The sequence below is a fragment of the Schistosoma haematobium genome, chromosome 4 (assembly GCF_000699445.3).
Source record: "Schistosoma haematobium chromosome 4, whole genome shotgun sequence".
Lineage (NCBI taxonomy): Eukaryota > Metazoa > Platyhelminthes > Trematoda > Strigeidida > Schistosomatidae > Schistosoma > Schistosoma haematobium.
The window spans coordinates 10733293-10853310 of NC_067199.1; the positions used below are offsets into that span (position 1 = coordinate 10733293).

General features: G+C 34.7%; 3 protein-coding genes across 6 annotated transcripts; 1 reads left to right on the forward strand and 2 right to left on the reverse strand.

The window, feature by feature from the left end:
* Positions 1-3411: 3411 nt before the first annotated feature.
* Positions 3412-15417, reverse strand: CNTN5_7 (Contactin-5). 2 transcript variants are annotated; one of them, XM_051215630.1, is made up of 5 exons: positions 13755-15417; positions 10073-10197; positions 8002-8077; positions 6312-6556; positions 3412-4083 (listed from the first exon to the last, which is right to left on the reverse strand). In XM_051215630.1, the coding sequence occupies exons 1-5, from the start codon at positions 13837-13839 to the stop codon at positions 3976-3978; spliced, it is 639 nt and encodes a 212-aa protein (XP_051066160.1). In that variant the 5' UTR covers positions 13840-15417; the 3' UTR covers positions 3412-3975. The 2 variants fall into 2 exon arrangements, with proteins under 2 accessions (XP_051066160.1, XP_051066159.1); XM_051215629.1 differs by having other exon boundaries at positions 3412-6556; positions 10073-13839; positions 15301-15417.
* Positions 15418-21214: 5797 nt separating this feature from the next.
* Positions 21215-104614, forward strand: CDK17_3 (Cyclin-dependent kinase 17). Its single transcript, XM_012936972.3, has 8 exons — positions 21215-21589; positions 39737-41451; positions 50061-50117; positions 75702-75911; positions 86335-86582; positions 93130-93287; positions 99846-100952; positions 103747-104614. Exons 1-8 carry the CDS (start codon positions 21469-21471, stop codon positions 103782-103784), a joined length of 3654 nt encoding a protein of 1217 aa, XP_012792426.3. The 5' UTR covers positions 21215-21468; the 3' UTR covers positions 103785-104614.
* Positions 104615-106269: 1655 nt separating this feature from the next.
* Positions 106270-111708, reverse strand: MS3_00007367 (uncharacterized protein). 3 transcript variants are annotated; one of them, XM_035730073.2, is made up of 5 exons: positions 111252-111708; positions 111009-111119; positions 110652-110847; positions 109779-110613; positions 106270-106686 (listed from the first exon to the last, which is right to left on the reverse strand). In XM_035730073.2, the coding sequence occupies exons 1-4, from the start codon at positions 111406-111408 to the stop codon at positions 110496-110498; spliced, it is 582 nt and encodes a 193-aa protein (XP_035589240.2). In that variant the 5' UTR covers positions 111409-111708; the 3' UTR covers positions 106270-106686; positions 109779-110495. The 3 variants fall into 3 exon arrangements, with proteins under 3 accessions (XP_035589240.2, XP_051066161.1, XP_051066162.1); XM_051215631.1 differs by lacking the exon at positions 106270-106686 and having other exon boundaries at positions 110377-110613; positions 110879-111119; XM_051215632.1 differs by lacking the exons at positions 106270-106686; positions 111009-111119 and having other exon boundaries at positions 110377-110613.
* Between the last annotated feature and the right edge of the window lie 8310 nt (positions 111709-120018).

A 120018-nucleotide genomic window follows, 5' to 3' on the forward strand; every position in this document is an offset into this window, starting at 1 on the left:
AACGAAATAACATTTTGCACAGTTCTTATTTTTCAAGTTACTTTGTTTTTCTCTTCAAAATGAAAACTGGACAAGTGGTACAATGTTTAAGATTTTTCGGTGAGACTATAATTTATGGACGATTTTTGAACGACGCTAAAGTGACTTTGAGAGTATCCCCCTAACAACTACGACTAAATGAGGGTTATGAACCATTGTAATTATAAAATTTTATAAAAGGGGCTAATTGCTTTAAATGAGAATTATGATTTACAGTTGATGGTTAAGGTTGGTAATTAGATTTAGGATTTTCATCACGAACTGACATTAGCTATAATGCCAAAACGCCTTTTAGCCAAATGGATGAATGAATTTTGCGCCAAAATCTTATATCTGACTGGTTCGTCCATAAGTAATAGTCACACCGATTTTTCATTAGATTACAGTTAAATGGAAATACTGTTCCAGCTATTGAATACTAGATTGAGGTGGGTAATATAATTAAAAGGGAAAGAATTGGGTATTTCGATTATATTGAACTTGTTTTGCTTCCAGTTTATTGATTTCTAATCGGGAATGTGCATTTGTAATCAGTTATAGACATAAGCAACATAGAACCTGGGATAAATATGAGTTAGTACAAATCTCTATACCATATTATCAATCTGAGACTTAATTAGCAAGACGAATGCTAAAGGAGTTGAAATTATTGCAGTAACAATGATAGTGAAAAAGATTAAATGTTCAGCATATGGATAGAGTAGACAGAGTGTAAAGAAGATATGTATGAATGAACGCCAAACCTCAAGATCGAGAGGAAGATAAAAAGTGAACGTATCTATCTCAGTGTGACAGCGATTCTGACCCATACCATTCGAAATCGCTAGTTTTCAATCGTGGTTTTCACATAGACACTAACAAGGTAGTCTGTGCCAACCAACATGGCTGAAACCAGTAATCAGTACTTTCATATAATTATGCCACATCTTCATTTGGTCGCTAAGGTTCATTTGTATATTTCAGCAAAATAATGCTCATTTCTAGATATTCGAAAACATGTCGTTGAATATGACTACTGGAGGTAACCAATTCACCAAGTACAGGTTTAGGTACTCAACTTTGACTAATACTGCTTGTTTGGCAACTATTTAATTACCTAAACCAAATTAGGTACTCCAGTGTTGGTTGAAAGTCAACTGTTTTAAACATTAAACTATCATGATAGTAATTCACCGGAACCTCTTTTGAAGAACATACTATGAACTTACTTTTCAATGATAGTGGCCAAAACCTTGTTATTTAATTCTTTGTGTTCTGTATTTGTAAAAACAAAAAAAACATATGCATAGTTCACCAAAATGTTTGTAAAAATGATTATCTGGACTAGGATAAATTATTTACGGGTCAAATAGTAAACCATGTGACATAATGATTGACCTTGTACTCATTACACATGCATAGGGATTTAATGAAATTATTCTATTGTTGACACTATTAGATATAGACCGATAGGTTAGTTTCTGCAACTTTTGAACCTATACAGATCGATATGTCATAATTTTGAATGAACAAAATTTAAAGAAAATCAATCTCACTTTTGGTTAACCGATTTTTAGAGATCCATTTACTGTACAGTATATATCTAATATGACGAGTAGTGAACTACGCCTAACAATAAGTTGCGAATGACCTGCATTTGGTATATTCTCCACTTGTGTATTTGTTAAATGACTGCTAATCGTGTCTGTCCTTATGTTCAATACTTTATATATAGACGTGTTATGTTATTATAAAACAAAGAGTATTCTATTGGGTAACTGTTTTGACTTCTGATACCAAGTAACCTGTGGAGGAACTCGAATGCCTCACTTCTGTCTGAAATTTTTGTGCAGGAAGACAATGAAGACTTCACGATCAAACCATCTAGCTCAAGAAATAAAACACCACCAAAAAAATTGATGGAACTAACTGTCACTACCATATGGTATCACTGAATCCTATCTATCGATTAGAATTCTAGACATATATTTTAATGATTACAAGCCTCGTTTACATATTAGATCCTCCTGTATAACAACTTCAAAATCATATTAAGACCCTTTTTGAGAACATTTCATATTTAACGCTGCTTTTGACTTACGTAAACCGTTTTTATTTTCTTAACACACTTAACACTTTTAAATAGAAACCTTACAAATTTTCAAATCAATTGTCTTTTGTTTCATAAGCTGTAGTGATGTTAATAGTAGCCATCTATCTATTGATCCAGAGTATTAAACACGATCATAGGTGGAATGTCCAACTGGTAGCTCCTCACTATCATAATCAGCCTTCGTATAAATTAAAAGAACTAAATACCATTGTAAACTAAGATGGTTGGTGGCTAGCACATATGCCAATAAGAGACTGGCCAATTACAGTTCTGAGCATCAATGGGAAGATTCGAACAAACAATACCAATAATCAAAAAATTACTACAATCTCTACGAAACCCCCTTTCTGATAATAATCATCATATGCTCACTAGTGACTGGCTTCAAGAGGTATTTCCTGGAGTTCTAGTGGGAAACCGTGACCAGTGGAGTTCAACCAGGTCTGTTGTGAGATATCAACTCACTGAAGACAATGACCCGATTTCGTGGATAGGTTGAAGTTAGACACTGACACCGTTGGATGCCGGCTCAGTGATCTACAGGTTAAACATTCGCGCGCGAGATTGAAGGTCCTGGGTTCGAATCTGGCGGGGGGAGGAACCGTGGATGCGCACTGCTGAGGAGTCCCACACTAGGACGAAATGGTTGTCCAGTGCTTCCAGGTTTTTCATGATGGTCTAACTTCAATTGACTCATGATTTCAACTAGTGAAATTCCTAAAATCTCCACAAAACCCCTTCTGACTTGAAAATATGTTAGATTAATTTTTGGTAACTTCATTACCGGTACAACAAATTCCTGTTTTATTTATAAAATTAACCTATAGATATGAATGTACAACATTTTAGAAAATAACATGATTGACAAACAATTTTTCTTCGTTGAAATATCTTTTACTTCACAATTGATTGATCACTGGGTGGTGATCAATGTCATGCTTGTCTAGTCCTTATTAGTGCAGATCGAATGCTATCGATCATGTTGCAATGTGGCCACCAGTCTAGGTGACTACATCTCAGTCCTACAGGAGGTTAGTCACGGCTCGGATAGCTCAGTGGTAACGTCTCTGACTGTGAAGCTGGGTGACACGAGATCGAATCCGCCAGGGAGCACCAGTTCCCTCAAGATTACAGGTACACCCTGCTGACGAGTGCCAAGTAGCACGAGACCCGGGTCCAGGGTTTCCTGTTGACTACCTCCAACCACCATCTAAATCTTTTACTTCACTTACAAACGGAACAGATATGAGTGCATTTTGAAACTTTATTTCATAAAACAAGTAGATATTTAAGAAAAGTAAAAAGAAAAAAACAAGACAGAAACAATTAACAAACAGAATTTTATATTAATCCAACAAGTTATATACTACACAGTACACTGAAGAGTGACAAGAGTTAAATGAAGTTATCAAATTTTACAAGTAATAGCAAAACCCAAAAAGCAAACAGACTATATTTGAATGTAAGTTTGTATGCTTATGTTCTCCAATTATCAGAACATTGAATTAGTAAAAACAACTAGGAATTTCAGTGTCCCAGGCACAGACATAAAAATAGTTATTTGTAATCAATGACCACAAACTTCATTATTAATTGATGATAGATATGTTTCGATATGAACACTTTGAAATTCCTTGAATAGTACTACATTCAACTAGGCAAGCACAAACACAGAGAGATTTATAGACAATAATAATAATAAGATTATGTCGATAAGAGCACCACCCATGATATCATCAAAAGTAGTGAATTATGAAGGAAAACGTAAAGTTAGAAAAAAATCATAATCATATATACATATGCATTTGTGTACATATATGTATAGGGGACATTTAAATAAACTATTAGAGTTCACTTCGAACTGGTGTAAGTCGAGGTTTCTTGACACGTTTAACACTTGATTTTTTCGCTTTACGTGCTGATTCTGCTCTCAGTTTCTCTCTAATCATTTTCTATAAAAATAAATAAATAAATAAAGCGATAATACGAGGTGAAGAAAAGAAACAGGCAGATTGATACAAATTTAAACGAAAAACAAACTGTAGTCAGTTAGGGGAGATACCAATGAAAATCAAGCAACACACACACAAACTGAGTAGCTTAGCTGTTTTGTCATAGTGTGGGATTACTGATATGTTTGTATAAAACGACGATTGTTTTGTACTTTATTGAATGCTTAATTCCAATTACGATACAATACATTTACATGTGTGTATGGTCTTTTTATCATCATCGTTTCTTGGTACATTCGTGACTACTAAAGTATGTATTGGGCAGGTCTGGGTGCTAGTAGTTCATATATTACACTAAATGCTGCAATTACTTTCATTTATCATAACTACTACTCAGTGATGTGAATTCATGTTTCGAGATAAAATTGAACTAACTAATATCATTAGGTCTGTAGTTAACACAATTTTAGACCACTAACTTTGAAATCAATTTGTTTGATATGTAATGCACTTTGACGATTTCACTTGGAAGGATAGATTTTCCTCGATCTGTGCTCAAAAACCACCTAAATTTGTATTCTGATGACAATCAGTCACTAAGACATGTCAAATTACGTTGTTTATGCATTTTACGTCTTGTAATTTATGTATGATACAATCCATTTTTATAAAAATTCATAGTATACACTATTTCAAATGATCAACGAACATTAGATTTGAACATAATTATGTCTTTGACTGGCTTACTTCAGTCAACAAACTAACCTTTTAAGTTTAGGATTTTTAGTTATTGCTGATTAGGTTCACTGGATATTCTTAATTCTTTGAGGATTCCATAACTACTCAGCGATTTGAGCTGAAAATATTCAGCACGGCAGCTAACACACTTTATCACAGAGGTAGTCTCGTCAATTGAATACGCGTATAACCGGGTAATATGTACTAAAGAGTTTTAATTCTGATACAACTCTGTTTTATGTCTCAATTTACATGCGTAAAGAGCTAATAAAATATTATCCAATCGTCTCAATTAACGCATATGAAATGGGGTCGTTAGACACTGCACTACAACCCTTGAAAGAAACAAAGGGAACAAACTATTCACGATCATACCTACTAGAAAAGAGATCACATTAAACAATGTTGATATGTCAATCAGCTAGTCACTTTCAATGTTAAAAATAACTGATTTATTAGTCATAAACTAGTCTTTTTGGACTAGTAAATTTCTAACTGAGAATAATATTCCCCTTTACAACATAGATAATCTACGAAGATTGTTCAACTTGTAAGTAGCATCACTCTTCCCTCTACACCGATAACAAGAGTCATCATATGATCGTTACTGAGTAGAACTCCGAGAATGTCCCTCAAAGTTTGATAATGCTGGTGATACACAACAGGTATCCCCGATGGTATTAGATAATGGTCTCATATTATTGAGCGAACCTACTGGAATTAGATACTTGAACCATTGGATAACCAAATCAGTGGTCTGAAGATAACTTATTCGGTACCAAGATCTGAAGGGTCGTGGAAGCACATTATTGAAGGGTTCTTTTTGGTGTCCCTGAATTCTCTGAGCTGGATACCTTAATCATAAAGCCATCATTGCCTTTTTAGACAACATTATCAGCATAAATTTGAAACAGGTCAGAGGGGAAGATGATCAAAATCAGAGAAACAGAAGTAGCTGTTAGTCATAAGTGGAGAAACTTGAACAGATCACTTCTATTTTAAGTTCGCGCTGATTATGTCTAAAATGACAATGAAAACTACCAAGCTCAAAAAAATGTAACTTTAACAAAATTACCATTTTGAGCTACAGATCTTCTCTACTATTTCAAAGATGATAAATTTTGTACAAACACAAAATAATTGTTCAGTTGTACTTGGCTTTCTAACTATGATTAGTAGTACATAACAGGTACTGTAAATATTTCATACCAAAAATAAAAAAATTCCGAATTACATTTGTACAACTAACAAATTACTTGAAAAATAAATCATCAGATAATAATTTTTTGATTGAGATCATGAACCGATTGATGTTAGACCACTATTGAAAATCTGGAAGCACTGGACGACCGTTTCGTCCTGTTGTATGACTCTTCAGCAGTGCGTATCCACGATCCCGCTTGCGGGATCATCAATCGGTTCATGATCTCAATAAAAAACTTAACAATCACCACAACCCCTAAACTAATAATATTTTTCAATAAATTTACCTGATCTGAACTAAACTCATTTACATAATTTGAATCTCTGATTACAAAATTTAATTCTTGTTCAGTTAAATGTAAAATATTTTCATCTGATTTACTCATTAATTGTGATTCACGTAATAAATTAAATGACCATTTTAATAATATAGATATCTCATCAATTCCATCATAATGTGAATGATAAACATCAGGAAAACGTAGAATTAAATCACATAGTACAGCTGTATTTTCAAAAGTTAATGCGAAAGCTGAAAAGAATTTTTTTTAGAAAAGAAAAAGGAAACGGATAAACAATAACTAATTACAACATAATTTTAATAAATAAGAAAGTTCGACGGAAAGGGAATTTGTTGTGTCCGAAGGAGACTAAATTATGGGTAACGTCTGGGAACTACTTATGGACTGTTATTACAATATATTTAAACTTATTGTATAACTGTTAGGTAACTGGATTATATATATATTTATATTTCTCTTATTATAAGCTTTCATTTGACTCACTGGCCACTATTATACGATTTACTATTCTTAAGTTATTCCCAATCTATTAGTTACGGTCTTTCACACTCATAACCACTCTTGGCTTGACCTTGTATAATAATTATTTTTCATTTTATAGTGTGATGGGATCGGGTCTGCTTGTATATAAACTACGTATATCTGAAATATACGATTTATATAGTGGAGGCTGAGATTATGTCCTGGACTCAACGGGTAGGGTTAGGCTAGAAGGACTGATAAGTGTTCAGAGTTGACGCAAGGCTGTTGTGCTGGTTGATGTGTCATTGCTTTAGCACAGGAACAAGGTCATATAAGTCGGTATTCTAATTGGAGATTTTATTGCATGATATTTGGCGGGCTTCAGGACGTAACAGAATATATATATATATATATATATATATATATATATATAAACCTGGAAAATGATGGCTTAGCCGTTAAGTCCTAGCTTCGAACCCTGTGTCATTTCCTTCGATTCGGACAACCAGGTAGTATCGTTAGCCTTCAAAATTACAGTGTGGCTCATACTTGTGCACCTGATGAAGAGATGTGTATTTTGCATACCAAATTGATAGAGATTTGTAGTAAGTGGAGAATTTTCGAATTATTGAGTTTTCTTAGAGAAATTGTTCAGTGCTGGAAAATTGATTGTTGTTCTGAGCAACATTATTAAAGCTAAATTCATATATAAGTGAGCTTTTTAATTATTTTCCGAGTGTTAAAGCAGCCTGTTCTGATGACTTTGGTTGTAAATAGTCACCGCCAACGTATCTTTGTCTAAGGATCATTTATGTAGATAATAGCGAATCGATAATGTAAAGGTCAAAGTCTTAGGAAAGAACTAATGATGTTAAAATTCAAATTTCTTCAGTATAATGTGGGTTGTGAAGATAGTTAAATTTTTTAGTTGAGCACCATGGGTTGGTCTTAGTTTGACCGAAGTCAGAAATGTAAGTCACTGGATGCCAACTCGCTGATTTGAAGGTTAACAGCTCGTTTCAAGATCTGAAAATCTTACGTTCAATCTGCAGCAGAGTTGTAGATGACAATGCTGAGGAATCTCGTCAATGGCTGCTTAACTAAAGTCACTTTGTGGTGTAAAACAATGAAGGTCTAGTTGTTAGACAAAAATTGCCAGTAACTATTATTATTATTATTATTATTATTATTATTATTATTATTATATACTTACCTTGTCCTATTGTATCATTTTTAGTCTCTGAATTAATATCAGTATTATTTAGTATTTTGCGTGATTCCTGGAGAATCTAATAAAGTAATAGTAACAACCATGACGAGAACAAAAGGAAATTATTAACTTGAAGCAAAAATCAATATTAATGAGTGTATTTATCATCCCAACTAAAATCATATTAAGCGAAACTGTAGTGAAATTATAGTTTTTTAGACCAAAGTTTTCAAAGTAAAGGGATTGTGCTTAGTTGACTTGTATGTGTATTAACGAACGCTCGTTTAATCTTGTTTAGACAGATTATTGTTACTACCCTTGTCTCCTCTAACTGAAGTAGGAAGAAGTTAGGGTCTCAACTTGTTGCCCTAATGGTTGGTACCATTCTATACAGTCTAGTGAGTGAGTGGGCATAATAACAGTTTCAGTTTAAATTATAAAATATTAACACTCGGTGGAATACACAGCAAATTCAGCCGATAAGAAACAAGTGAGATGGAAATATCCAAACATACTACTGAACATCATGAAAACAAACGACAATTTGAATAAACCCGAGAAACTTGTATTTTTATTATTAGTAATAGATCCGAATTATAGTATTATGTGTTTACTAGGATATGTTTTGAGAGTTGACAAAAATTAATTCAACAAATAACTAAACAAACTCTGATTTCTTTTTATTGATCGACTGCTCCCTGGTTAAATCAGGCCAAGGATTGTTTACTGTACAATTAATATGAAGCGAACAAGCTAACAGGATAAAATGGGCAATATATCCATACCTATGACTATATACACAATAGAGACTTAACTTTTATCGTTCAATTCAAGTCAGTAACCAAGTACGGATTGGTGTACTTGTCTTTGTGAGTAACAATAATTATCTAATAAATGATGACTAGTAATGTAACCTGATTATCTAGACCATACAAAGAGGAGTGGGGTTCAAACCTGTGATCTCAATTAGTCAGTCAGCTAAAACGTAGGACCAGGCACATATATGCATCAATCCAAGTTGCCATATCGCATTAGCACAACAAGATGAACACTGAATTCATGGAAGCAATTAACTCAATGGTGGTAATATATAAAAGAAAGATTGCATGTAAAGATATAGTACAGGAAGAAAGATTTAGTACGTGGAAAGATATGAGGCGATTTTAATCTCTTAGTTTAAGTAAAGGCAGAGAGTGTATACACCTACACCATCGTGATGGATTCTGAGCCATGCCACCCACAGTCCCCAACCATTGGTTACGATAGTCACGCGGACCCCAACAAAGTAGTCTGCATCTACCAACATGGCTCATACCAGAAGTTAGTGACTTCAAGCACTGATGCCACTTTTTGGTTTGGCCACTCCTAACTTTCTTCCAACTATCCCCAACACCGGTTAGCAATCCACGTTGTGGTAATTGATGTTCAGGCATACGCGACACGTGGCCCAACCATCTCAGTCGATGAAGAATCACAACCTCATCAACTGATTTACCATCATTCCCTAATACCCTGTGTCTAACCTCACTATTACTTACCCGGTGATCCCAGCAGATGCCAGTAATATTTCTAAGGCATCTGTGGTCAAATACTAGTAGCTTACGAGTGTCTTCGACTCTTAATGGCCATGTTTTGCGGCCTAATACCCTGTGATCTCAATAGTTGAAAGTAATCTATCATTCCTATTAGTCTTGTATATAATATACACACATGCGTGTAGGTCGATCATTTAAGAAAATATTATAATAGCCAGTTAAAACTAAGCAGCAATTTGTGAATTTTTAAATTGAATTCAGCTTTCTTAACGGACCAATATCCGTTGGAGTATTATTGAAGACCAAAAAACACTTAACAGTAGTTTTGTCCAAATTTGGGACTCCTCTTCAGCAAATAAAGGCCAGTGAATCATAGGATTGAAGTTAAACTCTTCAAGTCTAGAGGGTAGCAATACTCTACAGATGTCCTTCCCTCCTTCAAATCAACCATGACGTAAATCCCAAATAATATAATGCGACAGTAACCTTCCAAAAATAAAAACGAGGAGGGAAAAATATTTGAAAAACACAATACTTACATTAATAATGTTTTGAAAAATTTTCAGAGCGACATCATCTTGTCGTCCTGATGGTACTTCGGCCAGTAATCGAGCCAATTCCGTCGCATGAATTTCTCTTTTCGTACGAAAAGAAGCTTGATTATCTTTTATTTGTTATGTAATTAAGTAAAATGGCTAGTAATGAAGAGGAGTATACTTATAGAGAGATGAAGTACAACAGTGCGATAGCAACATAGAATCCGAAATAAATAATATTCAACTGGATTAATAAAGTAGTGATTAGTATGTGTGGACATGATAGTCGGATTGGTCGTGTTATTGATAAAACAATATCCTAAAATATACTTAAGAGTTCTTTTCTACTCGACCATAAGAATATAGCTTGTCAAATATTTTACTGTGCTATTCAAAAACTAGGGTTGTATTTGCCAGGCTGTAAAGTCTAAACCTTTTCCTAGCTCTCTGAATATGTGGAAATACCGACGAAATTTTGAGAATTTCATTGTTTTTAAATAAAAATCGAGATGTGAAAGTGTTAGGTCCAGTTTTGTGTAGAGAGTTGTGTTGGTATACTCTTTCACACATTGACAGCCTAGTATGAAACAGCTCTTCATTGATACCTAGTTCTTCAGCCGGAGTTACCCCAAGATGAAAGATGTCTTCAACTCGAACAAATACCCATGCCGAGCACTTTACTGAAAAATAGATGAATACCAACCGATGAACAGGTTAGAAATGGATTTCCCAGTTTTAGTTGAAAAGCTATGATATGTTGAGTAAAAGAAATAGATTCTGAAACAAATGCTTACTGGTAACAGTGAATGAAGGTAGAGCTATATAATAATTGTTTCTATTGGACAGTATGAACTAGTGTATACTGAATTAGCAGCCAAAATGCAGTATACTCATTTTATTTATTTATTTGAACACATAAATATTGGTACAAGGAGGCACCAGATACATATGCGCCACACAAAACAATGAGAATGGGAAGAGATAAAGAATGTAAGGTGTGTGTAAAAAAAAATAACAAGTGTATGGTAGTGAAATAATATTAGGGGAGGCAGAAAGGTACAACCAGAAAGAATTCTTTCAGTTAAAGAAGTTACAACCACTTTTTATGAAGAAAGTAAAAGAAGGTTACAGCAGGATCGCCACTGGCTTCTATTCTGAGCCATATCTGATAACGTCTCTAGCCACTGTGTTGCATCAACTCTAGAACTCCAGCCAGGGAGTCGAGAAGGACCAACAGAAGCCAGCCTTTTCAGTTTTCTTTCATACCACGACACTATGTCACAAACTGACCACCTCTCCACTTTTTCCAACCAGTCGCAGCGTCGGTAAATAATACACAACGAGGAATTCTCTAGGGCGCCCCCAAACGCCCTGGTATGGCCGAGAGCGGGGTGGGTTCGCCCTCCCTCTCGAAATACTCTCACACGGCCACGCGTATACAGCCTCTGCCAGGGAAGTCCTACTCACTGCCTTCTCGTGGCGGGGGTGTTGTTTACGAAAATGAGAGGACGAAAAGCGAATGTCCGGCGCTTTACCCGGATTCCAAATCTATGGTGCACATGGGCACCAGTATCCTGCGGGAACAAATGGCGTATGAACCAATTTTCGGTCACCGGCTACAATGGGACTGTATCTCCTTACGATGCTCCACTGCCTTGTGGGTTAGACCCTTAGGTCAAAGGCTCGGGGTGTGGCCCCCTAAGAAAACCACCTGCTTCGGTCTAGGCACCCGGGCAGTATCGCAGCCCACACGCAATTAATGAACTGAAATTGTGTGGCGCATATATATTTGGCGCACTCCTGTACCAATATATATGTGTTCAAATAAAATAAAAATAAATATTCTCTGGGGCGAAATTCGTAAAACATGTCCATGTTATAACTTGTCGTTTGGATGCTTATTGTCTTGGATCTTTTAATGCTACTTTTCGTAACCGGTCGTCGCCGATTGTTATGTCGGAAACGCTTATCACTTATACTCGGAACGATGGACCTCTGCAATTCCCACGACGCGAAGGTAAGAACATAAAGACTGGTATAAGTGATGATTTATTAACCCCAAAACACGACGACGACGACTGTAGTAGACAATACACTCATTTATATATTGATTGTACACCCATTTCGATTAATAATTAGGATGAAATCACATATATGAAAAATACTTAGAGTTATAACAAATCACAGACCGAGCATAGTTCATGTAAATGGAATACAAGAATATCGCATATTATACAGAATAAAATATCATACGAGAAAAGAAAACAAATACTACATTGAGTAACCATTACATTGAATCAAAACGGAAGTAATCTTGAACTAAACTCATGAGTAAATCAATCGAAAATTAACTTTTCTTTCAATCATATCAGTCCAAGCCACCGAAATCGATGTTTCAAGATCGCGACACCAATTGGATTATCGTCACTGCGCCCGAACACACGATGCCGAACCTCTGCATTACTAACATGGTGTTGCCACTGGATGTCAGCAATCCTTCAGAGACAACGATGATCAAACAGAAAGTCGTCTAACATCCTCAACTCGGAGGGGCCAGGTTTCACAAGAATAGAGCAGAACTGCTCTCACCGACGCGTTATAGATCCGACCTTTTACAGCCAGACTAGCATCACGAAGGCTCCAAAGATGGCCCAGATTGGTATAAGCCGCTCTGGCTTTCACTATACGTGAATTGATCTCATCATTCACGCCACCACCAGCACTGATGCAGCTACCTAGATACACGAACTTCTCGACTACTTCTATCTGCTCACCATCCAGGGTGAGTACAGGATTAGAATCCTGCCAGTCTTGTAGAAGTACTTTGCACTTAGAAGGTGCAAAGCACATACCATACCTACGGACACTGATTGCCAACTGATTAAGTGCGGATTGCATGCCTTGGGCATTATCGCACAGTAAGACAATATCGTCCGCATACTCAAGGTCGAGAAGTCTTTCTCCAGGTAACAGATCCACACCGCCATTAATTACATCCATCAGAGCTGTTTCCAGAATGTCATCGATGGCAAAGTTGAAGAGTAATGGTGAGATTGGGCAATTCTGCCTAACCCCACTACTTGAGTGGAACAATGAAGAGAGGTGGTTGTATGCCCTTACCCTGCCTGAGGTGTTTGTATATAGGGCTTTTAGGATGTTTGAGGGACAGTGGACAGTAAATTTCAACTATGTTTAGCATGACAAAAACACCACCGCGGAACCGGAAGTTGGTTGAAGCTAGGAGTGTACACAACTGCATAACAACTTAGTATTCTGGAGGTTAGGCGCTTGCATCGGGGCCTCAAGGTCATGAATGCTTTTATATATATGTATATTGTCCTCAATTTTTAGGCCAAATAGGTTTGTTCGCGCACCTGTGAGTACGTCAAATGATATCATAAAGTGTTGCCATCGATGACCGAAAATCAAATGAAAAAAATAACAGCTAAACAGTTGTGGATAATATTTAATGTTTTAAATGTTCAATAAGTTTATCATAGCTAGTATTTTCAGCCGTTTTTTCTGTTTAATTAGTTGGTGAATGTTGTGTGTTGAAGCTTAATTTGCATTACGGAACTTTTGATGAACAATGAAGTCGCAGACGACCTTAGCTATTAAACGTGATAACTTTATGCATAGTTAAAATAATAGTCAACGGATTATAGAATTACATTTATAAGGATACAATGTTCATTGCGGAAAGCCCCAAACACAAAGACAGTGAAATTCGCCAAAAAGATGAGAACAGTATTGAAATAATTAAAATTCATCTATCAATAAAAAACAAATTATCATACTGAAGTAACAACAAAAGATTTTCAAAAATTAGACCAATAAAATACTGTCACAATAAACCATCATGTTTCTCAACATACATGTGTTTAGCTAACTAGAGTCTAGAAGATGGACAGGTTTATAATTCGAAAAACAGGCATGTGACTTACCGAACACTGTGTATGACAGACAAATTGACTGCCATGTAAAGGTTTATAAACTAAACATTGAACTACAGCAGACATTCAGATTAGATTTCGATCAATACTTGTTTATGGATTGTCTGACTAAATAAGAGTAAGGATTTGGAAGGACAGGGGTATATACCGTCTCTTCGTGGCTTCTGAAGACGCTTCCATGTTATAGTTTAAATGAAATGATAGATTCTAGTGAAAACATTATAACATCCTTCTGAAACCTAGGAACTCAGATGTGGCAACCATAGAAATTAACGACAGTGGCTGTATGTTGTGACTCCATATACAACCATTTACTTCGAACAAGCAATAACTGGAAAAATGAAGATAGACAGTTTGACCTGGAGACTTTTATCATCAACACAACAATGGACAATGATATTCAACAAAAAGCTGATGCCAATTGTGAAGTGAGTGCCTAGAATTTTGTTATGAGCTCACATTCGCCTTGAAAGATGAGGGAAAATGTCAACTAGACCTCCCAGAAATTGGCTTTAAAATGGAGATATTTTCAGAAAACACGTTTAATGATAGTGCTACTAAGGAGTGCAACTAGCTTATTCCAGTCAAACAAGTGACATTACTTTATTTCTTATGTCCACTTGAAGCGCAAACTAATTATTTCGATGAAATAACTCAATCCCCAACTGCAAAACCAGAGGAAGCACACTTTACATTAGCTAATATAAAATAACAACACCCTATAAATACGAATAGTGCGACTTTTCTGAAAAGAACTTGAGTAAAATTATATATTTATGATGGCGAATACATACTCATAATCGAAAACTGCTAATCTAACAAAACATTCACACAGAGCACTAAAGGCAAGAGGGACGTTTCTATTTAAAAATCAGCTCTTCTCAGCATGTTATAACTACTGAAGTACCTGATACGAACTCACATTATCAGCTTTTATTAGTACCTTTAGGTTAAAAAAGAATTTCTAATGTAGCACTACATTAGTTTGCACGTGCAGGCAACGCACATGCTACCGGGTTATAGCCAGTATACTGAAAACTGGATCCTAGGTAGCTACATAGTCTCGAAATGTAACATTTGAGCTAACGCAGATCACACTTCCTAATGCTTAGAACTCAAGTTCTAGCTTAGAACTTAATATTAATTTCTAATTTGTACAGTAATATTAATGGACTTAAAGAATACAAACCAGCTGATAACTAAGTAATTCTTGAACATCGAATGAAATATGAAGCACTTCAAACGAGGCTAAAGACAATGCTGTTTTGCTGTACTTACCTTATTTATCGTAGTGGCAACGCTTTAGGGGTATCGTCCACCGATGGGGGTTGCGAGTATTTGAAGGTCAAACCGTTGCAAAATGATTGGTTGATCAGACAATTTGAAAAACTGCCAGATTTCTTTTAGTTATGCTATTGAATGATTTGAATTGCAAAAACGACTTATAGTAACGGTACAGTCTTCAGTAGTAAGGAAAGGCGATTAGTCAACCTACATTAATCCTTGCAATTTGTAGTGCCGTGAAGATTCATTTGGACTTTAAATGCATCAAAATGAGGTGCTGATATTACGTGTTCTGGTATAGAACACCAGTAATTTAATTCTCGATATATGAAACGAAACTCCAGAAATGAACGATTCGGTCCTGGTAGTGAATTTTCTTGAAATGTCCTCTCAAGTAATCAGCCCCTGACGGAAGGAAAAGACAGAACATATTAACACATAAATCATCGTTCAGTATACGCAAAGCCAGTACTAAATCAACTCGAAACCTGCGGTAAGACAACAGAAGAAGGTTGGTGAGTTTCAGTCTATCTCCATGAAGTGTATCCATGGGATCTTTTACCACTTTGATCCTTCGACGTTGAATTCGTTCTAGCATTATCTACTTCATACTTGAAACAGGGACTTACTATTGAATCTCACATTATAAATGCGGTCCCACAAAAGTCGGAGTTTTTCGTCCAGGTGATGAAATGACTAACGGATAATTCATCAGACCCTGAAGCCTTTGGCAGAAGCATCCTGACGGTGAGTCATAGTTCTAATGTTGCTGCTTATTATGATTCCTGTCTTTTTACTCCATCACTAGGTAACTTAATCTCGATTATTGTGCAGTATTATGATAGATTGTTGTTATTTATTTGCATGACTATACTTTGATAACTGCTCACACATCTATTCAGCTGGCGAATTAAGTTCATCCTATAATATTATTCTATCTGAGACTGTGTCAACATCATCAAAATCACCCGAAATTGATACGACGGACTACAGTACGAAGTCCTGAATAGAGGACACTTGACAGACGCATTCCAAGTGAGCACTAGAGTCAGACAAGACTGCCTACTCTCCCCTTCTCTTTCTCCTGGTGATCGACTGGGTTATGCAGACCTCGACATCTGAGGTGGAGCACGGATTACAATGGACGTCTCGGAGTCGATGAGACGATTTAGACTTCGCAGATGACCCGGCCCTTCTGTCCCATACACACGAACAAATGTAGATAAAGACAACGAGTGTGGCAGCAGCCTCCGCATTAGAATGCCTCAGTATACACAAAGGAAAAGCAAGACCTTCAAATACAACACGGAGAACACTGACCTGTTGACACTTGATGGACAAACTCTGGAAGAGGTAAGAACTTTCACGTACCTGGGAAGCATCATCGATGAACAGGAAGAATCTGATGGTGACGTAAAAGCTATAGTTAGCAAAACAAGTACAGCATTTCCACAGTTGAACAACATATGGAACTCAAAATAACTATCTGAAAGCCAACATCAAACTGGAAATCTTTGACACGAACATGTAGACAGTTTTACTGTGCGAAGCCGAAACTTTGAGGACTACCACAACCATCGTGAAAAAGTACAAGTATTTATAGATAACTATCCACACAATATACTCAATATCCGTTGACCAGATATCATCAACAACAACCTACTGTGGGAGAGAACAAACCAGCTTCCGTTTTATGAGGAAATTAGGAAAAAATGCTGTATGTGGGTAAGACACAACATTGTGGAAGTCATCATACCGCGCCTTGAGGCGAGCGCTGATTTGAAATCCTGAAGGGAAACGGAATATATGAAGACCAAACAACACATTCAGCCGGAAATTCGAGGCAGACATGAAAAGGATGAATAATAACCGGGAAGAACTGGAAAGGATTGTACAGAACAGAGTTGAGTGGAGAATGTTGGAGGATGATCTATGCTACTCCACGTAGGGTAACAGACGTACGTAAGCAAGTAATTGAGATGCTGTGCGTGTATCTATAAATATTGATATAAGCGGAGATGAATGACACAGACGGCGTTGCTACAACCGATAAGCCATTTACACAAAGGGAAAAAGGAAAAGGATTGAGGATTGTACTTTGCAAAACTCCGCCTTTAAAAACATTCAACGTCGATGGAGGACCATTTACCCATATCCGTTTTATGAATGGCCTTAAGCAGTAGTTTTTGGGCAATTTTATTATTGTTATACCTCGATATGATTATTAGAGCTATTCGAATCACTGTGCGTACCAAGGACTCTCGAAATAGTACAGTTTAAGGTAGATAAAACTAGATCAGTACCAATGAATCTATCATATTTGGGAATTCGTAGTACAAAGGAATCACCAGTTAGTACGAATAACACACTCGGCTGGTGTTAGGTACATGAATAACAAACCTGTTGCGCAAGTGTACATTTGCCATAATGTGACTTCGTAACCTACCAGACTTTACGTGGAAGACTCGTAGTTACCTATAAAAACTCATCCTCTCGTGACACCCAGTAACTGATACTAAAGACTTCTGGAGGATATATTGAGTCTAAGAACAGACTAATATATTTGATAAAAAAGCAGCACCTGAATGGGCTAGCTATTCCGTCTTGTTCAAGTGTTCCTTAGTTCACCATCTGTGTTCTTAACCACTTCAACCATCATCGATTTTATTTCCTGCACTAGTTTAAGATTCACGTTGGTTCATTTACATTTATTCTGCAATGCGCTTCAGAACTTGGCAGGAGATATGTATAAACTGAGTAAATGCAGGTTGATTGGGGAAACCCTGTTCTCAGTGGATCGTCACGTAACAAGCAAACTTTAGTGGTTTTTCTAAAAAACGCATAAGACAAATGAGCTTCGTCAGATGAGTTAAAATTTCAGAACATAATTACATGTGAGAAAATCAATCACATTTATTTCCGCCTTGTTGCGTTACATCAATACTATAGGTACTTTATGGCGGTGGACTTGTTCCTGTCTTTTGTCGTCATATTCTTATCAGCGTTTAGTGACGTTTAATTTTGCGACAGTTTCTATTGTCGGTAGCACAAACAACATGGCCGTCTGACAACCAGTGTGCCATTTTACTGCACTGACATTTGGTTGATAAGCAGGTCTTTTAGAGGTAGAAAACATATATATTCTAGAATTATCCGGTCATCAAAGGTTTCAGAACACCACTCGTAGAAGATGACTTGTATATGGGAAGCCCGGCAAAAATGATGGGGTTGGTTTAAGAGGCTGTTGGCTTAAACTGACATATTCCTTTTAAAAAGTATACTTTACATAGGGGAGCTACGAATCACAATATTATCTAGCTCGGTCAGGTTATAGATGTAGTTTCTGCAGCCACTGACTATTGACACGAACCATGTTGTGAAATGCAGAATTTTTTAGCAGCTAATCCTCTATGGATCTGAATAACCTTCATTGGTGCGAAATATCTATCAACTTCGTATGCATCCTTATTTGAACACTTCGTGTAATCAGTTGCAATAGCGCTATATTAAAGAGCCATATTCGAAAGGTTTGAGGTTAGTCTTATATTAAACGTACCATGACTGCGTAAAGAAAGTTTGAAGTGTGATGACCGAATGAAGTGTATTGAGATAGACGCAAAACGTGCATGCATCTTCAGTAGATATAGTCTAGAGATTTAATCCAATGGTTTAGACATGCATTTAATCAGTTGCACGTATAAACAAATTGCGGTAGTTAAGAGTCCTCAATGATTCTTGTGAATGAGTACAGAATAATCAACAAAACTAAAATCGTACACTTTATTGTCTCACAATTGGTGTGCTTCATAAAAGTTCATATCGGTAAGGATTTTCAAGTTCATCGCACTATGAGACTAAGGTCGAGGCCAGTATTAGTGCACAGTTTTGCGCTGCTAGAATACATGACCTGATTTAATATTGTGGATTTGTCATGGTATGTATGGCCAATTCATGAGCCATATCATTTTCTATACTGACTCAACAAATCAGGACAGTCGTAGTGTGTCCTCTAATTAAACAATACAGAACATACTCAATGTGGTAATAGAATAGTGTGCATAGTGTAAAGAGCGAGAGCATGCATAGAATGACTATGCCTGTATGGGCGAGCCACCTGTCCTGATTAAGTGTTCCCGCGTCGAAATTTGGTGACCCTGTTCAAGTGTTTGACGTCTAATTTAAGTCTCCTCAGTGATCGTTTGTTCAGCCTTAAAGATTCTGTGATCGCGAACCGGTGTCACTACAGTAACATTTTTGTGAATTCCAGGAACTTCAGTGTATACTTGTGCCACTGGTTTTTTTAGTAATGACAACGGACAATAACTTCTTAGTAATAACATACCAAAGCGTTCAAGATGGTACTGTTAAACAATATAGGTACAGAACAATCTAAATATACACGATGTATCAAGGAAAAGTCATTTGCGCTGGGAGACCCAAAATGAGAGTAAACTGGATACTATGAGGTTAGAGAACTTTTAACTGACCCAAGGAATAATATGAGGTGCCTTTTTATTCGTAGTCTGTGTCCATGGTCCACCACGACTGCCTCAGTCACCGACATTTCTGTTGCTAAATTACGTAAAAGTCTGACGGGCAAGAAATATACGCTCAGTAAACCCTGAACTCCATGGTCATTTACAAGAAATAGCTAAATGGCCTCAAACCTGCGTTTCGGAGACGAATTATAGTGAAGATTTACTAATGCACTTTTGACATGGTAATTTATACTAGCACACCATCAACAGAAAATCACTCTTCGATTAATTGTTAAGTATAAACTGAGAACGGATGTACATCGCACCGGACCAGTTAATAAAGGTTTTCGAAAGTTGAAGTCAATTCATAAATTTCCAAAAATATTTTATGCTTCATCTCCGTGAGACCTCACCTAAGATACCGTTTTTAGAGAGTTATTACAAGTCTAAAGTAGATTGGCAATGCACCTGAGCTCATTTAGGGCTAAGGAATTTATTCGTTAACACGTTTGTTCGGGCGCTTCCATGCAAATCGACCGAAAGAGCCAAACATTTGCTCCCTACTTTATATAACATGAAGTGACCTAATATCGACATTCCGCGTTTTCGTAAAGATTTAAGTGCCAAAATGTCTTATTTGTCTGCTCCATCTAGTGCCATTTACGTCCAGGGGTAAAAACATATTTTTTTGCGTATAACACCAAGGGAACCAATTGTTTTGGACAGGTTTTACTTCAATAATAATAATTACGATTCGTAACTACTTTTTTACTAAAGGTTTCTAACTTGGTGTTAGTAATAAACAGCATTATCGCCGCTAAATTTTGATTACGCTTATCCACTCGAGTAGATGAAAGCGTAGACAGAAACGTGAGGCGAATGAGCCATTCAAATTTAACTTCAATCTAAACGAACATAGTATAGTAGTGTCAATATCCCCACCACGTCAACAAACTGGTCAGTGAACGCCCTTGATGGGAAATCAAATCGTGTCCCTCAAATAAGCCAATCAACTTGCTTACAGTGTTACTGAACGAGGAGAAAATATATGGTGTGAAAATTTGGATTGACACAAATTCCACTATTACGTGTTTTTTGCGATAGAATAAATGAACCAAACTACCTTAATGTGATTCAGCTGCTCAAATCCTACTTCTGGGTCGAGTATGTGGGTCGCTGGGAGCTCGTAAAGAACACTTGAGATCAACTTTATCCAACTTTTCACAACATATTTTGTATTCAGTTCCGATGCATCTTATTTCTAAATGAGCGACATTTATCTTAAAATTTTCGTGCATTTTGGGTTATTTTGAAAATGAAGAATTTGAAAAATGAGCCGATTTATGCAATTTAATTCACCTATGAATTATTAGGACATTTTACTAGTGTATGTTTGTTTTAGGAAACCAAGTGCTTGGACGTTATACGATGCGCGTCTTTCAATAGGGTGAAATTAGCCGTTTTCCCCACAAGTGCTCTCCTTTCCAGGGTGTAGTTTCTCTCATGTCATATTTATCATCAGTTTGTTCAGTTTAACACTCAAAGTGTTATCTAGAAACGTTTTAATTTCATTGAATGCTGCTTGCATAATACTGTATTTTATGTTTTGTTTGTTGGTCTTCGTGCACTGATCAACTGTTCGTTGCATTTAAATTGTCCTCATTTGAAATAAAGTTTATACAATATGTTTAGCAATATTAAGCGCAAATTAACTCACCCACGCCCAAAGCCTAATTCTTCTACTGCTCAGTGCTTAACAAAAAAGGATGAAGGAACTACAAAGAAAGACAGAGTTGAATTCGTCAGTAAGTTTCTTGTATTTTTAGCTATTGTAACGTTTTGTCTGTTTTTTCCTGTATTTTGGGGAAGCAGTTCCGAACCTATAGTCATGCTGATAGTCTCGAGGCCATTAATTCAGCGTATAATTGAAATACGACTTTTCTAGGTCATCTGAACCATGAAGCACTATTTTAAAGTTGTGCATGAGAATCATACTTAGCTCCGAAAAACATGCGAACATTCATCTTAAAACACTAGGTGACAACACATTCGACTCCATGAATATCGATTTATTTACCTAGTTTTACGCTCTCGTTTTTTCTAATAATCCCATTTCGTTGGTTTTCCTATTTTATTTATGTCTCATGGTAAATAGATTACTTTGTATTAGGGTTCTCAATTAATTAAGTCTGATTGTTTGATACCCTATAGATAAGCCCCTGCCCTCATATAAATGGTTCCAGCAGCTACTTATCACTGCCCACTAGCTAACAAGATTGCTGAGCTCGAATAAAAACACCACTCTCTGTTTCGCTTAGAATAATAAAATATGACTTTTTCTTAATTTAAGACAGTTGTTTTTCAGGTTAATTCCTTCCAAATGCTGTTGCAATTTGTGATGTACTGGACACGTGTATTCGTTTTTTTTTTATCCACCAGTCGTTGCAGGTTGACCTAAAGTATTTCAGTGACCGGTTAGTGCGGTAAACTTTATACCTCTAAGTTTAATTTAATTGTTCGATACTGGCACTAGAAGTTTTGTACACTCTAGAGAGACAGCTTCACATAATTATGAATACCAGATGTCATTCATTGTAGTATGAATTGAAAAATTCAATTAACACTCATCTGAACCATCTCGTAAAGGTGAACCATTTGTATGTATTAACTGTGTTTACTTTTTTGTTCTAGCGATGACTAATAGACAAATTACAAAGTGAAATAAGAATTTATCACGCTCGCTTTTTGAATGCTTCTCGTTTTCTGCTTTCGATACGCACTTATTTTCGGAAGGTGGTTCGAGGTAACCAAGGTTTCATGCTATTCGGCACCCGTCAGTACGGTAGTCCGTCGTCATAAATAACCTAATGGTCCCTAACAGACTCATCCACGATCTCATTTCCTAACCATGCCTTTGTTCTTGTTTGTCAGTTTTTTTTTGTCTTATAGTGTTTGCCTAGACTTATGAGTTATTTCAGTTTCTTAGTTCTGTTTAATTCCACCTTCATTTCATGTTTCTTTGTTTTGAGTTTAAATGTTCCGAATTTATATAGGCTCATTTAATTTGTTAACTAAACGCGAACCTGTACACCCAGTTTCCTTCATTTTTTCCTGTGAAGGCTAGTTACAGATAATATTTAACTACCCCAACCTAATTATATAGAACCAGATCTAAACCCCCACCCAATTCACTCATATTAGGTTTCAGAATAATAAAAAATAATCTATGTAGCTTATATTTCAAAAATCATAAATATATTCGCATTTCTGTCATTCACATGTCTTGAAATCGGCTCCAGTGGCTCGGATGTATTCACTCTTTATCTTGAAGTAACTTATTTTGCAACTTCGTTCTGTCTTCTAGTTTGTCTACTATTTTCTTTTGCTAATACTGCTATTGCTACTGATAATAAAATTTGTCTCGATGATTTCATCTTTCTGTGCCGGTATGTTATGGCAACTTTCACCGATGCATATAAGTCCCAGGTTCTACGTTGCTTATGATTGATTGACTGGGTTTCTGTCACTTCGCGTTGTTCATAAGAACGAATTCTAATTTCCATGTAAACTTGGTAAAATAGGTAGTAATTTATATAAAATTTTCAGCAAGCCCCTATTTGAGTGAAAGCTTCATCAGAAAAATCACATTCAAAAATGAGATTTCATTTTCTAAACTTCAAATATCCTAAATAACTATTTCAAAATTTTGGTTCAAATTCATTTCACACGTGGTTAACATTTCGATGGTGTTAGAAAATGTTTATCATACGGGACATATTTGAAATTTAGCTGAACAAAACTATTTCTATTCACATAAAGTAACTGAAACCAGTAATAAGGATAACGGAAATTTTTTATACTGTCTCTGTCTATCTATCTATTTCCTTTCCAAAAATAATCAGCTTGCTTAATATATCGATCTGTCTGTTTATTGGCTATCAGCTTCTTTGATAGCAGTATACATAACCAAGTTAATTTATCCTTTGGCAATAGTTATACGCTATGATTTTAACCACATTTATATACATATGTACACATACATGCTGATACATATCGTATAACTGAGTTAAATGCTTAAGAACCCGATAAGTAATGATAATAGTTGATTTTGATCAGATAATGAAATAAATTAGATTGTTTAATCATGTATTTAAAAAATGTTGAATAACTTAAGTTGAAAATAATTATAAACACATTGTGTTGTTTTCCATCAGTTTATAAAATTAAAACATACTAACGACATAAAGATAAAACTGTCATGAAAGGTGTTGATTCATTCTAATGTGCTCAGAAAGTTTTCTCGAATATTTTAACTTCCTTTCTAATAACTTAAAAATATAACTAAACTTACTATCCTACTGAGTATCTGGAATTCTCTTAATGATCATTTTCAAGAGATACACAGTGTGTTCAATAAATACATGAACTAGGCTGATGTGATTCCTAATAAAACTTTCGAAAAATATCAGAAAAATCACCAAATGTTTAGGGCTATTATGCAGATAAAGTACGAAAAAACTTTTATGTAAATCAAACGTTTAATCGAGATCTGTAAAGACTAATAGAACAATTTGTGGTCAGAATGACCTCCGACCTTCTGTGTTGATGAAAATGTTGAATGTGTTCTATCTCTTATTGTATGATTGCCTATTCACTATTCTGATGACTAATGAATAACTGAATGTGAAAGCCTCTTCTTTCCTGTCAACTAAATTCAACCACTTAACATTATGTTTAATGCTTTTAAAATTTGATGTCAGACAGCATATGTGTTCACTATTACGTGATGCGTGGTATATCGAAATGTAAAAGAAAAACACAATAATAACATTGGTACTAGTCTCCAAACTAGATAAAAAATTTCAAATATATTACTAATCAAATTTTTTAATGGATAATGTCTTTTACTTAGCTCAAATATATTAGTGTAGGCAGCAATCATCAATAATTAGTTCTTATGTGATTACAGTGAGATTTATTTTGATGTATGGTTAATGAGTTGATGATGAAAAATATTAGGGAATTTAACATAAATTCTACAACACTTAATTTCAGTAAGACGTAAACATATTAATAAAACTAAACGAATTCATTTACACCACTGTGACTAATTCTAAGCCATGTCACCCAACGTCTGCACTCACTGATCCCAGTTATTGCATGAACCCTAACTAGGTAGCCTTCACTTACCAACATGACCTAATCCAACAGTTGGGGATTTCATGAAGTGATGTCACGTTTTCGTTTGGTTCACTCCCAACTTTCTCCTAACTTACTTCTACACCACCAGTAAAAATCGTGCATCAAAAATAAGAAGAAAGTATAAGGTGTCTTAAGATCTGTAGAAAAGTTAGAGAATAGATGCAATTAATCCGTTGTAGCCGATTTTAAACCATTTCGTAATTGTGATGTAAATATAGAAATAGTGTACCTCATTAGTCAAATTCACGTCCATACACTATACTTTGATTCACACGTGTTTACGTATGTACGTGTATATGTATTAGGTTAATTAACAATACTCAGTTGCCCAAATCGAAGTAGATGGAGCAAGATTTCAATTCCATACACACATTAGATAAAACTCGTTTATGTTTATCGCTAAATCATCGTTTTACACGGACGGAAAATCATATAATGTTTGTACTTCTTCACACTACTGTTACCCCAGTGATATTTATCCATTAACTATTAAAAACAAGATCAATTCGATAAATAAAGGCATTAGTTGACTTATGAAAGGACTATCAAAAGTAATCTACTTTATTCAGTAGGATATTTACATTTCATATTTAAATACAGGAAACCGATTCAAATCAAACCATGACTAAAATTTTCTTAGAAATTTTTTTTGCAACAAAAGCCATCTCTGATCATCTTGGTTTGTGACAAATTAAGCATAATCTTTTAATGAACTCTCTAGCAATTTGTTCTTATGCTTTTTCTGTTCATTTTGAACCGTATAATCCAGTTTCATATTGAATGAGATTTTTAAGTAGATTTATATTCACTTTTATAATAGCTTTCTTTTGTCTAGTGAAATCAATTAGAAACCATTTTGAAAAATATTCACATATAGTTTAAAGATAATATGGTTTGTATTTGATTACAATCGTGAGCGAATGTTTACATCTTGTAAATCTTGAGTTTTATTATCATAGAATGCATTTTAATTTGTTTTTCGCTTTATATTTTCTATGTTGCTGTTATTATTATTATGACTTCCTGGCCTTCCTTTTTTCATTTTCACTTTTATTACGCTGGTTTGAAGTTTGGAACAACGTAAATTGATTCGCAAATGTGTGTATCAAATCTCACATTGTTTGTATCCAATTAATTGGTCGACTGTTTGATACATTTCTAAACAATTAGAATTGAAATGTGACATAAATTGGTGGTTGGGAGTAGATAGGAAATCCTGGACCTAGGTTTCGTGTTATTTGGTACTCGTCAGCAACGTTTACCTTTAATCTTGAGGAAACTGACGCTCCTTGACGCATTCTGTCGCAGCCACCACCTTACATCTCAATATGGTTCACGTGATGTCGGGTCACCTGGACTAGTGGTCACAATTCAACTTGATCTACAGAATTTGATCTGAACTATGAAGGACCTGACATGAAATTTGTCACTACCCAGTGATCAGTCAATTGTGAAATGGGACTGGGGCAGCTTGCTCAGTAGTTCCTACATATTACTCTTGAATTTTTTATTCCAATAATCCATATTTTCGTCTTGAATCATATAATGCATGCTCAATTTTTTTACTGCCACTAATAGTATTACTACTTACACTACTCTTTTATCTCACGGTGTTAATGTTTTATGATAAATATTTGCCAGGTTCTACGTTGTGCATAGTTAACTGACTTTAATTTCATAACGTCATCATCAACCACGACCATTTAATGAGACCGTCTTTTAAAAAAATGAATTCATATTTCATACATATGCAGATAAAGATGCTTTTAATGTTTGTCTTAATTCTCCATTTCACATCATTCCTATTGAGTTCCTTCTTAGATAGAGTACTGTTTATAAAGTTGTCTGATTATTTCAATAAATTTCAGGTTTGTAAATCAAATAATCATTTTACATATTTCTCTTGTCTTCATAATTTCTGGATAGCTGAATCAGCACTAGAAAAATACAAAATTCTTATATATAAATTCATAGTCATTGAAAAACTTAGCATTTATCTAGATCCAGTAGTTTAATGGACAAGGTGTTTACGTTTCAAATAATAAATACTGGGTTTAAGTTTTCGTATGTGAACATCAACACTTGAGGGGTGCAAACACACCCAGTCGACGAGTCCCAAATGGATCGAAACACGCATCCTCAATTCCACTGCTAGGCACATATATTAAGCAATATTAGCCCCTAAATTTACAGTTGTTGTTTTGGGAGAAATATGTTTTTAGTTGACTGTTTTTTTAACGATTAGGGAATAATTTTAATAGTAATAGATTACCTAATTAGTAAGTTCTAGATAAAAGAAAATCGCAAATACACTAATCGAAACTTATCGTTAGTTCGGAAATTCGATTAGAGAATAAGTGAAAATGTCATTGTTTTTCCTTCGAGAAGAAATCTAATTGAGGTGAAAATCAATGTTACAAACGTATTTGATAAAATATGTCCGGGTTGGTGTTTATACATATCCTTCAACAATAAACACTAGTCTATACAGTCGTTATCACCAGTATTATTATCGTTATTATTTGTTGAAGTTCAAAAAATCGTTATACAGTATTCAAAATTTTTATAAAGCGATTGGTTATAGCTGGCTGATTGATTCAGACTAGTCTCATTCTAAGCTTTATTTGAGTACAATATATAGGGAAGTTGAGTTGTTTATAGAAATAGTCAATTAGTTTGTTCACTTTTGGGAAAAAAAGATTTTCTTTTGGTTTATAGTCTTATGGTATATAGTCTTTTATTTTCAGTTTCACTAAGATTTCGGTCTTATAATCCGACCATCAAGAGATAGACATGAAAATTACAAATAAGTTTTTCTTTCTCCTCTGCTTCTCCAGTTTCAGCTAAATCTAGAAATTAAAGGTAGAAATTTTTAATTGATATTAATTAAACTTACCAATAAAATAATGTGTAAATATACACTTGCCGTATATGAATATATTTGCAGTAATTTCGGAATTGAGTAAATTATCGAGAGAGAAAGTGGTGAAAATCCAGAGTACAAATTAACATTGCTTAGCGGATAAATAGATTCATAATCATTTTTGTACAGAATAAATTCTAAGTAAACATATAGGTATACCAATTATGTTTTTTGGATGGAAAGGAAGCGATTGAACACCAACAATAGCCACCTATATAACGTCTTATGTGAACGGGTAGAGAAATTTCTATGTTCATTCGAACTAATAATAGGATCGAAAACATATTTTTAGAATATGATCACTAAGATCTATTAGGTGAATTAAAAACTTGGGATGATGATTAGGGTACTCGGGTTTGAACTAGCATGTTCACTTTGTGTCATGACAAGCAGAAATCCCAAAAGGCAATTGGAAGTAAACGTGAAAAAAATAGACCACTGTTAAACATTTATAGAAAACGATCATAAATGTGTAAATTTTGCTTTCAGATATGTCATATAAGCTTTGCAACTGTTGACTTAATTTACTTTAATGATGCCACTAACCAAGAGGGATGCAGTTCGTTATTCAGTGACATTGCGAACTATTGTGCAATCTGTGTCTGATTTATTTAGCTCATGTCAAAATTTTAGATAGTATTTAAGTTATCATCTTTTCGTTGATAATGTAACCTTAGAATTTAATCTGTTATGTTTGTTATCCTCTCTATTGAAACTGTCTACAGATTAAGATTACTTATTTCATTACCTAAATTGTACCAGTTATCGACGTACAATCTTCTAACTTTTTATAAAAATCTCCGTACGTCAGTAAAGCTAATTACAAGTGTGGTGACGGCTAACATAGACTTATTTTGTAAATAATTCTTATCATTACATTACAACTCATCTAATTAAAGTGAATTCATGACCCTGTAACAAAAAGCTAAAATGTTGATTATCTAAGCACATCGCGCGTAATTTGCACCCGGTGTTGTAACATGTTTTTGCTGGAGACAACCGTTTAGAAAGAAATGTCCGAGGCATAACGACGTCGTTGACTCTTTGTTTTAGAAATGCCCTTAATTGCGGTTCGAGAAGTGTCAGTGAGTAAAATAAATTGAGTTATGAGGTTTAAGTTCAGATGAGTCAACATAGTTCCGCTTGTTATGATTGACTTGATTTTTTGAAACACCGTTTTTGCGTCAGGTGAGAGACTAAAGCCTTCATTTTTCTTCATCCTAATGCGATTATCTCGTAAAAGGTTTGTTAGAGGTTGTAATGTTCGAGTACAGTTGGACAAAATGCGTTGGTAAAATTACACATTCCTACAAATCATTGTAACGTTTCAATTGAATTTGATTCAATGTAGCTGATAATTGCATCAACTGTGTTGTAGTTTAATTCCACATGAATCCATATGGTATCTCAAGAAATCTAAGACGAGAATATCAATTATACAGTTTGATGGATTTATTGATAGTCCCATCCTTTTGAAAACAATTAAGTATGATATCTGGGTGTTGTGTATGTTCGTTTATGGAGGGACTTACAACGAGAACGTCATCTATGTATGCGAACACAAAATTTGGTCCTCTGATCACCTTATCCATAAATTGTTGAAAGATCTGAGCTGCGTTCTTCAATCCGGATGGCATCCCTAAGAATACGATGATGGCCACTTTCAATATTTTCAGGCGCCACCGGAAATCAATTATACGTTCTTACTAGGTCTAAATTGAAAAAGACTTGTTTTTCATATGATGTGAGCGAAATGTCATGGACATGTGGGTCGGATATCTGCCTGGTGAGTAGAATTTTAAACTGCAGTAGTCTCGATATGGACTCTAGTCATGATCTTTTTTGAGGGACATATGTAGCTGAGATGCCCGTAAACAGTTAGACTGGCGGATGTTGTCTAGCTGCAACATGTGTTTGAATTCTCCCTTTGCAATCTTAAAATTTTTCGGAGGCGGCCTTCTCAGTCTAGTACAGACTGGTGGACCGGTAGTGGTTATATGATATTGTTAAATTTGGCATGTGTTTTGTGTGATAATTCAGTTTATTTGTACTATCGTAATCGCTTATACTGTCAGTGAGGTTTTTGGTCCCCAAGATTACAAACAGTTAGTAGCTGTTGTAGTCTCTGTGTTATTGCAGCTTCTATTATAACGTATGTTGCATCTTCTGAGACCTGATTGACTAGGCCTTTGATTCCTGATGTAATTTCAACATTCACTTGACCCACTAAATTAACATACCTGGTAGCCTGAGATTTTATTGCTCAGGATAAGAACAGCGCTTTTATCTGAGAAAACTGAATTGTTGGACTGTTTTCACCATACACTGAAAGTCTAAATTTCGAAGTCATATTTATCTTCGTTGCTGCCTATTCAGTAGTTTTCGATGTTATTGATTTCTATGTTATCAGTAGGTGGAAACATTACACAAATATAGTGATGGTAATTACTAAATAGTATTGATATCACGATTTACGATGATATAACAGTATAATCAAACAAAAGGTGAGCGCCATTTAATCAAATAATTGTGGCGGACCAAAAATATATAATACCAAGATAGTTGCTAAGGTATTGAAGGAATTCTAGAGTCAATTAGCAATATACAAAAATATAAATCCACATAAAAATTCGAACATTACTTGTTACTTTTAGGTGCAGCTCGTTCGAGTTGGTCATTAGATCCACAATTATAACATGTAATTAGTAATCCCAAATATAACAGTCGAAAGTAATGTATCAGATATAATTCGTTAATGAGGTAACAAATTTGTTCTGTAAATGTATATAACAATTATATTGATGATCTGTCAGTATGTCAACTGATTGGATGAAAAGGAGTGTGTGATCAGCAATGTACTTGTGAGTAACAATTGGTGTGCTATACAGTGAGAACGAAAAAAAGGTAGTAGAGAAGTCAAGGTCAAACTTAGACAACAATTTTTTAGTCGATATCAATGGTTACAAATTATAAAAAATGTGATTAATGACAAAATCTTTACAACAAAATAAGTCTGTATTAATCATCTCTGATTTCTCTAAAAATCACTTAATGACATATGTATATTTATGAATATGTACAAAAACTATTTTCATAACGTCCACAAATGGCCTCTGTAAGAAACATCTGCTGTTTATGTGATAGAAGAAACAGTTAGATTGAATGTAATTTTTTAATTGTTCTAATGAATAGTGTGTTTATTGATCGATTATGTAGTGTGTCTATGATATATTATTACTGAGGCCATGCAATCTTTGTTTTACAAAACTTAGGGTACATCAAAGCCTATATTTTGCATGATACTCCCCATTTGTATGAAAAGAAAACACTTGTCCCACCTCTATTTCATTATTCAATACATCGTTAAGTCCACAGAAGTTAAGCTCTTCAACTGTTTGTTTGTTGGACGTTCTACCACCTTCCCATGATATTGTATTTCAGGAGTGGTTAAGAATCGGGGGTGTCTAGTCTAGTGAATTAGGAGAATGATGGTATAATTACTGGCTAGAAACTCTGGGATGATCCAGTGTTGAATATACCAGTTCATTGTAGTGATAAAAACATGGTCGCACAAAATCTTCTATTCACTTTAGAATTTCCATATGGAAAGCAGCGTCAATTGTTTTCGTAGTGAATAATACCAGCTCACTTCGTATATCCACTGAATAGAACATTTTCTATGATACAATATGGTTGGTTGATAACTACTTGTAATACCGAGTTATTGACTCTAACCCCTAAATGAACTAATATCAAAACGTAATACAACTAGAAGTCGTACTACTGATAATACTAGTAATAATATCTTGATTAAAATGATCTGATTTAACTAATAACATCCGAATTGGACTATACTTCTGAACAGTCTATAAGGCACGATTGATAAAGAGTAAAAAATTTCAAATAATTAATCTTCAATTTTTTCAAAACATTACTTGTGTGTGTGTGGTGAAATAATCAAATGTACAATATTAAAGTTAACTGCATAATTTTTGATCAGAAAAGTAAGTCGATAGGACCTATTGAGATAACTGTAGTTTATAATAAGTCCATACCCTATTTGAATAATATGATGTTGGTCGATCCAAGGTTACAATGGGAAAAGCACTAACTTATTGATTATCTATCTATTTGAAGGCTCAGTTTTAATTGTTGATGTTCTTATGATAATAACACATCAATTATCACTCATAGGTTAATTAATTCCACTTAAAGTATCTTTAGATTCATTATGATATATTTATATCTGTTGTTAATTCAATTATATATATATATATATATATATATATATATATATATATATATATATATATAATCTTGGCTTAGAACCAGTATAGAATGGATTCATTTAGAACTTCCTTTTCTTGAAATTAAATTAATAATTGTTTAAAGTGAAGTGAAACATTTAAGTAAATTAATTGTACTTAATAGATATAAATTGGTTTTATTCATTGCCTTTTTTGACTATTTAATTTTTCTTTACTTTTGATAAAGTATTATTAGTTTTGACAGTAATGAAATATTATAATGTGAATAATATTCTGTGTATAGGCATCAATTACCAAGGTTTGATTTGATAATTTCGAATAAATTGAGCACTGGGTAGATTGTTATAAATAAATAATATATTTGTAATATCCCAATGAATAGAAAAATTAAATTTTCTGACGTTTCGTGACTTAGTGTAAGTCGCTTCTTCAGAGAATAAATAACCAAATTAAAATTAATCCAACTTTAAATAATACAACGGAACAATATATTATTATTCTTATTGTTCCGTTGTACTATTTAAAGTTGGATTAATTTTAATTTGGTTATTTATTCTCTGAAGAAGCGACTTACACTAAGTCACGAAACGTCAGAAAATTTAATTTTTCTACTCATTGGGATATTACAAATATTTATTTATTTATAATATTCTGTTTAGTTTCATTACTATTATAGTCAAGTTAATTTTATTCACAAAATGATATTCATTGGATAACTTTAAAAAATATATATTCATTGTAAACGGTTTTATTTGTTAAACTAATTGTTTTGTGTAAAATTATAGAAACTTTGAAAATCAATGAGCATCATTGTTTAACTGTTTCGTACTCATTAATTCATGTAACATTTTAGATATGTTCAATTTTTAATGTCACTCAAGGAATCAAACTTCAATACAAGTATACACATATTGATTTAGATTGTGAAACTTCCCATTTTCAATTTTAGTCATTTTGTACTCAAATTTGGTTTTTATAAAACAATATTAACGATATTCGTTACTATTCCATTTTAAATTTGATTACATTGATAAATAATAACTTCAAGCTCTAAATGTTAATTGATAATATACTCCATAGTTCGACACAGTGACGCCATTGTTATTTTGTTCGTTCTTTTACTTCATCTATGTCCTTATTGGTTGCAAGTACTCGTCAGGAAGGTATACCTTTAATTTTAAGAGAATTGGTGCTACCTGGAGGATTTCAACGGGAAGTCACTCACGGTCTAAGTAGTTCAGTGGTAAGGTAGTCTCAGACTACGGAAATGAGTGGCACCGGTTTAAATCCCTTAGAGAACATCAATTCCCCTCAAGATTGCATGTAGTTCTCGTTCACGAGTCCCAACTAGTACGAAAACTATGTCGAGCAAGGTTTCCTGTCTACTACCTCCAACCACCTCACATATGTCAACATAGTTCACAGTGTTGATTCACTTAGAGTAGTGGTCCTATTGCGACTTGATCGATACTATTCGTTCACGACTAAAGTGCTGAACAAACGTGGAACTGAATACCACTCATTGGTCGGTCAATTGTAAATTTTGAATTGAGCAACATTTCATAAGTTTTATTGGCTCTTTTTAAACAATATTTTTATGTTTAACTTTGTACTGAAATGGATATGCTTTTTTCTTTGTATTAATCTGAATTATGAAAAGTTGAACTGATGACAAGCATTAATTACCAAGTCCTATGTTGCCAACTAACTGATTAGCCCCTCTCGGCACTTAAGGAGTTACGGTTATTTTTCTCACATGTATTCTACATAAATCTAATACGGGAACATTGATTGTTTGGTGGGAATTTTCGTGCACTCTGCTTGAAATGAAGTCTTTAGTGAAAACTTCACTATAAAAGTGTTAGCTGTATGAATTTTTATTTAACTTACCTAGTTACATGGAGTTTTCTTTTATATTTATAGTAAACAGTTTAATTACCATGTATTTTATTTTTACAGCAAGCATATACATTTGTAACTCATGTTTTTCTCTATTTTTATGTAACAAAATGAATTAATGAAGAATTCCATTTAAATAACATAATTTTGGTCTTCTTTTTTTTCAATTTATTATCGCATCAGAAATTAATGATAGTCTACACATGCATACACATACACACACAGAGAGAAAGAGAATAGAAACAAGTTTATGTCTGTTTCGTCTTGACACTTCGTTTTTTAAAGTTCTTTAAACCATAAAAGTACCCGATAATAACGTCTCTCACTGGCATTATTATTTAATTATTAAAAATATAATCAATTGAAAAATAGACTTTTGATTCTACAACTGTCACTTCTAATTAATCATATTGATTAATTAGAGTAAACAAGTAAATACATTTCAATATTTAATGTACCTCTGTGTGTGTATGTATGTAGGATCGGATTGTTTTTCCATCTTAATTAATATTATTTTGAATCTCTATCAAAGTTGGGATTCTTTGTGTTTTGAATTTTCTCTTTTCCGAATAACTAGGTTTCTTTTACTAGTAAATTTGTTTACTTTAAAAGTATCGTGATTATAATCGTTAAATTTAATTAGTTAGTCATAAATACCATAGTGTACCTGATACACACACATACACACATGCTTTGCATCAATAGTACAGGGAAAGAAAAAGAAAATCACTGAAAACTATGCGCTACAAAACAAACGCAAACATGGAGAGTATATTTAGTAAAGCTGTATTTATGGTAGCAATGGAATCCAGATCTTGTGTTTCTTTCTACTTTGAACTTGTTAGCTGAAGACATACCATATCCTAAGGTTGATGTTCATGCACAATGAAATTTAATTCAAGTGCCTGTAATACAAACCATCACAAATGGTTAAGAATATAGTTTGGTAAAAATGAAGGAATGAATGGATCTACATCAGTGTAATTGATTTTTTCCCAGTTCATTTATTATCTGTAATAATTGATCACAAATATCTTATGAACTCCACTGATGAAATCTACACCTGGTATTGTCATGGCTCAAACTGTCAGTAAGTGACTTCATATCATACCGCATTTTTCAATCTACTGATATACTAGTCATTATTTCGTGTGTGGAGCTGATTGGCGATTAGGTTTACGTAACATATGTGTTCTGATCAGTTTGACTAATAAAGGTTCACGACTTGTTCAACTGCCTTATCACTTTCATATTTAACTTCATCTCTAAGCCCATAATTAATCAGTGATTTCATACGGGAGCAGTACTTCAAGGGCAGCTAACTTCAGGTACTTGTAATTTATGTATATCTTCTGTTATCGTAAGCCATGTTTCGCAACTGTAGAGTGACATAGAGCGAACTGGGGCTCAAAGTACCTATCCTTTAATAGGCAGACAGGTATTGCAACAGTTCTACATATGACTTAAGTTGGGAACAGTCATAGGGGGCTTTTTATTCATACTGACATTTTGTCTATCACTGGAATCATCATGCAGTCAAGTTACTCTTATTGTTAAGTCTGATTTTTCAAAATCAGTTGAAATAGTTAAGTTTTTTTCTCTTATTCTCTAGTCGAAATATTATTTATTGCACTTTTACTGTCCTGAGAATAGATTTTGTTTTATTCCACTCCAAAGTGGTTTTTCTTGTAGTCATTACTAACAATCAAATCGGTTCTCATAATTATACTGTTACCCAAAAATTTAGGTAACGGAGATGGGGATAGTACTTACTTACGCCTGTTACTCCTCTTAAAGGAGCATAGGCCGCTCACCAGCATTCTCCATCCAACCCTGACCTGGGCAATCCTTTCCAGTTGGTATTCATCATTTTCATGTCTGATTCTATTTACCGACGTAATGTGTTCTTTGACCTTCCTCTTTTCCGCTTCCCTCCAGAATTCCAAGTTAGTGCTTGCCTCGTGATGCAGTTTGGTGATTTCCGTAATGTATGTCCTATCCATTTCCATTGTCTTTTCCTAATTTCCTCTTCATCTGGAAGCTGGTTTGTTCTCTCCCACAGAAGGCTGTTGCTGACTGTATCCGGCCAATGGATGTTGAGTATCTTGCGTAGACAACTATTTATAAATACTTGTACCTTCTTGATGATGGTTGTTGTAGTTCTCCAAGTTTCAGCTCCGTTCAGTAGAACTGTCTTGATGTTCGTATTGAAGATTGTGACTTTGAAATTGGTTGACAGTTGTTTTTAGTTCCATATGTTGTTCACTTGTAGGAATGCGACCCTTGCTTTGTCAATCCTTGCCTTTACGTCTGCATCTGAACCTCCTTTTGGTCATTGATTAGAAATAAATATCATACTTGTTGAACACGTTTTCAGTGGCTACCACGACGTAGTAGAGTAACCTAAGGAGGATAAACTAGCTTTTGAAGTGATATATATGCTTATTGGATCCAAGTTTCTTATTGAACACTAGCTGTGTGCTCTAAATATAACCAGGTGATGACAAATCCTAAATGGGACATAACACATATTTAGAATTCTGCTTCTTGTCACTATCCTAAATTGCATACATAATTGTTTATGTTTCCTGCGTGTTGTGTTTGTCAAATTACAATGGACAAATAATTCATGTAAAAGAAGAAATCTGTTATTACATTTTTTTTACTAAAACAAGAAGCTATTCTCAATTGATCCATTTTATTAGTTCATCATATTGTATCACTTAATATTGATTAGCTTAAAGTAATTTAATAGCCTAAATGAATGTATGTGCATATATTTGTTACATGTAAAATTTAATATATTTTCTGATTAAATACTAAAAACAAGGTGTATTCTGAGCACAATTATTGTATCATTCAAATAAACCGCGTAACTTATGAGTATTCTTTTAAAGTAGATAAATGTTCAATATAATATTTAGGTTTTAAATCTTTTACTCTAATCACAACTGCTATTTTGATACTTTACTCTCATGATTGGTAATTGTAACGACTCAACCTGAAAGATATTGTTTTCTATAGTTCCTCTGTTTTACCATGTGTGCAGATTTACTGGTTAGTTGTGGCGCGAAAATATATTTAACAATCCAGATTCTAGAGTGATATCCTACGATTAAGTGTAATGGCAATATAAATTAATTCAACATCGATAACTAACTTCCCTAATGGTGTTGGATCTTCAGAGTCAGAATAACGCATCGAAATAAGTCGGTTTTAAATAATCTACCACATACTCTTGGTTCCTCTATATCTTGTTCCTGGTACTAATAAGTGCATCTACTCATGAGTAAAAATATTCAATCAATCAGAAACAACAATTGTTCTTTTGGATGCCAGATTAATGAGTCTATCAACACTTCTGTTTTCCAAATTGAACTAGAATCGTGGGGATTACTATCAAAACAGAGAGATTTGTTCCTTATACTAAACTACTGTTAACTCTCGTATGGATTAATTTGGCTTGAGTTGTATAACAGTAGTTTAAGTGAAACAAGTTCGAATTTCCCTGATAAAAACAATTTCTTCAAGATTGGGTATATATATACATATATGCCTTACTAAAAAGTTGCTAACTAGCATAAAATACAAAACGGGTTTAAGGTTTCTTGTCGATTGCATTCAAGCAGCGACCCTCTTAATATTTATTAACTGATTTGCATTCACTTCATAGAAAACTATTCTGGGTAGTCTTTAGACACGCGTTTGGGAAAAAACAGGCTGTGTAAAACCACTATACCACACTCCCTTTCAGGTTCAAGTAAACTTGTAGATATACATTAAAGTGGTCTAAAACTGTAGTTCATCTTTGACACATCGTTGGATTAGATATCTACTAGAGAATACAATTCATAGTTCATCTGAATAGAATATCTTTCTCAATGATTTCGACAATCGAATTCTCAAGATCTCTACAGCCTCATATCTACCAGTTTTCCGTGGCTAAAGCATGTTATGTTGGTCACAGTAAAGATTCTCTTTCCAGAAGTATATTGAAACATATCCTGGTATGATTGCATAAAGGTGATTGTAAATCAGTTAATAGTTCTATTATTAAACATATGATCAATTCCGTTAGTTTATAATCTCCACAGGAATGTTCTTTGAAAAATCTATTTTCTTTTCTAAACCAACTTAAAGTTAATAGTTTAGAGCGAATAAATCCACTCTCTAATTTTATTAATTTTTCCAATCAGATATAGCAGGGTTTTTTTATATTTTCGTTTACCAAGCAAGAGAACCGAACTATCTCTTGGCAAAACTGCTGGTATTCCTTCTTCTGTCTTGTCTGGATTACTGTTATTATCATTATTATTCATGTGTATTTGTGTGTGTCCATCCGTTCGTGTATCTCCTTTTCATCCTCTGTCTAAGTTAATCATAGTAATAAGCTTTATTATTATTATTTAGGGAATGGAATGTTGAAGAAAAGTAGAAAAATTTTGCTTCCTTATAGACAGATATGCATGTAATATATAGATAGATGATTATTGGAATTATTTGCCAAACTTTTTAAACACTTGAGGAAAATAAAATAAAATAAAACATTTTAACCTAACATGTCATTTATGATTATTATTGTTAACTCGGTTCTTTTCCTTTGGTAAGTCGGGTAGAGATTGTATAACTATTATGTTATTGACTGACGAAAAGCGTTCTTTTTGAGAAAGTTACATAGCGGTATATATATACAACCTAAAGTGTTTTAGTTAAAACAATATTTTCTCTTTTCTGAATGACTTATGATTTTTTTTTATGTGGGGATCGCTGTAGGGAGGAGACTTAAGTTTACGGGCATTGACTGATATGTGTAATTAACTTTTCATTTCTGTTTAAAAAATAGCTACGTTTATCACTAACAAGTTATCGTATTCAGTTTTTTCTTTTGCTTTGATTCGATGATAATGTTGTCAACTTTTTGTTGCTTTAATTACTGCTTCTTCAAAAAGTTTAATAATTTCAATAGGCTCTTTATTTATCGTTAAATGAATTAGTTTGAAAAAGTTTAACTTTAAAATATATACAGTTAATTACAGTCATTGAATTGTAACCAATGTTATGTTTGTCTAGTCGTTTTTAGTATTGATTTAATTCATAATATCAATTTGCAACATAAACACTAGCCCAAGTAACTGGACATCAATGCACTATATTAAGGTGTTGAGTAATTGGAGATAGTCGACAGCATATCATGAACCTAGGTTTCCCACCACCTAGCTTTCATCAGCAACGATGTTGAGTCACTTGCACTAGTGGCTTCAGTTCGACTACCTACAATCACGTTATATATAATTGCTTCTCTCAGATGCGTTCTATTTAAATTTAATATCAAGAGTTCTGTTGTTTTTCTTTGCAGACATTTTCCTTCACTTGGATCGTGCCGATCAACGTATTCACGAGAAATAAACTAACGTTTAAATATTTAAACTAGAAATGAGTCTTGTTCATAGTTATTAAATTGAATGCATTGCCTATTTTATTGTGTTGAGATCTTAATGTTCAAAATATTTCAACCAGTAGGTCGTAGATTCAATCTTCACATTTTTCACTTCGATAACGCCTAAGATCGTAGTAATTACTCTAAATCGAACGCTTATATACATTTAAACCCTGTTTTTGGTTTGTGAATTACATTTTTTCGCATGCTTTTTTTGTTACAGAACGAGAAGCAAATCCGAATGAGCCTTCATCGTTACGTGATACTTTTACAGAATCTGATTTTACTAAAACAACAACAATATCATCTATGCATAATGCGGTTACATTGGATGGTTGTGATACAAAAAATTTTGATAAATCTAACAATCAAAAATATTCTTCAACCTTTAATCATCATCATCATAATGAGGCGGCTTCAGAAACAATGAATTCATCTTTGCATAATAATACAAATAATTCAAAATGTCAAAATAATAAAACGGATGATACATGTAAGGCGTCGATAACCACAACAGTGTCTAATAAGTCTAATTTCCATAAAGATTCCATAGTTTATTCCTCTCAGTTAGACATTAGTAATAATAATAATACTAGCTCTCCTGGAAGTGAGAGTTTTCTTGGTAGTTTCGATGGTTGTGGTAGTGGAGGCGGTGACGGTGGTTGTGGTGGTTCTTCTACCTCTTATCTATCACCTGCTTCATCTTCCGCTAAAGATTCAAAAACAGAAGAGGATCTAGAAGAAGAAAAATACTTGAACAATAATAATAACATTGACAATTGTAACAATAAATCAATAATGAAAAATCACAATTCTTACCATCACCAACAATTGTCGTCTAGTCCTAAAATTTTAACAACTCATCTAATACAAAATAAATTCAATCCACATCCACTAGCTACCATTAATCAATCACTGAATATCACTACTAACAATAAAACTCATCATAGTAATGATAATAATAATAACGTGTGTATTCATAAAAATGAAACTTGCAATGTCTGTGATCAAACTAGTAATCATTTAAATAATACTTGTAATATAAATTGTAAAATTAATTCTACTCCGTCAGTTAATGAATCTCCTGTTTATGATAATTGTATACCAGATATTATTAATTCAATAACGGCGACAACAACAAATCATCATAATCCAGTGAAATTATTGACTACTACGAACAATTGTAAACATTCACAACATCAATTACTGTCTAATAATAATAATAATAATAATAATAATAATAATAATAATAATAATAATAATAATAATAATAATAATAATGATAATAATAATAGTTTTAGGCAAATAAATAATGATCATATTCACCAGTCACCACGTATGACGACATCAGCAACTAATCATAGTCCAGTTTTCACAATGAATGGTATTAACAAACCTTGGAGTTCTGTAGATGGTTATAATACGTCACGTATTGTAGTTGGCACTACAATAAAAGAAGAAGAAATTGAAAGCGAAGAATTCAATTCATTGACAACATTTCAATCATGTACTACCGAACAGGAGAATTTAAAAAATTCTACTTCTACAAAATCTTCTAATCAACAAAAACTTATGAATTCATACAATCATATCAAAGATCCTTTGAATTTACCAGTTCAATTAGGTCCACATCTTGCAGCCGCTGTTGTACAAGCATCTGATGAAACTGGAACAGCAACTGCTGATCTAGTCGCTGGTTTAGCTGAAGTTCGTCGACGACCAATTGATGCTAGAAATAGACTTCGCCGACTTGGTTTAATGCAAACACCAGATAATGGGAATTTTTATGAAGAAATATCATTTAATAATAAAGTTGGCAATTCAATATCAAATCGTTTATCTTTACCAGCAAGTATTAATCTCCCACCGCATTTATGGCATAGAGCTACACAATTTTTAGAAGAACCTATGTCAAGACGTGAGCGTCGATGTTCATTAGTAAGTGTCGTTGTTAATATTCTTAAGGCTATTTTTAGTAGTTAGAAATTTATAAAAACAAAACTTGTATATGATTAAATTTCGAAATCATACTACGATAATCGAATATACGTCTAATTACTTTTTAATCAGTTTACACTGGACAGGTTTTTGCACTCTCTGTGAAATTAAGAAGCATATTAAAATCCAAACCATTAGCTTTGAATTTTTTGATCAATATTTGTAGCTACAAATGAAGATATGTATCATGCATGTTTTCACCTACTACGCACTGTAACCTATATGCTTTATGCTTCATTGTAACTGGTATTCATAAATTAATAGCAATTAAAAAAATCCTTGAAAACCTGCTTTGTACATTGAACAACTATTTTGTATGAATTGAAAGATATCTGCCGAAATAGAACTTAATAAACTTCTTTAGAATGGGTACACCGATTTGATTGTATATAGTTTCGTCAAACTTGAGTTGACCGTCTTTCGTGCACGTGCATTTAAGGACCAGTTGTTCACAGTTTGTTACTGACTGATGAAGGTAGGCAGTCAAAATACTGGCAAATTATGTTTATAATCTCAAAAAGGGATATTTTTGTAAACTAGAATGATACATCAAACGAAACCATTGACTAACCAGAGATATGAATATAATTCTCTGTCAGCAAAATGGAATAAATCTTTTAAAGTACATTGCAATTAACCGTTGACTAATCGATTCTAGTTTTTAATCCAATCAACTAACCAATATTTTTACATGATCATCGTTGAAACAGTTGTAGATTAATGCAACCAAAGTTACAATGAAATTAATTATGAGTATGGGGATTTGTGGAGATTGTAATATTTTCACTGTTGAATTCACGAGTCGTTCTAGGCTAGACCACCATTGAAAATCTGGAAGCACTGGACGACCGTTTCGTTGTAGTATGGGACTCGTTAGTAGTGTGCTTTCACGGTCCCGTTCTCGAGACCAAAGATCCTGGGTTGAAGACTCGCGTGCAGGGTTGTGGATGTACACTGCTGAAGAGTCCCATGCCAGGGCGAAACGGCCGTATATTGCTTTCAGGTTTTCAATGATGATTTAGCTTAAATCGACTCGTGAATTCAACTGTGGAAGTAGATTATTCTATTTGTAAGCATAGACAATGTAAATGAAATAAAAATAGAGACAGTTATTTAATATTCAAAATACCTCATCATCATTATAAAGTTGAAAGTTTGACTTATTAACTGCCGTCGGTTCGGTTTTCCAATCTAACTTAATTTATCAATAGCAGATAATGATTCATTCCCATGTGTGTGTGGGCATGTTTACAGTCGACAGTGTTTATCTTTATGACTAATGACTGATTATTGTATATGAATAAGCCAATTTTAGTTACTTCTTTCACTCTGAATCCATTTATCAAGGTTAGATTATAATATATATCCTGTGCAAACTTTTAAATAGATAAATAAGCCAACTTCCTAAATGGTAGTTAACTTATTCAATGCATAGTCGTTCATATTTTCATTCAACGATTTCTTATCGTTCAGTTATCTGAATTATTACTTGTTTACTTAAACAAAAATTTTTTTGTTAAATCAGGACGATAATTGTTATTTTTACAAGTGTATTCGTTATTTTTATTACATGGCTGTAAGTAATCAGTTTGTTGATTATGATACTATCTTCAGTGGGTTAATCAATCAGTCATAAATATCATTAGGATCTGTGCAAATGTATCGTCGAGAATGTTAAATCCCTAAATACAATTTAGTAAGAAATTCAGTAAAAGATTGTATAGTAATTTCCATTGTGATTTTTATTCAGTTAATGTTTGTATTCATTGAGTATGAAGTACGTTCATTTGATTTGCATTTGATTTGTTCATTATGTTAATTAATTGAATGAATATGAATGTAATTTCAATTCTTCTGGGATCTTTATCATACAAATCTTCTTTGCATGATTTATATTTTGAGGTCATCGAGGCTAAGAGAGAAAGAAGCTACTGCATCTGGATTCGAAGTATTGTTAGAGTAATTGCCGTTACCACAAACCATATTACTGTACATTGGTTCAAATTAACATACACAGCTGAATTTCAAAATAAGTGGAGTGACCAACACATTGAACTGATTAGTTCCATTTACTTAGGTTAATTATTAACACGAATGTGTTTTAAAGCTATATTTTGCATATTGGAGCGAAGAAATCCATCTCAAATATTCATCTGTTCTTACTCCACAACGTTCGAAAGACTGGATTTCATTGACATCTTGATCAAACAGGATTATGTCATTTGTGTTATCCAAGTTAGTAAAATTATCTCCAGCTGGGATATCAATCCTTGTGAAGTTAATCAATAAAATAGTCACTTACATAATCATATCTATGCTAAGATCAATTAGAAAATGGGAAGTGTGAGTATTCGTGACGAATGAAACTTAACGTACCGAAGTTAGCTAATAATGCAGCGCAAGCTGTGACCCAACCAAGAATGTTCAAAGAATCTACGCATAAATTCTGATGAAACTGAGCACCAAATGGTATGCATAAAAAAATGAAATGATTTCGTTGAGAAATAAACAAGGAAAGAGAAGTACCATCAAAAATAAGTGAGTAGATTAGTGGATTAGAATTGGGATATAGTAGGCTATACAGTTCAGATAGAAATATAATTCACTAGGACTTATTTCAGTTAAAGGATTTCCTCTCACTTCTATGAGGAAATGAAGCTACAATTTCTATTCTAAACCATTTCCGATAATATCTCAAGTCACTAGACCGACAGACATCAACATGGAGTCTGGTACAGATGTACGTTGGCCCAAGTTGTCATACCTGATTAGAGCAACAAGATAAAATTATCAAAAGGGATCGAATTAAAGAGTACATATCACTGATATCAAGATGCACAGTGATTGTTGGCCTGTGAATACTGTACACTGAGTGCTCACTGGTACACATCTGTGTCAAGGACAATCGTATCTCGACTGACCAATATGATATGTACATATATGTTCATGTGCTGTTTTGGAGCCAGGTACTTAGATCCATTTATTTAAGCACATTTCTCAACACGTTAGAGAACGTTTTCTTAAATCATTAAGTTGTAAGACAAAATAAATATGACTAACAAATTGCATCATGCTATAACCTACCAGTGTACATGGATTTTCGGTGGTCGATGTATACTTAATGGATTTAAAACTTGGAATACTAGTCAGTTCTATATTTGTTATAACGGTATTAAAATGTGCTCGCAAAAAGTAAGTCATACTGATTACCTGTGTAAGTTCGAACAGCTGTTGTAAGAACACAAAGTAAGTGAGTAGTGCAAGTGTGGGCGGGCTTACTGTGAATGAGTGTTTTATTAATCTTGCCAAGGTCATCACCCACATATCTTTCTGTTAATCAGCCCAGTAATTGTATACATATGACAACATCTGTGGTCCTTTAATACTGTATTGTTGAAAACTTGTAATCATGTTAATTATTGTAATGAATAGAACATACTTTTTTAAAAGAAGGGTTATTTATCACATGTGATCACCTAGGTGTGTTGTGTTTTTAACCATCATCATCTATTTAAATCTCTTGCATTACATTTGACTGAAGTAGGATTTTAGTAGCATGTTTAGTTTTTCGGTATGGTTTTTCTTTATCTTTCAAAAAATGTTCTTTAAGTGCTACAATTGTTTAGTGGTTAACTGTTTCAATTTCAATCATTGACTTATAAACGGTATATATATATATATATATATATATATATATATATATAGAGAGAGAGAGAGAGAGAGAGAGAGAAAAGATTAACAACTACTGTTCAAATCCACCTATCAGCGTAAAATGAGGACAATATACTTTTTCGTTTGGTATCGATTGTGTCATGTGCTTTAGTAACTATACACATGTTTAACGCTTAACCAATTAGCACTAGAGAGAGAGGAATAAAATGATACTGACCGTATAGTATTTACAGCTCACGCATATCATGCAGATTGTCAGCTATGGGGACATTTGGAGGTGATGGCGATTACCTTGGTTGGATGAATAAATCCTTTATTCATAATCGTCCCTTTCAATTACCCTACGGTTTTACAACACTATATGATCTATTCAATCGGTGATGTGCAACTTGGGAGGATGATTTCGGTGGAGTTGCGTTCCCTGAGTTGGATGCTTTAATCGTGAATTTTTCATTGTCTATCTAGACACGACAAACTTGAAATAGAAGTTGAGCTGTTCGAATTTCTGCATATTTTCCTGACAGCTTTTTCAGTCAGTCAGTTGATCTTATGAAACAGCTTGTCTTATCGACCTCGATTTTGATTGGTTGTTGTTGAGCTTTGTCCTGTCATAGTTTGCATTTTTATCTCAAACATTATACTCTTTGGCCTGATTCTACATGTTTTTTTTTAAATGGTTGATAAATTGAATCAATATTGATATATTTCTGACTCGCTGATTAATCTAAGCACCAAGGTTCTAAAAATCCTCTGGTTTTCTTTGTATTTTCTCTGTCTAAGACTTCAACGTTTTCCCAATAGAAAATGTGTCCATAATTGTCTCTGCGTGAACTGATAAAAGTGAAGATTGATCGTGGTGTTCAACAACTAGTTGATGTTCGTGCTGGTGAGGATGAAGAAAGTAGCCACTTTAACGCAGTCGGAGCACTATAATTTGTGGATAATGTCTGACTGTTCTTCTTTGTAATTTCATCCATTGGTTTGCATAAGATTAACTGAGGTGGTTTTACTGGTTTATACTCTATGTCTATTCCAACTCAGTCAGTCAGTCAGCTACAACGTACGACCAGGCACAGATATATGCTCGGTCCAAATTGCCACACCTCATTAGTACAACAAGATGAACACCGAATTCATAGAAGTAGTTACTGCCATGATAGTAAAAAAGATTTCATATAAGGATATGCCTCAGGGAGAAAGAATTAGTTTGTAGGAAGAAAGGCGTAGAGTAATTTTAACCTCACGGTTTAAGGGAAGATAAATAGTGTATAGACCGTCACCATTGTGATGGATTCTGAGCCATATCACCCAGTCTCCAAGCATTGGTTACAATAGTCACGTGGATCCCAACCAAGTAGTCTGCATCTACCAACATGGCTGAGACCATAAGTTAGTGACTTTGTGTACTGATGCTACGTTCTGGTTTGGCCACCCCTAACTTCCTTCCAACCGTCTCCAACGCTAGTGAGCATTGTGCGTCGTGGTAATCGGTGTTCAGGCATGTGTAACACGTGGCCCAACCATCTCAGTCGGTGAAGATTTACAACCTCATCAACTGATTTACGATCATTCCCTAATACCCTGTGTCTAACCTCACTATTGCCTACCTGATGACCCCAGCAGATGCTGTCAATATTTCTAGGATATCTGTGATCAAGTACTAGTAACTTACGAATATCTTGTACTCTTAATGGTAATGTTTTTCAGCCGTAAAGTAGAACAGAATGAAGTGCTGTGCAGTCTATTTTAACTAAAATCAATGACCTTTCAATTTCTAAAATGTTCATTATTGATTTACACGTTTAATTTCGCTCACGCTTACGAGTTTGATACATATATTTTAACGTACTTTAAATAATTCTTTTCAAAAAGCAGTCATTTAAAATTTTACTCCATTTCCTAGTACTATAGGTGTTTTTCTTTGTGTCTGTTTAGCTTTACTTTACATACCGTAATAAAAGCTTTTGATAATGATCAGTTGGTATAGTATGATAATCGACGGTAAAAGTCATCGAAAAACTGTTGAGGATTGGATAACAACAAATTGCTTCCCTTTTCTCCAGTGGCTTGCTACATTTTAATGAGCCATATAAATATCAGTATACTACATTTGACAAATACGACACTTATACACCTTTTTTTAACGTAACTGAAATTAAAGTGGGAAACATTAAACGAAATGCTTTGCAAATTAATGCAAAGCATTCGGACAAACTACCCAATAGGATTGTTGTTGTGGTAGTAATGTAGTATGATTAATGGAAACCAGAAGTATAATTCTGTTCCACCATCTCTCCAAATGTATACAAATAAGAAGTAAATTTTTTTATGAAAAAGTCCATTTTCATCTTGCAAAACTCATTTATTTTATTAACGTGAATTCAACATATTTTGCACTTTTTGTTGTTGTTCTATTCCTTTGTTCAAAAATCATGTAGCGAATCACGTGCATAAATTATGTATGTTATAGTCTGTGCACGTACATCTATGGTGTATTAGCTAGTAGCTGTCAGTCGATAATCGTATTTTGTTCCATATCTATCAGCTATTTAAAATATTCCATAACATAAAAGGATGAATAATTATTAAATTGTTGTGGGTGCACAATGCTGAAAAGTTCTATATTAGGATGAAACGGACGTCCAGTGCTTCCTAGTTTTCAGTAGTGGTCTAGCGAAGACCATTTCGTGGTTTAAACTATGAATATTTCATGTCAGTTAAAGTTTCCGAATTCCATTCAAATGAAAACTTAACACTCATTATGTTCATTGGTATAATATTGGTTGATCCAGACTAACTGGTTGGTATCCGCGCGTTAACAATAACCAGTGTTCGAGAACTTTTAGTGACATCATAGCTCATAATCGTTCCTTATTGCAGAGGTGTATTTATTTTATCTTTCTTTCAATCTTGTATTTTAGTATTCCTGCATAAATACTTTTCCGCTCTGTCCTCTTAAACTATGTTCTAAATTTCCAATCATTTACATTATCATTGACACTACATTACTCCCATCTTTTTGCTACTCATCTTGTTAATTTAATCTTGTTGCCGTGCTGATATGATATGAAAACTTGGGCTATCGCTTGTCTGTACCATACTCTACGTTTATAAGTGACTATTACATTTTGTGTGATTGTTATTCTCTACACCTGTTTGTAACAATAAACTTTGTAGGTTTTTATATTGATGCATCATGAAATTCAACAGAGTGATTATCTTTAATTGCTTATCTTGTGATTTAGTGTTTCAAGATAATAAGTTTAGTTTCTTTAAAATCTTTCTCAGAAAGATAAATTACTATATTCAAAGATAAACTATTCAAGAATCGATAGAAAGCTGTCACGCAAATGGTGCATGTTTTAAATTTTATTTGTTATATGAAGAATATTCAACCATTATATATATATATATATATATATATATATATATATATATATATATATATATATATACTTATTCTTAATTAGTACTTTTTAATAGTTTACTTACATACTTACATGCACACATTAATCTTTCTTAAAAACCCATATCTACTTACGATGATGTATTTTTTGAAATTATTATTATTATTGACTCGTTTATCAAGAAAAAATTCGTGTATTTGACTTCAAGCCAATGTACAAGTAAATTGGCTTTGGGTAACCACTTTCGACGTGCATATTAGGATTATTCATGCTGTTTAATTACTTAAACTGAAGTAGGTAAAGCACAAAGTTCGAACATTTGACCTGGTGGTTGAAATTTAACCTTAAACATCAGTAGTTCCTCGTGTTTGAACGTCTCTCCGGTTATTTCAGTTTAGACAGTTAATATTACTACCTTCTTTCTCTCTCCCTCTCTCTCCCACGCACACTAAACACCCTACTCAAAGCCGATTTACGTAAACCTATGTTTTTAGTGGATGATTTTTATTAACTTTAAATCATAATGTTTATCAGCGAACAAACAGATCATTCAAAATGATAAATTTTTATCGACTGAAACAGTTTAGATAATGTTTTAATTACTTTTAAATAATCCCTAATATTTTTACATAACAGTTAAATTGAATAATAGTAGTATAATCAAAATAAATCTCTTAATAATCTGGTTTATTTTTTCTAACAAAACTATTGATTGTCAAACAGTAGGTTAAGAAAATACATATTGATCTTTATTCTTTTATGTACCCTACTCTGACTGGTAATGTTAAATCTTTTCCTCATTGCTTTTAAAAACCAATCCCAGATATAGTCAGTTGATCACTGATTTGTTGGTTAATATACATGGCTTTCAATGATTCAGGTGAAAGTTTGAATCTTACCATACGAACCGTGTGGCTTGCAGTGGAATACATACACTTGATATATGCGTTACTATTACTGAATAAGTTATAATCCCAAAAGAGTAACTCATACAATTACTCATTCATTCCTAGCTTGTATCTCTGTTTATCTATTGAACTTGTAACCATCTAGGATAGAATTTCTGTGGTGTATGAATCTCATGTATTTTTTGCACGTCTTTCATGCAGTTATTGTGTTGTTATTTTTATGATTATTTAGTTCTTTACACTTTTAATTAATTTTTTGTGTCAATCTTTTTTATTTTCTTAATAATAACATTCAGAGGATAATTCAACTTTCAGGGTATTATGTTTACTCTCTGTATCTATAGTGTTTGTATGTGTGGTATGTTTTCAGATTTATGAGTTTATATTAATCTTTTGTTCTGTTATTCCACTCACACACATATACTCTCTCTCTGTTTTCGATCATTTTTGATACTGAAGTTTTTGTACTGTTGTGTTTATTGTTATTATTACTATTATTATTATTATTATTATTATTATTATTATTATTACTATTATTATTATTATTACTTTGATTAATTAGTCGGAAATTGGTTTTGGAAAACTCGAGTCTTACGCCAAACTGGATTTATTGGGTCAAGTAAGTGAATTATTATTTATTTGTTTATTATTTGTATTGGTAATTATCATATCATTAGATATAGATAGTGTTACTAAAATAATTGTTATGATTTTATTCGGTACATATACATTCTTATACGGTATAATTTAGCTCATATTGTTTTGTGTGTATACTACTAACAAGCACTGTAATTAGTTGTTATTGTTGTAGTAGTTAAAAGTACCAATACCCCTCCTGTCAGCTTGAGGAATAGAAAAATATGGTTTATTTCCCGATTGGATCAGAATAATTTCATTCATATAAAGTGTATGAATGTTGTTTTAAGGTGAATTCAACTGATATTATTATTATTAACTCATTCACCGGGGTACGAATTCGTGTACTTGACTCTAATCCACACTTTTCGGGTAAAAGCATGTAATTATATTCTGTTACTTAAATCGTAATCGGTGGAGGAGATTGAACTGCCGTCTAGTGTTGATCTCATTCACTAGAGATAATGTAGTGTTACTTGTACCAGTTTAAATTTTATTCAGATGACCATAACAAAAGTCAGTTATTCCATCATCCAAGAAAAAATCACTGAAATAATTAAGAATCTTTTTTATCACTAATTAAAATGAGCTGAAGAATTGTTGTAAACTAAACAAGTACTGATGATATATGGTTGTTTCATCTTTACTTTAAGCTCCTAATCGGCAGTGTGTACCCATCCACGTGAACCTTTTCATGAAACCAATCCTAGAATATTCAAGTCCCATGTTGTGCACGGTATCACCAGGACATTCAGTCACTCTCTCCCTTTATAGTGTCATCATTATTTAATATCATTAATGCGTCGCTGTTATAAACCCTAACTGTAGTGCTCCAGGCTATGCACTGTTTGATTGTCGAAGGTTAGAATGAAGCAAAAACCAATATTATTTTCCCTCTACTCTTAAATATGCCAGTCTGTGGTTATGAAACCTATCCTCTTTAGATTGAACCACTCTGTATCAACCACATGTATTTGTATAGTAATTACAAACTATTCAATCAGTTTGACGATGGTCTACTTTCATTGGTGGTGATAACCATGCGGTTTTTTATTTTTTTTACTGTGTCAATATCTAAGCATTTTTCACTTGAATCAAGTCAATGTTTTTTAAAATATATTCTGAGTTTTATTGATTGTAGAATTTTCTTAAATTATTCAGTATTATATTCATTCTATAGTTGTCACCACCTGACTGATCTTAGACAACTATTAAAAATCAAAAAGCGTTGTACGGCTATTTTGTGCTAGTAGGAAACTTTTTAACAGCTCGAATCCACCATCCCACCAGGGCTTGAAACCAGCACCTTCAAATCTTGTGGAGAGCACCTAATCGTTGGACCACTGACCCCGACATCCATTGGTTTACATTTCTAACTTCAATTAATTCACAATATTATAGCAATTATCTTCTCATGTTAATGATTTCTGAATGTTATTCAATCAATAATATGTTATTTTATTGAAATGGCTATGAGAGTTGATGGATAGGTCTAGTTAATTAAAAGAATATCTCTTTTACACTGAATAAAACTTGATATTTTTTAACTAAAAAGAAATAATTTTATCAATAAACTTTGAAGCAGCAAATTAATAATTCACAAGAGTAAAACTTCATTCATATTCTTTTGTTTTTATGCCATGCTAGATAATATTGGTATATTTATTATTCAGCCATATTGTACGCTTCGCTATGTTTATTATAACTAGTATAAAAATGAAACTTTGCTTGATGGCTTTATGTTGATCCCTTTTGATAGTTTGAATTCATTCTGTTGTTTACTTCCTAGTCAATAATAATCATATCAAATAATGTATAGTTCATTTATCAAGTACATGGATTTCATCTAAAGTTTACAAAAATGGTAATATCTAATTTGTGTCTGTTAGAATGGGATAAAAAAAGTGTATTCAAGACTACATTTAAATATTGTACGATTCCTGTTCAACATTAATTTCGTAATTCTTCTAATTCAACTGGGATAACTGTTCAGCGTACCCTTCGTTCTATTTCAATATAACATGCGGCATACATTTTTTGTATTAATTCTGTGTAAAATCTGTTTTTATGCTTCATCTATTTTGCTTATATATATATATATATATATATATATATATATATATATATATATATATATATATATATATATATATATATATATATATATATATATATATATATCGTACATTCGCCAGCCAGTCATCAAATGTTTGTAAAATCAATATATAAATAAATATACTTGGTTGAAGCTATCTCCGGTTCTTCGCTGGGTAAAATAAATCTACTTATGTCAACAGTACTTATCTTCTTTTTTGCAACGTGCCAATCTTATTGTTTCTCGTACCAGCTACTAGTTTTCCCCCAGATTATGTCAGTCTAACGATTAATAGAACACTAATCGACTATCTAAATTTCTCTTATTTCAATAATTTATATTCCCTGTTCGAACCGTATCTTCGATGTCTAAACTTTCCTATTACCACCAATATCTCTCTGTGCTAATGGGTATGGTACTTGAACTGATGTAAATACGTACCAGGTTCTACGTTTCAACTGGCTAACTGACTGACTGTAATTGTAGGTAGGTGAATTCGATTCGAAACCATGATTTGTTTATTCGAAAATCGTTTATCTTTAAAAGCATAAGTCCACTCTTTCCCACTAGTTATATTTAAATGGTAAAGTATACTTTGCCGACAAATCAGTCAGATTTAAAATAGGTGCGAAGTTCAAAACGCGACAACGAATAATTTGTATCTCATTAAGAACTAAGTAAAACCTATCGTTATTTCGTGACCAAGACGTATGAACGATTAATGAACGTTGGAAGGTTGAAGAAAATAATGAAATTTAACTTTTTTTCAAGGCAATTTGACGATTCCTAATATTCCAAGTTAAAGAACGGATTTCATGAATATTCATCCTTATGGGAACAAAGCATTCTTTCACTATAGTCACAATTGATTGATAACTGGGTGGTGAGCAATATCATATGTGTCAAGTCCTTATTAGTGCAGATCGAATGCTATCGACCATGTTGCAATGTGGCCACCAGTCTAGATGAGTCGACACTGCGTGCACTATGTTGAGATTAGATGGTGGTTGGAGGTAGTCGACAGGAAACCCTGGACCCGGATTCCGTGCTGTTTGGCACTCGTCGGCAAGGTGTACCTGCAATCTTGACATGACATTGATCACCACCCAGTGATCAATCAATTGTGATTACATCTCAGTCCTACAGGAGGTCGGTCGCGGCCCGGATAGCTCAGTGGTAACGTCTCTGACTGTGAAGCTGGGTGACACGAGATCGGATCCGTCAGGGAGCACCAGTTCCCCCAATATTACAGGTACACCTTGCTAACGAGTGTCAAGTAGCACGAAACCCGGGTCCAGGGTTTCCTGTCGTCTACCTCCAACCGCCATCTAATTTCACTATAGTCCTAACATTAACGGTATCTGTTAACTCCAAATTTTAATCCCAACTTTTTTTGGTTAGGAGCTGGCTTTTTTTGCTAAGGTCATTCTAGGGTCACTACATTATACTTTCACCCTTTAAATTAAGTACAATTTTTTATTCTACATATTTACTACTTATTATTACCACCTGTCTATTACATAATTGCATGAAGAAAGACAGAATGTTAATAGTGATTATTCTGAACTCTTGATTTATTATATTGTTTAATTGTATAGTCTGACAGTTTACTTGAACTAGTGAGAGGGAGAGAAAGGGAGAAGTAGCATTCATTTTTGCACTATTCACTTTTTCCCTGCTGAGAAAATTTATTTGTTCTTCCTCCTTTTTTTAACAGTTAATCAACAGAAATTTGCCATGTGAATTGTATGTGTAATTATACCTTGATTTATTTATAAATTTCAATTCTATGGTAGTAGCGCATATACGTTTACACGCAGTATTATAAATACAAATCTAAGCACGTTTATACATACGCACAAATATAGATAAAAGTTTTTTACACGTTATTCATTTCATTATGTCTGAAAAGCTAAATAACAACATGAGAGATGTCAAGTACACTATTTAATAATTCAATTTATCAAACATTACAAATAAGCATAAAGTGTGATTCAGAATAGAGTGATGAGTTATTATACGGTTAAAGAACTTACAAGTTACAACTTTAAATCATATATCGGTTTGAAAAGCTAGTTAGTCTCATTATCTTTCACATACATATTAAAATATTTGTGACCTTTAGTCAGTCAGTCAGCTACAACGTACGACCAGGCACAGATATATGCTCGGTCCAAATTGCCACACCTCATTAGTACAACAAGATGAACACCGAATTCATAGAAGTAGTTACTGCCATGATAGTAAAAAAGATTTCATATAAGGATATGCCTCAGGGAGAAAGAATTAGTTTGTAGGAAGAAAGGCGTAGAGTAATTTTAACCTCACGGTTTAAGGGAAGATAAATAGTGTATAGACCGTCACCATTGTGATGGATTCTGAGCCATATCACCCAGTCTCCAAGCATTGGTTACAATAGTCACGTGGATCCCAACCAAGTAGTCTGCATCTACCAACATGGCTGAGACCATAAGTTAGTGACTTTGTGTACTGATGCTACGTTCTGGTTTGGCCACCCCTAACTTCCTTCCAACCGTCTCCAACGCTAGTGAGCATTGTGCGTCGTGGTAATCGGTGTTCAGGCATGTGTAACACGTGGCCCAACCATCTCAGTCGGTGAAGATTTACAACCTCATCAACTGATTTACGATCATTCCCTAATACCCTGTGTCTAACCTCACTATTGCCTACCTGATGACCCCAGCAGATGCTGTCAATATTTCTAGGATATCTGTGATCAAGTACTAGTAACTTACGAATATCTTGTACTCTTAATGGTAATGTTTTTCAGCCGTAAAGTAGAACAGAATGAACTGCTGCGCAGTATACTCGTCCCTGAATTGATAGACGGATATCTCGCCTTCGCCATAGGTGACGCAAATCGGCGAAAGTCAAACGAGCTTTTTGAATCCGTGTAGAAATTTTGTCAGACACCAACTTATTAGGAATGATCAGACTTCCAAGATAAATAAAGTTGTCGACGCGTTCGACTAATTCACTCCCTATCTGTAATTCAGGTGTTAACGCAGGCCAGTCCTGAGACAACAACTTGCATTTAGATGGGAAGGAACGTATCCCAATCATCCTAGGATTGTTGCTCAGTGTTGTCAAAAGACTGCATTTTATCAGCGTTTTCACCAAACAGGACTATGTCATCTGCGTATTCTACGTCGATAAGTGGACCTCCTCGTAGGAGATGAATGCCCAAGAATTCAGTCGACGAGAACGTTATTTCCAGCAGTAGGTCTATGATGAAATTGAATAAAAATAGAGAAAGTGGACAGCCTTGCCGGACACCACACGAGCCAATCCATTTGAACCAGCTGTTCTTCTTCGTTTCAGATTATCTGTAGTTGTCTGAACTTGGGAATAGTGATTAGTTGTAGAGTAACTGAAGCCCAGCTGAACTGCTCCTTAAAGTGTTCTGCCCATAGTTCTAAACTTCTGGGTTTAGAGCAGATATGTGTCGTCTTTTTCCGAGATCGTCTCACATTTGAATTGTTAATCCTAGTTTCTTTTATTAGTCTGAAGAGCTATCTATTGTTACCTACAGCCGCCGCCTTTTGCTTCTCCTTTGCTTTCGTTGCCCACCACTGCTCACGGTCGTTTCTTAGACTTTTGCTTAACCTAGATCTGATTTGTTTTCGCTCTTTATCTTGTTCAGAGCCCGATTGGATGAGTTTACAAGAATCCATCAGTGCACTACACTTGAAAGAAATCCATTGGTTCTTTGTAACTATTTGGTTTAAATCACTAATAGATGTCATTGCTGTTTCCACAGCTGTTTGTATATCTTTCCAAGCAACAGCCTCGTTTTCAGAACTACGTAAATGTGACCTCAGTTGTTTCTGGAATCTACTTTTGGTTTTCTCGCTACTCAACTCAGTTCTAATGGGTCTTTTTAATGTGGCTTTTTTGCGTCCATTGAGGCGCAAGCAGATGCGTGCCCGTATTAGGGCGTGGTCGGAGTCCAAGCAGGTACTCTAGAATGAGCGACAATCTTCTATCGACCCTCTCCAACGATGACTGATGGCAATGTGGTCTATTTCAGTCCATCGTTGGTTTGGTGCAGAGGGTCGCCATATTAGACGATGTCTCTCCTTATGCTTAAAATTTGTGTTTGTTAAAAATAAACGATTGTCTGAGCATAGTTGCAGCAGACGACCACCATTATCTGTTCGTTGTGCCGGTATACTAAAATACCCACCTAAATATCTTTCTGTTTGGTTTAAACTACCTATCTGGGCATTAAAGTCACCTGCTACGAGTACTATGTCTGAACGTTTAGCTTTCTGAAGAAGTTCAGATAGCTTTCTGTAAAATTCATCTTTCGTTTCATCTGAGCTGCAGTCGGTGGGAGCGTAGGCAAAAACGACAAAAAGGCAACGACGTGTGTCCCTATCCTTCCGAGTTCTTACGGAGCCGTTTAGCCGGACAGCACATAGGCGACTGTTGACGGGGATCCACTCTGACAGTGCTTGTTCCACCCTCATGCTTAGTGCTATCCCTACTCCTGCCAGTCCACGAGAGCTGGCCGTCGGGTCACCAGATACACGTAGGGTGTATCTCGTTGGCTCTCCGTTTTGCCGAGGTGAGGTCAAGTGAATGACCACACTGGGATCCTGTATGCGTGTTTCGGAAACACAGCATACATCAATGGTACGAGATTCCAGGGTTCTAGCCAAGGAAGCCTGCTGACCGATTTGACATAGGGTGCGTACATTGAAGGCTCCAATGTGTAGTGTGGAGCGAGGTTTCAGTAGACCTGGGACAGAGTTTTGAGCACTAGAATCGTTGGCTATGGTGACACTTCAGGAGGAAGCCAAAAGAGAAAGTTTAGAGTTTTAAGTTGATGTAGGAGGAATAACAGGAATTGAAGAGGGAGGTTGATCATGAATACAGTGATCTTGAGTGCTGTTAGAGGTATGAGGGCGGTTATCACTTCCCGGTTGCCCATACTGTGGAAGGGTTCTTCTGGAGATATCTGAAAAGGAAATTGGATTAAAGGTGGTCTTAGTGATCTGAGAGTATGACCGCCGTGCCCAAGGGACAACTGCTGGAGCTCGGTCACACCCGACCTTTTATGAGTAATTTTCGTGTTAGCTCCGTACTTGTTGAGACCTTACCGCCAGAGACTGATATTCGTTGGATAAGGCGAGGTGTGCATTTTTAGGGTCGATCCTTTCTAACCTCACCCCTAATTGTGGGAATGCAACATCTCGGTTTTGCTGGTTGTCTGAAGGAAACACCTAACTGCCATCGCACCTCTGTACAGTCAGCAGTACGACTTCGCCTTCGGACCTTGTGTTTGATGCTTTTAATCTTACCGCTCTTTAACCAACCTGTATGGCGTTGTCGAACCTTGAGGAACGGTTTTTCCTGTCAGTATAGCTCGATTGTTTCATTACGTGTTATGACTTTAAGTTGGGTTGATTTTTACCCTGTGCTAATTGTTGTGTCCTTGACTGGAGAAATTAGAGAGCAGCGTATTTATCGATCGATTCAATGACACGTGAACACGCACGGACGGCCTAGAGTCTCGATTGGTCCCGCTTCCCTGTCTAGCCCAGTCAGTTGAGTCCAGAACACAAGTCACAACCTCTGAGATATGAATCATTATATTTCAAACATACTTTGTTTATATACCAATCAAACATACCACATCGTACCATAAAAATAGAAAACAACATTTTGTACAATATTCAACAAGTGAACAGATATTGACCAATAGGAAATGATGTAGAAATCTGTTTTAGTCATCGGCTACAGTAGGGTGACGTGTAGCATTGCTTTACTTTCTTGTGAAACCTCCTAAAGGATCCACTTACTTCTCTTTAGGCACCCGAGCAGTTTCCTAGCTCATACGAAAATATATTAATTAATAGTTTTAAAAAAGCTGCTTTAGTCAAATAATAACTCTATTACAAGTAAATTTATTCTAATTTTTATTTCTATTTGGGGTATACTTTCGTTTTATAACACAAATACTTTCTAAATTTTCTTAAAATCATGAACTGATTTAAGTTAGACCACCGTTAAAAACCTGGAAGGACTGAGCAGTCGTTTCATCCTAGTATGAGGCTCCCTATCAGTGTGCATCCACGAACTTTCACGCGAAACGCCTTACTTTCGAACCACTGAACCGGTATTCAACGATGTTAATATCTAACTTCATTTTTTCTAAATATTGAAAATCTCATGGAATATAAGAAAAAGAATTTTCTCTTATTGTTGTGATTGACTTTAACTTTTCTAATATTCTAAGAGAAAGACTTTTTCAGTTATCAGCATTAATTTTTTCTCCTATTCAGCCTACGAAAGATAAAGTATAATAATGTAGATGCGCCCACTTTTTTGTCTACTCCGAAGATCCATCCATTCTTCTTGAATCGTACTCTCTCTCGCGCGCACTGTTTTTTTTATTTCATTTTATTACTACGTTTTATTGCTACTACTACTAAATTCATATTCATCTTGATAATTTCATTTCATTGTATTTGTTATATCCGGTGAAGATTAAATAACAGGTAACTTCCGAGGACTATTCATGGACTAATATTCTATAAACATTCTTATTGTATAACTACTCAACAATTACACTATGTATATTTATATTCCTTTTATGATAAGCTTTATTTTGACCTATAATTTATTATTGTACGATTTACGGTTCTTAAGTTATGTTCAGTTTATTAACTAATGCCTCCCACATTCACAGCCACTTTTTTGGCTTATTTGTGTACAAATATTATTTCCTATTTTATGGTACGTTGCGGTCTGTCTGGTTGATATATAAACCAAGTATGCCTGAAATAAACGATCTGCTCTGATTCGGAAGCTGGTATTGTGTTCTGTACTCAAGTGGAAGGGCTCGGAGGACATAGGACCAGTAAGGACGCTAAACTGCCCGCACCGGTTGAACGTCATTGGTTGGCCTAGTGTAAAGATCCGTATAAGTCGTACCCGGATTGGTCGATAGGTCGCGTGGTAGCAAAACAAGACATCCAAGGTCATAACAGTATTGATCCAACATGACAACTTCACCCAGTGTACATATTTGCCAGGTTCTACGTCGCATAAGAGTGACTATCTATTATCTAACAACAATGAAAAATAGGATTGTTTGTAAATGGGATGAAACATATTTTTAAAAAGATACTTGTACAAAAGATGAGAATGGTGGAAACGAATTGCGATTTTGGTCTCTTTTTTAATGGTATTATGATACAATTCAATATAATTGGTATTTGGCTTACTAACGCTGGAATCTAAAACGGGTTTTTCATCTTATTTGAAATTCGTCAGTTGGATATATCTTCTTTTCATTGTTGATGTGTACATGTATACTGATACTTGATTCCAGTAATGTTCATTTGAAGCACTAATTACATTATTCAACTAAGCTACTGAATCCATAGAGATACATCAGTTTATGATTTCGCGTTAATGATATTCAAGCATTATGTCATAGTTCATTATTTTCTATTCTCTTCTTTTTGTTATCCGTTCATTCTTTATCGATCCAATGTTATTGTTGATATGTGTGCTTGTGTACCTGTGCATCTGTTTATATGTGCGTTGTTTTTATTGTTAAAAGTATTCTTTTTTCTGGAAATCGATATTTTCGTTTATTTATTTATTCTTTGTATATGTACACAACATGTATTCATGTTTATTGTACATCTATGTTTGTGTTTGTGGTTCACTTTATTAGTTTTAATCATAAAGTGATCATATGTTAAGGGAAACGAGCAAGCGAGAGGGTTAGTTGTTAGTAGGTAGTTGGGTAGGTAAAAGTAAGTGAATAAGTGGGTAGAAATAAATTTAGTGTTTGTGAATGAGAGCGCAGGAGAGGGAAAGAGATAGGAAAGTTGATAGATTATTTTTCATGAACTACTGTGGTTTATAATCATTTTTCAGTTACTGAAACACTATGCCTATTTTATACATGTACACATTATACATATATTATCCACACCCATCTACACACATTCAAACTAGAATATGGAATGTTTAAATTTAAAAAATAAAACTACTTCCGTTGGAAACTTAATTAGTTTTTTTTACTGGAAAAAACAAAAATTTATTTGTCTATCGCATTCACTTTATTGGACATTTTAACAATATTCGATTCGATAGATATAGAGATGGATTAGAAAGAAAGTAATCATTTATCAATAGGACTAAATGAAGGATGGGAGGAGAGCAAAGAAATTGATAGTTATCATCTGTTTTGTTCTTTATTATTTGCACTGTTTATTATTTGTGTTTCAATGTAATCCGCTTTTGTTCGTTTCTTTTTTTCTATTAAATCCATTTCCCTGTCATTTTTTCTAGGAAGAAAGTTTCAATTTCCTAGTCTACTATCATCAGTAAACTAAGAAATTTCCAATTTCCAGTTTGTTTTAATCGTTTACTACATTCTTTGATAAGTGGTTAATTTTTTGTTTGTTTGTATTTTTAGGGAGAAATAAAGTATCTTTTACAGTTTTTTACGAACATTTGTAGTGAACACAACACGTGTGGGGACAATCGAATGTATTCAACACAAAATTACAGGACTTGTTAATAAAATCTAACAATCATAAAGTAAATGCTTAATTTGCAAAATGTCCACCAATTGTCTCAAAATGATTCAGACTTCATTGTTCTTGCATTTTCATACAAATTGCATCCTGTTTCCATTCTTTACTGTTCGATCTTCTTGTCTCTCTGCTGTCAGACCTTCTGTTCACGACTAACATCATATACTACTTATGTCGATATAAGTAGCATACACCACACATTTATTGATGATTAGTGCGCATTTACCTCTAAGCACTCCAATGAGGTCTTGGATTTAATCATGGACGGAGTCCGTATTAAGTACTTACTCGCTAGAACGGAACAACTGTTCAATCATTTTCTTAAAAATTTTAAAAGGTTTCCTAATTGATACTAACTCGTGAGGTAAATCGTTTTTAACTTATCACTGCAAACATATCCAGCTAAAATTATTAATAGTAGTATGAGCGGTCTCTCAAGATCGTTGAATTTTAAATTCTATATCACGGACTAACTATAATTGGATATCCATTAAAAATAAACCAGGAAGCTCTGAACACTTGTTTCATTTTAGTATGAGTCTCTTCAATAGTGCGCACCCACGACCCCATCGGGGATCAGTCAGTGATCCACTAATCTCCACAAATATATATATATATATATATATCTTTATGAAACGAAAGTAGGGACAGCAATTCACATATCATCACATTGCCAACCGGATCCCGACCCCATCACATCGTGTTTTCCACCAGAAATGAAGATCCGTTTCTCGATCTCGCGTGTTAAGACTGTACTTAGTGTTTTTTCCCGCTTATTTTCCAATAGTTCAGGTTTTGAACGGTCTGATCAAAGTTTAAAAAATTTAAAGATTTATTTGTCATTGAATAAGATTTTAAGTATAAATGACTCACATATGCTGCCAAATTAATCATTTAGTATAGCGTTAGTTACTAACTTATATACTTGTGTTTTTGTTTTCTTAATTGACCCTTTCGACTGACTGACTTTTGAGTGTATATCTTCCTTACATAATTGACCTCAAGTTTTATCTTTTGGAGGATTTTTTCACAACCCCGTTCAATGTAACCAAAAATATAAAAAAACTTCACAAAAATAACGACTTATACAAACTATTTTTAAGAAATTCAGTTTGTCCGTGATATATTTTTGTCATCATTGTCGGTTAATTGATCATAAAGAACCGTATAATGATATGACATGATGGGATAATAAGTGTATTTTATCTATATTATGTTGTCCTGATCATACTTCATCACGCGTCAAATTAGCGAAGAAACGAACATGATGAAAGAAGAACAAATAAGTTTAAGTAATTAAGTGGTAGATGTAATAGTAAATAGTATGTAACATTGAGAATAAAGTTAGCAAGAAAGAACAAAGAAGAAGTATATAGTAATAATAATAATAATGATAATAATAATAAAATTCAGGATTTAACTGAAAGATAAATGATCAAACCATCATTATCTTTCAGATTGTTGTTATTGAACCGTTTCATTGAATGTTTTCAACCAATAGATAGATCTCGATTATCTTTGCTGAATCTCAGCTTGGGATTTTGTATCTTTCGATAGGATTGAGTTCTTGAATCTATGACTTTTTTGGCTGACATAATGTCTTATATAATAAATCCTACCTTTGTTCTTTAATTGAATTCAATACCAGACATCATTACGTGTTTCAGTAAGCGATAGCTAGGTATGTGTAACACATCTAAAAAATTAATAAGGTTTCACAACCTCACTAACCCCACTAACTTTTAATTCCCTTAATACTAACTACCCTAGCCCTAATCCTAACACTACTCATGTGAAGACTCCTCTATGCACATGGACATAAGACTGAAGATACATCTATGATCAAATAACTGCAGTATACATATGTCATAGGTCATGTTTCATCATAGTTTTATTAAAATACAGATTATAACCTTTCTTCTTCTCGCCTGCATCACAGCGGAAGTTAGTAAGAGCTCAACAAGTTTATTTTGTGCTTGTGTGTGGATTTCATCAGCCATCCGGTCTACCAGTATTTATGGGATTTCCAATGAAGTTTACAATTCCGTCTCTATCTCGTAAATATGAGAACAAAATAATTACTGACTAGTGATTTGTACGAGAGAAGTACGTATGCTGTATCATGTAAATCTCCTTGTTTTAAAAATGCAGGTTATTAGTCTTTTCTCAATACCTAAATGACAACATATAATCGTTATGCAATTTATTTAATTTACATCACGAAATGAATTATTAGTATGAGACTTATTATGGTGCGCAATATCCGAGACCGATGCTACTACACAAACTTCTTATATCCAAACCTCCTACCTGCTACTTAGCGAGAAGACAAACGTGAAGGAGAAATCTCACTAGGCTACTGAATTACTTTAGTAAACACTTATATCCATACATTTTTACCGCTTAGAAAATGAATCCATTTCTTGGCCAGTGACACGCACTTGTCCTTTAGGAGATTTTTGATTGGTAACAAATGGTCTTTTCATTTGGTGACTTCTGGTTGCCCCGTTGTATCAGAACTGCTCAACAGTATGCATTCGCAATCTCACCGGGGATCGGACCCAGGACGTTTGGGCTACTGATCCATCATCAACTGTCAAAAATTTATAACTTCGATCAATTAGCGATATTGTGTAACCATCTTAGTATGCCATTGGTGAGTAAATACCTCACATCCAACATTACTGGATTGCACTGGTCTCAGCTTTTCACTAGAATTCCGAAAATCCCCTCTTGAAATCGGTCGTGAGTAAGCCCATGTTTATCATTAGCGTTGGGATTGTTTAGCTAAGGTCAGCTTGTGATATAAACTATTAAATTCCACGATTTCCACAAACCTGTAATGTGATCATTTCTTGATTTCTGTTTCAGAGAAAGCAAATTAACAGTAGCATAGATTGATAAGAAAAGTCCCAATCTATTCTAACGAATTTTCCTTTGTGGAAAAATTATAAATAACAACAGGGCTTATCTAAAACATAACATTCCTCATCCTAATTTGAGTTGGTCAAGAGTTGTTTCAGCGGTAAATTAAAGCTTAAAATTTCAAACTTGAAATTTCGAGAGTATTAAATTTCGTAACTAAATGTTCGAGTTTATTGTTCAAAGCTTGTAGTAGGGAGATGTGTTTAACTAGATTTCTGATAGTTTGAATTTCTTCAGCCCACAAGATATTCCACAGAATTTGGTTGGTTATGTAGTCTCCGATAAAGTTTCTCATGATTTGATAAATGAATTTTCGATTGTTAAAACTAATAAATACAATGCTGATCAATAAATGAACAGAATGATACAATTTGGGCTAATGATGATAGATGTTCATACTATCGAACTATTAATGTAAGCCTCCGAATGAAAGGACAAATCGACTGGTTGGAACAATAAGTTATTCTCGATAGAATAAAAGATTAACACAAAAATAAACATAATTAAATGTTTGCGCAAAATCGTGAATATAGTCAGACATGTTTACCATTTGATATTGGGTCAATAGTCTAGGGGCTAAGTGTTCACGTCCAAGACCGAAGGTCCTGGCAACGACTGTCAGTGATGGGGTCCCATACTAGGAATAAACGGCCATCCAGTGCTTTCAGATTTTCAACAACTTGTAATATAAATAAAAATTATTATTATTATTTAAGAAATCTGACTAATTTTGCAGTAAACTTTCTTAAAAAGATCTATCTAGTCTGTTAAGTGAATTTATTTATTTCAACAAGAAAATCGTTTTGATTCTTATCTGAAGCCATTTATTTAGCTAATTTTTGTTTATATTTACTCCTTCATCTAACCATTCAAGTCTAGTATAGAATACTAATGACAAGAATATAATAATGCTAATTTTATTAACAAAATAAACTCTTTTTCGACTTAATTATCTTCAAGTTTTTTAGACATTGGAATTCACACACAAATCGTTTTGACAAGTTAGGTACACACTGAATTTTAATCATTTCAATGTCTCTTTTTCTGATGTGTACCCATACATCTTTGTATGTTTGTCTATAAATGTGTCTGTGTGTTGCTGTGAATTCATACTCAAATATATTCCCGTCTGTCTATCCAGTGTCTATGTGTATACGCCGATCGATTGATTGGTATTATATACTTATTTATTTATGTTTTGACGATTAAAATTACAACTCGGCATATATTGTGTCTATCTACACATAACAAAGACTATGAATTGGCGTTTCGACACTTGTACACCGTACCTCAATACTGATGTTGTAATAATAAAATTATTATCAATATCATATCTTAATTAGGCTCATTTTTTGTGTGATATTGCTCTTAGTGTACAGGTCACTATATTTGTAAACACAGTTATTATTGATATTTTGTCTACCCGGGAGTGTGGTCATGGAATTTAAAGGATAACTGTTTGTGGTTGATCATATACTATCTTTTTGTGAGTAGTGAGTTTCATGTTGTATTAGTTCCGTACTTACCTTTTAAACTTTATCACCAGTACCGACAATCTATATATCAAAGAAGACTTACTAGTTGGAGGGTCGATCTCTTCTAATGCCTTGCGTTTATTGGAAGGCAGCGTTGGGTTAATGATCCCGGTCAACAATACTCACCCATGACACCAATACGAACTGAACCTAGGACTTTAAAGCCCTTAATCGATCACAATGGTTCAGAAACATCCATTTTTTTCTTCCCTTAGATTCCGAGTTTGCAAATTATCTTGTCTTCATTTCACTTATTCATACCCCTCCCCATTAGTAATCGAATGAAGAAGTTGAAAGTGGCGAAAATTTCTAGTACATACATACTACACACATACACATAAAGACTTGATTATTTCAATAAATAATATTAAGTTCAATGATCCTGTCTACACCCGATGACGAGAATATAGATTGTCATTTAAATTATTTGATGTGACCATATTGTTTTTTAATTCCCCGTTCTCAAATTCAGCCATCATTAATTTCACTATAAAACGAACACTAACATCAACATAGAATCCAAAAAATATCCGACCAACCAACTAAATTATAAATTATCAATTATTTTTGAGTGAAAATCATTAAGAAAAAAAACAGTAAATAGTTGAAGAAGGATATATATGAAAGTTTGATTTGATTGCATGCAAATATAATTCGAACAGGTGACTAAGGCTGTGGTGGGGGGGAGACGAAAATGAAGATGAATTAGCTATCTTTCTCCCTCTCCCTCACACACAATGTGGATAGAATAATCACGTTACTTTTCCACACATGATGCACATATGTATATGTATTGTATTGTTGCGGTTGTATGAATATCAAAGCACAATACTACCGTGTAGACCAAGATGAAGACAATCGGAATAGTTCCAGCTACATTGCATGCAAATATGGCGGGAGAGTGAAGACAAACATATGCGCATATGAGCGGGGGTGTGTGTGTGTGTGTCATCAGCCTACACACTAGTGTTCAGGCAATTTTTTCAAGATTTGTTTTCTCACGGATAAATAACTTAACAATACACATTTATGAATAATTATAGCTATCCCTATATTATACGAAAAGGAGCACGGTGGTGATGACTTCCTCTATCAACTATTTTTTTCCGTTTTAAAAAATAATAATAATATGAATAAAAATCCGCCAAAATTTAAAGTGGATTTTGGACGTTCCAAATAGGAGACTATGCAAAACTTCTGAAGGGTGGTTGAATAGTTGAATTGGTGGATGGAGGGGGGATAGTAGAAGAGATAACAATAACGAAGAAAAAAATGACTAGATGTTGACAAGTTGTCTTTCATGGACAACAATTATAATAATATTTATTTATAAAATATTGTGATGATTTAAATATTTTAAAAACAATTAAAAATTAAGTGGTTTTTGTCTTAAAGGGTGATTGTGCACTACTACCGCCACTACTCAGTAATATATTAGTTATGCATAGTAAATCGTATGACTGTTCAAACTTAATTGATTCACTGAAGACTATCTTTTTCAAAGTAAAATATTACAATTTATCTTCGAAATATACTACTTAAGTCAGAAATAGTAGTTGAACACCACATCAACAGTAGAATAAAATGAAATAGCTAACAAAAATTATTTCAACTGTTATATTAATTTAACACATCAACAGTGAATACATTGACGAACTAAATTCTATAAAGGTGAATTGCTCAAATCATTTAACTATATATAATCCATTAAGATTGACTGACCCAAATGCCGTGGTACGGCCGAGAGTGGGGAGAGTAAACTCTTCCTCTCGAAATCCTCTTGCATGGCCACGTGCATACAACCACTGCCAGGAAAGTCCTACTCACTGCTTTCCGGTGCTCTAACGGGATTGGTGGACACGGAGAGTCCACCTAGGGGAGTTGGAAACCCTGATTCCAAACCAATGGTGCACATGGGCTTCAGTATCCTGAAGGAACAAATGGCGTATGAACCTATTGTTGTTCACCGGCTACCATGGGACTGCATCTCCTTACGTTGCTTCACTGCCTTTTGGATCAGACCTTTTGGTCGAAGGCTCCGGTTGTGGTCTCCTAAGATAACCACATACTTCGGTTTGGGCACCCGAGTAGTATCCAAGCCCTCACACACATCAATTATAACTGCTACTGGCCTCACTTTTATTGTGTGGCGCATATGTATTTGGTGCTGCCTTGTACCAATGTTTATGTGTTCAAATAAATAAATATATAAATTACTGACTAGCAGATCACAGTTTGAATAATTGATTATTTGTGTACTTAATTATTATATATCATTTCACGTACTCAACTATAAACCATATTGTTTCTTCAGTGACCTACTGCCTATTCTATACAATACTACTGTTGTTCCTATTAAAAAATAATGAAACAGAGTTGACACGTAGTTAATCTACTTATTTGATGTAACCTAATTTATGTCAGTCGTGTCATGGTATCACTTGAAAGTTTAAACTTATTTTTTTAAAAATCTCATCATCTAAAGTTAGTAGATTTTTATTTAATCCATGTGACTGATCGATTTATCATACAAATCCACAATACCTATTATTATTACTATTATTAAGTCCTTTTATTTATGTATTAATAATTAAATTAGGATAGGTAATTGTAATTAAGCTATCAACGAGAGATAATAACAATGATTTTCTCTTCTTTTTTCATTTGAATGAATAAAAACGGTGCCTATCTTTTAGTTGGTTTGTGTTCATACTTGTTTATTCATTTGCTCTTATTTTTGAATCAAAACTTACCACCGTGATTATGTGATGATCAGTTTGTGAAGTTGCCTTATTTTCACTTTATCCTCGTTTCTCAATCGTAGATTTTGTCTCATTATACTTTTGTTTTGTGTTGTTGTTGGGGGGTAGCGTCTTCAAACTAACAAGATAATTGGATATTTTTCTTTTAATATCTACTACCAAAATTTGTTTATAATATAAAATGAAAACGCATTCATTTAATAGATTTTATGTTAACTCATTTACCAAGTATAGATAGATTCGTGTACTTGACTTTGAGTGTAGCTATTAATACTATCGAGTTGCTAAAACCGACGTAAATGAAGCAGTAGTTCGAGCTCGTGATTTATTGGTTATTAGTAGAACTCACTCATCCTTTTAGTCACTACTTCATTTATATGACATAACATTTTAGAGTGAATATGCTCGTTTTGGTGGGATTACGTTCTCTGAAGTGGATAGTCTAATAGTAAAGCTTTTATTATCTTTCTGCACTACATCATTGGCACAAACTTAAGATTAAAATGAATTATTTGAATTTCTCTACATATGACTGATTAATATCTTGTTTTGCCAGTGTTTGTTCTGTCATTATCCCCCTAAACTAAATATCTTCGTCTCACAGTGGATCCTTGTGCTATATATATAGGATGTGATTTAAATAATTAAATGTTGAAGTTTAATAGTCTCAGGTTCTTTTGACCTACTTCGGTATGGATCCAGCTGGTATTATTGACCCTTACACACAAACTCGTATACAAACACAATACGATTCAAAGCTTAATACATAAATTTCTACTCTTGATAAATGAGTTAAATATATCAGCCGATTATCAGTTAAAGCGATTTGACTTCCGACCAGTAGTTTAGTAATATTTCACAGGTTCGAACCCTGTCTCGCTTTGATTTAAATAGTTGAACAGGATCACTAATAGCCCTCGTATATACATACACAAAGTGTCGCTTTATAGTGAGTAGATTCACCTTCTATTTTTAATAAATGAGCTATTTTCATAAAGATCTGCTTCAAGTGAATTATTTCTGATGATTTTTTGAAAGATACCATGGGAAAATGTTTGAAGTTATGCGTTCTGATCTAGACTTTTATTCATTAAATAGATTTCTCAGAATAAAGGCTTCTTGATTATCGTGATATATTTATTTTATTGTTGTTGCTGTTGTATTTCTTCTCCTTCCCCTCCCTCCTTCTCTCTCTCCTACGCAATCAATAATCACAGAAACACAAAGTAGTTGAAAATCACATTATTTTCTCATCATCATACCAAATCTATACTGATTGATCGGTAAATGAATAGTTATCGATACTGTGTCTGTCTAGTTTCTTCTCTCTCCATATTACTCTTTACTGACTGACAATTGCCATTTACACACAATACATAGGGTTGAGTAGGTCTTCTTGTCGCATATTTGCAACCACTTCACATTATATCACATCTACTTTTTATTGTGTATGCATGTTTATATGTATATATGTCTGTATCATATTCGTTATTTTTCATGTTTTAAATGAAGTCAATGTGTGATATTTTACACATTAGGCATAGATTAGAGATGTATTAGCTAATAACTGTTCCATATTACTGTTGCATCTCGCGCTAGAGCAAATCAGCTGTTCTAGGTCTTTGTGTTTTTCAATAGTTATCTAGCTAAATTTAATCTGAGATATAAGTGAACCATTTTTACTAATCTCTCACACTAATATTAATAAAAATTATGTTTGTAATAGTGAATAATTTAAAGATAAATTCTCCAAGTTCTAGTAAAAAAACGGTGTACGTTGGAGTCCAACCATATTGAACTTGAAGCAGATTGTGGGTGCTGGTACTATTTCAAGCTCCCATAGGTTATTCTAGCCTCTGGACAGATCAATCTATTCATCCTCCTCAAGCCACATTATTACCCTGTCACTTATCCGCTTATCAACTATTTTTATATGGTGTTATGTGTGTGCGTTTCTTATCTTACTCATCACATGTCTGTAAATTATTTTTGTCTGACTATAAATAACGAGTTACGCTTGATTAAGACGAGTTAGCTTACATTCTTTCTCCACAGCGCGTCATTTCGCTTCCTTCGCTTCGTTTCTTCCATCGTTTATCTAGATTAACGATTATATGAAATACACGTTTTCGAAATTCATTTTCGTATTTGACTTATTTAATTCCGTTATTGACTAACGCGATTTAAGTCGATAATTATATACGAGGGTAGCTGGGATGTATATTTCGATAACAAGCAGCAAACGATCTACATGGAGTCAGATATCTGGCCATTAAAAGATATCAGTGTCAACAAATAATATTAACACAATATTACTTGACTGGTCTTCCCGGTCTCCCACATTGTCCGGACGTTCCATGTACCAATAAAATTCGTTACTCTGCTTGTCAGAAGGGGCATCAGCCTCGCGACTTCCGAAGGAACTCGGCTTTCACCTTGATGCGTCATAACTCTTCCAAATGAAGACCTTCTAACACCCAGGGAAGAGTTTAAATGGTTTGAATTATTTTTTCTGGTTAGCATTTTTTTTTAGAGAGTCAGCTTTCTACGGTATAGGGTCGCTAACCCCATGCCCAACCCTCCTCCTTTACCCGTGCTCGGGACCAGCAGTAACTCGAGAAGGGCTACAGGCGGAGTTGAAGCGTGTTTGTAAGTAACTGCAAACATGCTTTACCTTCTGTTCAAGAAGATTTGGGAGGAGGAACAAGTGCCAACGGCCTAGGAAGAAGGACACCTCATCAAGATACCAAAGAAAGGAGATCTGAGCAAATATTAAAACTACAGAGGCATCATACTATTGTCAATACCAGGGAAAGTCTTCAGTAGAGTGTTGCTGAACCGGGTGGAAGACGCAGTAGACGCCCAACTTCGAGATCAACAGGCCGGATTCCGTAAGGATCAGTCGTACACAGACCAAACTGCGACACTACACATCATCGTGGAACAATCAGTTGAGTGGAACTCGTCAATGTACACCAACTTATGAGGACCTCAACATCTGAGGGAAAACGCGGAATACAATGGACAGCTCAGAATCAATTAGACGATTTGGACTTCGCAGATGACCTAGCCCTCCTATCGCGTACACACGAACAGATGCAGATAAAGACAGCCAGTGTAGCAGCAGTCTCTGCATCAGTAGGCCTCAGCATACACAAAGGGAAAACCAAGGTCCCCAAATACAACACGGAGAACACCAATCCAATCACTCTTGATGGTGAAACTCTGGAAGATGTAGAATCCTTCACATACCTGGGAAGCATCATCGATGAACAAGGAGGCTCAGATGCAGACGTATACGCAAGGATTGGCAAAGCAACGGCCTCATTCCTACAAGTGAACAACATATGGAACTCAAAACAACTTTCAACCGATATCAAAGTCACAATCTTCAATATGAACGTCAAGACAGTTCTACTGAACGGAGCTGAAACTTGGAGAACTACTAAAATCATCATCAAGAAGGTACAAGTATTTATAAATGGTTGTCTACGCAAGATACTCAACATCCATTGACCGGATACCATCAGCAACAGCCTTCTATGGGAGAGAACGAACCAGCTTCCTGATGAAGAGGCAAGCCCTAACTTGGAATCCTGAAGGGAAGCGGAAAAGAGGAAAGTCAAAGAACACATTACGTTGGGAAATAGAATGAGATATGAAAAGGACGAATAACAACTGGAAAGGATTGCCCAGGTCAGGGTTGGATGGAGAATGCTGGTGAGCGGCCTATGCTCCTTCACGAGGAGTAATAGGCGTAAGTAAGTAAGTCTTCGCACAAAAGTTACGAACGTTTTTTCCTTTTTATGATAAGCAGTTAGATAAGAATCAGTGAGCCTCCTTACGAATGACTTGTTTATCGTGTTTACTATAAAAAGGACTATAAATATACAGACATGTATGTTATCAAATAAAACATTTAATCAAATTGTCTTAATTTATTTGCAATAAAATAATCTCATACATTAATTAAAACATTGAACAAAAATGTATCCTCCTGATTTAAAATTTTTTATGTTAGTTTGTAAATGATTCATTTAAAAGGGTAGAATATGATATAATTAGCTTATTCTCTTAAGGTCGTTATGTACCCAAATGAGTATATTGACCTGAAAGTTATACTGATTAGGTTTTGTGTTGTTACATTTAAATCGTTCTGTCACTGATTATATATATATATATATATATATATATATATATATATAAAACAATTAACCATGTATATTTCTGTACATGTGTTCATACTAATGTGGAAACTCTTGTGATATAGAGAGAAATTTACTGGAATTAGATAATTTGATTGTAGAGACTTCGTGTAGATTCATTTTCTTTGTATTACAGCAGAATATGAACTAATGATAATTATATTGTAATTCTGTTAGAATATATTTTATAGTTGTTTGTATCTGTGTATCCAGAAGCCTAGGGGAAAATGCCTAACAGCATTTTTATCCATTTAGCGTTTTCGGAAACGTCTTAGACCAATCTAAACACCAACTTACTTATATTTTTCTCTGATCTGACCTATCAACTGCCAAATTTATTACAACTTACTATCTTTTCTAGAAACTTCTATAATTTTAAAGTCATTTGTAAACCACCTACTTGAGTATTCTTTGACTTAGGTATATGAAATAACTTTGGGAGTGTAGCTTCCTCTATATTTTTCTGCCTTCTGTTTTTGTTTCAGGTTAAAGAGTTAAAGATTGATAATAATTTAGAAATTGGTCAGAACATAGCTCTAAACTGATCTACACCATATATCATATTCCTCTTCTAATGAAACAAAAATTCATCTTGATTATATTCTCCTTATTTTTTTCTTCACAACGTTGTCCTTTTTGTATTCTCTGTATGTGCATATGTTGTTTAGTTAGTTTTTAGTCTCCCCTCCTTTGTTCTCTTTATCAGGCGTCTTTTGTGTTTATTATAACTCATTCTTCACCGATGTAACTCAAAAATATCAACCTAATAGTTAACTTCTGCAGTTACTTTTCTTCAATGCTCTACCGGCCATTCTCTTTGACTCGTTAGCCCCAAACGATTAAACATGAAGAAAAAAGAGACAACTTTAGTGTTCGACTTTGAAAGGATTATGTCATTGTTTACATGCAGTTTTCCTTTTTAGTGATTATTAATTAAAAAATGAATTCTCGTATTAGATAAATGTCCACACAATGAATACACGTTACACAACATTATCAGAATATAATATAATAACAATAACTAATAAACGAATTTGTTAAAAATTCAATTAACTATTCAACTGCGAATTTCAGAATAGAAAAACACACACGGGTTTAGTTAACTGACAATAAAGATCGAATTGTTGTTTATGGTTTATCAAACTGATAAGACATTATGGTGTCTATTTGGCTGTTTTTTCTTCTAATTATTATCATAATTATCCTTGTTGTCGTGCCAAAATCTATTTTCTTTTCTGAATAATAATAATAATATATACTATATAAAATAAAGGAAATTTTCTTTATTTAAATTTATCAAGGAATCCGGATATTATGTGAAATAATTTTTCTACATTTATAATTTAATTAAATTATTCATTGTTACTAGTCTTAAACCTACTTTTCCTTATCCAAATTCGAGATAAAAATAGACCACCATTGAAAACCTGGAAGTACTGGATGGTCGTTTCGTTCTAGTACGGAACTCCTCAGCAGTGCGCACTCACGATCACGCATGCGGGATTTGAACCCAGGACCTTCGGTTTAGACTACTGAGGCGGCATCCAGCGGTCCCATACTAGAACTTAAAGGCCGTTCAGTGCTTCCATGTTTTCAATGGTGATCTAACTTTGATCTATTCATGATCTCAATAAGAAAAAATCTTGTAATTTTCTTTTTCCTCTCTCTCTCTCTCTATCTGTGTTTTTAAGTATCATTATCAAGTTTTGACTTGGTAACTTCGATTAAACTGACCGCTAGGCAAACACTTAATAACAGTAACAATAATGATAATAATAATAATAGAGTGATAATATATTTTTAATATCCCTTAATAAGATGAAAAGTTGAATTCCTGACGTTTCATAACTTAGTGTTCTTAAATAATGACTAATGCCTAAATTGTAAAGCGTAAGGAATTCAATCTTCTATCTTATTAATTGATATTACACATATTTTAAGTTAATTTTTATTATTATGATTATTATCATTAGTACATGTTGTTGTTATCATTTGAACTAAGTCGGCATTGCTTTTCCACTCGTTAAAGTGTTCGTTAGTTATATCGTTTTAATATTTTAAATATTAGTTCTTGAATATACATTGTTTAACTGAACTATGAAGTCTACGGCCAGAATTCATTTCATGTTTGTTTGCCTTCTTAACACTTAAATGGTATCGAAATTCTTACATCTGTCAATATATTTATCAGGCATGTGTCTGTACATGTGTGTAACACATACTCATACCTCTTTTTATTTTATACTTCTATAATACATACTGATTGTAGCTAGAGGACCATTAAGAACTATGGATACCAGGACAGTTTTTTCATCCTAGTATTCGACCCATCAGCAATGTACATTCATGACGTGATCAAGAGTCAATTACGAAACTTATAGGCCTATCGACTATCAGTTAACCTTCAAACCACTTAGTTAGCATTCGATAGTTTATTTCCCTAACTTAAACTCATTCACGATAGTCATATTGCTTTCCTGAAGTCTTGTGTTTCTGTCTTCAACCCAAACATTTCCCACTTAACGACCCATTTTTGTTCTACACATGTATTCATATTGCATCACACTCATTGACAGTGTAATTCAATGGATTAAAATTGAATTTCCCATATCTATCAGTGTTTGTTCTTTAATTTTGGTTTACCAAAATGAAATAACGCTTATTACTAACCATCAAGTTTTCAATGAAATTATTCGGTTCCCGATGTGAGCTTCTAGAAGTTCCAGTAAAATGTTTTGACTCATTATTGTCCAGTGTCGGATGGATGTCACCAAGTATCAAGGAGTAAAAGTCCGTACGTCATGGATTATAGCATTAAAGTTCATCTCACTCACTGCAAGATTTGAAGACACTCAATTCTATGTCATATGTCGTGAGTACATGGACAGTGCTGAAGAAAAGCCTCAAACTCATACAAAACAACTATCTAGTGCTCATTGGTTTCTTAAGTGATATTCCCCATTACCGAAATCATTCCTTAATGATATACTTACTTCAAAGATCCGATCGATAACTGTTTCGATTCAGCAATCAATAACACTCGAATTTTTTCTTCTTCATACGCTTAAAAAAGGATGTTTATTTCAGCATCTTGTTTCATAATCAAGTTATAATGACAAATTCATTTCGTTTACCACATTTTTTTCATTCAGTACTTAATTGAATTTTATTAGCACTTACTGTTGTTCATTTTTACCTTCTGTGGTGTTACGTAACTTTTCACCGTGGTTTGACATTCAAGCGTGTTTCTATTGTCATCTCTCCCTTTTGTTTTAAGCATTTCATATAGACAGAATTCGTAAACATAGGATCAAATTAATCAGAAATGGATTGGTTTAAATTGATTATTTGTTTATTTTTATTATAAACAATAGAGTTTATCCTTGTTACTATTATTATCATTATTGTTATTACTATTTGTTAATACTTCTCTCTTTTTTGTTTATTCTTCTCCTATCAGGGTACCTATGCAACTGTATACAAAGGTAAAAGTCTTCTAACAGAAACGTTAGTTGCTTTAAAAGAAATACGTCTAGAACATGATGAAGGTGCACCATGTACAGCTATACGTGAAGTGAGCTTATTGCGTAATCTACGCCATGCAAATATAGTCACTTTACATGATATTATTCATACTGAGAAGTCGTTAACATTGGTATTTGAATATGTGGTAAGTTTAGTGTTCGTTATTATTATTATTATTATTATTATTATTATTAGCATTTCCTAGAAAATTTCTTTTTTACAGGATGGTAGGGATCCTGACACCTATGTCTAACCTTACCCTTGTTTATACAGGTCCAGGACCAATAGTAACCGTCGAGGGACTCCAGGTGGAGTTTTTGGCATTGTTATTGTTCTTATTTTTTTCAAAGCATAATAATGTCGACGATAGTTTGTTGATTACACTCCCTCCCGCCCTCACTAAAATATAGGGTGATATATACATAATTCAATTTGTAATGGTTTGGAATGTCTGGTTTGATCAGTCTTAGTTGCCACATGTGCATCCCGATGGGATTGCTTCAATTTAGCCATTATAAGTTTAGAACGAGTAGATCGAATGTAACTAGTAGTGAAATCCAAGACGCGCCGGATGTACCTGCGAAGTAAACATCAACTCTGTTATGTTGGTATATTCAGTTAATTAGTCCCAAGTGAAATGAAACTGGCGTCATGAATTCCATTACTAACCACATTCTATCTATTCCACGTTATATATGGGCGGTATTTGACGTAAATTGATCTCATTCACATGTATCATTGAAAATAAGTGGGTATTGGACAGATCTTTAAACCAGTAGTATGAAACTCCCGAAGAAGGTATACTCACGAACTAATAATATGAAAACATAATTGTTCAATTATATATACTTGGTTTGTGACTTACCTTTTCATCCTTGATTACCCATTTATTCTCTGCTACATCGTGTTATCTTATTGAAATATTCTGTACCCATGGAAATAACAATTTTTTCTTCCTAACACGAACTCAGTCAATTAGCCAGTATTTTTTCTTCTGATAATTATTTAGTAGGGTTCCTTTTGTGGAGGATTTGTTTCATAAATAAGTGATCCATTCAAAATCACCGTTCGTATTTCTAGCAACTGGATCGAACAACAGTCACCATCTGAACAACATAGCCCATATCGTCACTGAGTATTCTTCGATTTGTCTCTTCTGCCTGTTTACATTCGGTACCTCACTGGATCTCTTGTCATTTATTTCAAAAGCTCATTAATGAGAAATGCTAAACTATTATAGGAAATAGTGTGTTGATAGAATTTTTCCCAGTTTTCAGATAAGTTTCACTATGGTTTGGTAAGAGTAATAAAGTAATTACCTATTCTTTTATGTTTATCCAGTAACAGTTTTTTTTAACTATGAAATATATCTTTAACTAAGATATTTGTCACGGTTAAACTCTACTGGTCACGGCTTCGCACTAGATCTCTGAGAATCATCTTTCAAAACTAGCCAATAATGAGTACATTGTAATTTTCAGTATGAAATCGTGGAGATTGCCGAATTTAATTGAAATCATAAATATATACGAATGTTTATTTTCTAAACGTTTACGTCACAGTCCTGGCTAAATAATTGCAAATAATAATAAGCACCTAATTTATACGAATTCTTTTAAACTACTTGTATTAGTTAGTAGTATAAATCATTAGAGCGCTTTTATAACGCTGTACGGTTGGAAAATTTCACCAAGCTTGTTTTCATTGATTTTAGAAAATAAACAATTTGTAACATAGGTATTGGTAAAATATATATGATTGAAATGTATGGGAAACATATCTGTATAGCTTATCCACATGATTAATAATTTGTTGATCATTAGTTTTTATTTATGTGGATAAGCTACCTGAACAGATGTCTCAATAGTAGTAGTGCCTTTAAATAAACAACTACATTTAGATTAAGCTTTCTGATAATTAACATGAGGAATATCAATAATGGCAAAATATGGAAAACTACTATAAGTACTATCTACCATCCCATACCAGTTGAACAAGTGTAGCGAAAAATATCAGACATTTATGCCAATATTTTACACATATTATTGGTGTCTACATTCTTTAGACATGATTACTTATTGTAACTAATATTTCAATATATAAAGCGTATAATGCAGTGTAGACATGGGTTCAACATTGTAAATAAGACAGTGTAAAGAAAAAAAACAAACCTTAGGTGAATTTTCGATTGTTGTTATTATTGTTATCCTTCGCATTGTGTCACGATCATTTCTTTATTTTATATTGACTACACAAAAAATATTCGTTCTTCTCAGTATTTGTCTTGACAACTTTTTTTCTTTACTTCTTTGTTTATGGTACTCCATTAATATTCTGAACCCAGATGGTTTGTTCATATTTTCAGGCTGAACTGTTATTCCGCTCCACATGATAAAAACGTTGACATATTAATCGGATATATAATATACAAATACTTGCCTGTTTCGTAAGTAAGCTGATCAAAGTTATAGACACTGTACTTACTTCCATAATGTTGTGTCCTATCCACCTCAACAGTCTTTTCCTAATCTCTTCAGCTGGAAGTTATTTTGTTCTCTGTCATAGTAGGTTGCTGATGATAGTATCCGGCCAACGAGTATTGAGTATCTTGCATAGAAAATTGTTTATAATTACTTATAATTTTTTGATGATGGTCGTGGTAGTTCTCCAAGTTTCAGCTCCGTTCAGTAGAACTGTCTTGACGTTCGTATTGAAGATTCTAACTTTGAGTTCCATATGTTGTTCAATTGTAGTAATGCTGCCCTTGTTTTTCTAATCCTTGCCTTTACGTCTGCATCTGAACCTCTTTGTTCATCGATGATGCTGCCGAGGTACGTGAATGTTTCCACCTCTTTCAATTCTTGTCCATCAGGTGTGGATATTGTGTCCGTCCGAAACCTGACACAACCTCGGATATTACACTTGTTGGCAGAAAAACTTGGGGCATTATCGGTATACCTCCAGTCTTTTCAACGAAGCAATCAACCTACAGTGCTTCTGGTGGAAAGTTAGATATTGTCGGTGAAAAAAATTGCAGTCACTATAGAGGAACTAACAATGAAGGGAATTCTGTATCTCACAGTGTATTCAGCACTGTAATAAACCTAATCCACAACGAGTTTTGAATAGTTTAGAATGTACTTCTAGTTGGTGGAAAGGTCCCCTAGGTTTGCTATTTATGATGTCATTTATGAGAACAAATAGTGCAATCTTAGTTATGGATTCGCTCTATTTACCAGTCATAAATCATTACTGGCACTGTTTAGGCCAAGGAAAGGAGTTATTGTGTATACAGTTAATCCATTACAACGATAGGCAACCACGCTTAGGATAAGACGTTAAGAAAAGCGAACGTATTATAAAGATTAGCTGGCTCCCTTCCGAAACTAGAAGAAACCAACAGAAACTGAAACATGTTGATCGAGTACTGGTTGCTCCAGTTTGTGGACTGTCACTTACCTTCGAAACCATTATAGAAGCCACATTAAAGGGATACACCTTAAGGTAAATTAGGGGTTATCTTCCTACCTAATAACCAAACTGATACTTCGAAGGCGAATTTCTGCAATATTTTCGTCATCGTGACTTGTTTATGGTAGTTGATTTTCGGATCATGTTCGAAAATTGGATTGTTATCCCGTAAACTTTTATCAACAAGTTCGCACGTAATTTCACTCTGGTAAACTAGGGATCAATAAAGTGAAGTCTTTTACTAAGAGTTACTCTTACTGGCCTACAGTGGATCACAATATCAAAGAAAAATGAAATAAAAGCTCTTGACTTTAAGCTGCTAGAAATTCTACCACAACTGTGGCCCAAATCTGACAAACATTAGGTAAGACTTCATGCAGATTTTTTGGTCCAATACAAGGACAAATGTATTCGTTTATCACAGACCCATTTACAAAATGGCTGGAGATATGCTTTATATCAAGTTGGACAGTTAAAGAAGCATTAAGGAATTAATATAATTTCTCTAGATGTTACATGGTTACAGAGACTTTGGTGACTGAGTATGGCTCTCAATTTACGTCGCACTCGTTCAAGCAGTTCTCCAAAGTGCATGGAATTAATCATTTACATTCTCCATCTTATCATCTACAGTCCGACGCCCAGGTAAAACATTTCATGGGCAATTTCAAAAGAGTTTTCTTTGAAGAGGTAGCGGGACGATGTGATGCCATGTCAAGTAATTACCTAGTTCCTAACGTCCTCTAGATAGATGCCTCCAAAACTAATTAATCAGAATCTGGCTTCACCCATGATATCTACCTTACACTGGAAATCATAGTTGATTATTTCGCCTTGAAAAAAAGCTTATAAAATTACCAAGTAGTGAATGACTTCAGGAGGCATTTCCTGGAGTTCTAGTGAGAAGCCGTTACCAGTGGAGTTCAACCAGGTCTGTTGTGAGATATCAACTCACTGAAGACAATGGTGTAAGGTGGCGCAACTTCGTGGATTGGTTAAAGTTAGACATTAACACCGTTGGATGCCGGTTCAGTGGTTTAGTGGTTAGGCGCTCGCGTGCGAAACCTATAGGTCCTGTGTTCGAACCTCGCGGGACCGTGGATGTGCAATGCCAGGAGTCCCATACTAGGACGAAACGGCCGTCCAGTGCTTCCAGGTTTTCCATGGTGGTCTAGCTTCAATTGACTCATGATTTCAACTATTGAAATTTATTTTCGAAAGCTAAATTTATATTGGGAAACAATTAACTAGAGTTATTTTTAGGTGTGGTATGAAATATTGAATAATGGTTTTGTTTTTTGTTGGAATCATGAACCGGTCAATGTTGGACCACCACTGAAACCTGGAAGCACTGGACAGCCGTTTCGTCCTAGTATGGGACTCCTAGCAGTGCCCATCCACGATTCCGCATACAGGACTCGAATCTAGTACGTCATACTGAAAATAATTTTTTATATGTAAAGGAAATTAGTTGACTATGTGAACTCAAGTCCTGCTTATCTTCAGATCTAATAAAAAAATGACTCACTCTGTTAGTTAGAAGTATTAATCAATTGTATCGGATAGTTATGTACGCGAGAGGTAGTATTCCAACTTCAAACCAAATGGTGTTGAGTGTCTGACTATTGAGCCATAACTTATACCATTCAATTTTCTATATCAGTTTATTTTCTGTTCAATGAAACATGAATGTCCTGTGTGTTTACGTTTCTCTCTTATCGTCATCATAATTATTCGACACAAAAATTGATAGATTTTACAGATGAAATATATAGTTATCACTATTATTACTGTTTTTCTGCTCTCCATTCTAGTTCTACAAATTATTGATTGCCAATGAGATGACTTCATTATATTGCTTTCTTTTGTGTTAGCAGTAATAAACTTAATAATTGATTGTCTGTTGTTTAACTTCCGTTTTTGTTCATCTTCTCTCTATATATATTTATTATCTCCCTCATGATACCCTACCTACTGGTTCCATCTTTCCTCTCACTTCTTCCTCATAACGTCAATCAGTTGATGTAGAGTTTGTGTTTATTTGTTTAGGCGTTTTGTTTGTCTGTTTCTTGTTCTCTGATACATCAACTGACAGCAGTCGTAGTAGCTGTTTGTTCTTTTTTATTTTATCATGTTAGTTATCGTTACTTTTCTCATCTCTTTTCGTCATATCATATATTCGTTTCTCAGTGTTCATTTTTATTTTAATGATTGTTATTGTTTTAATTTTTGGACGTTTTTGTAGAGGTGAACGAAAGAAGAAAGGATCGATCATAATTATTAATTGTCTGCCTTTTTCTTGTTCAATAGGTTTGTTCATTAGTAATTAGAATATGGTAAGAGGTTTACGGACAAATAATATAAAATGGACGTCTGTATAGGTTGAACTATGCATATAGTGTTATTGAGTGTGTTTATTTACACAAATCAATATAAATTCGACAATGTTTCTTGTTATGGATTAACATTAGTTGAGGACTTGAAGTTCCTGAGTTAAATGCTTGCTCACAAGGGTTGTGGATGAATGTGAGTTCCGAATGAAGAGGACGAAATAGTTATCTAGTGCTGTCTTTTTTCAACGGTATCTTCTGTTGATGTCAACCAGTGATCTCGACCATGTTCACACTGAAATAAATTCCACATAATCTATTAGGAAATCATTGAGTAATTCTTAGTTATTCAAAATAGAGGGATTAGTGGCTATATATCGATTATATATATATATATATTACTAAGGCTTTTATAGTTAATTTAGCTATGAATGCTTATTGGATCGAAAACGCCTTAGATCCTATCTCTGAAATATTCACTGAGACTCCTAAAACATTTTTGGACATTAAGTACTTTCGGTAGTGAGCTTTAAAAATCAAAGTATTCATATACTTCCGTATTTTGATGTATTAATTATAACTCAGCATTGTTTACTGACATCTATATCTGAGTAAAATAATCAGAGAGGTACAACCACTTAATACTCAGTTCAAGGAAATGACAATCTCTAACACTAACCTCGTGGTAATTTTCTTTTCAATCCAGTATTGATTGAAAGATCTATTTGATTTTTTTAGGTACAGTATTAGTTTTACAAAGATTCCAGGCACTATAACTTAGTGATTTGAGCTCGATTGATATAGCTTTCGAAAAAAGAATCAAGTGAATTGCCATTTTAAAGTTTATGGTCATATTATCAACTGATTTCATCGAAATTAGGTCTTCTCTTCGATTCACTATTATTATTGGGTCGTGGAAATTTTTAAATTAGGAAGCCAGTGCTTCACTGGTTCTCAAATTGATGTCATTTCTTTATTTAATATTACATTCTAAACTATACAAGATCTCCATAAAACTATCTAATACTCATCAAAAACTAACTTCAGCATGAATATTTTCAAAGTTTTAGTAAGAAGAAACGACTCAGTGGAGTTCACTCATTTAGAAAGTGAGACACAACCTATGAAAGGTTATCAAGCTATGTTAGGTGGTTAAAGGTAATCGAAAGGAAAACTTGAACTTGGGTTTCGTGCTAGTTCATACTTGTTAGTAATCATAATGAGTGTCTTTAATATCTAGAGAAGTTTTTATTTTTCCTGTCGGATTCGAATCCTCGTCACTCAGCTTCACACTGTTGGATGTTACTGTCTTACCATCTGGATAACAACTAACTTCCCACAGGAAACATCAGTTCTTTTTATATACTAGTTATACCTTTCTGACGAATGCTAAATAGTACGAAACCCAGGTTGAGTAGAGTTTTCTATCGATTAACTTCAACCTTTTAGCATTTTATCATAGTGCACAAATTATCAGGCCACATTTTGCAACTTGGTCAATAGAATACGATCAGCAGCATCAAACCTCTAGACACACTTGACGTTGATTGTTCCTCAATCACTTGTGGTATGATACAAGTTGTTCAACAGCTGTTGATTTGGAACGATTCACTAGAACTAACATGTAATTTATCTTTTAACTCTCTCTCTCTCTCTCTCTCTATATATATATATATATATATATATATATATACATTAAGTAAATCTTTGTTCTGTTTACTTACCTTCTTTGTTTTTCCCGGCAAGTCGATATGTTTTTCTCATATTCTACCTTCCTTTCTTACTGTTTAGTTTACAATTGATCCCATACTTATATTATCTGCTGTCAGTATTTCCTCCTTACCCCCTTTCTCAGTCAACCTCATTTTTGGACGAATTATGGACGAATGACAATTGGGTTCAATATTACTATTTATTACATGTATGTATTACTAGTGACTACTACACTGCTACTACTGATTAGTAATGTTTAACAGCCTCTGCAAAACTATCGATTAACAAAAATTAAATTTATTTATTTATGTCTTCTTGACCGGTCTGTATAGAGATTGATTTATTCTGTCGTTGTTATGGTTTTTCTCCCCTCTAATCCATCTCCCTTGATTACCATTACCATCGATTATTTATTTATAATAAACAGGTTTATCTATTTTAATTATGTTTACTCTAGTATTCTTCTAAGGTGATGGCTACGCTTTGGAGATTAGCATAAAATGTAAAACTACCCAATAGGATGATGAATAGGAACCTTATGCCCCTTTCATTTCTTCATCAAAATAACACTTCATAGTTGTAATATTTATGTTTATTGAACAGGGGAAAAGTCAATGAATCACTTTCATCATTCTCATCAATAATCATAATAACGACAATAGACGATTTCATTGTTTTATTTTCTATCTCATCTAATTGTAATCTAAAATTCGTGTTAAGTATAATCATTATTACTGGGCAAAAATATTCTTTCCCGTAATGTATTGATTTTTCTTTTGTGAAAAAGATGAATAACGCCCTTTTTAATAAAAAGGTTATCGATAGTAATAAATATATGATTGTTTATTTCAGCGCTTGACTTTAACTAGTAAATAATCATTAAAAAATCAGTGAGATTAGTTAATGTCCGAAGTGAGATTAGAGGAAGATAGCAGGATTGTTGGCAATGAATGATGATTGCTGTACAATATCGCAAGTTGACTCAAGTGAGATCACTGGATGCTAAGTCAGTAATTGTACTGAAACGTCAAATTCTATGATTCAATCTGTGAAGAAATTGTAGCTTTGTTAGAATGATGATTTTAATATGATTTCGAAACTTTTTTATTGGTCGGAGTAAAGACTGAGTTGAGAAAAGGACTGACACAGCACTTCCATTGTTATTTCGGTTATTTTAACACAAAAGAACTATCGTTTATTAACAAAAAAAACTCGATAATCTGAGGTCCTTCTAGCAGTCAGGTAAACATAAAGTTTGTTGATATATGATTTCCATTTAAACATTAAAAACACAAAGTTCAACATAGGGATCTCTTTCCAAAGAATCACCAAACTGTACAGCCGTATATATATAGGAATTTTTATATTCAAGTACTGGTTCCATGAATACATGAACAAGGAATAAACATGATAGTGTAATCGAGAGATTTGTTACTAAACACGGTAATCAATTAGTTGTAAACAGCCCAATCTTAAAACGGATCAGTCGGGAACTGCGTAGCTTAGTATGAATAATAATAATAGCACATATTTGAACTGAACCAGCTCTAAATACAGTGAGAAAAACGATACCCCCCCACACACACACATTTACATGTACTTCTTACAATTTTTATCTACGTAGTATTTATGACTGGAACTAAAAACAAAGATTACAATCATGATTTTATTTGAAACATTTGCTCGAAGATTTTTAATTCACAATCAATAAATTCTCTTCTTATTCCTTACTCAATACATTTAAATAGGACATAATTGATTGATTTAGCTGGTTATACCAAAGAACTTTATGATGAACACAAATACACACTTAAATTCTTCTGTGTAGTTATTTAATAATAGAAACATGTCAATAGTTGGATTTATCTTTTTTTTAAAAGGTGCATTCAGTTTGTTATTATTATTGTTGGTATAGTGAACGAGAACACAGTGGGTACAATCAAATGTATTTTAATACATTACAGAATACCTTGGTAAAATCTGAGATCCACACAGTAATACTTCATTTGCGAAATATCCATCAATTGTCTCAGACTTTGTTGTTTCTTCGTTCCCATACCAGTCACTCTGTTTCATCTACTTTGATTTGTGTAGAGCAGATGGTTAGTAAATATCATTATCCATCATATAATGTATGTGGTTCACAGTCCATTACATAGACTTGTGCTTGGTAAATGTGCGAAATTAGTGTAATACATATGAGTCACGAACACATACACACGAATCGATAAGGCAATTTTACTACTTCTAGGTATAAACTAGAATTACATTTGACTAATCACTGATTAATGAGTAATGTTGTGTTTATCTAGACGTTTAGTGCTGCTGATCGAATCCTATCGATCAAGTTGCAGTATAGTCACTAGTCTGAATGACCTGATATTTTATACACTTTGTTGAGATTTTGAATGGTTGAAGATAGTCGGCGGGAAACCCAGTGCACTAATGAGGAAGCTGATGCTCTTTGTGCGATTCAAACATTCATCTCCTAATTCCACAGTCTGTGGCATTACTGCTGACATGTGTCTAGCCTGAAGAGATCAGGCTATATACATGAGCAAATTTATATCAATAAGTAATCATTTTATGCTCCAGAAAGTCACTCACCAACTTAATGAATCACTCATGTTAGCCAATACTTGTTCAATGGATGCTATATTGGTCATTTATTAGAATAAATTGGTTCGAGTTTCAGTAGTAATGGGTCGTCAACCGGCACGTCCGCAATTAGAAAGTTCCAACCAAGGAGAAATGTACATTCCGGATTCTGTTGCTAGCTCCTACTCACAAAAAGAGAAATTTTTAGGCTCAGCAAACATCACTGGCATTCATATACGCGACTATAGACAGTCTGATTAATTCAGTCTTGTTTCGCTGTCATTAATGTGAAAAAAAAGCAAATTTTTACAATTACTAATTGTTTCATTATTGTTGTATGAATTAGGATTTTGTTTTTTCGAAAAACAGATACATTCTAGTGCTTTCTTTGGATACTTGTCATTTTCATTACTTGTTTTGTCCTATGTATTTTCCTTACTTTCTTCTTTATTTCAGGAACGTGATCTAAAACAATATTTACACGATTGTCATGGAATTATGCATTCGGATAATGTCCAATTATTTCTATACCAGTTATTACGTGGTTTAGCTTACTGTCATGAACGTCGTATACTACATCGTGATTTAAAGCCACAAAATTTATTGATCAATAGTAGAGGAGATTTGAAACTGGCTGACTTTGGTTTAGCTCGCGCCAAATCAATTCCGATTAAAACTTATTCTAATGAAGTTGTTACATTATGGTAAGCTAATTGTATATGCATTTGTGCATACCTGAAGGTGTATATAACGCCAATACAGTTTAATAACTATATATTTTTGTATATGCAAGGGTGATATTGTAGACAAAGTTATTCTTAAAGACCATTTAACTAGAAACCATCACTTTGGGAAGCATTTCATACGGACGTTTATTGTGAGTATTCTATAATAACCGCTGATTTGAAGATTTCTGGGCTAGTGGTGTTGGGGAGATCCAAATATTCCTCGAGAAAGTTCAGAGGGGCCCTAAAAACACTGGGAAACATTTTATCCAATTAGAGTTGAATAGAAGTTTCTCAGAAACATCTAGAAAGGGAAAACTCACAAATCACATTCCTGATTAATTAATTACCTATCCTGCTACCATGTTTAGTACGATTCCAGAACCTTCCAGAAGCCCAAGGCCATTTGGAATATTATAAATACCCTCGATTTTCTGTGCAAACCAACCTTGGAGTAAAGCGTTCTTTTCGCAGCTCGAGTCTTTTCTCTCGTGTTCAAGTTGTCGTGCAGATTTAGTTTAGGGTTATTAAAAAAGATTAGGAAACCGATTTAGGCGTTCACTTAGAAGATTTATCAAGTTGTTATCCTGGTCTTCTAAGAGCTAGGTGGGTATATCATTCATAGTGGGACATTTATCTTATATGGTAGGAAACGTCTAGTTTATATCTTAGTAAAGGACTCAAAAAAAAAGAGAAAAAAAACTTAGGCATAATCTGTTCGGCAACGTTATAATAGTTGACACTAATCACTTTGTGGATCAAACGAGTTATGTGATATTTGCTTGATAAAAATCACAACCAGTCTATCGAAGTATACACTCTTAAATGTCGTTTTCATTATGTATTAACATTAGCTGTTGGATCGGTCATCACGTATGATTCTCAACATCATAGTTTACAGAAATAGTTTTACACTATAGGTTCATGTTACTCTATTCTTAGTTTACTTCAACTCCCTCCCCCATAAAATAGCAATGTTTATATGGATTTTTTTAAGGAGTCTAAAATAATGACAGAATAGACTGACTAATATGTGATTATTTTCCATTCTGTAGCAACATGAATTCAAATCTGGAGTAGAGGGAGATAACTTCTAACTGACTCAATTATTTGAAATGTTCATTTTTTTACATTAGTAAAAAGAACAAATTGAGTGAAGAGATTTCTTTTCAATTAGTTTTTTCATCATGGCTCTATACTGATACATAGATATACTTGATTTACAACAATGAACTGACACTCATCGAGTAGAGTTGCGTTACGTAATAACTATGTAATGTCACATCGATTATAAAATAGTATTGAGTAATTGAACGGAAGATGGTTATAATATTCAAAGTAATTATTCAGAAAATCAAACACTTGCTACATCGCATAATATACGAAAAGAACTAACAAAATATTTTGGTGAATGGTCAGTAATATAGTAGTTATATAAGAATCAAGAGACGAATGTTGAAAATATGTACAAGACAAAAGTGGAAGAAATAGGAAAATTGTTTAAACTTTTTTGAAAGAATGGGTTTAATCAAAGTTCAGCTAAAAGCTCACTCCTATACCGATGGCCAAAGTATCGTGAGTGGTTATACAAATGTCTTTTGAATCCATAGGTTAGGTTTGTGAACATGGATTACGATAGCTTCAGTAATATGCAACAGACAAACTCGTAAACCATATGATAAATTTGATGGAATATGGTCGATAACTTTAAAAGCTTTATTCAAGTCGACCTAATGTCTTATGTCCATCAAGTGAGCGAGAATAGATGGAACTCTTGATGACTGTTACCTGTCCTTTACTCAACCAAGACGGATGATGTTCCGGTATGCGATGATAGACTTGACGAGTTGTATGCCCTATATAACTAGCTCCACAGGAACAGTTGAGTTGGTAAATACACATGGATGTGGCGAATTCAGACAGTCTGTCTTTATTATGGAACGATTGTAGAAAACCCCATTCTGTTTGGCTGCAGTAAATATTTTCTACACCACCTTTCTTAACTTTTGAGTCACAATTACTTCAGTAGCATCATCGTTTTCTGTCATGTATGATCCGGTAAAAAAATTGTTTTTTTATCTTCTAATCTTAGAATACATTAGAACTAATTAATGTCATGTATGTTTATCATGCTTACTGATTTATTATTATTTCAATCGTTGCATAACTAATTCATATCAATATATTTGATTGATATATGTTGTGCACTATTGTTAGTTATCATTTCTGATAACTGACCTTCATAATCAAATTTTAATTTGTTCAAATAAGATATTTTATATTAGTTTTATTATTATTGAAAAATACCGAGAAATATCGAATGATCATTGTGTGTGTTTATGTATCTTTAAAAGTTACCTACGAATCAGATTTATTAATTATTATTATCATCATGTTTATGTACTATTATTCATATAATCATACATCACTATGGGTATGATTTATATATTCATCATGAATTCCACTGTATGTTATCTAGAACAATCCTTACTTGAGATATCTATTACTCATGGTAAACTAACATCTACCTCGAAATACAATCCTTATTGATGTAGAAGAGTAAATTGTACGAAAATTAAGGGTGGTCATACCAAAACTGTGACATTAGTCTGTGAAGTTATTGACTGTTGATTTGAGCAATGTGGCTGCAGTCTGTACGACTATTGTAACTAATAGTTGGAGATGTTAAGTGACATAGTTCAGAATCAGTTCTACTGAATCTGATGCATCCACCTCTAAATCTTGAATTCTAGTATTCCTTCCTACATTCTGTTTCCTATAATTATGTTCTCAATATTTATTTGTTCTTGCTATCATTGACGCTATAATAATTTCAACTCTTTCGTAGTACATCTTGTTAATTGTAACTTTTCTTGTTAATGTGGTTTGACAATTTTGGCTAATGTACATTTGTACCACACTCTATGTTTATTATGACTGACTAAATCCTTACTTGTTTGTCTCCTCCTATTTTTTGTGTAACTTTATAGTTAACTTTTATGTTTAACTAACATTCCAGGAAATAGACCTTTTCTAATTTTTCTTATAGATTAATTTGAATAACCAAAAGAAAAATTAACTCGTCTATTGAGATATATTTTCACGATTGAATTCACGAGTCAATCTGAGCTAGACCATCATTGGAAACTTGGAAGCACTGTGCGGCTGTTTCGTCCTAGTATGGGACTCATCAACAGTGCAAATCCACTACCGACTCATGAATTCAACTGTGAAAATACTAAAATCTCCACAAATTCCCATACTGAAATATCTTTGTTTATACTTAGAAATTGAAAATTACTGATGGCAACATCCGTTTGAATAATCCGTTATGTAAATCAATTTCCATTTTTCATATCAAACTAGAAAAAAAAATTGACATGACAGTTAAAGTACACTTGGATTTCAATATGAATCTATTGTAACTTTCGAATTCCAGTCTATGTATTTCAATTTGATCAACTAGTTAGTGTCATTAGCCATCATGCATGAATAATATATCTAAGAACTATGTAGTACTTAGACTTCTAATGGATGGTGATAAAGATGAGTTACAATCAACAGTTGTCTTAACGTGTACATGTACATGCACACGCACACAAACGCTTGTATATTTACATGAATCTTTAATGAGAGTTTCACTAATTATATATACTCAGCACCTCTATACATTAAATGAATATTGAGGAGGCCCACAATAGGACGAAAAGGTCGTTCAGTGTTTCCCGGTTTTCCATGATGGTCTAGCTTCAATCGACTCATGATCTCAACTATTGAAACTGCAAAAATAATCATTGAAAATATTGGATACGATACACTTAGTAAATATTGAAAATATAAAACCTCGTCTTAATGAATTTGAATAAATAATTAGTCTTCTGAGTGGTTGAGTGATTTTATTGTACGATTTTCGTGTTTTCCATAATTTTGGTAAATTATTTTTTTTTACTGTTTTTGTGGTTTGTTGGATACAGTGTCACAGACACAGGAAGACACGAAGACGAAGTAAGAGCTAATAAGCTTTTTTATAATCCTTTTTTCATATAGAAAGATTCGATATATAACACCGTGTGTGTGTCATGTGCTCTGAAACCCCTTCAAAATGTTTGTTTATTGTTACCACTAGAAAATTCTTTGAATCAATAAATAAGGATTGCAAAGATTTTTCTTCACGAAAAATGAAATGATTTTTTGAGAGGCTAAAAACATTATTGATGTTAAGTTTCTTCATAAATATGAAAAATCTTACCAATGTATCGTAATAAATTTAAATCTGCGTAAAATTTATCTTCTTAGTGACATACACATGTTTTAAGCTGTGAATAGTCTCCTGTCACGTAAAAAGGAACTCACTGAACAACACCACTGATGAATGACAAAAGTTGTTCATCGTGTTTTGTATCAGAAAAATGATCAAGTTTAAAGATGACCTTAATTTTTAGATCAAGCAGAGACATACATATTGGTTCCTCAAATTATATATCTAGTACTATTGATCATAAATTCAGTGTGCGTTGAAAACGTTTCCAAGAGTTTATTGACTTGGAATGGCTACTTAACGGCTATATCAGTTGACTTTGAGCGAATAAACCGCAGGTTCAAACCCTACTCCACCTTATTCTACTTTAGGCAACTGAACAGTTTCACTAACTCATAAATATAAATAATATAGTTTAAAGCCACACTAGATCATCAGTCTTGTTTATTAGCTGTAGTTTCTTGCTATTTCCTTTCATCCTTAAAACTCTAAAAGTGGTCATTTTTAGAGAGAGGGAGCAGCATTGAGACGATGTGAAACGTAAAACTGTAAGGCATCTGAAAATTCTGACTTCTGAGGGCTTCCAGGAATGGCTGCAAATTTATTTCTGTAAAATAAAAATATTCTAAAGATAATAGAAGTGCTATTACTTACTTACTCGTGGAGCATATGTCGCCGACCAGGATTCTCCAATCTACTCTGTCCTGGGCTCTCCTTTCCGGTTTTTGTCTAGTACTATTTATTATTTTTATGTCTTTCTCCTATTCGCGACGTAATGTGTTCTTTGGTCTCCCTCTTTTCCTCTTTCTTTGATTATTCCAAGTTAGAGCTTACTTCGCGATACAGTTTAATGACTTCCACCATGTTGTGTCCTATCCACTGCCAAAGTCTTTTCCTAATTTTCTCTTCAGTTGAAAGCTGATTTGTTCTCTGCCATATTAGCTTGTTGCTAATATTGTCTTTTCCGAACAAGAAATATTTCGACTTCTTTCACAGATTCTTCGTCAAGTGTGATTATAATTGATATATTAGATTTAAATCTTGTAAGATAAAATGTTTTTGATTAATATCAGATGGGTTTTTGTGGAGATTGTAGTAATTTCAATGGTTAAGACGGCCGTCCAGTGCTTCCAGGTTTTCCATTTTGGTCTAGCTTCAACTGACTCATGATCTTAACCATTAAAATGTTTTTATAATTTAGTTCACATATTTAATAGACAAACAATAATATGCAAGTCCATTAAAATTTTTGTTTTACTACTTATTAGACAATAACATCACATATCAACTATATAGTATATAGATTCATAGTTATAAGTATTATTTTAATTAAATAAATTCTTACTTTGAATTACAAAATTGTTAGTATCTCTAAGCTCAGTGTAAATTCTTAGCATCCACTACAAAATACTTTGTTTCTTTTAAGAAAAAAGAAAAAAGAAAGGAAAACATTCTTCATATTTTAATTAATGCTATGGATAACAAATTTATTCTTTTTTTTCTTCTTTTCATTGTTTTATTAATACAATAAATGACCTTTCAAAGAATTTTCTATTTCTGTTTTGCTCAATTTCATGGAATCACATGACTATTAAAAATGGTACAGTGAATATTTTGACTTATTTATTTGCACTTTAATTGAATGTTCTAAGTTTTCTCATTTTTTTATTTACGTGTTTTCCTTTCAAGTTGTTTGTTTTTTCTATGTCTCTTTTAAGGATTACATAGATACAAATATGATTTTTTCTTAGTAGGTGGATCATATTGTATAATTGGTTGTTATAACTCACAACCATTAGGCTCCGAGTTTCAATCTCTCTCTCTCTCTCTCTCTCTCTCTCTCTTATATATATATATATATATATATATATATATATATATATATATATATATATATATATACCCATTCTAATCAATTGGTCAGCCATGGACAACTTACATAAACACATTTAAAAGAAAGTACTAACAAGAATAAATGACAATACGAAATCAAGATTTAGAGGAATATAAGCAACTGATAAACCTGGGCCACTATAACTAATTTTAGACCATAATGTTACTGAACATCAACCGATTAATTAGTTATTGCGTGGGCGTCAAACTGGATAGTTTGTACCTACTTCATTTGATTCAATTCACTTGTCATTGACTTTATGAACTGATGTAACGGTATCTTGGTTTGACCGCTTCTAGATTTTTCTTCTAACATGCTTCGCTACTTTTCATGTATTTTATTCATTTGTATCAATGCTTTTTTCTCCTGTCCAGGTACAGACCACCAGATATTTTGTTAGGTTCAACGGAATATTCTACTCATATTGATATGTGGGGCGTCGGTTGCATATTCTATGAAATGGCTACTGGTTGGCCACTTTTTCCTGGCTCTACTGTAGAAGAACAATTGACACTGATTTTTAAACGATTAGGTAACCACTGGATTGTACTTGTTATTACTATTATTGTTATTTAGTATTAATTAATATATATCATATGTACGCTATTAAATAGTATGTATGTGGGGTATTTCTTTCAAGCACATTTTTTGCATCTAGCCGTGTGGAATATAGGATGTGTGTTTCATCGTATTTGGAACTCATCACTTGGATATATCTGCATATCAGTGTTCATGTTCACATTAAAACTCAAACTCACTACCTTTCACTCCAAACACTAACAAGTTATCCACCAAGTCCAAATGGCCACTGAATTGTTCAACGAGTATAAATGACGAGGTATCAACAAGACATTACACTTTCGTTTTGCTGATATTCGAGACTCTAAACGATAAGTTTCCACTGTACTATATTCATCTTAATCGATTACAGTCCTGAATATCAATAACAGGAAACTACAAACCTTTGCTAATGTAATTCTTTTTGTTTAAATACTAAGAATTCAATACTGTTGTTTTAATTGTTGTGAAGCACAAATTAATATGCATATAAATTAGTAATATATGACATTATTCTTAGTGTTTGAAGTATTATACTCAACTTTCAAAAGAGGGATAGGTTAGAAATTTCAATCACTTATTAAAATTTAATCTATGGGCTAATAATGAATGAGTTATTATATAAGATTGACCACCTAACACGGTAATTTTTTTTATTTAACCACTTAGCATTCAAATATATCTTGGTACAAACCGTAAACTTTCTACAATTGGTAATTATTAGTGTTTATACGCCAAATGTAGCTTGACACTAAATGTAAGAGTTTATACTTGGTTATAGAAATACATTTATATCATTATTTTGCTGTGAAATACTATACATGATTTGACTAGTAGTTGTCTTATATCAATGACTGAATAATCCAATGATTTGATCCTGTTGATAGGCAGAAGGTTATACATCTACAATAAAGAAGAGTCGTAGATTGAGATGAGACGTCGACCCGATACTGCGATTTTTTAAAAATCGTCTTTCCAGTTCATATTAGCCAATGGAGTAAAACTTCAGGAATCAGGAAGTGCTTAGTGTAGTGTATATAAGATTGGGAACATTAACGCTGGATCGAAATTAGATCTGGAGACTACAGGAGAATAAACATATAAAATTCTTTACTGGTTCATTCACTTAATATTTTGATGGTTACGTTCCATTTGTGTAGAAACTACATAGAAAACCACACTAAAGAATACACAAAAACTGCAAAATGTACCATAGTTGTAAATCAGTTGAAACAAATTCAAGTGAATTTCAATAAACTTTTATATTATCAAACTCTTTTCCTCAAAATAAAAGTGTTAAGAACTATATCTGAATTCTCCTTAAAAAAAAATAATCAGGAAACTGAAAAATGCTCACAGACAATTTTTTAGCATAACAATGATATGAGGAAATCTCAGATAATATATACTTCGATAATGCAATGAGAAGACGAAATTTATCAGAATTATGTGATATGTTTACGCAATACGTTTCGAACAATATGATCACAGACGTTATCCTCCATTGCGAAACATTTGATTGAGACTGGTCATAAGGTTAACATCAAGTCAGCATTTGTAGTGTTATGTAAAAGCCTTCAAGGACTTATACTAAGGTTTGCTGAAGCCTTGGCTACACGGAAATTGAATCCCCCTTTATGCGTTCAAAAACTATTAGTCCTTACACTTAACCTACCCTGGTAATACTGATTTATTATTCAGAGTGGTAATCATATTGTTTTTGTGTACTTTAATACTACTTTTTTTCTTTTCTTTGTCATGTCTTACCTTTAACCTGTCTAGTTGACCTTTTAATTTCCATAGAACAAATGTCTTAACAAGTATATGTGTGGTCAGATTGTTCGAAATGTATTGCGCAAATATATCACATAATTCTGATAAAATTCGTCTTCTCATTGCATTATTGAAATTTATCAAAGAAACTAATTGTTTTAGATATACATATATTATTCTACTAGTGTGATCGATTCAGAATCTAAGGTATCACTACATTTAGTACCATTTCTTTATAAATGTCTAGAATTCTCACGTCATTAATAATCAAATAAATCACCCTTTAACTGATGAAATAATATGTTTTCCCCAATAAACCGTTATGGTTACCTATTTTCCTAAAGACTGATTTCAGAGTAGTTAGTTTACTGTTTAGGTAGTCTAGTGAACAAATTTCACACTACCATGAGTGTAGGTAGTCAATAATAAGGTTTTGTTTATTGGTCGTCACAATTCAATATTGAGAATTTCTCATTTGTACATTGTATCTGGGTTTTCTATAAATAAAGTTCTTCGAGTTTTCCGTGAGAAATTATCTGAGGTGGACGGCGGTTTAATTGTGAAGCTTTTCTCTGCCGTGCTAGCTAAAATCATCAGTGTCTACATCTCAAGTAGAAGTGAACTCCAAGTATGTGCTAATAATTTTGTCCAGAACGACAATGAAAACTTTGTAATTAAACCATTCAGCTCAGTGAACATAATATCGTTGACATCACTTCTTTTGTTATTTAGCTTTGAGAATCGATTACTTGGTAGGAAAACCTGTATACCACGGAAATTTCATTTATTTTCTACTTTTTTATTCTCCTGCTGCGTTCTTCAAGTTGTTCTCACCTAGTTGTAAGAAAAAAGAATGTATCAGGTTCAAGTAGAGTTTCTTAACACCCTATAAATCATTATCAAGTTATCTCTTAGTCCATCGAGAGATAGTATAAAAAGATCTGACTTTTCAAAGCTGCCGCCAGAAGCTTACAGAATTTCTGGGAGCGATCTGATGCACCTTTTAAAATAGAGGCTTGTTATGAACTATAGGAAATTTCCTTAATCTAGATCTCTTTTAATTATAAAGTTTTTAATGATAAGTGACAATCTCACAAACATGTTGAGGTTTCTTCACCGGGATATAGAAATCGGCTAACATGTAGTAGTAGTAGTAGTAGTAGCGGTAGACTTTTCTGTTATCCAACATATCTGTCGATACATCACTTATATGATTTTTTTGTAGACATTATTCTCAGTTAATATTTACTACTACTATAAAAGTACTTGAACAAATCATATTAGTCATGCGAGTGATAACGTCAATATAAATGTATGTAACCAATCATCTCTTGGGTCAACATTAATCTCGATAATAAAATACGCATAAGGTCAAATAAATGTTTATTTCCTATGAACATTTCAATTTCTTTTCTATACAGTTTTGTTTATGCACACTTATGCACTTTTCAGGATAGTTTGCTGTTATGACCTCGATGTCTGGCTTTCTATCACGCGACTTATAGACCAGTCAGAATACGACTTATACAATTTCGCACTATGTCAAACCAATGACGTTCAACCGGTATGAGCAGTTTAGCGTCCTGATTGGTCCTATGTCCTCCTAACCCTTCCACTTGAGTCCAGAACACAATACCAGCTTCTGTAATATGAATCGAATCGTTTATTTCAGACATACTCGGTTTATATATCAATCAGACAGACCACAACGTACCATAAAATAGGAAATAACATGTGTACACAAATTAGCCAAAAAGTGGCTGTGAACGAGGGGGACAGTAATTAATAGACTGAGCACAGCTTAAGAACCATAAATCGTACAATAATAAAATATAGGTCAAAATAAAGCTTATAATAAAAGGAATATAAATATATATAATGTAATTGTTGAATAGTTATACAATAAGAATATTTATAGGATATTAGTCCATTAATAGTCCTTGGAAGTTACCTGTAATTTAATCTTCACCGAGATATAACATTTTCATAAGTCAATATATTAAAAACTAAATCTTAAACATGAACACCAACGGCATTCGATAACTGTTTCATTTCTGATGAAGGACCTTTGTTACGCTTATTTGAATTTGTAGTTGATACTCGTTACGGATGAATCTCAATTGAAAGCATCATTATAAAACTAGGCAACAGCATTAGACAATGTTTTATTACTGGTATTGGACCGCTGAACAGCTTGAGATCGCGACCCCTCTGTGAATCGAGCACAGTGAAGTCTTGTACTAGAACAAAATAACCGTTTTATTAGACTGTCAGAAAAACTTTCAGTTTGTCCAGTCATTTAGTTCTCTTGAGATAAACCTTAACACATAAACATTTTGAAGTGTGTTGTATATTTAGGACATTGTGAATTAGCTTATGAGGGTTTTTTTATCCTACATGCGTGGAAAAAGTACCCATAAATTCAATCAAAAATAAGTAACATAAAGTGTATGAGAATCAGAATTGTATGTTCATAACTGAAGTGAGAGTGAGATAGAGGTGAATCAAATTTCTTTGTGTCTTTCAACTCTTTCGTTCCGGTGACCTTTAGTTAAATTATTGTCCATTTAAGCACAATTGATTGATCACTGGGTGGTGATCAATCTCATGCTTGTCTAGTCCTTATTAGTGCAGATCGAATGCTATCGATCATGTTGCAATGTGGCCACCAGTCTAGGTGACTCGACACTGCGGGCACTATGTATTGGGATTAGATGGTGGTTGGAGGTAGTCAACAGGAAACCCTAGACCCGGGTTTCGTGCTACTTGGCACTCGTCAGCAAGGTGTACCTGTAATCTTGAGGGAACTGGTGCTCCCTGGCGGATTCAATCTCGTGTCACCCAGCTTCACAGTCAGAGACGTTACCACTGAGCTATCCGAGCCGTGACTAACCTCCTGTAGGACTGAGATGTAGTCACCTAGACTGGTGGCCACATTGCAACATGATAGGACGAAACTTCCTCCTTTAACTTCCACTTTTAGCCGCAATTCATATCTATTTAGAACTTTGATTAAAAAAAGAGGTGATATCGAGGCTATTCGCCCAGTTCAAACAGAAATACATCATTCACAGTCCTGAATATCAACAAACACTCACCAATTAATAATATGGATTTAGGTGTTTTTAAACAGTTACTTCTAAATTAGCTTTCAATCATAATCAAGTTTACGAAATATTCAGCAGTTATTTCGTCCTACTTTCCATCAGGCACACCATATCATTATTTCATTTATTTGGAATCTATTAGACGACATTTTGTAATCCCAGTCAATTCGTAGTAATATCGTAAACCTTATCCAATATCAATTAACTAAAGTCTAAACATATTACACTGACGAGATTTAGGATGACATATGTATGACATTAACTCCTACTGTTTACTTCTGCGGAATTTGTATTGGCTAAGATAAAATTTAGATTGATATCATGAATGGATCAATGTTAGACCATAATTAAAGACCTGGGAGTATCAGACGGCTGTTTCGTTCTAGTATGGGACTCCCCAGCGGTGCGCATCCACGATCCCACGCGCGGGGCTCGATCCAAGGACCTTCGGTCTCGCACGCTCATGCTCAACCTCTAGACTACTGAGCTGACATCCGACAGTCCCATACTAGGACAAAACGGTCGTCTGATACTCTCAGGTTTTTAATGGTGGTCTAACATTGATCCATTCATGATATCAATCTAAACTCAACAATCTCCACAACCCCCTATGCCGATAAGATAAAATTGATAATACTTAAACCAGTCCAGATTTCTTTCATTTTGGACAATCGTGTAGTTATAATAACATTTTAATCGTCACACAACAACGTACTTGTATGTGTAATCCAACTAAGTAGTATCAACACATGATTGATGAGTGTAACTATTTGAAACAAGATCATCTTATCAAATTTTGTTCACAATATTAAACACTGATATCACACAAGTTATTATTTATTTATTTCAACACATAGATATTGGTACAATGAGGCACCGAATACATATGCGCCACACAAATCCCATTCGATATGTGTGAGGGCTGTGATACTGCACGGGTGCCCGAACCGAAGCAGGTGGTTTTCTTAGGGGGCCACACCCCGAGCCTTCGACCTGAAGGTCTGACCCACAAGGAAGTGGAGCATCGTCAGGAGATGCAGTCCCATGGAAGCCGGTGACCAACAATTGGTTCATACGCCATTTGTCCCTGCAGGATACTGGAACCCATGTGCACCATTGGTTTGGAATCCGGTTAAAGCGCCGGACATTCGCTTTTCGTCCTCTCATTTTCGTAAACAACACCCCCGCCACGAGAAGGCAGTGAGTAGGACTTCCCTGACAGAGGCTATATACGCGTGGCCATGTGAGAGCATTTCGAGAGGGAGAGCGAACTCTCCCCACTCGACCGTACCAGGGCATTTAGGGACAAGTTAATAACTAGCAGTCGTGCAGCTTGCAACGCGCGAGGACTTGTTCCACATTGCGTCAAGCGGCTATACTTCCATGGTCTGGCGCGCGACGGCTAAGTTATTATTTGCTTATAAGACACTCTCTCATAGTTTCTTAACAAATTGTTCATTAAATAGAATTAGAGATTACTAATAATAATCATTATTTTATTTATGTATTAATCAATGATGTTATTCGCAGTCATGTTAAAGAATGAATTTATGGAAAGCGGAGTGAATACCGCTATTTTCTTGTATGTTTATTTGAAATGCAATTTATTTATTATTTTAGTCATAATTTGCTTATATTTATTGTCATTATAGGTACTCCAAATGAAACGAATTGGCCAGGAGTTACCAGCCATCCAGATTATAGTAAATCGCTTAAATACGGTCCATATCCTGGTGAACCAGGGGGTCTTCCACATTTAACTCCACGTTTATCACGTCGTGCACATCGTTTAATGGCAGAATTATTAGTTTTTCCTGGAATTCAACGAATCTCTGCTATAAAAGCTTTGAAACATGAATATTTTATTGATTCTTCCCGGTTTCCATTTCATACATTTAATAGTTTATCAGCAGATTCAAGTGTATTCGATGTTCCAGGTGTACGATTAGCATGTGATCCTGGACGTAGTGCCAGTCTACCGACAAATCGTATGAGTACCTCAAGCTATTTCTCTTCAAATAATGGATATAATAATAATAATATTGTAAGATGTACAAATTCACAATTAAAAGCTAATCCTCATCATCGTCATTCACAAATTGAAATGAATAATTTAATGAAACATCGAAATAATCATGATTATTATCGTAATCAAATGTCCGGTTTATCAAATTGCAATAATGTTAAGATGATAGCGTCTCAATTCCAAAGTTATACTAACAATATCAATACTACTACTACTAATAATAATAATAACAATACCAATAGTAATAATAACAACAGCAATAATAATCATTTCTTTCCTAAATATCATTGTGAAATTAGTAATATGCCTCCCCCGCCTCCTCCTCCGCACCAATCTATCTCATCGAATTCTATGTGTGCTTTACAAGTATATTTTAATAATACCGGCGGAAACACTACTGCTAACAATACTACTACTACTACTAATAGTAATAACAATGCATCTTGTCGACCATATTCAACAGCGTTCGAATCAAATTATCCTCTCCCTTCTATATCGAATTCAAGATCATTTATCAATTCGAATTTCGTGCTTGGCCCAACGAAATTCAATGATCAGTATCAAATCAAACCAGTCATAGGATCAACAATAATAGGGTTAGATGTAACAAATTGCACTACATCAATTAATAATAATAATAATAATGAAAACAGTAATAATACTACCACTGTTGTTTATAAACCGCAAACAGTAAATCGTTCTAATTGGTTAAATATTGGACGACAATCTTCAGGTGAGATATGATGTAATGTTCTTTTCACAGTTAGCCTCTCGCTTTCAGATAAATTCTCATGTGGAAAGCAATTAATAGAATAAAATAGTGATTTCTTTTCGATGAGTTTCATTTCCAAAGCCTTACGGCCGTATATGTATGTTTATTGCAGCTTTGAAATTGCACTCATTGACAAGGATTCCTTCGTTGAAAAATATTCTTTAGAGACTTAGTGTCAGTCACTCATTTGCAACGTATAGTCTGTACGTATATACATCGGTTCAAGTTGCCATACCCCATTACCACAGAGAGATGAAATTATCTGGCCAAATCCCACAGTAGTAGAGATAGTAACAGTATCACTGGTAATAGAAGAGATTAGACGTCGAAGAAAAGATTCGAGAAAATACGACTTACATCACTTGTGGAGTAGGTGAGATATCTGTCGTCTAACCCAAGGACGAGTTTGTTGCGCAGTAGTTCGCCCCGTTCTTCTTTATGCGTGTGAAACATGGTCATTACGAATGAAAGACATTTGCTGGTTACTGATATTCGATCATAAGTTTCTTCGGAGTACTACTCGTGTATTTTGGGACCACCCAGTAAGCAATGCCTGGGTTAGGAATCGAGTACTAGATAAAAATGGTAAATCGATTGATGAGGTAGTAAATCATCATCAACTGAGATGGTCAGGATATGTGTTACGTATCCTTAGCCGCTCCGTACCTTGACGAGCGGTGTTTTTTCTGGTGCAGAAGTAAGTTGGAAGAAAGCTAGGAGTAGCCAAAACAAAACGTGGCATCAGTCCATATAATCATCGATAATTATATTGGGCCACGTTAATAGGTGGAATCTCATGGACACAGGACCATCAAGGCCTCCTTAAAAAAAAAGCAAGAGGGCATTACAATGAACGTCATCCAATGCTATGCGCCTACAAACGATTACAATGAAGAAATTGGAGATCAATTATACGATAAGCTGCAGTCAGTCGTTGAAAAATACCGAACAAAGAACTTGACCATTCTGATAGGAGACATAAATGTCAAAGTTGGGATGGACAACACCAGATAGGAAGACAACTATCAACCAACACCAAAGTCAGAATTTTCAATACAAATGTCAAAATAGTTCTACTGTATGGGGCGGAGACTTGGAGAAGTGTTTATTAACAGTTGTTTGCGCAAAATACTTCGGATCCGTTTGCCAGATACTATCAGCAACAACCGACTGTGGGAGAGAACAAACCAGATTCCAATCGGAGGCAGAAATCAAGAAGAAGAGCTGTAAGTGGATAGTACACACATTGAGGAAAGCACCCAAGTGCGTCACAAGGCAAGCCCTCACTTGGAATCCTCAAGACCAAAGAACACATTACGCCGAGAAATGGAGACAGACATGAGAAGAATGAACAGCAATTGGATAAAACTAGAAAGGAAAGCTAAGAACAGAGTGGTTTAGAGAATGATAGTCGGCGGCCTATGCTCCATTGGGAGTAACAGGCGTAAGCAATTACGTTAATAGGTATGGACTATCTCGTTGGGGTCAGCATGATCATCGTAACCAACATTCAGAGACCTTAGATGACATTGTTCAAAATCGTTTTAAATAACGGTGCATCCATTATTAGTCTTCTCCCAAATCATGAGATTATGAATTCTCCATAACTTTTCTCATCTCACTAATTTGTATTTTCTTCTTGAATCTTATCTTCGATGCCTAATCTCTTCTATTACCAGTGATACTGTTACTATCTCAACTACTGTGGGATTTGGCCTGATAATTTCATCTCTCTGTGGTAATGAGGTATGGCAACTTGAACCGATGCATATACGTACAGGTTTTATGTTGTGACTGACTGACCAAAAACACCTCCACTCTTTAAATCCTATTCTCGTACTGCCGTCATCGACTAAGAATGTACAAATGCCGGACAACATCGCTTGTTTAGAACAAATAGAATGAGATGGTTATATGTCTTCAATCTTTTAGATACTTTTTTTTCCGGGCTTGTATATGTATATTGGTACTCATATATACCGCTCTTTAAAATACAGTTTCCTAACAAGATATTACTTGCTACTTTCTTTTTGTGAGAAAGATGCTTTTCTGTGTTTTCCAATAGGTTGGTAGCTAGCTTTAGAGTTATCTCTTTTTGATATCCGATTACACTAATCGATTTAGTATAATAAATTATCTGATCGTCCAAGATGCGTTTGTCACATGGTTGAAATTTATGAAGATATCTTCTAAAATATAAAAAGGGTCCTAAACATATATGTACATGCTTGCAATATAATCTATTTGAGTCAACAACTGCGACAGGCTGCCCAAATGCCTCAACTGAAGTGAATAGCTTCTTTAAGATATAAATGCAGTAAAACATTAAAATATATATTCCCTTGTTAATTAGAGGTAAGTTTAACATTTCACATTCCCAAACTTAACCAATCATCTCTTCAGGGTTAAAAACGACACCGATTATGTATCAATTACAATTAGACGACATTTCTGCTAAGAGAGTAATATAAATATAACAATATCGTATACACTTTGTTGGACGGATATCGAGTTAAAATTCAGTGTATGTAAAAAAATTAGGGAGCCAGTCATCAACTCATAAACACTTTTCAATGCATATAGATTCCATAATTGTATCGATAATAATTGGGATGCACTGTCTTGATTGACTAGTCCGTTTTTAAATAATTCACCGATACGAGACTTCAGTGTTCTACTTTAGCTTGGAATTAAAATCTCTCGCTCGATTTTATACATGGTTCAATCACACTATACTTAATTTTCTCTTCTCAAGGTCGATTTGAAGATCGCCGACGTAGTCTTTTCTCATGAGATCACCATTCTATTACAATGTACACAAATACATAAAGAGAAGGAGAATGAAATGGCCATAAGCGAGGTGTTTTGGAACCGCTTTTTCTTCTCTCTCACAAACACATACATCAGCTGATCATGACGACGACTACTTTGCAATAACTCTATTTCCTTATCTAACTTTTCCACTGTTTTTTTCCTTCAAACATGTACAGTCTTCCACGATGATTACTGTGTTGTCTACTAGTGATAGGCAACTGATAACTAGTGATTTGTTATTACCTAATTTACTGATATGCATCACATGATTTCTTTTTTGTCTTACTGTTCTTCCATTATTGTTGATGTTTTTAACGTTTTTTTAAACAAAATTTATTTGTGACTTGCTTTTGACTTTTATTCATGCATTTTATTTTTCACAATATTTAGTTATTCTGTACCCCCTTGTAGCATATATATATATATATATCCTCATTCCAGTGGTGACTTTTCATCTGCTACTCGACCACTATTAAATGTTGATGCTACACGCGTTCAACTTGTTTATCAGTTCATTTGAATATAATAAATATTCTTTCAATGTTCAAAACAGCATTTCACAAATCCCTTGATTATAGTTTTGTTTTCCTTTTGTTTGTTTGTGGTTGATAATGATGACTGTATCTTTCAAGCTGATCAGTCTCAGTCAAATCAGTTAATATATTCATATATATGGTTTCATTTGTTTGTATCTATCCATTTGCATAAGAACAACAATAATCAATAAATATATATATGTCAAACAATGTATAACGAATGCCAGAGTCATACAATTTCATTTAAATAAAAAACTAAGAAAATCTCTTCAATTTGTCTGGGTTTTTTTCTGCCGATAGCATGTGCAGTTTTGCATATAACCATTACAAGCATTATTAAAGTATAGGGGAAATAGTTGAAGCAACACAATATATATAACTAAAATTGGCTTATTCATATACAGTAGTCAGTCATTAGTCCTCAATATGTATATTCTTTGATCAGCATTTCATGATTATGGCATAAATTATACAGATAGGGAAGTTTTTGTTGGTAAGTGGTCGAGTATTCAGTTATGAGGTACAATTAAAAAGCGTTAAGCGATGGATAACTTCACAGATCCGTATTTTTTTATGGATAAGATGATAGGACAACTGTCGTATTTTTTCATTTGTCTGGAGAAGAATATCATGTTAGCGCTTAACAGATACCATTGTGTCAGGAGTATCGGAAGCATCATAAACACTCATATTTTGATTGGTAATGGGTTTATAGGTATTAACGCCTAGATTGAACGTGATAGTTCTAATTATGCATCGAGTAGAAAGTTAATAATATTTTTGTTATATCCCAATGAGTAGGAAAATTATATATCTGACGTCTCGTGACTTAATGTAAGCCACTTCTTTAGAGTAGATAAATCACATTTATAGAACGAGCTATCGGCAAGAATACAGAGCTTAGCGATCAAGAAAGCATTCCTTATGGGGCTGTTTACAACGATCTTAGACTTTTATTTTCAGAACATTTGACATTGTAGACAAGAACACAGTGTTGAACGCCCTAACAGTGACCCACTGTAAATCAGATGTACACATGACAAATCACGCCTAAGAGACTAAAGGTTTTAATATACGATAAGACGATGATAGTAGGTCAACGTATCCGTCTGCATTGTTGTTTCCTTAACTAAAGTCACGATCGCTTTCTAGATAGATCGCCTTAAGTACCAGCCCTTAAATTGAGACCTGCGAATAAGCAGCGTCTTGTGCTTAGTTTACTTTACCAAAAATGGAAGTATCGTCAGTACGCTTTATTGTAACTGAAGTCTTTAGCGACTCCATCATCAAATTCCATGCCAGCAACAGAATAACTGACCTTTAAGCCATGGCCATCTACTACTGTTTATTGACAGTACGAAAGAAAAGCTCTTGAAATCTAATTTAATGCGAGTCTCAATTTCTATTGCTATCCCTCGCACTCTCCCATTAATATACTAATCGTGTAGCTTTTCGGAAACTATTTCTTTCAAACTCTAATAACCAGATGGTCGTAGACATTCCTAACAGAACGAAACGCTGAGATTTCAGAAATCGGATGATTTATAGTTACAGATTGATTGCTGTAAACATCAACACACACCTCTATTTCCTCTAGTGCTTCACACCTTGTCAGTGGAATGACTTCCCTTTAAGCCTCATTAACAATTGGACTTATTCAAACCTAACAAATTATCCCTTTAAAAAAGTAGCACTAAGTATCCTTTATCCCTGTGATAATAAATCACATGATTTACTGCGATACAACACGCAACTGAAATCACAACACTAGGTCACGAATGTCAGAAAACTCGAAGTGTCCCCATGAACTTATTTCCTAACATTTATTTTGTATCAGAAATAAGAACTACGTATGCTCTTATTTGCCAAGCTTGCTCAGGGCTTCAAGAGGACTGTAAGTACATAAATAAGCAAAAACAATACATCTTGTCAAATGAACGTTTATTACAATAATTGGTTTCACAGTGTAAATTCAGCTAATTTTTTATCAATGCGTTTGACTAAATGGAATTCTAATTAATGAAATCAAGGAAATGGAAAACGGAATACACGAACATACGTCCCAAAAAGTGAAAACTAGCGGGACTGAGTGGGCAACTGGTGTTAGAGCTAATGAGTGAATCAGCAACAACTGAAGTCCCACACTATTGTGTTATCTATTCCTTTTGGTTTGTCTTGTGATTACAAACCTATTTTACAGTAACGTGCATCGCTCGTGATTAGGTTGAACGGCGCTCGGTCAGTGTCCAGTTATTTCATTACTTCTGATGTTTGTTGATCTGGACAACTAAATTTAACAACGGATATATAAACCAGTGGTTGAGTATCACTTTAGATGGCAACATCTAATTGAAAAGAAACAACATAAGTAAAAGCTCAAATGAAAATATTTTGAATTTTAAATTATTAACAGCAGCGATTTCAAACTAATGGACTTGAGTTATTCAAAGTCCTAACGTAGCATAGTGAATACTGAATCCAAGAAGGTAGGGATGCAAATCAGGTCATGAATAACATAAAGCTTCACTGTCAGACGTAAACCCCAGCAAAAGGATTGTATTACAACATATGGAATTAACAAGATCTGACTGTTCCAGCTGATAATCATAACAGAGCGACAACTGCAATAGATTCATAAATAATTTTTAAGCAGATGAAAGTCAATTCAAACGCACAATCCAGAGTTTATGTGGTGAGCATATGACTACATAAAAGTACATTTTAGTGGGCATTATTGAGTCGACAATTATCCGGAACGCCTTCACGTTTTGTTATGCAGGGTATCGACTAGCTCGAGTTCTTAGATTAGTTTATGTTCCTTCAGTATGACGTCCAGTAGACATTTCCCGTTGCACTTAGGATGCAGAGCTTTACTCAAAGGTTGAACGAAGTTTCTTTCGTAGCTGAGTCGACTAGTTGAAGGGAGACTAGGATTTTCGAACATAGGATAAGTGAATTATGACACGATAACCTTCACCTCATCAAAATGGTCAAGTTAATCATTAGTTTGGTAAGAACAACTTTATCAGAACTTCGTCGTGGAACAATTCATGACGACCGGTAGGCACGAGTAATCATCATATTCACACATGGAAACATGAAGGTGTAAACAATTATACCCAGAAAAGATTTAAAGGAAAGTTGAAATGCTGCACATAATTCGGCTAAGTTGTTACTGAGATTTAACAACAATCCTGGCTACAAAAAAATGTATCAGCTTTACCAACAAATACTTCATAGAATGAAAGAGGACTGGATGTAATAATCCTGACCAAAAGAAGCTTTGACAATATCGTCTCGACTCTCAGTTGTTCTGTGTTAAATGAATTGGTTGTACGGTATGATCCCAGCTACGAGACAAAAGTAGCTCAGCTTTCTCATAATAGCAAAACAGTATGACTTTGAAGTTGGTAGGTTATCTACTGTCAGTTTACATATCCAAACGCGTATTTAAGACCACAGAATCAAGTTTCCCCTAGCTGGATTACTATGATCAGCAACGTGGTATACTTTGCAACCAACCTTTATCCTTTCACTTGCATAACACAACTATTAGATGTCCAAGTCAAACTACATCGAGGGCTGATGTTCGAGTCTTATGGCGACTTCGCTTCCTTGATCAATGTGTTAGACCATTCTGCTATTAATACATTGATTATGTAACGGTAAGTGTATCAATCTTTGGCATACTGATCAGTACCTAATTAAAAACGACGTACATCCGTCAGGTAACAATATGAACTATGATGAAAAAATCGCTCAATACGTCTCAATAATTGTCATCTCGTAACAGCAAGTTTGAAAAAGCTACTTCTCAAGTCAACAACACGAACAAGGTTCCATGAAAACTGAAACCTCAGGATGATACAGCAGGCATTAATTATACTACGTATACGTCAAAAAACTTTAAGCACTAGAAACGAATCCCACTAATGGCTTGGTATGAGTACGGATTTCCAATGACGTATTCCAAAATTTCTCTACCAATACAACATGAACACTCCCGAGAACTACTAGCCGTACTAATTGGTTACTAAGCATCCTCCAGTCAGTCAGCAACAATGTAGAACTTCGTATATACGCACATCAGTTCGAGTTATCATATCACATAAGAGACGCAATTGCCGACTCAAATCCCATAGTGGTAGATGTTGCAATCGAGAACATTATGGTTTGAGGATGTTATTCAGGGAGTATGAACCATTGAAACAAACTTGGGAAGGATATGAAGAATACATATTAAGACTTGGGTAAACACAGAGTGCATGCATCTGCACAGTGCAAGCGATCTAGACGTGTCGTCCTAGGTCGGTAGTTGGGCATAGGTACCACATGTCCTAGTAATCTCAAATGAACTTCCACTGCCGCATTGATTGAATTGCCAACCCTACCTAACATATGCATTACTTACTTGGTGGTTCCAGGATATACGAGCAATACTCCAGTGACATCTATGATCGGATACCAAGAGCCTTCGAATACCCTGTACCCTTACCGACTATGTTTCACAATTATATACATTAGGACGGATCGAACTGCTGCGCAGTAAACCCGTCCTTTGGTTTGTTGACGGATATCTAGCCTACGCCATAAATTTTGCAAGTTGGTAAAAGCCAGTCGAGCATCGTGTATCCGCACTAAGATCTCGTCGCACACTAGACCACAAGGGACTCCCAAAATAAGTAAAGTGGTTGACACGCCCAACTACTTCTCTCCCTATCATTAGTTCAGGTGCCGCTGCAACTCAATCCTAAGGCAACATTTTGCATTTTAACGAGGAGAATAGCATCACGAATATCGTTGCAATGTTGCTTAAAGTGGTCAAAAGACTGTATTTAGCTAGTGTCTCCGCCAAATAGATTCTTATCGGGAATATCGCTCATCTGTAGTCCAACGTAAACTTTGGATAGCTGCACGCGAAAAACTAATTTGGAACACAACGAGATCCGAGCATCATACAGAACTCGGATGATATAAAACTACGTGTAGTAGTAAACTGCCAATGAAATAAAGGTTTCTGACTCTAAAGAGAACCTCGTTACACTATAAATAGGACCACATCCATAAATGGACAAGGTAGGTTTGAGAACACGCCTATCACTAGTTTTGCAACTGCCGAGCAATTGATTATGACAATGACATACAAGACTGCATACTTCTAGACAATTCTTTGGATTGAGACTAACTACACTTGCAGTCGAAATTGTGTCGAGTAGAGTCGAACACCAACGCTAGTTACAAACGAAATCAAGAAATGATAAGTGTAACTCAACAGAGCGAAGATTAGACCTATCAGTTATCAAGAGGTAGTTAGAACTGACGTCATAATCTCTAACATGCGCAACAATGACATGTCACGTGTATTAAACGATATTCAAGACTGCCTACTGGAGGACACCCATTGATAGTCATGCTGTTACAAAACATATCTACTTACCATTTGGCGACTGGTCACCTGTCAATCTGACGACTTGATGTAGTAGGGCCAACTTTAACCACGCTACCGAAACATGTGAGCCAGTTATTATAGGGACGGTCCAACGATTAGGGCCAGTTACACAACATACAAACTTCCATAGCATACTGCCGGAAACTTCGGCGTCGGAATCCCAGACGAGCCCATTTCGGCGAATCCTGCACAGCAGCTTTTCTCGTATTGACGGACACTTGTCATGATTTACTTCGGCAGAACGTCTGATGTCCGGTTTGTACAAGTGACCAATTTCTAACCACTATATGACTTACTCAAATAAGCCCTTGCGACGTGTGATCTGCAAGACTTAACCCTGTAACCCACTCGAACAAATACTGTTGTAATCTAGTTTAGGCAGACTTTGTAAGTCCATTTGAATGACTCGAATCCCTTGTCAAGATAACCATTAGATAAAGTTTTTTGGGCAGATCGTAATTGCTTCTAACAGACGTTCACGCCAGTGACCTGATACAACTGTCTTTCATACGCTAGCCAACACATCTCACAAACCACACATCTTATTATTCCATACAAAAAAATCAAAAGCCTCTGAACAATGTAACGGGAAAAAGTTTATCAGGAAGCTTATATTTCAGTGTAATGCATTCGCCTTGTCGTGAGTGCAGGGCGAAAGTGTACCGGGGCACTACGACATTGAGCATCATCTCAAACGGACTTCATTCACGCCTCCACATTGCATCGACTTGCTATATGGCCATAACCATGGCATTTATAGCACTGAGGACCAGAACCTCCACTGTCCGTACAGTCTCTCGCGAAGTGACCATATTTATTACATCTAAAGCAAAGTTACAGTACATCACATCTATTCAATACCTGTAGCACAGCGTATCGCTCATGTCATTTCTGTTATTATTTGGGCAGTTTCGAACGATGTGACCTGACTCACCACAATTGTAACAACGACCACCACCACCACCGCCTCCACCATTATAGCCACTATCACCTCGCTGTCCATCATTTGTACAATCTCGTGCAAAGTGTCCCGTCCCACCACAGTTGTAACATTTGTCTACAATATACAAACAAATACTTAGGCATACTCAGTTGCAACATTGGGATCGCAAAACAATCTACACTAACCACACAACTAGCAACACTCCTTCTGACACATCAACTACACACGATGCCCAGACGTGCATTCAGATATTACGCAGAACGCATCAAACTCACCGCGACCACCATATCCCCCGTAACCACCTCCTCCACCACCACCATAGTGTCCGCGACCACTGGTACAATCTCGAGCAAAATGATCAAGCCCACCGCAGGTGAAACAGCCGTCTGCAAACATAAAAAACTAAGCGTACGCAACTGATCGTTTAGCTGTGAGACATTTCTAAGTGTCACATGACTAATAACTAATTTACTTGTAATACTGTTTATAAGACCGCAAAACGTCTAAACTACACTTACCTCGACGGCCATCGTTATTGTCACGATCTCTTCCACCACCACCGCCTCGTCCACCGCGATAACCTCCGCCTCCACCTCTACCACCACCTCTTGGGGCAGCTTGGCAATCACGAGCATAATGACCGGGACGTCCACATTTATAACAGTCGTCTGACATCTTGAGGGCACACTAACAGACCTTACACTCAAACTCTCAACAGACCACTGAGACCTAGCGGTTCACAGGAAACGAGTATACCTACAAGCGAATAAACAAAGAACAAAATGGTGGTCAGTCGATTCATGGTTTCCTAACATCTTCAGAAATTTAGTTTCTATTTAAAGTTTGACTGAATAGAATCCCTTAGTCTCCAATATATTCATATTTCATTTAGCATATGGAATGAATGTCCAATTCAGATCTCAGATTTGTGTAGTAAGGACAAAAGGGTTACGGCCTATGTTATTCCTTTTGTAGTATGCTTCTGTGAGTATCTAGCACTCCATTGAATGAGTCATTTGAAGGTATGGACACCACTGCTTCGGATAAGAGGTTCCAAGAATTAATGACTCGGTGTGAAAACCTATATACCATGGGTATTTTGTTCGTTCTTGGCTTTTCTACTCGCCCGCTATGTCTTTTGAGATGTCCCAATCTGGTGAGAAAAAAAAGAGAGTATTTATTGAGTCAAAAATCATTTCTTAGTATTCTATACATCAAAATCAGTCCACCTCTTAATCTGCGACAGGACGGTGAAAAGAGGTCTAGCTTTTCAAGCCGCTCTTTGTATAGTAAACCACGGAGTTTCGAAATTACACGGGTAGCTGCCCTCTGTATTTTTTCCAGGATATCCGAGTTGCCTTTTAAACGGGGGCTTGCTGCCTGAACTCAGTTTTCAAGCTTAGTTCTCACTATGGTTGTGTATACTGTAGTGAACATAATAGTATCTAACTTGATGATCTTTTTGACTATTCCTTCTAGTACTTCAACTACGACACTGGTTAGGTTGATATGTCTGTAGTTCGATGGAAGTTTTCTTGGTACTGCTTTGTGTATGGGATGGACGATTGCATTCTTCCAGTCCATATGTAACACACCTTGGCCATGTGACATATTGAATATCACAGTTGGTGGGGTTGCATCATATTATGCAATTATCCTGAGGATTTCGGGGTGTAGTTCATCCGGTCCTGTTGACTTTTCCGTGTCTAAAGTACATCGTTTGGACCAAAGTTCACAGTAGCAGACGGCTTGTTGATTTTGTATTTGGGCTTCTTCATCTAGAAGAGGCTCCTGAGTGAAAACTGACCCGAAATTATTGGTCATAGCCTCTACTTTTTCCTGGTCATTTTCTATCATTTGAGATCAACTCCCTTCTGCAATTGTATTGGGAAACCAATGCTGCATCCTTGTTTTGTAATTTATATACGAGGTTGATCTCTTAGGCTGTTGGATTGCAGATTATGCCAACTGCATTTCATATTTTCTCTGAGATTCCCGGATTTTAATTATGCACTTATTTCCTTCCGATCTGTAGCGTTCCATAGCACTTGCTGTGCCAAGGGTTTTGGCAACGTTCCAACATTTTTTCTTCCGTCTTAATAAACGTCGAAAATCCGGGTCTATCCAGGGATGACCTTGCTTTTCTCTTCTTTTGGACTGTCCAGAGTATATGTGGTTGAGTTACCTGGTTGTATAACTGCCTGTCCATACCTCTTCTACTGATGCGCCGGAGTCAGTTATACGGTTTTCAGCCGATTCTGCAGGATTTATCGCCTCTGTGTCTGCCTTCCTCATGTTAAGACGGGCCGGCGCAACTACTTGACAGGCCATCTCAACCATAAACCTGCATAGGTTGACTGTGTGATCACTTCTCCCTATAGGTGGGGGAAAGTCATTTGACGTACATCATAATCGTGTGGGAAGACTAAGTCCAAGAAAAACGAGGCGCTTCGTGATTCATATCTGGTGGGACCTCTAATGTGCTGAAATAAAGCTAGGGCAATTTTCGTTTCCAACAATTAGCAATCCCACGACATTGTCGATGACTACTTCTAAGTTTACACAGTTTATATACGACACATTAAAGCCGCATACTATAAGGCTTTTACCCCTATTGCACCATCTACTACACATTCTGAACTGCGGCATACTACGAGTAATTCAATATCTTACCGTCTACATTCCAACCTGCAACACACCAGTTCACATATCCCTGAATAGTGTGCCACTGTCTCAACAGTTCGTATGGTTAGGATACTATTCGTGTACTTGATAACCCAACCTCCTCCATGGTTTAGTCTATCAGCTCTACTGGATAAAAATACAGTTGACTAAATTTCATTATCAAAAACTTCTGACGTTAACCGATGACGTTAACAGCAATGGCAGCCGGTTTTCTGTATCCGTCATTGTGTTGAGCTCCTCCATTTTATTTAGTAGGCTGCAAGCATTTGAGTAGCACACCTTTAATTCTGTGTAAAACTTTCACTTACCACCCACAGTGGTTTAGGAATCGTTTTGCTCCGAACGTTTACAATCTGTAGACCCTTTATTATGAGATTTCTTTCATTGTCTCGGCGGCGCTCATTCATTTCTACGTCTACCAATCGTCTCTTAATATGGTCAGCCAGACTGAGATCCTCAGGGACGTATATTCCGTATCCAATCAGTTTGTGTGAGTTTCTCAGTACCAGGTTCCTTTCTTCAGCCGAAGCAAAAGTAACCTTCAAGAGACGGCTTTTCTGAGTACTTTTAGGATTCACCTTTTGTCCTATTCTATAAAGCTTAAAGATGCTAACTCCTGCAACTGTTTCTGGGAATAGCTTGCTTATTAAGGACTAAATGTGACTGAGATAGTGCTCAAATCTAGCCTTTGGTTCCTTTTCGGAAGATCCTCATAACCTATGAAAAATGACTGACCTGTTAGCCGATCCATCTTAACACGTGGAATGTCAATTCCTTAAATCTTCTCCTGCCTACCATCCGATTCCGATTTGGCGTCAGACGCAGAGGTCTCCCTCTGTTTTCCAACTCTTTATTCTGAGTGTGACTGTAAGCCAATTCGGTACCTTATTTTGTCTCTTGATCACATCCTTTATAAAGCTCAGACTTTGCTCCTCCGTAGTCTGCCTTGAGTTGATATGTGAATACGTGACTGTAACCGTAGATTCACAAATCTTAGTACTGTCTATATTAAGTTTTTTTCAGCATGCTTTTTCTCTTTCCTTGTAACAATGCCTACATTGATATGCTTGTTTTCTGCTTCCTAATGGGGTCCACATTTATGCTTTCATTTGAATCCAGAGCTGGGCCCATGATGACGCTCGCTAGTTCCTCAAAAGCCGAACTCTGCTCATATAATGCTACCTGTTTACTTGGGGGCAATTTTCTAGCTATGTTCAGCAGCTCAATCGCCTCAAGAATCAGCAGAGATTTTGTAGAACAACATGCTTTGCACAGCTAACGTGATAATGGCTTGCAGCTGATGTGAGTCCAGTGCATACATTGTGATACCACTCACTGCAGTTACCGCAAAGAATCTCGCTATTGACAGTGAAACAGCATGCAGGTCTGACACAAGGATGTTTTACTTGCCCCATAAATTATTTTTATGGTCTCACAGCAAAATTAGATCTTTACATAGGTGTCTTTTAGGGCTTGATAGGTGATAAACACGGAACACAAACAAAAACAGAGGTTTGTGTATAACTGTACCTAACTACAACGAAAACTCCGAGTTCTGTAGTTACAAAAAGACCTAAACACTTTTGGATACAAACAACACTAAAAGGTATACTGAACGAGAAGAAATAAATACCAGTACTCTTTGTTTTTTGTATCTTTACTTCAACTGAAATAAATTCAATTAAAGCAAAGACAGTAGTCTTGATGTGTGATTTAACGAACAATACTGTAAAATATACTTGGAGGAAAAATACCACTGACCTTTGAACTGATGACCATTGTTTCGGTTTGAGTAAGTAATTCTAAAACGCCAGGTAATTTATACTTGTCCTATAAACTTTTTTCTTTCAATCGATCCTTTTTCATACTACCAGCATCAGCTGACAGTACCGTTTTTAAGCGTTCTACAATTACTGTGAGATACACATCGCCAGACTTGTTCATTCCAGAAGCCTGTTCAAGACTACTTTCACATTTTACCTCAGTCAGTCGATTTTATACGTGAGGTTAATACGAGAATAGTAAGGATTGAAACATGAATACGCCTTACTACGTATGGTGACAACCGAAAGGTAACAAGACAATATCATCAATGCATAGTTTAAGGAATCATTATTTATCACAATGGAAAGTCTTTTGATTGCCCAGAATCCTCATGCATAGTAGGGCACCGTAGTCTGCTGAACTGTCTGCTTCTCAACAAATGGTTTATTTTTAGCATGTTCCAGGCCGAAAATGAACTCCCAAAAGCCTAGAATGCCTTCTCATTAGTCATACGTTCAAGACTGGAGATCAACAGCCCGTATCTAACAATGGAACCTTCATACTGGCCAGTATGGCTGTATTAGCTTTACAAACATTCTGGATAAGTTGATCGGTCTTGTGAGATCATAAAAAACTAACTTGACGAAAGGATCTTCATTTTCGAAGGGTCATAAATTCATTGTTTGGATTGGAAAGCCTGTAGTGATAGGTGGACTTAAAACTTAAGTAGTTTCGTAAGTCTTTGACGTTGACATTGACCTGACTAGTTTTACAGTACGTATCTTTAGCTAAAGAGTCTTGATTGGGCATTTGCACTAGACCATGCTTGGGTGATCCGTCTTACTAATCTCTTCGTACCACAAGTCAGTTTAGATTGCATACACACTGAAACTATTACACTTATCCACATATATTTTTGCATCGCTCTATTCTCAACATTTGATTTAACTGGCATTACGAATCCTTGAAATAGAAGGGGTTTCAGACAACGGCGTTGTTGTAATCTGTGTGCCGGTGACACTTTTAAGCTCATCAAGTTGATAAGACGAGTTATCATGGCACGATTTCAACCAGCAGTGACGGTGATGAAAATTGTACACATGTACGTGACGAATTGTTACTGCATGTTTATTCACGTTTTGATTGGACTTAAGAAGCAAAGTTGATGGCGTTTAATTTAGCGAGCTTTTCCCACAGAGTAATAGTAATATATTTCTGCATGTGCAGGTACACGCCATTTTTACAGGTATGATCTATAAATTACAACATTTGTTGGTTCACAACATGCTTCCCAACTTATCAAGTTTATAGTTGTTATAAAGTAGACTCATACAGCGCTTGATGTAAACCGTGACTTTGAGGAGACGCGTACGTCAAGTATGTTTCAGACGTCAGGAGTTTCATAGCTGTGCTCTCAGAGTAAGATTCTGAAGAAAGAAAAAAGAGAAACGTAAGAGTAGCAAGCCACTTGGTTATGAACATCAAACGTTCCTTAACATTGTGTAGTTGAACAGACAGAGGTATTGTAGCGGTAAATAAATCCCCAAAATAAATAGCTCTGTAAGTTTTCGACATTGGATGCTGACCATATGTTTTAGTGGACTTTTCGTGCCTTAAGGTAACCCTCGTGCTATTGATAGAAGAAATCAGAGAAGTAGTGAATAGGTTTTTATTTCGATCTTCGCGCAGTCACAGTGGAGCGTGGGATTATCTGTTCAGACAAAGGCTCTCAACATTCACTATAAGATAATAGGGAATATAACGCTTATACAAAATAAGGAAGTGAATGAATACTTGAACAATACTGTTTTGGCATATCCTTGGTTGTTTGGGGTCAACTCTTAACCAACCAACCTAAGCTGTTACAGACTCATCTAGCTGAAGGCGCTCGGTCATGCATCCGCATTAGATCACGTGTGGTAACGCTGTGCTCAACATCTACCGCAATCGTTAGCCAGATTATATCAGAGAATTCCGATATATTGGTAATCGCCAAATACACTCTTCCGATCTCCTCGACTCTGTCTTTTGATTTCTCTTGGTGGGTAGAAATTATATTAGAAGGTGTTGCTGGTAAAAGCGTTGTCAAACACTGAATACATGTGACATCATCAGTATATTAAATTAGATTAAATTCATATTATCTCTTGTTAGAGTGAAATGAAGTCAGAGGCTCCATATAAGAGAATGTAGTAATAAAGAACAATGATTTGTTTCGTTTAACAAGTTGGAGTAAGCTCACATGAAGGAAGGGAGGTCAAGGTTGGTACAAGGAAAGCGGTTTATAAGAAAGGTGTGTATATAGAGGGTGAGTTGTTAAGAATACCAATGACTGTATCTTTTGTTGTCTAATTTTTTCTATCCTTTTTTTGTCTATCCGATGCCAACGACACAATCCTAGTGTAAAAGTCCGAGTTAGCATGTTGTAGGTTGTCTTGGTAGAACAGCTAATCCTGCATAAAATTGGAAACATGAGTCCGAGTGGTGAGCGTAGGAAGATTGATTGATTGACTTATTCCCAATCATAAAGAGCCCGATACATACAAACTGTTCTGCCCCCACAAACACAGGTAGATTGAAGTTATAGCCCTCAACATCATTGCTTACTGGTCAGTAACTCCACCCTCCTTCCTTTTGGGATGTTGGGCTCATTTAAGCTTATTTTTGGATATATGTCATACCTCACACAATCCTCTGTTGGAAAACACTATTTCTATAAGTACCATTTTACAAGCTTATCAGGCAGTTACAAGCTATGGACTATGGGTAAGGCATCGATGCAGTGCCTCTGTTGACTCTAGTATAAAGTATAGTTTGCCAATCAGAGTATAAGCATTAAGAAGGGTACAGTGCAGGATAATTGTTAATTAAAACAGGCGGAAGAGTATAGAAGTATATGAGTTGTGGATAAGGTAACGATCAATTGCTAGTCAACATAGTGTACAGAAGAGTAAAAAACGAATACAGGATAAACAGGAAGGAACTCACATTAACTTGTTGCCGATGTTATTTTGTGTTGTCCTGATCAGTTGATTGGTAACAGGCTCCATAAATGCAGGCAGTCGACTGTGAGGTTCTATTGACTTCTTAAGGTGGTAGTGAGTGTCCCTTAGCGACCGAGCTTAGTTGAACAGTATCGATAGGTCCGGTGAGTTACCTGTCTACTTCAAGTGAAGAAATAGGGTGGGAAAAGTAACTAATACAACTTCAAAGTAGGAAAAATAGAGCAAACTGAACTTGATGTCCATTTTGGTCTAGACGTGTAGAGAGTGATGCATAACAGGAGCTAGAATAGACCAGGGAGTTTTCGCCTACTTGATTATTAAACCGCAGTGTTATAGATAGGAAACAGCATGTAAATTCACCGTTAAATTTAAGTCCGTGGGTGCTCCTTCGATGTTGGCTTTGTTCAGTAGGGCTGGTCGATTCAAGAGTTCTTTGAAGTGTTCTACCCACCTGTTTCGTTGTTCTTCAATGTTGGTGATTACCTTGCCTTCCTTGCTTTCCACTGGTCATTCAGGTTTGCGGTGATTTCCAGACAGTTTCTTTGTTATGTCATACAGTTGTCTCATGTTTCCTTCTCTTGCAGCCTTTTCCGCCGTCATTGCTAGATCTTCCACATATTTACGTTTGTCGGCTCTGATGCTCCTCTTCACTTGTTTGTTTAATTCTGTATATTCAGCTTGTGCCTTAACTTTCTCTGCTCTTGTTCGACTGGTATTGATTGTTGCTTTCTTGTTCCTTCTTTCTTGAATCTTATCCAGTATATCAACAGTGATCCATTCCTTGTGATGGTGCTTCTTGTGGCCCAGAACCTCATGACATGTTGAATTGATTGCCTCTTTGATCCCTTTCCAGTTGCTCTCCATAGTAGTTCCTTCTCCATTGAGTAGATCATGAAAGGCCTGGAACTTATTGCTGAGGACTATCATGAATTTGTTGAGTTTGTTAATATCTTGAAGAATGAACGTATTAAACTTTTGTGATGTTGTCCGCCCCGTTGTTTAGTACTTCTTGAGTTTCAATTTAATATTGGTGACCAGCAAGTGATGATCCGATGCTATGTCAGCTCCTCTCTTGGTCCTCACATTCTCCATCGTCCTCCTGATCTTTTTGTTGATGCAGATATGTTCGATTCGGTTCTTCGTGGTGTGATCCGGTGAAGTCCATGTGGTTCTGTGAATGCGTTTATGTGGGAATGTTGTGCCGCGTATGACCAGTTTATTGAGGGCACACAGGTTTGCAAATCTCTCACCATTTTCGTCCATGAGATTCCCATCCTTGAAGTGCATTGTGTGCTTGTCTGGACAGCATCAATGCAACTCCTTGTGTATGTGCGGTATTTTCTTCATCATGGTCGAAGTATAACAGAAGCTACCCTGAAGCTAGTCGTTGTTGTCCAACTTGCTTCCAACGTGTTCCATTGATCCTCACCTCTAGGTTGTAGCTCCTCATTTCTGCAGCAATCTGGAAGACTCACCCGGTCTCCCACATTGCACGAGTATCCTATGTACCTAAATAAATGGTTGCTCTGGTTGTCAGAAGCGGCGTCAGCATCGTGGCTTACGAAGGAACTCGGCTTTCATCATGAGACGTCATAACTCTTCTAAATGAAGACCTTCGGACTCTCATGGTAAAGTTTAAAGGGTTTGAATAATTTTTCTGGTTGATGTTTTTTCAGAGTTATTTTTCTACGGGATGGGGTCAATAACCCCATGCCCAACCCTCCTCCTTTATCCGAGCTTGGGATCGGCAGTAGCCCCAGAGAGGCTACAGGCGAATTTTAAGCGAAGTATTCGGACTGTAATTTTGATTGGACTTAGATAAAAAAAAGGT

Bases quoted from the DNA above. Each gene is read 5' to 3' on its own strand.
- MS3_00007367 (XM_035730073.2), bottom strand. From the start codon at position 111,408: ATGTCAGACGACTGTTATAAATGTGGACGTCCCGGTCATTATGCTCGT. The intron at 111,120-111,251 runs GTAAGTGTAGTT...TTATGTTTGCAG, and splicing joins CAATAACGATGGCCGTCGAG to ACGGCTGTTTCACCTGCGGT. The intron at 110,614-110,651 runs GTATTGAATAGA...ACTTTGCTTTAG, and splicing joins AGCGATACGCTGTGCTACAG to ATGTAATAAATATGGTCACT.
- CDK17_3 (XM_012936972.3), top strand. From the start codon at position 21,469: ATGTTTAGCAATATTAAGCGCAAATTAACTCACCCACGCCCAAAGCCT. The intron at 21,590-39,736 runs GTAAGTTTCTTG...TTTTTGTTACAG, and splicing joins AGACAGAGTTGAATTCGTCA to AACGAGAAGCAAATCCGAAT. The intron at 75,912-86,334 runs GTAAGTTTAGTG...TCTTTATTTCAG, and splicing joins CATTGGTATTTGAATATGTG to GAACGTGATCTAAAACAATA.
- CNTN5_7 (XM_051215630.1), bottom strand. From the start codon at position 13,839: ATGAATTTTAATTATTTCAATACTGTTCTCATCTTTTTGGCGAATTTC. The intron at 8,078-10,072 runs GTAAGTATTGTG...TTACTTTATTAG, and splicing joins TTTTTCAAAACATTATTAAT to ATTCTCCAGGAATCACGCAA. The intron at 6,557-8,001 runs GTAAGTATATAA...AATTCTTTTCAG, and splicing joins AAATGATACAATAGGACAAG to CTTTCGCATTAACTTTTGAA.